This window comes from Schistocerca piceifrons, chromosome 8 (genome assembly GCF_021461385.2).
Source record: "Schistocerca piceifrons isolate TAMUIC-IGC-003096 chromosome 8, iqSchPice1.1, whole genome shotgun sequence".
Classification (NCBI taxonomy): domain Eukaryota; kingdom Metazoa; phylum Arthropoda; class Insecta; order Orthoptera; family Acrididae; genus Schistocerca; species Schistocerca piceifrons.
The window spans coordinates 4,453,021-4,597,199 of record NC_060145.1 but is presented as its reverse complement, the minus strand read 5'-3'; the positions used below and the strand labels follow the sequence as shown (position 1 = coordinate 4,597,199).

At 40.2% G+C, this 144,179-nt stretch overlaps 3 protein-coding genes and 2 non-coding genes across 5 annotated transcripts; 4 read left to right on the top strand and 1 right to left on the bottom strand.

Annotated features, from left to right (window-relative positions):
• Window positions 1-60,975: 60,975 nt before the first annotated feature.
• Window positions 60,976-61,050, top strand: Trnas-uga. Its single transcript has one exon. It is a non-coding gene; the product is annotated as a tRNA-Ser (tRNA).
• A 9,977-nt stretch (window positions 61,051-71,027) lies between these two features.
• On the bottom strand, window positions 71,028-117,284 carry LOC124712554 (vacuolar protein sorting-associated protein 37B). The gene is made up of 4 exons (XM_047242866.1): window positions 117,091-117,284; window positions 92,283-92,454; window positions 77,502-77,584; window positions 71,028-75,074 (listed from the first exon to the last, which is right to left on the bottom strand). The coding sequence occupies exons 1-4, from the start codon at window positions 117,223-117,225 to the stop codon at window positions 74,763-74,765; spliced, it is 702 nt and encodes a 233-aa protein (XP_047098822.1). The 5' UTR covers window positions 117,226-117,284; the 3' UTR covers window positions 71,028-74,762.
• Trnas-uga lies at window positions 80,548-80,621 on the top strand. The gene has a single exon. It is a non-coding gene; the product is annotated as a tRNA-Ser (tRNA).
• Window positions 117,285-117,377: 93 nt separating the features above from the next.
• On the top strand, window positions 117,378-117,964 carry LOC124712555 (prefoldin subunit 1). The gene has a single exon (XM_047242867.1). The coding sequence runs from the start codon at window positions 117,584-117,586 to the stop codon at window positions 117,962-117,964; it is 381 nt and encodes a 126-aa protein (XP_047098823.1). The 5' UTR covers window positions 117,378-117,583.
• A 209-nt stretch (window positions 117,965-118,173) lies between these two features.
• Window positions 118,174-119,710, top strand: LOC124712553 (NAD-dependent protein deacylase Sirt4). Its single transcript, XM_047242865.1, has 2 exons — window positions 118,174-118,788; window positions 118,911-119,710. The coding sequence occupies exons 1-2, from the start codon at window positions 118,174-118,176 to the stop codon at window positions 119,244-119,246; spliced, it is 951 nt and encodes a 316-aa protein (XP_047098821.1). The 3' UTR covers window positions 119,247-119,710.
• Window positions 119,711-144,179: the final 24,469 nt, after the last annotated feature.

The following is a 144,179-nucleotide window of genomic DNA, read 5'->3' as shown; positions in this document are numbered from 1 at the left end:
GAGCCGACATCAGTTTCTGATGTTCCACACCCAACCGTGATCCTGTACCCTGTACCTCAGGCACGTATTTGGGTTGATTGAGTTGTCTATTCTGAGGTGCACCGCTTGCTATCTCTGTCAGAGCCTGTATTGCTCGATCCCCCAGAACTTGGCCTAGCCCTCCGACTCCAACTCCTACTTAACAATAAATCCAGACTTGAGTAGGACCATATAAGCTGGTTCCACCTTCAGCTTCACATAGCTCTCCATTTTTAGTAGCCTGTTAGCAGCAACTAACAAATACTTTAAATCTTTAAATATTCTTTACTTGACTTAATTTCTTGACCTCGACAAAAGATGCCAGTGTGATGTACCAGCGAACGTGATGCGACACATTGCAACATAATACAGGCAGCAGCAGCTGTGGCGATGAGGATGGTGGCGGGTATTGCTTACTGCAATAGCTCCGGTGGTGAGGGGGGGGGGGGGGGGGGGGGTTTGGGGTGCTGGGAACTGGTGAGCGTATGCAGCTGGCAGGTGTCTTGCAGGTCCACACAGCTCCATGATGATGCACTGTCTTCTTCTAACCTCAGCGCCGGTGGCACCTGCGATCTACCATCGTCTTCTTCCCTCCCTCCATCACAATAAAGGTTACTGTGGCTAACACTCTCAGTTTATGTACCACCACACTCGCGAGTACATCTTAGCATTGTTCTCACACTGGTTTCTGCCTATTTTGCTTTGGTATCCTGTTAACGCCTACCGAGTTTGTTGTTTTCTACCAGTCCTTTCCATGTTCAATTCCCTGGATGATATGCATCATGTGTGGGGCGGCAGGTTAATAATAATAATAATAATAATAATAATATAATCAGTCATAAGTAATAGGAAAAAAATATTGGAAATCAAGATCAGGACTGTAATTATAAATGAAGGTTTTGAGTTCTAATTGATAGACATATTTGGTAAAGTTTCACATGCTCAACATTGTAGTATTCAGTATGTTACTGCTGACAATAAATCTCTCTATCCTAAACAGTACTATGAGTAGTTCCGAGGTGACCTCTATGGTAAGTTCCTATTAAAATGTCTTTTGCCCTGACTTCTCCATTACTCGCCACAAAAGTTGGTCATGCAGATTTTGTTAACATTACGGGCAGTACACTAACAGTTACTTCTGTGAAATCTAAGCGATCCACGATGGTGTACAGTCCTCATGAGTTCACTTTCCATTATTACTGAAACTATGCGCTCAGTAACAGCCTGCCTCTGATGCCATCTGAGGGAGCACTTACTCCGGTGTCTGACTGATGCAGATGGTACTCTGTGGGTGCGAAGTGAAGTTTAGTCTTGCCTCTCAGGCTGCATTTATATATGTGGCGCAGCAGACGGCCAAGGGAATACCTGCTGTTATCCACCCTATGCCCATGGTAGCAGCCTCTGAATGGCCACTTTCTCGGACACACAATATTTTATAACTCCATTGTGTATTAGTTTAGAATCTTTGTAATTTTTGTATGTGTGTAGTTAATTTGGTTAAAATTACAGAAAAAGTTTTAGCTCACCTAATTTAAACTTTGCCATCTAGAATTTTCAGAATGGAACTGACAGTACAACCTGACCTCTGAACTACAACTTTATGAGACCTTGCATTTGTTATTATTTACATCCAGGACTTGAAACTTGTTATAGCTCTATTATTTAATAGGTTTCATTGCATGCTTTAACCAAAACTTTCTAGCTTTAATATATCATATACTTAATCCACTACGAATAAGAATTTTTTAGTTCCAGACTTAGTTTTCTGCAAATTACTTGAAAACTATTAGAGGTAGCTCAATGGGGTTACATAATTAATGTTTTTATATTGAACTGAAGCTTCATGCATATTTTTATATCTCTAAGTCTAATATTTAGTGCCTTCTGTATTTCTTAAAAATGCAGATTCTGACCTAAAATATTTGTTTAATCACGTTGAGACTTGTACCAGTTAATTTTGACATACATCTGCACATTATGACTAATTTTTGCATTTCTAGCTTTATTATTTAGTGCCACTTTTTTTTTCTTAAAACAATGCATTTAGGGAGAAATACCGACCCAACCATTCTGAGATCTGACAGTTTACAAATTAATATACTAAAGCACATGCTAACAGTGTTTGGAAAAGCAACTTTAACTTTTAGTTCCATTCTTAAATTGTGGTGCAATACTCGTGTGCTACACAAAGATGCATTGTGGTGACATGACTGGGGTAAGTCCCAGCACACTTGCTCGCCTCTGTATTTCTTCAGTGATACAGCACGTGTTTTGCCACAATGGGAAAGACAATGAAAGATGTAGAAAACTAAAATTGAGTGAAGCAAAGATTAGATACAGTGAAGAAAAGCTGAGACGGCAGAAATTAATGTAAATTGAGGCCAGATGGGCAGTGAGAACCGAGGACATGTTGTAGTGCTAGTTCCCACCTGCGGAGTTCTGAGAAGCTGGTGTCTGGGGGAAGAATCTAAATGGCGCTTGTGTTAAAGTAGGTGCCGAGGTCACGAATGTCATGTTGTAGAGCATGCTCTGCAACTGGATATTGTGAGTTACCAGTATACACACCCTGCCTAGGCTCATTCATTCTAATTGATAATTTGGTGATAGTCATGCTGATGTAGAAGGCTTCACAGTGTTTATATAATACCTGGTATATGACATGTGTCATTTTGCAGGTGACTCTCCCTTTGATAGTACATGTTTTTCCAGTTACAAGGCTATTATAGGTGGTGGTAGAAGGGAGCTCAGGGCAAGTCTTGCAGCAGGGATGTTCACAGGGGTAGGAGCCATGGGGTAGGAAGATGGGTGCAGAAGGAGCATAGGGTCTGATAAGAATATTGCAGAGATTGGGAGGGTGATAGAAAGCAATTCTAGGTGTGGTGGGCAAAATTTCAGACAGAATGGATCTCATTTGAGGGCATAATTTTAGGAAGTCATCGCCCTGTCAAAGTAGCTGATTGACACATTCCACACCAGGGTAATACTGAGTCACCAATGGTGTGCTCCGAAGCTATTTTGGGGAGGGATCAGCAGTACCAGGATCGGATGTAATGGCCCGGGAAATCTGCTTTTTAACTAAGCCGGTGGGGTAATTACATGCAGTGAAGGCTGTAGTGAGAGTGGTGGTGTATTGCTGTAATGAGTCTACATCCAAACAAATGTGTTTGCCTCAAATGCCAAGGCTGTATGGGAGGGAATGTTTGACATTGAAAGGATGGCAACTGTCAAAATGTAAGTACTGTTGTTTGTTGGTAGGTTTAACATGGACAGAAGTCTGGGCTGGCCTTCGTGAGGATGAGGTCAACATCAAGGAAAGTGGTATGGGATTCAGAATAGGGCCATGTGAAATTTAATTGGGAGAAGGTACTCAGAAATTCCAAGAATTTTAGCAGGTCAGCCTCACCATGAGTCCATATGGTAAAGATGTCATCAATGTATTGAAACCAAACCAGGGGCTGAAGACTAATGGATATCAGGAAAGACCCTTCCAAGTGACCCATGAAAGGGTTGGCATAGGAAGGAGCCATCACAGATACCCCTGATCTGTTTGTATGTCTGCCCCTCAAAGGTGTAGTAGTAGTAGTAGTAGTAGTAGTAGTAGTAGTAGTAGTAATAGTTGATTAAGGTGAGTAGGAAGGGTGTCATAGGTTTGGAGTCAGGTGGGCACTGACTGAGGAAATGTTCAGCAGCAGACAGACCATATGCCTGGGGGATGTTGGTTTTGAGGGAGGTGGCATCAATGGTGACAAGCAAGGTGTGTGGTGGGAGTGGGTTGGGCACAGATTTCAGACGATCTAGAAAATAGTTGGTATCTTTGATGTAGGAAGGAAGTCTTTGTACTATGGGTTGCAGGTGTTGATCAACTAAGACAGATATACGTTTGGGGGGGGGGGGGTGCTTTGAAGCCAGCAATTATATGACGGCCATGATGATTGGGTTTGTGGATCTTAGGAAGAAGGTAAGAGGTGGGGGTGCATCGTTTGGGTGGGGTGAGAAGTTCTATGGATTGAGATGTTAGTCCTTATGAGGGGCCTCAGGTTTTAACGTGGGACTGCAGACTAATTTGAATCACAGGCATGGGATATTCACAGCAGATGCTGTATTAGAGGTGACAGACAGCTGGCATAGACCTTCACTAATATACTCCTTTTGATCAAGTACTACAGTGGTAGATCCTTTGTCTCCTGGGAGGATAGTATTTATTTGTTTATTTATTTATTTATCCATCCATAGACAATAAATATTGTATGGATGTTGTCCAAAGGTACATGTAAATTTATAGGAAACAATCTGTGCAAAAGGAACATACAAAATTTTACATTTAGTAGTACAAAGAAAAATACATACAAAATTGTACAAAAAAATGTACAAAGAATAATATTGATCATACAAGACACAGTATTACAACTTTTTATACATGTATACTGACAGTCTTGTAACTGCGTAGTCTATTTGCCCTAAGGCTTTACTTTTGTCTTCCCTAAACAGGAAGCCCTTATATTCACTACAATAATTCAGCAAAGATTTTACCACACTCAACAGCGGTCCATCAGATTTAAAAAATTAACAGAGACAGTGACGGAGACAGTGTTTTCAGTTTTGCCTTAATATAAACATTTTCAGAATTATTTATTGGCCTAAATAGTCATTTACTGAGTAAAAACATTGTTCAAGTAGAAATTCTTTCAATTTTACTTTAAATCTGTTTTCATCTTCCATCTATTGAGGGAGTCATTGACTTTTATGAAATGTAGAGCCTGGAGTTCTGCAGAGGACAGGTTAGGTTCGTGATGTAGGGACCTGATGAAGGATTGTGAAGCAGTGCTGGATGTGAGGAATTCTTGGAAGACTTGTAAGGGATAATTTTGAGGCAGTAGTAGTGGATCAAGTTGGGATCGTGGTCTGAACTGTTCAAGGCAAGGTTCAGTGCCAGGTTTTCTATTGGAAAGGTTTTGGGGTTGGGTTGTGAAGTGATATTTCCAAGTGCTATTATGTGTCAAGGAAAGTAGGTCCTTAACCAAAGCCAGCATGATCAAATGCAGGTTTAGGGCTGAAAGTGAGGCCCTTAGATAATACAGATAATTCAGGAGGGGAGAGTGCTTTAGATGAGAGATTAAGGACGCTGTAATGTTGTGACTGGTTCTTGGGATTCTGGGTTATTCTTGGCCTGGGGGGCAGTGGTGAATGCTGTGGGATGTTAAGGAGGTTGGCCAAACACAGTTTGTAGGAGAGGAGTGGCAGTTGGTGTGGCTGCTTAGGTAGCTGCAGAGGGACAGGAAGGGAAATACCACTGTTCAGGTAGTTTAGGAGAAGGTGGGATAGCTTTTTGAGGTGAAGTCTGGCACGTTGTTGCAGTTAGAAGTTGGCATGGTGGATGATACCATTCAAGGAAACATGAGGGAAGATAATTGCAGGATTTTGTAGAAGGTGAGAAGTCTGGCAAAGTGGAAATTTGCTGATGAGGCATATAGGTCACATATTAGCTGGGTAAGAGCAAGAGATTGCTATATTTGAAACCATAAAAGAGCCTGGTGTAGGGTAGGATTGCACTCAGAAACAGGGACTTTCAATGTTAGTCCTTTTGGAGTAACTCCAAAGGACAATCAAGCTTTGAGAAATAGAATGTGCATCCTTAGTTTTGATAGTGCAAAGGCATTTTTTCAAAAAGAATGGATGTAATATGAGATGAGATTCATCATGGCAAGAGAGGACAGTTTGGAGAGTTAGAAATCATGAAAGTGGCAAAAAAAAAAAAAAAAAAAAAAAAAAAAAAAAAAAAAAAAAAAAAAAAAAAAAAAAAAAAACAGAGTGTGGAAAAGATAGAAAGGAAAAAATTCAGAAAAATTAGAAAAATTCATACAGAAATCATTGATTAGAGTTAATGACTGGAAATGTTTTTGGCAAGTTATTCTTTCTTTCCCTATATAAGGGATACATATATAGAAGAAGGTTCTTGTCTTACAAAATGATACAGTTTTCATTCCATATTTGTCAGATTTTGCTGGAGTGTACGTTTTAAAGAAGCTATTAGTCCTGAAACAGAGAACTGTTTCATCCACTATCAAGTATTATGAAACAGTATAATATACAGAACAGTTTTGGTTGAACAGCTTCCAAAAAGCTGCAGATTTACTGATATATTTTCTTTCTTCTTGGTTTGCTTTTGAGTTGATTCTTAGGCAGCAAAATAGGTAGGAAAATCTGTTTTTTAACATTACTGATCAAAAAATTGGTTGTCCAACTGTATGAGAAAACATGTCTGCCGCATTCAGGTTTGAATTCCTCATAATGCCACCAAAAATACAAGGCCTAGCAATGTTTTCAATTCAATGACATCTATGGGTCAAGAATACAGCTGATAAGACCTGTATTGGGCTTTTTTTGCAATATATTTGTTTCTTAGGGAACAAAACCATCATGTCAACCTTGGCTTGGTTGATAAATAAGGAAAACAAACTTACCTCATCTATCAAGTCCCAAGCATCTCCTTTGACACCAGGGAAGTTGATAATGATGTTGCTTTAAGGAACTCTTAATGTATCAGTCCAGACAGTTTCTTCATCTTTGCCTAGCACAAAGTTTCTGCTTTACTCATCAGCTTCTGATGCTAAGGCTGACGAGTTTGTAGGATAAACTGATCCTCCGACATTGCATGCTCTTCAGGAAAAACTTCAGAGGCATCTGGTTCATTGTGGCCATTTAGGATCACATTATTTTCATCCTGACTGTCAGATACTTCTTCAGAAGAGTAATCGTCATCATCAAAAAATCGGCATTGCTCAATCTTTCAAGTTCTTGTTGAATTTAGGAAACATGAGCTGTTTGCCACAGCTGGAGCAATTCAGATGTGCTTAAAAATGTAGAAAGACTTCTTCATAAAGAAAAACAACAGATTCAGCCATGCCATTCTGTAAAAACAGAATTGGCTCTGAATTGACATTGGCAGAATATATCATACAATGTGGGGTCATATTGACCCAGCTCGAGTTTTCTTTCACCATTTGTGAATAATAAAAGGTCACTCACCTCTGACAAGGATAAAGTGATGTCCACATCTGAAGACAGAATAGATGGAAAGCTGCTCGAGGTCATAAGCCACTCCCACCACCTGCCACTGCAGTATGTGCATTTTTTCGCTCTCAGGTCATTTTGACCCATACATTGTAGTGGGAAGGTTAAGTATAGCTGCATTATGCTGAGGAAACAGTAATTGCTCCATCCTGAGTAAACTCAAAAGCTGCTTTTGGCTAACATGCTGGAACATGAAATAATGGAAACCACTTTAGCACCAAGAGGTCTCTTGAGCAGCTCATGGATTCTCAAAAGACTTGTTTAGATATCTTAACCTTGCTGCTGGACATCTGAGCATATAGCAAACAGTTAATTGCTAGGTTCCTAATGTTTAGTGCACACTCCAGATAAACTATTGTTCAAAGTTCATTTATATCTACCCTGTACAAGCAGCTCTAAATTTTATTTTAAATTATACAATGGATAATCCAGAATGGAATAACGACAGTATTACCAAATGTATATATTGCTACTCGCCATATAGAGGAGATGTTTAATTGCAGACTGGCACAACAACAAAAAGGCAGTGGTCATATGTGTGCATGCGTGTGTGCTTGGGTTGGTGTGCGTGCACGTGCTTGAGTTGTGCTTGCATGAATGTGTGTGTATGTTGTCCAATTTAGGAGAAGGTCTTTTGGCTGAAAGCTTGTGTTTGGCAGTCTTTTTGTTGTGTCTGTCTCTGATTCAACATCTCCTCTATATGGTGAGTAGAAATCTATCCTTTTCATAATATTATCATATGTTAGATTATGTGAGGTATGCAATCACTACAGCTTCTTGACTGAGTCGTACTTACATGCTAAAGCATTTCATGTTCCCAAATCACTTATTTCATTATTAGTACGAGGGCTATCCACAAAGTACATTATGTTTTGGAATTAAAAATAAATAAAGTATTGGAAAATTTTTTTATTATATACAGATGAAAGCCACACTTCAATACTACTTTTCTACATAGTTGCCATTTAAATTAAGGCACTTATCATAGCGATGGAAGAGCTTGGAAATTCCTTCGTCGTAAAATTCGGCTGGATAGCCCTTGTACATAGGTAGCGTCTCTGTTTTTCTATTTCACTGAGTAGCTGTCCCTCAGTTTTTTTGCATCTCTGAAAACCCTTTGGCCTATAGTTGTCTGACTCTTTATGGCCACTTGTCTTCTCCCTGGAGCTAACCTCATGTCAGTGCTTATGAATTAAGTCCCAGTTGATTTTTAGCACAATGTATGTTACATGATCTCTGAAGCTGTACAACTTGACTGTTACTTATGAAATGCATGTTTGCAACTGTTAAAGTTCATTTTCATTTTGTTGGGTCAACTCAACACTTTTTGCTTTTATATTATAAGCTTTAATTATAGGCAAGCACAAACTGTAAACCTCTGCCTTGTTTCTCTGTAACAGTACTATTTTTAAAAGCTTATACACCTTGTCAGGTCCCCAACTGTAATTACACCTCTACTTCTTCTTGACTAGCAGTCTTCACTGCATTTCCCTGAGAAATTCTTAATATGCAAAAGGTTCAGTGAGCAATAAATAGAACTTAGGAGTTTTTGCATCTGCTTCGGGGATATTTCTCTAACACGACAGTAGCTAATATTTAATCCTAGATGTGAATGAATGAACGCTTGGCCCAAATCGAACAACTAAGATATGGAAGTATCTGTTGAATGCAGTGTATTTCCTGAACTCCTCTTCCAAAGCAACCAGTCAATACCATTTGTTATATCAGGACTCAGATTGATTTTGATTCCTTCAGACGCCTACAAGAGCTCTTTTAATATTCCAAGGATCTCATTGTATGGCCTGATTACTTAATTATGGGCTCTTGCAGCCCATTTAGTCATCATGGACATAACTGCTTGTTCACTATTATTGTGGTGGTGCTAGAAGCATTATCTGACCTTTTATCACTTCAAATTGCAGCATCTGCTGAATCGCTTGTTCCCGTGGTTCCACACTATCTGCTATCTTTATCCAGAAAATGGTGACTTTTCCCTACCACTATATAACCTGCCTCCATGGCCGAGGTCACTAATGCGTGCTTGTGCAGTGTCATGCTTGTGCAGTGCCACTGGACCCCAGGGATAAGCTGGTTCAAATCCCGGTGGTGGAAAATGTTTTGACTGCCGGTATTTGGCCGGCAAGGGGAAGAAACATGGCAGCATAAAGTTCCTGATTACCTGACTTTGTGCCAATGTCCTGGTTTAAATACCAAACCTCTCCACAGTTTCTCATGAAGGGAAGACATATGACCCTGTTGATGGTGATCTGTCAGTCGAATGGGGACATTAACCTTAGTGGCTCCCTTGGTGCTATTCATGAGTAGGATATGTGCGGGCACTGGGTTTCACACTTCTCCTTCTCTCATCATCATCATCATACAACACACACACACACACACACACACACACACACACACACACACACACACACACACACAAAAAACAAAACACATACACTGTACATACAAGCAGTATTACGAATAGTGTGTAATGGAACATGCTGTACATAAACAAAGGAACAAACTACCATTAAATACAGTTCTGGCCTGAAGGATTAATGTCTGCATGGAGAAAGTGACATTCTTTCTTTGTATTTTCTATCAAACTGATACTGAAGTGAAATATAATAATATAACCTTACTATGTTACAAAGGAACACTAAGGTGATGGTGGTCTGTGCTACAGAGAAACCATTTTCATGGAATAAAAGGAAAGAAGACCAGGATTGTAAGCACAATCTTGAGGAAGGTGTTAGAGGGAGCATAAGTTTGGACTGGACACAGGGCACAGTACTCATTTCAGCTGTGGTCTATGACTGTCCTGCTCTCTGATTTGTCTTCACCCTCTTTAGCCCTTGCACACACTACCCAGTGAAAAGCAGTCAATGTGCTGCACTTCAGTGACCACTTTTTGATGTGGATATAATTACAAGACAAAGCTGTGTCATGAAAGCTGCTGAGCAAGGTGACACAACAGTTTCTGTGCTGGACTTGTCTCCATGAGGATAGTGGTTTAAATCCTTGTCCAGCCATTGAGATCATGTTTCCCTATATCTTTTAATGTAAATGTTTGGATGATTCCTCTGAAAGGGACACAGCTGATTTACTTCCTCATCCTCCCCAAATCTGAGCATGTACTACTTTCTAATTACTTGAAATCAAAAGGACATTAAACCCTAATCACCCTTGGAAATAAAAGTCAACCAAGATAAGTATCCCTAAGGCAAACTGAATGCTGTAGAGCAACCTGACTGTTTTTAAGGAACAGGGAGCCTACATTAACGGATGGGGTGTGCAACATCAGCATGATGCACCTTTCCAAGATGTATTCATGCCAAAGACTTCAGAATGGTTTTGAAGATAGCCTGACACTTGGAGGAGTGATGTGAATCATTCTGCAATGATGGCTGGGCATGTTACTCTGCAGAGGTTCAAGAACAGATGTTGTGACAATAAACCACAAACTGTAGAATTTTAAGGAGAAAACATTGGATAGTTAATGAGACAAAAAAGAAATCTTGGCAACGACTTCTAACCTCAGTCAACTGCACCTCAAAACTTACTGATTTGTAAGAAGTCATCAGTAAGATTTTGGAAACAGGTGGGAGGTTCTGTATCAATGCAGTAATGAAGAGAGAGAATCTCTTGACCTACCAGGAAGACACTGTCACAGAGCATGGTAGAGAATTTCATTCAAATAACAGCCACTGCCTGACAGGATCATGTTTTTCATCAGTGCTGAGTGACTGTCAGAAAGACAGTTAGGATTTTAGTTCCATGAATAATGAAGTTTATAACTGCCCTTCCTCTACAAACAGGATTTGGCTTCATCAGAGAACATGACATGTCCCCAACAAAATCCATTACAGCATGCTGTAGCACTCCATCAGACTTATTCAGTCTTCCTTAATCTTTTTATCCTCGTATATGGGGAAGAACAATATCCTGAGTGAAGAGATGAAATTTTTATTCACCTCCAAAAACATGGGAGTGACCATATGAGCTGAGTGGCTACCATAGTGTTGCCTTGGGCAGCTGCTTGAAGAAGGACCTTGGGGCAGATGGGAAACTACACTACTAAACTCTTATAAACTATACAGCTTCTTAATCAGACACAAGGTGTGTTCAGAAGATGTTGCAACATTATTGATAACCTGACTCTACTTCAAGTGGCTTTGCAGCAGACTTTCTTGTGCAAGTATCACCTAATAGGTAATACTACTTGGAGACACAATATTCTCAGACAGCTTCACATAACAGGTGCCAGCTTTAATCATTTGAGTCCCAACAATATGAAAAACAAAATATAATTGCAAAATTTTTCACAAAATTAATCTCTGCTATCATAGTAAGGAATGAATACAAGAATAAATGGGTAAAAAATAAACAGTCAATTATTTTAAGGTGAGTTCACTTTGGAACCACTGGGACATGCAGTTTTCAACTAACCATCATTTCATGTGATATATTTGAAAGCAATTTCATGTTCTTCCTACACTCAATACCACATCTTGAAATTACCATGAACTCTTAATGCCTAAAACAAACATATTCCTAAATAACAAGCAAAAATGGGCCTAAAATTTAACAAATTTATATCAAAAGGCTCTACTGTCCCACTGGTTTCATTTTGAAACCACTTATAAAATCAGAAGTACAAATGGCAATTTGTACACAGCTGTAGATGTACTTAACTTTAAATGTCAATGATCTTAGTGTGATGAATATAAAAAGAAATATCAGAATCTCCTACAATCACATACCACAGGTCCTCGTTGACTGTTGCTTTGAATACTGTAAGCCACTAATACAATACACTAAATTCGTAAAAGTACTTCAGTATACCGCTATGTGTGTCTGGTTTGCAATAGCAGTGGTGGTTTCATGCTGAAGGTACTGACACTTCAAAACAAAATCAATAAAAAGATGGTTTGAGGCAGAAACCACTGGGCCTCAAAAGATTCATAGCTATATAGTATTATGTCCACAGCCTCCACTCAGTGCCCTACACTCACATGTGATTTTTTAATTTTTAGTTCATCTTACAACTTTGCACCAAGCACACACCAGCTGCAGATATTCTGAAAACAGTGAAAACATTTTTGGTTTAGACTTGTTTGATTTATTCAACCTGTGCTCACAAACCTATGTGCTACAAATCAGTGCTTCAGTGCCTCATACCAATGTTTCTGAGTTGTGCAACAATTACAGTGATCCTTTTGAACCACATTTAGGAAGGGCTAAAGATTTTAGGTGCATGTTGCTTGGGAACTGCAGCGATGGACAGTCAATGGGCCAATACAATCCATTTCTGCAAGACAGTGGGTATCCACCTTGGTCATTCTCAAAAATCTATCAGGAAGTTTACATTTGTGTGCTGATTTCAAAGCAACAGCAAACTCACCAATTATCATTGATTCATTTCCTCTCGAAGACCAGAGGTATTAATGGACAGATTGCAACAGGGCAGATTCTAGATTGACTTACTTGGGCATACTTACAGTTACCACTGGATGAGCAGTCCAAGCGGAATTTTTGGATCAACACTCCTCTGGGAATCTCCCTGTTTCAAAGATTACCATCCGGAAGTGCTTCAGCTTCTGCTATTTTTTAATATTTCCTGGAACAATTAACAGCCATACCTCATTAGTATACAAACTATCTGGACAATATTGTTGTTATGGGTTGCAAGCCTGCTGGACATTTGGCAAATTTAGAATGATTGTTTAAAGTTCTTCCTGTGGCTGGTTTAAACAAGGAGCTTTTCTCCTTCCTCCACAAAGAACTTGAATATTTATAAATGCACAGAGTATTCATCATACTTATTTTCACTCATCTGCAATTAAAGAACTTCCATCACCCTGTAACATCAAAGAGCTACAGACATGTCATGGGCAAGCTCACATATTACAGTAAACTTATTGCAAACATTGTGCAAATTGCTGCTTCCATTGAACCACCTGCACTGGAAAGGTATTCCTTCTGTGTGGTCCCGAGAATGTTGGGATGCATTTCAGAAGCTACAGGATGCATTGTTAAGGAGTTGTTGTTGTCCGATTCATTTTGATACAGCTAAGCCTATTATGTTAGCTGTGGGTGCATTTTCTCACAGGACTGGAGCTGTGCTCTCTCAAAGAGTTAGTTCTTCTGACTGACCTATTGCTTTTGCTCAAAAACTCTCAACAAAGCACAGTGCAGCTATAGTCAACTTGAGAAAGAAATGCTCACCATTATCTATGGTTTCACCAAATTCCACCAATATCTGTACAGTTGTAAGTTTTATTTTATTACAGATCATTGGCCTTTAACAACTTTGTTCAAGTCTTTCAAGCCTTCCTACTGCAGACAGCTCAAAAATTGGAGTGTTGGCCTCTGTTATTGTCTAATTATCAATATGAGTTGTTTTACAGGCCCATTGCACAACATTCGAATGCTGACTTATTGCCTCAGTTTCCAGTTGGTAATGACACAATGTCAAATTTATCTGAAGAGTAATGTTATCAGTTTGATTCTCAAGATTTTGGACTTCTTCAAACTTTTCCTCTTGGTTTTAGTTGTATTGCTGGAGCAACTACTAGTGATCCAGCTCCTCAGTTAGCCCTGCAATAGGTGTATTTCATATTTATTTGCCTGTAGACAACTGTTGTGTTGTATAGGCATCGTCAGATGGTTATACAAATGATTATACATAAGGTCAGTAGTTACATAGTTATACAGATTTTGGTACAAATGATTACACAAAAGTTAACATATGGTATATGATTATACAAAAGGTCAGTATGGTTGTATGACATAAATTGCAGTTTCTTTGATCACATTCACATTTATAATAATAGAGAATCATATTTTTTCATTATGTAGGAATTCACTTATGCTATAGAATGCTTTCTCTTTCAACCATGTCTCTACCACAATTTTAAATCTATTCTCATGCAATTCCCTCGTTCCATGTGATGTATTGTTGTAAAATGTTTTGCCAGCATGTAAAAAATTATTTTGGATTTTGCTCAAACGTGTCCAAGGAATATCTAATAAGTTCCTATTTCTGGTTTCATATGAGTGCACATCTGACCTGCTTTCATACATGTGGGCATTCTCTTTGGCATGTGTAAGTGCTTTAAGTATGTATAGACTGGGAACTGTAAGAATTTTGTGCTCAATGAAGTACTGTCTGCAAGAAGTTAAATTGCTCACACCAAAAATACATCTAATGGCTTTCTTCTGCCAGAGGAAAACACCTTTTGCCCCAGCAGAGTTTCCCCAAAGAAGTATTCCATAATGCAGATGAGTATGAAAAAATGCATGGTATGCCATAAGTATGCACTCCTTACTGACACAATCCTTCAGTTTCCTAAGGAGATATAGAACTCTTGCCAACTTACTGCACAGCTTTTCTGTGTGGGTATTCCAGCACAATTTGACATCAAGATAAATGCCTAGCAATTTTACTGAATGTCTGAGTTCATTAGGTCCATCATTAATATCTCTAAGGCAAATGAGGATGTGTTCAGTATTATTTTTATTTAATGACAGCCTATTTTCATGGAACCAGTGAGCTACCTTTTCCATCATGAAATGGTCATGTAGTTTGAAAGACATTCCCCATCCAGTCCTGCATCATACTTTTCACATTTTTACACACAATGTGGATGGACAGGTATTCTGCTCTTGCATCCAGAGAATGACAATGCATGGGTTGTGATCCCTCACTTCCTCCAGTGGAAAGATCTGCCTTTGTTGTATCAACTTCATTGAATTTGGCATGGCAAGGACACCCAGAGTCAGCAAATGACCTCTTACTGTAATGTTTGTGCAGAGTATCAGTCTGCACTGCCACAATGTTTTTTTTCAGTGGCCCTGTCTATTCAGACCATGCCAACACATCCATATTGATCTTGTGGGTCCATTCAGGATCATACAAGTGTTGTTGCTGGTAGATGCATACAGTAAAATTCCTTTTGTCGTCTACATGACATGCACCAGTACTGTATTGTCTTTGTCTTCGATTTTTTCTTCTTCCTGACATCCTTCTCTCAGAAAACAGACTGCAATTCATGTCAGCCAATTTTCAACACTTCTGTGCTGACAACAGCATACACCCTGTGCGTACTGCACCTTTTCACCCTTAGTATAACGGCAAAGCTGAACAGCTCATTTGAAGATTCAAAAGTCACATGGAGAAACACCTTTCCTCCAACGCATGAGAGCAAGTCTTAAAAATTTTTCTTCCCTCCTACTGTTTCTTGCCCCATGATGGAAAGTCGCCAGTAGAATTATTACCCAGTCATCATCACTGTACCCTGTTGCATCTTCTGCAGCCACCTCAGAAACTGTTCATTCCACTGGATCAGACCAAGTTTCACACACAGAGCAAAATTATCTGTAAAGTTTTTGGCAAGAAACATTGTTTAGAGCATGGTGTCATCACACAAGTCTTGTGTTGTTCCTCTTACATCGTTCCAGCTCCCCCGGTCTGCATTGGTGTCACCAGAACCAGTTGTCTCACTCTTATGTCACTGATTCTATGGCACAAGTTTTGCCCACAGGCTCAGCATGTCAATGGAGTCGAGAACAGCAGTCATCTCCATCTCTCCACCCACAACACTAGGTGTTGTCCAGAGTGGTGCCTACAGAGATAGACATCATGCAATTGTTGACGTCCATGCCAGTCCTGCAGCCTAAGCCAATCTCAGTGGAGGCGCTGTTCCCAGACAACCATCACAATGCTCCTGGAGTTCCATTTGCAGCCAACCTGACCCCAGTGTCTGCATCAGTTTTTCACTTGTGTTCCTAGTCACTTGAAATGTGGATACTAGGGTGCGGACAGGGAGCTGCCATTGGTCATCATTACACTCCCCATCCCCTCATCTATGTCCCCATTTAGGCCTCCCTCACCACCATCATCCCATGACACAGCACTACACAATGAAGGTGCAGAGCTTTGTGGGGGGACAAAAGCAGTGTCGTCCAAAGAACGAGGCCTTTTGTCAAAGTTGGTAGCTCGTGACAGAGCCACAAGTAAGGACAGTTGCTGTCTGATGCAGCAATGAATGATAGACATTGGTGTAGACATAACCACAAGAGGTTCCATAAGCTGCCACTGCCGCAAGATTACTTATGTTAGAGAGCACAACGCTGCTCACCTCACTCACAATCGTTGCTTACGATTGCATCATTGTCTTAGTCAGATCCAGAAATGTGATATGTATTACAAGTCAGAACTGTATTGAAGTTTATAGTCAACTGTACATTGAGAGATGACTATCATTCTGTATTGTATCAAGTGATAAGTTATGGAGTGCAGAGACAATAACAAATACGTTTATCATACCTGTGGACAGGGATTGTTTCCAAATTAAGTATTCCAGATTGTTCAAACTTTAATAAATTGTTATAATATTCTGTGCATGTTGTATCTGCTCAGCCTCCTCTAAAGTAAATCTAGGCTTGCTAGAACTCTCTACAGTGCAGTTGCAAGTGTTTCTTCACCTGGCACTGCAGAACTGAAATCTATCTGCAGATGAGTTCAATATAAGTTTTCTCAGCATGAAGTGATAGTCCTGGTAAAATCACACTTGCCATCCCATGCAGGTGACATATAATAAACACACAAAGTTTCTAAGATCTGAGATGCAGTTAACTGAAAATCACTTTACAGTTTCATACCAATATTACACTCGAAGTGTCATTTACAAAATTTTTGTGCCACAATATGTTCAAAATGTGTGTGAAATCTTATGGGACTTAAATGCTAAGGTCATCAGTCCCTATGTGCCACAATAAAGAAGTTCTTTCTGTGATACAACACTTCACTACTGAAGTCATCTGAGGCATGAAAGCTTGCTCAAATACCAACTCTTGAGACCATAGACTATTTCACTGAGATGGCTAACCGAGACTAATCAACTTTTTCTGCTGACAGAACTAATCCACCACTGTTGCATTATCAGAGATGGGCTTCTTAATAATTGGTAATACCATCCTACCTGTTCTTGTTCTGTTTCTGATATTATTATTTTTTTCTTTAGTTGGTCTAATTGTATGGGTATGGTGATTACACCACCTGACAAAAGAATGAAGCCTGAAGAAGACATCATTAGACATCAATATAACTCTGAACATGTACACACCAATGAACGGTATGTAATTGATTAGAGCTGCAATTTTCTATGACAGGTAGAACAACATACGCAGTGCATTAATGATGTTTGTGATTAGAGTTGGTACCAGGCATGGTAGGATATATAAGGGGCATGAATAGCATCAGATGTTGAGTGATCACTGTGAAGGACTTAGAGGTACTGTGTATTCATGTGACACACTGTTATCACCACCTGACGAAGTTTGAAAGGTTTCCTCATTGTGAGTTCTACACTAGTTCAGATGACCATCATTGGTGAATATGGCAGTGACCTGTGTAGAGTTCTCATTCTTCCACCGTTTTACTCCTGGTGCCATGGTGTAGGAATACATTTGGTATGGCCCTGGATCATCGTTGGTAGTGACTGAGGTAACTCTGATAGCACAACGGTACGTAAGGGAAATCCTGTATTCTCATGTGTACCGCCAATAGAAGATGTGTGAGATCAGATCATATGTGAACCCAATCCAGTGCCAGTATAGAAATTATAAAGGACAGTTACAACAGATGAGGGCCAGGTTGCCTCAGGAGATTATACAATTGCTATGTTACACCCTTCCCAACATAATCGGTGCATGAATCCAGGCCAGAGCAGACACTGAATACTGGGCTCATACTACCAAGTTATATGTATAACTGACTTAATTTCATAGTCACTGAAATAACATCACACACCCTCTCAGCTTGTGAAGTTTCATTTCCTCTTCCCCTTCTTAGTCCTCCACTTTTTTTGTCAGGCAGTTTATTTGCAAGATTCTGGACCATAGTTTTGTAGACCAGATTTTTCTGATGTAAAAAATACCCACTTTCATTACAAAAACTTGTTAATTTGTCAATTATTTAATCTAGAAATGTTCATGTTTTAGTCAATTTTGGTGGAATTTGGGAATCCCAACAGGAGTACACATAATATTTGCAAAATAGTTCTCATAATTTTGTTGATTTTCCTATTAGCCATCCCACAATGAAACAGAGTTGTTTCCTGGCTAATTTTAATTTCATGTGCAGTAATTTTGCTCTGTTTCCTACTATAAATCAAAATCTCATAAAAAATTTGTGTGAACACCTAGCACATGCAATGTCTATAGTACTACGTTTGATGATGAAACTGTTCAGTAAATATATTACCTCTGTAAGAACTTTCCTGTGATTTGTGAATTACTAAATTCATTAGTAAAAACTGATAATCTTAATGTTTCTGATATGAACAACTTTGAGAAGCTTTCAAGCTAACTCCTACATTATTGTGGTCATCATTTAACAATTAAGTTGCTAAATCAAATAACTGTACAGTGGGGACCATTACTGAAAGGATTTTATATTATAAAAATTTGATTTTTTTATTTTTCACTTGATGTTTGCCAATGCCTTCTGCCTGGCAGCTAGTTTCAGGATGTAAGTCATGTTGCACGAAACTGGAGAGATCCACTTTGAAATTCATGTGTTTAACCGTCAGCAGCTAAACTCACATGTTGCTGATGAGGTAACGCTACCGAACTGCACGTCTACAATTTGGATGTCCAGTAGGGAGGGTTAGAGGTGGTCATGTGGGGATGGAGCCGTGGCCAGCCGCTGGGAGTGGACACACCGTCCGCCCTCTTCTGCTGGCAGCTTCTAACCTGACTGGAGGATGCTCTCCTCTCCTGCTCTCTTGAGCAGCAGTCCATTCAGTTTGGGCCGCTTCTCTAGGCCTGCCTTTTTACTGCATTAAATCATCACGCCCTTATAAAATGTTTAACTTCTCCACCTCAATTGGTGCCCACTGCTTTCCCTTCCTCACATAATTATGGGAGGACTGACATCAAGAAAATAAGCCAACAAGGCCCAAAAAGCACAGGTCAGTACACTTACATATCCTGTCTGAAGAAGAAGCTGCTGGCTGCACCTTCAATAATACTATTTATAATTTAAAACAATAACTATTTGGTTTTCATGGCTGTTGTCTGCAATTTATGTTACATACACTTATCTACATTTCTTTTTTTTAAGTATTATATACTGCAACATGCACACACCTACCCATATGTACATTCACTCCCCTATATACACTCAGTCCCTCCACATTTCAGATCACTTTGCATATGGGTCTATATACAAGGTCTAATTCTCCAGTTAGACTATTGGTATGTGGAAGACTCATTATCACCTCATCAAAATAAAGTTGCACAGTTAATTGCTTGTTTACAAGGGAATACAACATCATATAATACAGTGGTTAGGTGGTACATATACTTCCTTCATGATCAGATAAGACTGAATGATAAACAGTGAAGTGTCAGATCATCTCTCTGTGAAGAACCAGGATTCACAAAAGAAGTAGAGGCCCTGGTGCTTAGAGATGGGTGTATCAAAACTGGTGTGGTAGAGGGAAAATGTGAAATAAATCATGGATTAATTTTCAACATCCTGTATGACATTTTGAAAATGAACTGCATCATTGCTCGCTGGATTCTATGACTGTTCACACCATTCGAAAATACCAACTGAGGCAGTAACATGATTGTTGCAGCTGCCTTGGGCCAATCCAAATGACTTCTTTAACCTGCTAATCACTGTGTATGAGTGTTGAGGGTAGGACTATGACCATAAAACAAAGGAGCATGGCAAGTAGTGGGATATGTAAATTCACCACTACCAGTAAGGATGAGGACCTATCCATCATCGGGCAAGGTGATTCTGAGCGTTTTCTGGGATTGGTATAGTGTGCTACTAACATATTATGATGATAATGGGCGAATCATCACAGGCGAATATACTGAAATCTTCTGATGATATTATGAGAGGCTATAAAGACATAGCATCACACCCAGCAGTCTAAGCAGATTTTTTGCTCCACAAAAACACCCCAGCTCGTTCTGCATAGGTGACAGTAAAAATGCTGATTCTTTCACCTGTTTTGCCTCACCCACTATATTCTCCTGATATGGCATCCAGTGACTCCTTCCCCTTTCCTCAGATGAAGAAACCACTGCATGACAGGCATGTCAAGACTGCAGTGAGATGATTTTCTAGTTGAAATGTTTCATGAAAAGCCAAATTACAGTCCGTCATCCATTAAGGAGAAAAATGTGTCACATTGAAGAGTAAATATGTAGAGTGGGACTGACATCATCACCTACTTTCTTGGCAATAGATTGATTTTTTTGCAGTTATAATTAAAATTTTATGACTATCCTTCATATTATCCATCATGCCAATTATGAATCACAGCAGGAGTTTAAGCTGAAGTCTCTTTATCATGGCACTTTCAATCTGATTCTTGCACCTACCAGTTCTTACCCATTTTGTATCACAACATTACAGTTTGACTACCACATCGTTTATTCATTCACGTTTCTTGTTTATCTGTGTTGCTGTGATGGCATGTTCTGATAGGCAATGGGCTCACATTAGTGAGGCATTGGTTTTAAATCTCCTCTGGGTTATCCAAGTATATATTTTCTGTGGATTTCCTAAATCAGTTGTCAGGATGGTTGAAATGAAATGGCCAAAACCAGATTCCCCCCATACAAGTTTCTTCTCCATCAGTAGGGGACTTGTTGATGGGATATGAATCTCCTTCCTCCTTTACCCTCTGCATTATGAGGACGTGCTGAAAACTAGTACTTCCAAATTTTCTGTAAGAAACCTCTAAAAGCTTTTTAAATAAACAAACATTATTAACATTCTACATCTTTATTGTTCATGCCTATATACTTATTTCTTTCCATAGTCACCCTGGTGAATGACACATTTCTCCCAATAAGAGACCAGTTTTTTGATACCGTTACTATAGAATGTTTGACTTCGTTGACAGAGCCACAATCTCACCTATGCTTGCACCTCTTTATCACCATCAAATTGAAGACCTTGAAGATATTCTTTAAGTTTTGGAAACAGATAAAAATCAGATGTGGCCCAGTTGAGACTGTATGGAGGACGATCAATGACAGTGAATGCAAGGAGCCGAATTGTTGCAGCACTCATGGTGGTCTAGCATTGTCATGCTGAAGGTGATGGTGCTCCACATATAGATGAACTCTTCGAATTCATGCTTTATGATGGTGCCCTTAGGCATGAATTCCAAATACGCCACACCCAGAACACTGTGTGTGACTTTGCTACTGATGGTATTTTCTTGAACTTTTTTGGCATCGGTGATCTTTGTGGTGGAACTCCATTTATGCTTTTTTGTTTTTGGGATCAAAAGGATGAACCTAGCTTTCATAACCTGTCACAATGTTGTTAAAGAACCCATCACCCTCACACTCAAAATGTAAAGAAATTGTTCACAGATGTCCAGTCACCTATTTCATGTCAGGAGCGAGCATTTGAGGCACTCACTGTGCATACAGTTTTCGGTACCACAGTTCTACAGTGGTGTCCTGTACACACTCTTGTGATAAGCCTCACTTACCTGAGAGCTGTGTCTGTGTCTGTGTTATCCAATGATTTTCTCTGAAGAGATCATCAACCCAATTCCGAGGAGTCTCTTCAGTTGCCATGCTTGGTCATCTGCTCCAAGCTCTGTCACACATGTTGAGATTAACAGTGAATTTTCCTCCATTACTAGCACAAGCAACCCAATGTCACACATTACAGTACACAGCTTTCATCATCCAGTGTATTCCAACTGGAGGCATGTTTTCTGTGGTTAAAAATTCGATAGCAGTATGCTGTTCCTCACACACTGACATAGTTACATTACACACTGACATGTTAAACACTACAGTTCTGAGACCTATAGTTGCAGAGGGTTTCAGCTTTCATCAGTGATGTGGGAAAGTCAACTGAGTAATACATGTGTCATGTAATACCTCAACTGATATTGAGAACAGAATTTTAAAAAAATCAGAGGCATTATTTTTCAGCACACCATCATACCATTTTTATTTTATTTTAATGGTTGGATGGCGATAGGAGAGAAGTGGATGTCGCATGTTGGTGATACTAGCCTGTAAGTTCACTTTACGGCCTCATATTGGCGACTGATGTTAACCATCGAAGCACAGTTCTTCTAATCCCTGGCAGTTGTTGGTAAATGCCAATGCACCATGTTCTTTTAACTTTGATGTTTACCACCATGTATAATAGTGCTTCCCCAAAATCAATAAAATCAAGCTAAAATTTAGTGTCAAGAAAACACTTCATCTGCAGGTCCACCACATCCTTCTTCCTGCCCCTGTTCGTGTTGCTTCAGTGTACACAAAGCTGTACTGCTACCTGTGAAGGGTCCAATGTACAACACTCTGGACGGCACTAATCCCTTCAGTTGAAGGATCAAAAGAGTGAACACAGCTTTCATCACCTGTCACAATGTTGTTAAAGAACCCATCATCGTCACATTCAAGATGCAAAAGAAATTGTTAACAGATGTCTAGTGCAGGCCTAATGTTAGCTGTCTGTTGAAAGTCACCCCAAGATAATTGGCCATCTTTGAGCAGAGGACAGGTGTGCCCTGGACCACAACAGGTTGGTAGCCTGCTGATAGATGGTGACAATAGATAGCTATGGCTTGGGTTTTGCTGGTTTTGTAGGACAAGCACCAGTTAGTCACCCATTTTATCATGGCAGCACCTGTGCTCCTTGAGTAGTGGTATGTCCTCAGTATATAGTGAAAGATGCACTCCAGCCACCAATAGAAATTGTGCTCCAAAAAGGATACAGAGCACCAGCATCTTTAAAATTAAAAATATTTATTTCAACAGTCTTAGTTACAAATTGCCATCTGTGACCCCCTGCTAAAGCAGCTTGTACAGGGAGCCACTGAACTACATGGGATCAACTGTGTGCAAGACATGTACTGCAAGTGAAGTACTCTTGGCACTCTATTGCGTCAACACTATCTGTATTGAATGTAGTTTTAAACTGTTGTGATGGTGAAGATGCTGTTCTGTTTAATAAATTTTAAGTAAATCTTACCTTGCAGCAGATGTTGTCTTTTATCACGATTTGTTCCTTAAATTCGTGTGATCTGCAGAGCACTGTTTCTATAAAACAGTGATAACATTTTTTCATCTTTGTACATATGCTTCATGCTTTCAACAGCACAAAACATATAAGTTTTGCACATGAATTTCATTAGAAACAGAAGATTCTAGTGCCAGCGTATACAGCTTTCCATCCCTGGTGGTTATCTCATAATTATCTTACCCTCTCCCCCCCCCACCCCCCCACCCCATCCCATCCCCCCAAATGGCAGTCACAAATAATCAGCTTGTTTAGAGGGAGGGGAGATGGACGACAGAGGTGGCGATGGGGACGGGGAGGGGGAGGGGAGGAGGGGGGTGAGGGAGAGGGAGGAACAAAAAATGCAGAAGACAAACTCACCTTTGCTTTTCACTCAATTTTGAAGAGACACATGGTCATTAATATTACCATTTACCTCTCTATTTTGTATAAGAAGGAGAAAGGTCCCTTTATGGGTATCTTGGAGTAAATTAAAATTTACAGCCATGTGGACCATAATAAGAACAATATTCTTAATGAACAAAAAACCCTAAAGAAGATTGTTTTCCTGAATGCATTTCAGAGTGTGTTTGACGTATTATTTCAGCACTGTTATATTTCATTATATAGTATCACAGAATTATAAATGACAGACTATATTCAGTTCCTCATGGCTGCAGGTTGTATTAATATTGTTTTTTTGTACAGAGATACTCTCGACTGCTTCCATTTGTTTGCCGTCAACGGTTTCCTAGATCAAATTTTCCTTCAGAGTATTGACTCTGAGCATCATCTGTTGTCATTTCTCTTTTGATAATAGTACTTTCTACATGTCTTTCCATTATGCATCCATATTAACCTTTTCAATACCATTTTGTACTGTATATTTAACTTTTAAAGTTTTTTATAAACTTTTATCTTGTCGCTTGTCTCTGCGTGCTTACCTGTCTGCCTCCTACATGCCCACCCTGTAAGTTGTTTCTTCTTCATTGCTCCATCTACGTGCCACCTCCTGGCATGTCTCAGCAGATACTTAAGCCATCACTGAAGCACAGTGCAGAGATGTTGTGGGGGTGCCTGGAGTTTAGAGGAACACTGAATTGAGCAGCAGGTGTGGTGGATCACTGTCCAATGGAGCTTGCTCTGTCAGTGGTCTCATCTGGCTCCTGATCTACAATGTCTACTGCAGAGAAGAGTGCTGCAGATCACTGGTGGAGCTTGTTTCCCCAGCAGTCCCATCTGACACACCATTTATGATGATCTGATCACCGAAGACTGACTCCGAGATGGTCGTGGATGACAATGATGATGATGATGATGACGATGAGGTGGTTAGCGACCAACCACAATGTGTGCTCTTGAAAGATGACCAACAGCAGAAAGCGGGCGATTGCAGATACTAGTGCTGTGGGCCTCGTCTGGTCTACCGTCATGTCAAAATGCACAGCACGACCAGCAGTGATGTCCAGCACACCACCAACAAACACTATCAACTGCTACCAAACACTGGCAGATGTAGAGATGGAAGAGCTGCTGCAGACCTGGTAGCATAACACCACACTTGCTGCCCTAGAAGAAAACAGTCCTAGCCATCTGCAGACCAGGCAGCAAACTAATTTAGAAGGATCTCGCTCTTGCTCCCGCTACAGTCAGGCGTTTAAATCAGTAGCCACCTCCCATTGTTATCAAGGTGAAGAATGACTACCATGGATTCGTGAAGCACCTCAAACAGTAGACAATAGCTGTTTACACTTGGGAACTGAGGAAGGTAACATGATGCTAGTGCAACTCACCAACAGTGAATATTTCTGGAAGGTGGTGAGTGAGGCAGCAACACTGTGGCTGCACTTCCAAATGCATACCACCAGTCTGAAATGATGCATAGAGAGAGTGTTCAAAGGTTTACTACTCTTGGAAGACCCTAGCTTCCTTAAAGGTAAATTCGAGGACCTCAGCTTTGGTGTGTGCAAACGTGTCATGTGTCAGGTCCCCTCGGATGCAGAATCAATGACCATCTCTCCTGCTCATCGCAGTCAACAGTCTAGGGAATAGGAGGCTGTTTCAATTGGAGATGGTGGCCAACACCACAATCGCTGTAGAGCGTTTGAAGCACTTGAGAGGCTTCTCAGAGGGCTTCAGATGTCAAAGGATAGGCCATGTGGCACACCGCTCGTCCTTCCCAGAGGCACATTTGAAGTGTGCTGGTGACCATAAGAGGCAACACTACCTCTATCCAAAGAAGCACCCTCCAAAGTGCAGAAACTGTGGTCACTTGCATGTAGTGAGCTATTGCAGTTGCGAGAAGATTAAGACTGTTTTAGCTCATCAATGTGATGTCCCGTACAAGAAGAAGGCTGACTGCTCTACTCAAAATCCATATCGAGGTGCACAACCAAAGCTGAGGTCCTCCAGTTTTTTTCTTTAAGGGACCTACAGTCTTCTAAGGATAGGAAACCTTTGAGCACCATCTGGATTTTAATCACAGTGCAGAAACTTTCTTTTATTTCCATCATTGCTTCTTCTGTGTAAGGACTGAACGGTAGTGGTGAAAGGCTGCATCCCTGTCTTACAGTCTTTTAATTAAGCACTTTGTTCTTGGGTTTTCATTCTTCTTTTTCCCTTTAAGTTTTGTATGTACCCAACTTTCCCTATAGCTTAACCTTACTTACCTGAGAATTTCAAACATCTTGCGTCATTTTACATTGTGGAATGTTTTTCCTAAATTTTCAAGATGCTGTGAAACTGTCTTGATTTTGCTTAATTCTTGCTTCCATTATCAGGCAAGACATCAGAACTGTCTTCCTGGTGCCTTTACCTTCAGTAAAACCAAACTCATTATTTAACAGACCTCAAGTTTTCTTTTTCATTCTTCTGTACATTTTTCTTGACAGTTACTTGGATTCATGAGCTGTTAAGCTGATTGTGCAATTTCCTCACACTCATCTGCCCTTGCTATCTTCAGGATTATGTGGAGGCCCTTGCTATCTTCAGGATCATGTGGACGATTTTTTCCAAGAGTCTGATGGCTTATTTTCAGTCTCAAAGATTCTTCAAACCACCTAACTAATCATTTGGTTGTCACTTTCCCCAAATACTTAGAAATTTCAAAGAAATATTATCTATGCCTTTCATCTTACCTGATCCTAAGTCTTCTGAAGCTTGTGATGTTTGCCTGCTTTATTTCTTCGTTGATGGTTCTCTGTGTCGACGTACTGTGTTGTTACACTGGCTGAAAAGAAGGGGAGTGGAAGTTCACTGACTACTTTAAATGATGTAGCCAACAGTTGCACAGTTGTGTTTATGGTTCTTTACTTTCACTGTTCACAACCCCCAATATACACAGCTATATTGGCAAATTTTGATAAACCTCATTAATAGGTTGCAAGCAAACATCAATACACTGCTACAATAGTTTACTGTTGACTATTTATGAGCAACACAGTTCACAGTTCTTGCAGAATAATACAGTACGTATTGAACAGACACTGTCATTGTTTTAACACATGGCCTATTTGTTTTACACTTATTTCACAGTTAAGTTGATGCACTGTTGTTGACCTAACCAGCACGGGTTTCTTGTTTGAAAATCAGCCATACACTGACTGTCTCGGGGCCAAACTCAAGACTTTATATATCATCGCAATAATAGGTACTGAAACTATACACTGTTTGATGTTTAATTTACAGAAATTACACTTAAAACATCACTCATTAAATTAACTGAATACATCGAAAAATTGGTTCTTTTTAACAGTTTCTTCTACCATGATGATTGAGCTGAATTATTTGTTTAAATGATAAAATTAACATATATATTATACAAACAATACTTTTGACAAAACTGGTAACTACCTTGGAATTAATTAAGGACTGGCTTTGTTAACATGTTTTCGAATAAAGCCAAATAAATACTTAAAGAATGCTATTGTTTCGTCTTCCAAATGTTTATCACTAGTACAGAATTTATATCTGTTTATGAGTCAACAACAGAATTTAAGTTACGGAACAACTACTGATTTCATCCTATAACAAAAGGTATTATCTAAGAACAGTCAAAATAAACTAGGAAATTGATGACATTCACAAAACTAGGCACAAAGCTAAATCTGGTGCTATATTCTTTAAAACTGAGGGCCAACCTTTCTCTTTTATGAAAATCCAGATTATACTCATGAATGTTAATGATAATCACTGGTCAACACTCATTTTCTTGCCAAGGATATTTGAGTGGCTTTAGGATGGGTTAGTGGTGCTGAGGACGAATATAGCAACCATTTATGCAGTTTGGCTCTAGTTTTTGAGATAATGCATGATTTATTCAAAAAATTAGAAAAACTTGCTAATACTGAACTCGAGCGCTAAAAACTACAATAAAAAAAGAAAATAATCTTTATAAATAGCTTCTATGAAAACCTGATAGGCATTTGTCCATGTATAAAACATAATTGAAAAGTTTCTCTATAAGTATATCATTTTCCGTCCATGACGAACCGCTTCCTGCACGCTTTCCTTTTATAGGTCTCTTCAGAACAGTCACGTTGCAGATTCCAGCAATAATCTGCCATCATATGCCTGTACTATCTTCCTTTATATCTTTCCTCTATTCCTTTCATATCTTGATGGAACTGCTCTCCTTGTTCCTCACTGAAATCACCTAGATTACGAGGAAATCGATCCAAGTGGCTGTGAAGGAAGTGCAATTTTATGCTCATGTTAGCTCCTAAGTTTTGAAAGTTAGTGAGCATGTTTTTGACCAGTTCCTCATAATTGGGAGCTTTATGATTGCCCAAAAAACATTTTACAACAGCGACAAAACTGTTCCAGGCCGATGCTTCAGTGACAGTCATGACACTTGTAAAATTGGTATCGTTGATGAGCCTGCGAATTTGAGGACCATCAAATATTCCTGCCTTAAGTTTTTCACTACTGAGTCCAGGGAACGTATTGCAGATGTATGTGAAGCAATTACCATTTCTGTCTAAAGCTTTGGTGAATTGCTTCATTAGTCCTAACTTAATATGTAATGGTGGAAGAACAATCTTGTCCCTACTAACCAGAGGTTCATTAATGATGTTTGCTTCACCAACAGCCATACATTCCCTTGGAGGCCATGTTTTCTGCTTCCAATGTTCGTGCTTTGCCCTACTATCCCACATGCAGATAAAACATGGGTGCTTTGTGTATCCACTTTGTTGTCCAAGCAAGAAGTTCACCATTTTCAAATCAACACAAATCAGCCACTGGTGCTGCATATACTGAATTTTCTGCAGAACCATCTTGATGTTAGCATATGCTTCACAAAGTTTTGTTGAGTGGGCAATTGGAATAGATGCGTAACAATTGCCATTGTGTAGGAGAACACATTTTAAACTTCTAGTGGAACTGTCTATGAAGAGACGCCAGTCCTCTGGTCTATATTCCGGCAGACCCCAATTCAAGTAAAAGTCCAGGTATACTCCTGCAATACACTATAACCTCTTCTTGGTTGAAGTATGGAAGAAGGTTTTCTTCTCTCGTCCGGTAAGCTGTTATTTTAACACTTGGATGAAGACAGTTCTTTTCCTTAAGCCTGGATGCTAAGAGTTCTGATGCTTGCTTTGAAAGATTGAGTTCTTGTATCAAGTCACTGAGCTCCTTCTGGTCGAACTGCTGGGGTTGTGTCTCACGTCCTTTGTATTCCGAACCACTACTTGTACATTCCTCGCCGTGCACATCGTCATCTGATGATGTTAGCGTGGGTAATGTTGTGAAGGTTGGTACAGGAACATCGTTGCTGTGCACCACCGGTCTTCTTGCTGACTCCAAATCGGGATATTCCCACTTTCGTTTTTTGAACCTTTTAAAACCTTTCACATTAACAATGCAAAAATAGCAATCATCTGTATGGTTCTTCTGCTCTCGCCATACCATAGGCACTCCGAAGTTTAAGCTTTTCCTTTTTTGTTTTGTCCACTGCCGTAAGCACTCCACACAGCATTTACAAACTTTATGGGGTGCCCACGCCTTGTCTTGATCTCCAAGTTTAATTCCGAAATATGCCAGATATGCTTCCTTCACAAAAGGAGTGATATTCTTCCTGTTCTTTTGAAGAACGTATTCACCACAAATGTAGCAGAACTCATCTGGATGGTTCACACAAAGACGGCGTGAAGAACTCATGTTTTCCTAAAACAAAATTGCACAAATACTACATATTATGCAGAACTTTCTTGTATTTGCATGTCAATCACATCCAACAAACATCATTAATTGTTTAGTGTGAAATGAATACTCACCTCTTATTTGCTACGTCACGATGAAAAGGTTCTATCTCCTTGAAGCTGCACTGCACATGTGTGTGACTTTCGACCATCGCCATTTTTCTTGTTTACACTGAACGCTACCTATCGGCTGTTGCGGGGATTACCTCGGCCAACAAATGAATGTCGAGTACCGCCGAATTCAAATCTGCACAACCCTCAATATCTTCAACACACGCACCGCACAACAGGACTGAACACATGCTGACAGTGTGATGTTTGCATGATGTAATCCTCAACCACACAGATGCACTCCCTGAGCACAATTGTTTAATAAAGATAGTACAATATCACTAATTAAAAAACAGGTAGCAAATACATTACACCATATATGGACCCTGCAGTCGATATTATCCACATGAAACACTCGTTTCCACAAATAGCCTATATCTCAAAAACCAGAGCCAATTTGGAAAAAGTACAAATATACTCGGAATGAGTATCATAACAATATCCCATTTTCGTTCAAACTTCCCTGGCAACGAAAAAAAAATTTTATTTTGTAGAGCTGTGTAATTAATCAAAAATGAAATAAATGAATTTTAAGGAGGCAGATGGCAAAAGAAGAGGGGAAGTAAAATTATTCCAGCTTGCTTCGTCACATCACCCCTTCACTGGGTTTACCAGATATATATTGCAAATAGCTAACTGGGCAATTCAATGACCACAAGAGATCCCAGATAGATTTAACATTCTACACACAAAGCAACATTACATAAGAAATCTTATCAAAACTACAGTACATATGTCTTTTCAAATTTATACTTACATGAGCTGGCCATATGAAAATCCCCACACAAAATATTTACATACAGTGTATGGTACAATGGCACAAAATATCCACAAGTTATACTTTTAATAAAATTTAGGCATCTTCATTGTAAGTGATGTCATTTTGGTTAAACAAGGATTACATTCTAACATACATATCACTTTATACAAGTCCTGTCTTGCTTAAAAAAATAAAACCTCATGGGTTGCAAAAAGTTAAATTACACTGCGCATTGCAGTTCACTTTTTAAACAGAAAATTTCACTTGCTCAATGTTTAGTATTTTTCACAAGCACTTTCACTCTTTTAATGAGCTTTTAAACATTTTCTCACCAAGTTACCCACACCTTCAACAGGTACAAGTGGCAGTTAGAAAGGAAATACACTGCTATCAGTTCCCTTGGAGGTGGTTCTCCTCCACCACAGTACATGAAAAAATTAGACAAAATACCCTACTTTAGTACAATTACTTTTACTTCTAACTTAGTCTAAGGAAAAAATGTTTCACACTAAAAATGATAGTCATTACTTCATAAATATATACATTACACAGTTCTCATAACATCACAATAATTAGCACTGAAATTGACTATGGTATAGTACGAAAGATGTGGACAAGTAAAAAATTTAAATCAAGTGCACACTACACTACAAAACATTACTCTAAGTCATAATTGTCTGAAACCCGTTAATCTTGAAAGCTTCTGGGTTTCTTTCCCATTTGCAAAGTAACTCAAATGCCAAGTCCTGGTTTGAAATTTACCTAATTCAAGCAAGAACTCAAGATGTGCAGTAGCATAGATTTATAAATCATTATATTATGAAAAAAGAATAGTCACCATCACATAATTTAATTACTATTCAACTCAAAATTGAGGGGATGCAAGTTGTACCAAATCATTGCCCCACTTCTCTACTCAGCTCTTAGTACTACTCTCATTCAACCAGAAAACTAAATCCCCACAAAATCACAAAATGTTACCAAATAGTTGACCTGTCACAAATATTCACATCACAGTTATCAGTTAATAACAAAATTACTGTTCTTCTTTTCAGTATTACCACTTTAAGCTCATAATTCCACAGAAACAAAAATAGAAGTTTTCAGATAACCTATAGACCCAATAATGCAGAATTAGATGACTTCCACCTCACAAAAATATTGCTCTTTCTGTTACACTCTCATTCCCAGCTGTAGTGTCATGAATTGCACAATATACACAGTACCAAGTGTTGCCTCAATCAAAATTTCGATCCTCAATACAGTTACACCACATTTGTTTGGAGCACAGTAATCTTTTTCATTAATCATGTCTGTCAGCTCCATTATTTTACTTACATTTCTTACCTTGTTAGTCAGTGGAGTGCATTCTCAAAAAATATCCCTACTGCAGAGACAGGCTCCCTAACCATTAAGACCCTAATTATATTAATTATTTTATTGTTTCATTATTGCTTCATTATCTAATAAATAAACACCTGCCCTGATTATCCAATGCAAAACTGAGTCTACTGAAAAGCACTTCGCAGTAAAGATACTTATGCTAAGGCAAACTTAACCCTCATTACTGATCAGATACAATTATCACTTAGAAAAACTATTATTTTATTGCATTCCATCAAAATGCTTGAGATTCTAGCCTGAGGGGTGATGTACATACAAACCTTGCTTGTTCTTTCCACACACATTACTCCAGGTAACTATGTTTAAAGTTGTAATTCCTTAATGTTAGAAAAAACTGTACTATGACACACTTCTACAGGTAGATAGTTATCTTGATATACTGACCACACTGAACAGAAACACTTCTATTATACATAAATTAATATTAATAACTTAGTACCCTAGATGGTTTTTACTGCATATTACCTCTGCTGCTGCACCAATGAGCTGATTACTTTAGATGTTAATTACAGTTCCAGATAATCTGCACCTTCTCCTCCACATAATGCTGACACATATGTCTTTCCGCTCCCGGGATTGGAATGACTCCTTACCCTCTCCCTTAAAACCCACATCCTTTCGTCTTTCCCTCTCCTTCCCTCTTTCCTGATGAGGCAACAGTTTGTTGCGAAAGCTTGAATTTTGTGTGTTTGTTTGTGTGTCTATCGACCTGCCAGCGCTTTCGTTCGGTAAGTCACCTCATCTTTGTTTTTTTTATATATATATATATATATATATATATATATATATATATATATATATATATATATATATATGGTTATCATAGAGGGAAACATTCCACGTATGAAAAATATATCTAAAAACAAAGATGATGTGACTTACCAAATGAAAGTGCTGGCAGGTCGACAGACACACAAACAAACACAAACATACACACAAAATTCAAGCTTTCGCAACAAACTGTTGCCTCATCAGGAAAGAGGGAAGGAGAGGGAAAGACGAAAGGATGTGAGTTTTAAGGGAGAGGGTAAGGAGTCATTCCAATCCCGGGAGCGGAAAGACTTACCTTAGGGGGAAAAAAGGGGGGTATACACTCGCACACACACACATATCCATCCACACATATACAGACACAAGCAGACATATTTAAAGACAAAGAGTTTGGGCACAGATGTCAGTCGAGACCCTAAGGTATATATATATATATAATAGAGGGAAACATTCCACGTGGGAAAAATATATCTAAAAACAAAGCTGATGTGACTTACTGAACGAAAGTGCTGGCAGGTCGATAGACACACAAACAAACACAAACACACACACAAAATTCAAGCTTTCGCAACAAACTGTTGCCTCATCAGGAAAGAGGGAAGGAGAGGGAAAGACGAAAGGATGTGGGTTTTAAGGGAGAGGGCAAGGAGTCATTCCAATCCCGGGAGCGGAAAGACTTACCTTAGGGGGAAAAAAGGACGGGTATACACTCGCACACACACACATATCCATCCACACATATACAGACACAAGCAGACATCTCACAAGCAGACATATTTACAGACAAAGACATACAAAGTTTGCCAAGGTAACCCCATTCCCGATGTCCAGGTGGAGCTTCAAGGAATCCTCAGAACCTTAGGCCCCCTACAAAACCTTTCACCTGACTCCATCAACCTCCTGACCCCACCGACACCCCGCACCCCTACCTTCTACCGTCTTCCTAAAATCCACAAACCCAATCATCCCGGCCGCCCCATTGTAGCTGGTTACCAAGCCCCCACAGAACGTATCTCCGCCTACGTAGATCAACACCTTCAACCCATTACATGCAGTCTCCCATCCTTCATCAAAGACACCAACCACTTTCTCGAACGCCTGGAATCCTTACCCAATCTGTTACCCCCGGAAACCATCCTTGTAACCATTGATGCCACTTCCTTATACACAAATATTCCGCACATCCAGGGCCTCGCTGCGATGGAGCACTTCCTTTCACGCCGATCACCTGCCACCCTACCTAAAACCTCTTTCCTCATCACCTTAGCCAGCTTCATCCTGACCCACAACTTCTTCACTTTTGAAGGCCAGACATACCAACAATTAAAGGGAACAGCCATGGGTACCAGGATGGCCCCCTCGTACGCCAACCTATTCATGAGTTGCTTAGAGGAAGCCTTCTTGGTTACCCAGGCCTGCCAACCCAAAGTTTGGTACAGATTTATTGACAACATCTTCATGATCTGGACTCACTGTGAAGAAGAACTCCAGAATTTCCTCTCCAACCTCAACTCCTTTGGTTCCATCAGATTCACCTGGTCCCACTCCAAATCCCATGCCACTTTCCTTGACGTTGACCTCCACCTGTCCAATGGCCAGCTTCACACGTCCGTCCACATCAAACCCACCAACAAGCAATAGTACCTCCATTATGACAGCTGCCACCCATTCCACATCAAACGGTCCCTTCCCTACAGCCTAGGTCTTCGTGGCAAACGAATCTGCTCCAGTCCGGAATCCCTGAACCATTACACCCACAACCTGACAACAGCTTTCGCATCTCGCAACTACCCTCCCGACCTGGTACAGAAGGAAATAACCAGAGCCATTTCCTCATCCCCTGGAACCCAGAATCCCCCACAGAAGAACCACAAAAGTGCCCCACTTGTGACAGGATACTTTCCGGGACTGGACCAGACTCTGAATGTGGCTCTCCAGCAGGGATACGACTTCCTCAAATCCTGCCCTGAAATGAGATCCATCCTTCATGAAATCCTCCCCACTCCACCAAGAGTGTCTTTCCGCCATCCACCTAACCTTCGTAACCTCTTAGTTCATCCCTATGAAATCCCCAAACCACCTTCCCTACCCTCTGGCTCCTATCCTTGTAACCGCCCCCGGTGTAAAACCTGTCCCATGCACCCTCCCACCACCACCTACTCCAGTCCTGTAACCCGGAAGGTGTACACGATCAAAGGCAGAGCCACATGTGAAAGCACCCACGTGATTTACCAACTGACCTGCCTACACTGTGATGCATTCTATGTGGGAATGACCAGCAACAAACTGTCCATTCGCATGAATGGACACAGGCAGACAGTGTTTGTTGGTAATGAGGATCTCCCTGTGGCTAAACATGCCTTGGTGCACGGCCAGCACATCTTGGCACAGTGTTACACCGTCCGGGTTATCTGGATACTTCCCACCAACACCAACCTATCCGAACTCTGTAGATGGGAACTTGCTCTTCAATATATCCTCTCTTCCCGTTACTCACCAGGCCTCAATCTCCGCTAATTTCAAGTTGCCGCCACTCATACCTCACCTGTCATTCAACATCATCTTTGCCTCTTCACTTCCGCCTCGACTGACATCTCTGCCCAAACTCTTTGCCTTTAAATATGTCTGCTTGTGAGATGTCTGCTTGTGTCTATATATGTGTGAATGGATATGTGTGTGTGTGCGAGTGTATACCCGTCCTTTTTTCCCCCTAAGGTAAGTCTTTCCGCTCCCGGGATTGGAATGACTCCTTACCCTCTCCCTTAAAACCCAAATCCTTTCGTCTTTTGCTCTCCTTCCCTCTTTCCTGACGAGGCAACCGTTGGTTGCGAAAGCTAGAATTTTGTGTGTATGTTTGTGTTTGTTTGTGTGTCTATCGACGTGTCAGCACTTTCGTTTGGTAAGTCACATCATCTTTGTTATATATATATATATACACTCCTGGAAATGAAAAAAAGAACACATTGACACCGGTGTCTCAGACCCACCATACTTGCTCCGGACACTGCGAGAGGGCTGTACAAGCAATGATCACACGCACGGCACAGCGGACACACCAGGAACCGCGGTGTTGACCGTCGAATGGCGCTAGCTGCGCAGCATTTGTGCACTGCCGCCGTCAGTGTCAGCCAGTTTGCCGTGGCATACGGAGCTCCATCGCAGTCTTTAACACTGGTAGCATGCCGCGACAGCGTGGACATGAACCGTATGTGCAGTTGACGGACTTTGAGCGAGGGCGTATAGTGGGCATGCGGGAGGCCGGGTGGACGTACCGCCAAATTGCTCAACACGTGGGGCGTGAGGTCTCCACAGTACATCGATGTTGTCGCCAGTGGTCGGGAGAAGGTGCACGTGCCCGTCGACCTGGGACCGGACCGCAGCGACGCACGGATGCACGCAAAGACAGTAGGATCCTACGCAGTGCCGTAGGGGGCCGCACCGCCACTTCCCAGCAAATTAGGGACACTGTTGCTCCTGGGGTATCGGCGAGGACCATTCGCAACCGTCTCCATGAAGCTGGGCTACGGTCCCGCACACCGTTAGGCCGTCTTCCGCTCACGCCCCAACATCGTGCAGCCCGCCTCCAGTGGTGTCGCGACAGACGTGAATGGAGGGACGAATGGAGACGTGTCGTCTTCAGCGATGAGAGTCGCTTCTGCCTTGGTGCCAATGATGGTCGTATGCGTGTTTGGCGCCGTGCAGGTGAGCGCCACAATCAGGACTGCATACGACTGAGGCACACAGGGCCAACACCCGGCATCATGGTGTGGGGAGCGATCTCCTACACTGGCCGTACACTACTGGTGATCGTCGAGGGGACACTGAATAGTGCACGGTACATCCAAACCGTCATCGAACCCATCGTTCTACCATTCCTAGACCGGCAAGGGAACTTGCTGTTCCAACAGGACAATGCACGTCCGCATGTATTCCGTGCCACCCAACGTGCTCTAGAAGGTGTAAGTCAACTACCCTGGCCAGCAAGATCTCCGGATCTGTCCCCCATTGAGCATGTTTGGGACTGGATGAAGCGTCGTCTCACGCGGTCTGCACGTCCAGCACGAACGCTGGTCCAACTGAGGTGCCAGGTGGAAATGGCATGGCAAGCCATTCCACAGGACTACATCCAGCATCTCTACGATCGTCTCCATGGGAGAACAGCAGCCTGCATTGCTGCGAAAGGTGGATATACACTGTACTAGTGCCGACATTGTGCATGCTCTGTTGCCTGTGTCTATGTGCCTGTGGTTCTGTCAGTGTGATCATGTGATGTATCTGACCCCAGGAATGTGTCAATAAAGTTTCCCCTTCCTGGGACAATGAATTCACGGTGTTCTTATTTCAATTTCCAGGAGTGTATATATATATATATATATATATATATATATATATATATATATATATATATATATATATGGTGTAACATACCATACGAAAGTGCTGGTATGTTGGTAGACACACAAACACACACACACACAAAGTTCAAGCTTTCGCAACCCACGGTTGCTTCATCAGGAAAGAGGGAAGGAGAGGGAAAGACAAGAGGATGTGGGTTTTAAGGGAGAGGGTAAGGAGTCATTCCAATCCCGGGAGCAGAAAGACTTACCTTAGGGGGAAAAAAGGACAGATATACACTCGCATGCACACACATATCCGTCTGCAATTATATATATATATGGACAAACTTTTTCTAAAATATTCCTATACTAAACCATCCTGCTGCACAAAAATCACATGAAAGTCGAAGATAGAATGTTTCTGATTCACTTATAGCCTACAGATAAGATTGGAGAAGAGTTTGACTGTCTCAGGAAACACGAAAAATGAGACAGACTACTGGGTAAGCATTGTCGCCACATAATGAATCCGACAGAAAATGTTGAACCCCATAGTTGCTTGTAGGTCTTACTTTTATGGAATAAACTTTACTACCCGCATCATCTTTTAACCTCTTACTAGAATTATAAATTACACTCATCTTTCTACTATCATTTACATTACCCTTAGCTGTGATTACAGCACTTTTATATACAAGTGGCTCTTCATCACTACCTGCTCCAGTGTGAGCCAAAACTGGAGTATTATCTACTTTAAATGGTTTGGTCCAGAATTAATATCATCTCCTCCATTTCTGTTACTTGAATTTCTCCTTCCATTTCCATGCCCATTCTGGCTATCCTCCACCCAATCATTCCTTGAATTTCTACTATAATTAGTTCTGTTCATCCTATTGACCAGAAATTCTCTCCCTGATTGATTATTGTCATCAAAATTCTTCCTACGATCTTCTACTGAGGGCTTCACCTTCTCCACTTTATCAACATAATTCAAGAAATCACTAACATTACCCCTAGGGGCAGGAACAAGCAGTTCTCTAGCTTTCTAAGGCAGCTTAGTTTCTAAACCCATAATTATTTATTCACTACCTAGCTCTTTGTCCAAATATTTAAGTTTGTTTATCCAAAGCTGACAGAAACGTTTCATAGTGCCCTTCCTAAAGTCAAATATCTCTCCTCCCCAAAATTCACTCAAAATTCTCTGCAGCTTCTCTTTGGACCATTATTCATCTAAAAATGCTTTCTCAAAGCCTTGCCATGAAGCACAGCTATCTGCTACCTGAGCTACCCATCCGTAAGCAACTCTTTCAAAAAACCTCTCACAAGTGACATTTTCTCTTTGTCATTCCATGTTTCAGGTGAATAATTAAATTCCCTAATGAAATCCAGTGGATATAATTCCCCGTATGGTTCAAAGTTATTAAATTTCTTACAACTAACAAATGAATGACTTTTTGGGACACCACATACTCTGTGCTTTAGATTTTGTACTCCTTCCACCTTTTTCTCTATTTCAGCCAATTTTGAATCTACATTTTTATTTACTTTTACCAGTTTTCCTCTACCACTACTGCACACTTGGTTTCTACCTCAGTTTCAAAATCAAACAATGTAAAATCCAGGATGGAATGTAACAATATTAGAGAAGGAAAGTTGCTACTCAAAATATGGCGGAGATTCTGAATCACGATAGGCACAATGAAAAGATTCACACAATTATAGTTTTTGTCAGCAATAGACACAAATACACACAAGCACACACACACTCATACAAATGCAACTTGCACACACATCTGCAGTCTCAGATAACTGAAACCACACTGTGAGCACCACCACCAGTGCATGATGGGAGTGGTGACTGGATGAGGGTAAGGAGGAGGCTGGGGCGGGGAGGGGGAGGGACAATATGGTGGCAGTGGCGTACAGTGAAATGATGCAGTTTAGATGGAAGGCAGGAGGGAAGGTGCAGAGGGGGGAGGGGGTAAGCAGCGGAAAGGAGAGAAATATAAAGAAATTAAAAGAAGGGATGTGGTGGTGAAATGATGACTTTGTAGTGCTGGAATGGTAACAGGAAGGGGGCTGGATGGGTGAGGACAGTGCCTAATGAAGGTTGACACCAGGAGGGTTACAGGAACATAGGATGTATTGCAGGGAAAGTTCTCACCTGCGCAATTCAGAAAAGCTGGTGTTGGTCTGAAGGATCCTTATGACACAGGCTTTGAAGCAGTCATTGAGATGAAGGATATCATGTTTGGCAGCTTGTTCAGCAACAGTGTGATCCACTTGTTATCCGTGAGGTAAGGGATTTGGAGCAGGGGTTGTGTAAGGATGGACAAGTATATTGTGAAGGTTCGGTGGATGGCAGAATACCACTAATAACTGATCCTGACCTTATAATCCAACCCATAGATAAAGGATCCACCACGGTTGTCTTGAACCACAAAGACTACCTGGCATAAGGACTCCGTCATCTGTCAGATACTTCCACCTACAAACCTTGCCACAGTGACCCCCTTCCAATAGTCCAGTAGGATCTCCAGTCACTACTCAAATCCCTAGGCCCATCCCAGAACCTCTCCCCAGAGTCCATCTCTATACTTATCCCTACCATTCCCTGCACCCCCACCTTCTACATGCTTCCCAAAGTCCATAAACCCAAGCACCCAGTACAACCCATTGTCGTCGGTTACTGTGCTCCAAGTGAGAGAATCTCTGCTCTCGTAGACCAACACCTTCAACCTATCACCCGGGACCTATCCTCCTATATAAAAGATGCCAACCATTTCCTCCACAAACACTCCACAGTTGCTGTCCCTTTACCACACAGTGCCCTGCACATCACTGTTGATGCCACCTCCTTTACACTGACATTCCTAATGCCCATAGCCTTATTGCTATTGAACACTACCTTTACAGAGGCTCAATGGATTCCAAACCAAGAACCTGCTTCCTAGTCTCAATGACCAACTATATCCTCACCCACAATTACTTCTGCTTTGAAGGTATTACCTACAAACAAATCTGGGGTACGGCTATGGGCACCCGCATGGCACCATCTTATGCCAACCTATTCATGGGCCATCTAGAGGGAACCTTCCTAAGAACCCAGAGTCCTAAACCCCTCACCTTATTCAGATTCATTGATGACATCTTTGCTATCTGGATTGGAGGTAAGGACACCCTATGCACATTCCTCCAGAACCTCAACAACTTCTCCCCCATTTACTTCACCTGGTCCTACTCAACCCAGCAAGCCACCTTCCTAGATGTTGACCTCCACCTCAGAGACGGCTACGTCAGTACCTCTGTCCATATCAAACCTACTACACACCAGCAATACCTCCACTTCGACAGCTGCCACCCATTCCATACCAAGAAGTCCCTTCCGTACAGGCTAGCCACCCGTGGTTGTCATATCTACGGTGACAAGCAGCCCCTCTCAAAATACACCGTGGGTCTACTGAAGCCTTCACTGACCGTAATTATCCTCCCAACCTTGTACAAAAATAAATCTTCCGTGCCTTATCTTTCCAGTCTCCAACCATCTCCCAAAGTCCATAAACCCACAGAGGAGCATTCCTGCCCAATATCCTCCCCACCCTTCCTATAGTGGTATTCCACCATCCACCGAACCTTCAAAATATGCTCATCCATCCTTACACAACCCCTGTTCCCAATCCCTTACCTCATGGCTCATACCCCTGTAACAGACATAGATGCAAGACCTGTCCCATACATCCTCCTACCACCACCTACTCCAGTCTGGTCACTAACATCACCTATCCATCAAAGGCAGGGCTACTGGTGAAACCAGTAAAGTGATTTACAAGCTAAGCTGCAACCACTGTGCTGCATTCTATGTAGGCAGGACAACCGACAAGCTGACTGTCCACACGAATGGCCACCGACAAACTGCGGCCAAAAAACAAGTGGACCACCCTGTTGTTGAACACGCTGCAAAACATGATATCCCTCATCTCAATGGCTGCTTCACAGCCTGTGCCATATGGATTCTTCCCATCAACACCAGCTTTTCTGAATTGCGCAGGTGGGAACTTTCCCTGCAATACATCCTACGTTCTCGCAACCCTCCTGGTCTCAACCTTTGTTAGTCACTGTCATCACCCATCCAGCCCCCTCCCTGTTCCCATTCCAGCATTACACAGCCCTCATTTCACCATCATACCCATTCATTCAATTTCTTTTTATTTCTCTCCTTTCCGCTACTTCCCCCCCATGCCTCCCCACCTTCTCTCCGACCCTCCGTCTAAACTGCAGCACTTCACTGTCTGCCACCCCCACCATCCTATCCCTCCCCCTCCCCACCCCAGCCTCCTCCTTACTCCTACCCATTCGCCACTCCCATCATGAACCGGTGGTGCTGCTCGCAGTATGGTTTCAGCTATCTGAGACTGCAGACGTGTGTGTGTGTGTGTGTGTGTGTGTGTGTAGTGTGTGTGTGTGTGTGTGTGTGTGTGTGTGTGTGCGCACGCGCGCGCCCCGCTCGTTCTTGTGTGTATGTGTGTCTATTGCTGACAAAGCCCTTAATGGCCAAACATTATTGAGCCATATCGCTGGTCAATCATCAGCGATCAGCTTGTTATCTTTGGTGGGTCCCCAGGCATGAGCATCTTTGCGTTTTCGGCTGGGACGTGTGGGACATGGAGAGCCAGTCGGTTTGGGGTGGCCAGTGAGAGTGGCGGAGTTGTGGCTCGGGCGTAAGCACTTGTGTGATGTCTGTTATGCTGGGGCTGTTTGCTAATCATGAAACTCCTGCGGCTGTTACTGGTTGCCTGGAAGGCATTTCATATAAACTGTGCCAAGCCTCGAAGTGAGAGGGGAGTCGGGAGTTGATGTTGGCCTAGAGGTTTGTACAAATTGAGGGCCTGTGTGAGAAGCACGGCGTGGGCCTGTTGGTTGCTTCATCCTTTTGGCAACCACCGTATGCGGATGTTCGGCCGTAATGTCTACAGTTTGTGGTGAGCATAGTGTGAACAAGTAGGATGTGCTCTCAGCCTGACTCTTAGCGTGTGCTATTTGTGGGTGCCGACCCCTTGTCTATTACTGCTTCTGGGTGTCCTGTAAGATTTGACAGCAAAACTGTTTTTTTGTGGCATTCTGTGTTTCTGGCTCAGCCTCTGCCTAGAAAGGGGAAAGATTTGCGCCTCAGCTGAAAGGGGGGAGGGGGAGGGGTTTCCATTGAACATCTTTTGGAACTCCTTAATGTTGTAATTTAAACATATACAAAAAGTTGTTCTTTCAGAATAAACGCCTGTTTCTTTGGGACACTGCAGTTCAAACACGAGTGGCGTAATGTTAATAAATATTTGTTATTCGTCAAATGAAGTGTATTTAATGTCTTGCAGTTTTCTGTGGCACGCAACTGTGTTACTGAACTCATTTTGAAGTGTTATGTCTGGTGAATAACTGCTCCCCACTTCAGTGTATTCTTTTGAGTCGTATTGTAAGGTCTTTTGGATATTTTTCAGTGGGGTGTATTGATACAATTTTGTTTTTCTCTTTCTTTTGAATCACGGAGAATTATTTAGTTTATCTGGTTATTGGCTTAACTCGCACTTCATGCGCTAAATCAGCTGATATTGAAATTGTTTTTTTTATTCCTGTTTAATGTCAGACAGATTCAAATGTAGCTTCATTTATGTTATTTGAAATAAATGTGTTTGATTGACCTTAATGAATTATGTGCAGTCGAAGTAAGGGACCCAGTCCTTCATTAGTGCTTAACAGTGGCATGTAGTTCGGGTTGTGAGCCCCGTGCTTGGACTAGCTATAATTGTGTGAATCTTTTTGTTGTGCCTATCGCGATTCAGCATCTCTCTCTTATATGGTGAGTAGCAATACTGTCAGTTTCAAAATCATTTTCAATCTGATCAATTTGGTTCTCATGTTTAACTCTGTTTTCAGCACAAAATTTTTACACTTTTGCAGAAGCCTCCACCCTCCTACTATAGTCATCACAAAGCTTCTTTCTCTCTTTTACACATTTACTAATCATTAATGTTAATTTCCCATTAGTGTTATGTTCTACTTTCTTTACCTTTTCATAACAATCTTCAACTAGTGCCTTAACTTTCTTACTTAATTCTGAAACATTAGAGATGTTGTTATTGTTGTTGTTGTTGTGGTCTTCAGTCCTGAGACTGGTTTGATGAAGCTCACCATGCTACTCTATCCTGTGCAAGCTGCTTCATCTCCCAATACCTACTGCAGCCTACATCCTTCTGAATCTGCTTAGTGTATTCATCTCTTGGTCTCCCTCTACGATTTTTACCCTCTACCCTGCCCTCCAGTACTAAATTGGTGATCCCTTGATACCCCAGAACATTTCCTAACAACTGATCCCTTCTTCTAGTCAAGTTGTACCACAAACTCCTCTTCTCCCCAATTCTATTCAATACCTCCTCATTAGTTATGTGATCTACCCATCTAATCTTCAGCATTCTTCTGTAGCACCACATTTCGAAAGCTTCTATTCTCTTTTTGTCTTAACTGTTTATCGTCCACATTTCACTTCCATACATGGCTACACTCCATACAAATACTTTCAGAAATGACTTCCTGACACTTAAATCACTACTTGATGTTAACAAATTTCTCATCTTCAGAAACGCTTTCCTTACCATTGCCAGTCTACATTTTATACCCTCTCTACATTGACCATCATCAGTTATTTTGCTCCCCAAATAGCAAAACTCCTTTACTACTTTAAGTGTCTCATTTCCTAATCTAATTCCCTCAGCATCACCCGACTTAATTCGACTACATTCCATTATCCTCGTTTTGCTTTTGTTGATGTTCATCTTATACCCTCCTTTCAAGACACTGTCCATTCTGTTCAACTGCTCTTCCATGTCCTTTGCTGTCTCTGACAGGATTACAATGTTATCGGCGAACCTCAAAGTTTTTATTTCTTCTCCATGGATTTTAATACCTACTCCGTATTTTTCTTTTGTTTCCTTTACTGCTTGCTCAATATACAGATTGAATAGCATTAATTTCTTTCCTCAGTTCATCCTTTAAGCTAACCATATCAATTTTCTTTTCCACCCTACTAATGTCTTCTTTCATACACATACTATTCAAACTACCCATATTTTGCTTTAATATTGCTTCCACTTTTTCGTCTGCCATAACCTTTTGCACTTGCTGATTTTTGCCACTAGGTTCCTCCCCCTTAACGATTTAATCCACTTCAGTACTGGTTTCGTCCATTTCACTCACATCACCACACAATGTCGATGACATTTGCATCATTTCATCTACAATAGGACTTTTGTCCCCATCATTCAAAGTTAAATTCATGTCTGATTTATAGCCATTATCATCTACAGAACCAGTCCCAATTAAGTCTCTCTGTTTCGTTTAAGAACTTAATCTCCACAGCTTTGTTATCAATTTTCACATCACTTCCCTGTTGTCCAGTCTTGTTCTTTAAGGTCACTGATTATGTTTCACTTGATATAATACAGCTTTTGCTATGAAATTACCTTATTCTTATTCACTCATCTCCTGCTGCTGCTGCAGTTGTCATCTCGATCTGTCATCTGCATGGCAGCTGCAAGTTGTAATTCTCCCAGCAAGGCATCTTGTTTGGATGTGTCCACCTGTGTCCTGGTTGGCTGCTCCTGTACTCAATGGCTGCTTCCACAGAACCTGCTCGCTGATTGGCTGATATTGAATTCACTGTCAAAGTTCATGAGTCGTAGTTTATTGTGCCCACATAAAATAGTCCTCACCCATAAGGGCACCATATGTGACATTCGCCTGCTTTATTTCTTCGTTGATGGTTCTCGGTGTCTATGTACTGCATTGTTATACTGGCTGAAAAGTAGGGGTATGGAAATTTAACACTGACTACTTCAAATGATGCAGCCAACAGTTGCACAGTCGTGTTTCATAGTTCTTTACTTTTACTGTTCACAACCCCGCTGATATACACAGTTATATGGCCAGTTACCTATTGGCAAATTTTGATAAGCCTCATTAACAGGTTGCAAGCAAACATCAATGTACTACTACAATAGTTTACTAGTTAATATCTATGAGCAGTAAAAACATAACCACACAGTTCATGCAAAATAATACAGCATGTAATGAGCAGACACTGTCATTGTTTTAACACACGGCCTATTTGTCTTACACTTATTCCACAGTTAAGTTGATACACTGTTGTTGACCTAACCAGCACGGGTTTCTCGTCTGAAAATCGGCCATGGACTGGCCTCTATATATTGTCACAATAATAGGCACTGAAACTATACACTGTTTGATGTTCAATTTACAGAAATTACAATTAAAACCTCACTCATTAAATTAACTGAATACATCAAAAAAATGGGTTCTTTTTAACAATTTCTTCTACCACGACAGTTAAGTCAAATTATTTGTTTGAATGATGAAATGAACATATATAGTTATACAAACAATACTTTTGACAAATGTAATTACTTTGGAATTAATTAAGGGCTGGCTCGGTTAACATGCTTTCGATTAGAGCCAAATAAATACTTAAAGAATGCTATTGTTTCATCTTCCAAATGTTTATCATTAGTACAGAATTTCTATTTTTTTTTGCTAGTCAACAACAGAATTTAAGTTATGGAACAATTATTGATTTCATCCTCTAACAATAGATATTAACTAGGAACAGTCAAAATAAATTAGGAAATTTATGACACACACAAAACTAAGCACAAAACTAGATCTGGCATTATATTCTTTAAAACTGAGGGCCAACCTTTCTCTTTTATGAAAATGCAGATTATACTCACAAATGTTAATGATAATTGTTCAAAAATGAAAAAAAAAAATGAATTTTGAGGAGGCAGATGGCAAAAGAAGAGGGGAAGTAAAATTATCCCAGCTTGCTTCGTCACAAGCTCTTTTAAACTCCAATTCTAAAACTGGATCTGGTATGTCTTCCATTTAGATTCCCATTTCTTTTTCAATCAAGTCCAGTCATCAGACAAGTTGTCCCCTTCAAAGAGGCCTTGAATGCACTCTTTCCTCTGCATTTTTCAGTAGAATTCCTCTTGCACTTTTAATGTTGACAGATGCGCATAACGTTGTTTTGACTTTCATATATTCTGAATGCATCCTTTTGACTACATTTCTTTTTTGATTTCTTCACATTTTTCCTGCAACCATATTGCTTTAGCTTCCCTACACTTCTTATTTTTGTCATTCCTAAGAGACTTACATTGCTGAATTCCTGTCTGCCCCTAAATATTTTTGTACTTTCTTCTGTTGATCAATGGAAGTTTCTTCAATTACCCCAGGTTTCTTTGCAGTTACCTTCCTTGTACCTCTGTTCATCTGTCCATCTCCTGCAGTTGACCTCTTTAAAAGAGTCCATTCCTCTTCAACTGAACCATCTATTACAGTATTTACTATCACAGTACCTTTAGCCTTACAGAACCTAGAATGCACATCATTCCTCAAGTAATTCTTTCCACATTAATTCTTCCAGATGATTCTCTTAAGTTTCAGCCTACTCTTTATCATTATTGTGAAATTCAGATGGGCAGTTTAAATGTTTTCCTGCTGATGAGGCTGGTGACATGCTGGAGAAGCTGAATATTTGACAGTAGTTATGTGCATTCATGGATAAACGAAGTTCACAGAAAAAAACACAAGTTTCTTGATTAACTTTTTGTATCTTTTGACAATTCAGTGCTGAAGTTTGTAATTAGGAGATTAATTAATAGTTCTTTGTGAAAGATGGAACCATTTTGCCTACAAATTTGGGGGGCTTGTACCAAATCAACTGAATGTGTGATGACATAGTTTTGCTGCCTAATCTGTGACTTTTATGATGAACTTTTCTGAGCACAGTTTTGCCTGCAACAACATAGTGACTTGTGATTGTTGTGATTTTAGATCTACTATGAGGATTCACATTTTAAATACAATTATTATTATTATTATTATTATTAGTAGTAGTAGTAGTAGTAGTAGAGTAATGCATCGAGAAATTTTAAATGTGATGAAAGGAGAAACAACCACCTAAAAAAACGAAGGAAGTTTCTAGGAATGGCAACATTAGGTGAAATCAAAAAAGTAAATAAAAATGTAACCTCTGTGCTGGTTAAAAATATTAAATCTCTACATAAGTTAATTTTCAGAACAGTTCCCGATGACAGAAGAAATCAGAAACACTTGAATGAACTTTTTGGTTTTACTTATCACTCACTAGCTGGTGAACTTGAAGCTACAAAGCCATTCATCGAAGCAACATTTTCAGAAGCAGAGTAAGGAGCAATCTGCAATATATATACTGTATACACTGAAATGACAAATGAAAGAACTACCAGGATTTGTTATTACTTATCCATCACATACAAACTTACGGTGAAAATTAATGACAACATAGTGTGTGAGGAGGATGGTAGTGATGATGATGAAGAAGAGGATGTAATCCAAATGGGAAACGATCAGATTTACTCAAAAAGCAGATGGAAAGAGATTCCAATTTAGAAATAGGCGATAAAAGTGAAATGCGATTCTCACTACATTCATGTGATCAATGTAAATTTTCTGTCATTTCATAATGTCGATGGTGCTCTTAAGTCATTTAGTGGTGGTGACAGATATCCATTTAAAAAGATGACCATGAACTTCGAGGCACCTGCATTTTTAATGAGTTGGAGTAAACTGAACATGCTTCTTTTTTCTTTTTTTTTTTTTAAAAAAAAGAAGAAAAAGAATCACCTGAAGTTTAGGATAAGCTTGTTTTTGAGAGTGAGAAGTGTCTTAACGTTGTGGGCTGCACTGAAGAAAATTTTGCAGGAATAATTCGACATGAAAACAAGTGGTGCAAAAATCCACCACCTGCTGTCTCAATGAAACAAGAAATGGGAAGAGTCTTGTCAAGAATATTTCTTGCAATGAAGGAAATTGCCAGCAGTACTGTTACTGAGAACGACTCGCTATTTTGGTATGTGGCTGATGGCATAGAAAATGATTCAGGTATAAAGTGTGATGCATTACAAAAGAGGCGTGCAGTCTTTGCAGAAAAGAAATAACAAAAGTTAGAGCAACACAAAATCAAACTCCACTAAGAAAAATGGAAAATTAACAGAAATACTACAAGTGCAACTTGGGATCCAAACAAAAAGTGTTTCAATTGTGTTACCAGCAGTTGAGGTCAAGTGACTGTAACCACAAGGGCAAGGTCAAGAGGTGCTTCAATTGCAATGAGTTTGGCCATATCTCATCTGTATGCATGACAGGGAAGACTAATCTAAGGCAACAATGAATGCAAGCACTGTTAAAAAGAGTATTAACAACTATAAAATTTAAAAAGGGACAAATAATTAATCAAGAGGCGAAGGTGCTAATTGACTGTGGCAGGCAACTTAATTCCAGGATGTTTTTGAGATTATGTATGCTTGCAAAAAAAACAGATGGAGTTTTGACAGAATTTGGGAAAAAACACTTCTCTCTACATGCAGATTTTACAGGCATTGCAGAGATTGGTGGTATGGAAATTGAAACAGATATTTATATAGTTTCTAGAGACACTATGAATTTAGGGATGGTAGCTGGAACCATTTTACTAGATCAAACTGAAGTTTTGATAAACAAGGACAGAATTACTCTTAGGAAACCACAAGGGGGAAACTCATCTTATGTGTATCCATACAGCAGACAAAACAGCTCTGTTAGTGATGAAACAATCTAGTGGCTAATTACACTCCAAGAAAGACAAAGGCCACTGATGTCAGAAAAAAGATTATTGTGAAAGAACAACAACTGTTACATAGTCGACCCAAAGACTGTCACTAGGAGAGAATGAAACTCTTGACACCCTTGCCCCTCCACTCCCCCCCCCCCCCCCTAATCACTCATCTCTCCCCTTCCCAACGTCTACCCTCCCAACTGCACATAGCTGCCGTACCCTCTCTCCACCTTGTCCCTGCGCGCTCCCCGACAGCACTTCACTGTACCCCACACCCACCCTCCGATCCCTCTCCCTCCCCACCTCAGCTTCCTCTTTACCCTCACCCAGTCACCACTCCCGCCATGCACTAGTGCTGTTGCACGCAGTGTGGCTTCAGTTGCCAGAGACTGCAGTTTAGTGTGTGTGTGTGTGGGGGGGGGGGGGGGGGGGGGGGGAGTGTCTATTTTTGACAAACGCCACACTGGCCAAAAGCTTATTTGTGACAGTCTTTTTTATTGTGTCTATCTGTGACTCAACACCTCTGCTATATGGTGAGTAGCAACTTTCCTTTTAGTAACATTGGAACAATAGAACCAAGTTCATTTGAATAAGCTAGTGAAGCTGTAGTTGCAAAAAAGAAAAATGGAGATTATTGTGCCTGTATAGTCTACAGGCAATTAAACAAGATCACAATGAAAGATCTTTACCCACTGCCCCACCTAAATCTTCTAGATAAATTACAAGACACCTGTGTGTTCTCCGCACTAGATCTCAAGAATGGTTTTTTTCCACATTGATGTTGCAGAGGAAAGCCCAAAATATACATCCGTGACACAAAAGTTTCAATGGGCTTATGAAATCCATCTGCAGTGTTCTATCATTTTATAAACATTGTTTTCTGGGCAGTGGCTCAACAAAACATCATATTTATTTACATGGATGATATAATACCAACAAAAAATGATGTTGAGACACTTCAATGTCTTGGATTAGTATTAAAAAATGCAGCATAATGTGCTTAGAAATTAATTTTGTAAAATGTCAGTTCCTGAAGTGATCTGTTGCATTTCTTGGTTATGTTACACAGTGTGGGCAAACCTCAAATTTTTCTGAGAAGACAATAGCTGTTCAATACTTCCCTGAATCAATACCTATTGCAGCAATATGAACTTCCCTAGGTGTAACAGGATACTTTAGGAAGTTTATCTCAAATTATTCTGCAATTGCCGCACCTCTAAGAGTAGTAATAGACAATATAATTTTGAAGACGAGCAGAGGGAAGCATTCAAGATGCTCACAGATATTCTTTCATCAGACCCAGTTTTAAAAATCTACAATGGAAAAAAAAGTGAACTACACAGGGATGCAAGCAAAGAGGGTTTTGGAGCTTGTTATTACTAAAATTTGTAGATGATGGCAAGTTACATCCAGTTTCGCATATGGGGGGGTGCGTGGAGGAGGAGGCGGGGGGGAACATGTCAAGATGAAAAATACAATAGTTCGAGCTTAAAGTTTTAGCTGTTGTTAATGACTTAAGGAAATTCTGGGTGTATTTACTAGGAACATGTTTTAAAATTGTAAAGGACTGCACTGCATTACAAAAGACTATGGGTAAGAAGGACTTGTCCAAGAATAGCAAGGTGGGCTTTAGACTAGGAAGAGTATTCCCACACCATCCAAAAGTAATCCAGTTCTAGGATGAAACATGTAAACTGCTTAAGTAATTGTGTCAATCCACCCTTTTGTTGGGCATATGGTTTAATATCTAGAATTAGGAAAGCTCAAAAGAATGATGAACTTTTTAATGAAAGATGGCATTCTTTTCTACTTCAATGATGGGAGAGAGACTTTGGTGGTTCCACTCACTATGCAATGTGAAATCATCAAGCTTGTACATGAGATAGGTCATTATGCTGTTAAGTGAACTGTGAAGGAAGTAAAAGGTTTCTTTCATTCATTATTCAAAGAAAGTGAGCCATTATATATTTATCATGTGGATCATACTGGACCACTTCAATCAATGTGCGAAGGACACAACCACATTTAAGTGTTATTGACACATTTACCAAGTTCACCTGGCTATACCCTGTAAAGACTATAAAATCAACAGAAGCTGTTAATAAGATGGAATTACAGAAAACTAATTTTTGGAATCCAGTCCAAGTAATAGACGGACTTGCTTTACTTCTCAAAAATTCAATGAGTACTGCACTGCATTTAATAACAAGAGGGTACCCTAGAACCAGTGGATGGGCTGAGAGGATCGATTCTATTTGGGCTAAAAGCATTGCTAAGCACAGTATTGATAGCCCTAATAACAGCACAGGGTAGTACTATCAGCACAACATGCCATGAATTCAATATACATCAGCAGTATTAAGAAAACACTATTTGAACTTTAGGTAGGAGGTAGCATATAAACACAGTCTGATCTTCGTATCACAAAATTATTAGAAGAAAAATTATTAATTCATCTGAAGAAAGATGCAGTAAACTGAAAGATGATGATAAGTTACATGTCAGCAAGGTGCAAGAAGAAATGGTGATAGCTTCAACTGATGTCAGAAGAAAGCATCCAAGTACAAAGTTAGTGAACTGGTGGCAATAAACAAACACCACTGGACCAACAATAAAGCTGAAGACCAAGAATTTAGGTCACTATTGGGTTACAAAAGTTAAAACTAATGATAAAGTTAAAACTAATGATATAACCCAGGACTACAAAAAATGTCCGGAATGCAGTCCTGGTCATGTCACTACTCATCATCCAAATCTGATTATTGCCAGGATGACTGAATGTGGGATTTGGATGAGGGGTTTAAGGATTTCCTTGCTGACAAAGACTGGTGACACACCAGAGAAGCTGAATATTGGCATAATAATGTAAATGGAAAAAAAAACCTGAGTTTGCTGAAAAAGTTTTTTTTTTTTTTTTTCAAAAAACAGTTCAGCAATAAAGTTTGTAACTAGCAGATAAATAAATAATTCTTAATGAATGTCGTAACTGTTTTTCTTACATTACTAAAATGTAATTTGAATCCTTGTCTCTCCGTGAGTATGCCTAACAGTCGACTGTCTGATTTTGGAATCTTTGTCTCACCATGGTGTAATTCAGTTGTAATCTTTCCATGTTCCCAGTCCTCTTCCAAGAATATCTGCTCCGCTTGTGATTTTTGAACAGTGTATTCACTATCACTAGTTGAAATTTATTACAGAACTCAATTAGTATTTCTGCCCTCTCGTTCCTGTTACTCAGTACACTAACTATTCATGGTATCACACACTGTGCCCTACCTGCCAACTCACGATGAATCCTACTGCCGTTTCACCATTTTCTGCTGCTGTTGACATGACCCTACACTCAATTTTCTAGATCACTTCACTGACCTAAATTGAGCTTTTCCATTTCCCTATTCATTTTCTAATTTCTCTGTCATAACCAGACTTTTGACATACCATCCTCTGATTCTTAGAATGTTATCCCTTTGCTGATTGTTCAATCTTTTTCTCATGCTCACTTTCTTCTAAGGCAGTGCCCTACTGGAGATTGGGATTGGGGCTAATCCAGAATCTTTTTGCCATTGGAGAGATAACCATAACAGTTTTTCAATTACAAACCCCAAGTCTTGTGGGTACACATTTTGTGTTGTTAATGCAATGATTCAGCATGTTCATGTCATCGATCATGGCTGGTTCTTCAGTAGAGTTCTGTTTATGTTCATAATCTACAATTCTGTATATAGTTCTTTTTTGTGTTGACTATTTTTCCTTGAAAACAAACATCATTTGAAATGCTCCATGTAAAAGGTGGTCTAGATATCAATTGGCTTGTGGTAGCGTTCTCGCTTCCCAAGCACGGGGTCCCGGGTTCAATCCCCAGTGGGGTCAGGGATTTTCAATGGTCGGAGGAAGGCAATGGCAAACCACCTCCACTAGGACCTTGCCTAGTACAGTGCTGGTCTCCCACATCGTTCTGCTACGCTCTGTCAAGGAGTATGGGACTACATCATCATCAACAAATAATATTTTTGAATTTAAAAAACTGTTTCGTATTTAGTTGCACAACAGGATCAACAAGTGCTGACACTGATGTGATCTAAAAATATGATGGAAGATAAAAGTGAACAGTAATATCTCAAGCAGTGATACTAAAATAGAAGTGGGCAAAGTTAGTGTGAAATTTCATCCACTCTGGACCGAAAAGGCTGATATATACTTTTGTCAGGCTAAAACACAATTCACAATTGTGGGAACAGAAACTAAAGTAAAAAGATTCAATTACCTGTTAGCACAGTTACAGCCCCAGCTTGTTGAAAATATATGGGATCTTGTGAACAATAACAAAGCAACAAATATTTGTTATCTAAAGAATGTAAATGACTTAAGGAAATTGAAGAGCATCAAATTAAAAAAAGTTAGCAAATTAGAAATTGATGATAGGAAACCCAGTCAGTTGCTTCAGAAAAGTAAAGTTTATAGAGGAACAAATACTTCAGATAAAATTAGTCAGGGTTACATTTCCTGACTGACAGCAGTGCTGATGTTTTTGTTATACCAGCATGTCCCAAGGATAAGGTTAAATAGGCAGACTACACACTTTATGTTGCAAATGGATCTGAGATTAAAATTTACAGATCAAAGTTACTCATCCTTGATTTGAGTGGTCTTTCAATGTAGCCAACACAACAAAAGGTATAATCAGTGCAGACTCTCATCAGTTTGGTTTATTAATAGACATGAAAAGAAAATTAATATTTGACAGTAATACTCAGTTACGTGTGGCTGCACTCTGCTGCACAGTTGATTTGTGTGATTCAGTTACCTCACTCCATGCTTTGAGCTACTTAAAATAGTTCCTGAAGTGACAAAACCTACCTTTCGCCGGGAGAAATCAAGGACGAAGTTACACATATTGCAGTCAGTAGTACCTTTCCAGTCTATTCAAAAGTCCACATGTTAGATCCACACAAGATAAACTTGGCTAAACAAAAACCCAGTTCCTAATTAATCATATCACCATTTGCCCCTCTAAATCCCAGTGGCCTACTAAAAGCCGGATGGACAGTGAAGTGTTTGTGGAGACTATGGACATCTTAATGGCAAGATCCTTCCTGATCACTAACCAGTTTCTCATAAAAATGATGTAAATTCCATTCTTGTGAGCAAGAAACTATTATCTAAAGCTGACCTCCTGAAGGCATATTATCAGATCCCACTAGCTGAAAGTGATAAAGAAAAGAGTGCCACGATCACACCCTTTAGACTTTATGAATTCAATTTCATGCCATTTGCCCTTAGAAATGCATCCAGTACCTTTCAGTGACTCGTTAATGTAGTTTTGAGAGAATTATATTACTGTTTTGCATATCTTGATGACATACTGGTAACTTATATCACTCCAGAAAAACACGCTCAATATTTAACTATCCTGTTTGAACGACTGAACAAATTTGGTTTAAGGATTAATGTTGGAAAACTTGTAAATGGAGCTCAGCTTTTTAGGTCATGTGATAACTCGAGAAAGTACCAGACAAGACCCAATATGAGTACAAGTGATAACTAATTTCGCTGTGTCAGAATTATGTCATTTCTTTGACACACTGAATTTTTACCAAAGGCATTGGGAACATACTGCAGAATACCAAGCTATTCTAAATGATTCCTTGAAGAACACCAAGAAATACGACAGAAGAAGCATACAGTTGACAGAAGATGCAATAAGGAATTTCAAAAAGTACAAAATAGACTTTTCAAATGCAGCGCTTTTAACATTCCTGAATGTAAACAATGAAGTTGCATTATTTGTAGATGCTTCTGATTTTGCTTCAGGAACAGTGCTGCAACAAAAAGGACGAGGAATAAGGAAACAAACTGGTTTCTACTTCAAAAAGTTTTCACCATCCCAAAAAAATACTCAACTTGAGATTTGGAACTTTTCATAATATACATGGCAATAAGGTATTTTAAATATCTCCTTGAAGGATGTTCATTCACACTGTATACTCACCTAGCTCCTTCGACACATGCTTTTTAACAGCAAAACACTGGGGCAATCGCTATGCAATTACATCACCTACAACTCATAAAACAATTTATGACAGCTGTCAGACAAATTTCTGGGCAAGTGAATACTGTGGCTGACAACTGATCCATACTGGAAAAGGTAGTACCAGATGATTACGAGAAGATAACAGATGCTCATGTGAGTGATGATCTATAGAAACTTTGTTCTACTCCTCATACCTCAATGAAGTTTACACAGCATAAAACCCCTGGTGGAAGATTATTATGGTGCAATGAATCAACAATTAACACCCATATTTATATTCTTCAGCAATTAGATATTCAGTTTTTCAGCATTACTACAGTATGTCACAACTTTGTCTTCTGTGACATTACTTATGTGTAGATTTCTTTGGTCAAACATCAAACAAGATATCCAAAAATGGGTGAAATCATGCATAGCCATATTAAATATGTGATTGGCCAGTTTCCAGGCATGGATGGACGATTTAAGGAAGTACACATTAATCTGATGGGACCAATACCTCCCATGCATCAATCAGTTCAGTAACTAAACAGAAGTCATTCGACCACATGATATTCGAGCAGGAAAAGTAGCAAGAGTTATAAAAAACTCCTGGATGACTAGATTTTGAGCACTTCACAAAATAGTGACGGACCAAGGAGCACGGTTCCAATCAGAGACATTAAGTGCATTAGCTCAGATCTGTGGTCCTAAATTAACACAGACTATGGTGTATCATCCACAATCAAATGGAAAAATAGAGAGATTCCATAAAATAATGAGACACCCATCAGAACGTATGATAAAAATAAATAGGGTGACATCATTCCTACAATTCTCCTAGGTCTGTGCTGCTCTGTGAGGGTGGAAAGTAGGTCAACAGCAGCTGAGAAGCTATATGGCACAACTCTAACATTGCCTGGTGATTTCATTGTAAGGTCAGAAAATAAACAGGAAGTAGATGAAACAGCATTCACTTTTTCAGTTCTGCCAACATATGGATAAACTATGCCTGTCAAAATGGCCCACAAGAAAGGAGACAACATTTGTCAGTAAAGATCTGCATAATAAGACTTATGTAATTGTGAGGAATGACAAAGTTAAAGCCACACTAGAGCCTCTCTACAAAGATTCTAGTAAAATACTGGAGTGGGGAGACAAAAAAAAAAAAAAGATATTTCACTCTAAAAATTAAGGATGTGGCAATTAACATCTCACCCAACAGACACCTGCCTACATTATTGTGAACTTAAACAGCAATGGCCTACAGGATAATCTATTGAGCAATTCACCTGTCAAAGAGTTACCCACACTTCCAAGACTCTCACCAAAGAAAGTTACTCGATCTGGTCGAGTTGTGAAATACCCTGAAAAGTACAAGTAACAGATTAATATACAGTGCAGAGAGGTGGGGGAGTTATAGGAGTTTTGTTTACGCCCACAGTCGATGATTCTGTAAACAGTTTTTCTTTGTGTCTTTAGAGAAAAAAAAAAAGAAAAAAAAATCGAAAATGAACAGTGTAAGAGGAGGTCTAGACATCAATCATTCTTTTTGGAGAGTGTGATCTTTGTCTTTGTAACAAATGGAAGTTTCCAAAAAATATTTTTGAGTTTAAAATACTGTGTTCTGTGTATAATTGTACAACAGGAACCTCTTCCATCTTGTAGCACAGTTTTCCACTACAAAGGCAAGAGGCCGCATTAAACCTCTGTGCACTCCTCCGTCCTCTTCGACAATCCTCCGTCCTCTTCGACAAAGCTGTTGGCAGAACAAGTGTGAGACCTTATAATGGAAGTCTTTGTCTGCCATTACTTTCACTATTTTATTAGTAAGTAATAAAGATATACTTTTAAATTATGAAACAGATTTAGGAGCATCTTTTTGAACTTATGTGAAATCGTATTGTCATTGAAGATAGGAAATGTGCAACACAAACTACTGACCGTCAGTCTCATCCACGTAACATGCTCATACAAAGGTATTCACTGAAGTGACATAATTTTTTCACTTCATGATTGGTCTGTCACCCTGCAGCCCCAAGCAGTCACCTTTGCCTTATTAAGGTGTATAGTCACTGTCTTCTAGCTTTCTTGATGGTGTGGACCAACTGTGCTATCCCATTAGTCGTGGCCGTGTTGACCTCATCTCCCTATGCACTAAGTCACATACATCAGAACAACATACACCAAGAGACTTTCATAACATCACATAAGGAGAACGTATTGAAAAGACATTTGAGAACAGAACATATCAACTGTCTCTTAAGCTGCTAACATTATAGGCCACAACTCTTTCTCTCTGCCTCCAAAATCAACACCAAGCCACGACACCAAAGCACAAGCTACTCCTTCACAGCAGGTAGAGACACTCTGTTGCCGTCGTGCTTTGTCAATGATCTGCGCCCACACTTCTGTCATCATATCTGGTCATATTTCGACACATAAGTGTAGACAGTGGGATGTTTTCCATTCACTAACTACCAAAAAATACTTTTTCAACTCTCACAAACATCTTTCGCTGGCCTACGAGAATAGTAGTGGAATTTGCTATCCCAAAGAATCTCATGTTACATCACTAAAATGATCAACATATGCATATAAACTGAAAAGCCAAAGAAACTGGTACACTTGCCTAATATCATGTAGGGCCCCCGCAAGCACGCATGACACCATGAATCCTGCAGGGCTGTCCACAAATCCTTAACAGTATGAGGGGTTGGAGATCTCTTTGAATGACACATTGCAAGGTATCCCAGATATGCTCAATAATGCTCACGTCTGGAGAGTTTGGTGGCCAGCAGAAGTGTTTAAACTCATAAGAGCGTTCCTGAAGCCACTCTGTAGCAATTCTGGAGGTGTGGGATATCACATTGTACTGCTGGAATTGCCTAAGTCCATCAGAATGCACAATGGATATGAATGGATGCAGGCGATCAGCCAGAATGCTTACACACGTGTCACCTGTCAAAGTCGTATCTAAACATATCAGGTGTCCCATATCACTCCAACTGCACACACCCCACACCATTACAGAGCCTCCACCAGCCGGAACAGTCTCTTGCTGACATGCACGATCCATAGATTGGTGAGGTTGTCTCCATACCCATATATGTTCATCTGTTCGATACAATTTGAAATGAGATGCATTCGAACATGCAACATGTTTCCATTCATCAACAGTCCAATGCGAGTGTTGACGGGCCCTGGTAAGTCGTAAAGCTTTGTGTTGTGCAGTCATCAAGGGTACACGAGTGAGTATTTGGCTCCGAAAGCCCATATTGATGGTGTTTCTATTGAATGGTTCAGATGCTGACATTTGTTGATGGCCCAGCATTGAAATCTGAAGTATTTTCGAAAGGATTACACTTCTGTCACTTTGAATGATTCTCTTCAGTCCTCGTTGGTCCTGTTCTTGCAGGATCTTTTTCTGGCTGCAGCGAAATTGGAGATTTGATGTTTTACCAGATTCCTGATATTCACGGTACACTCGTGAAATGGTCTTATGGGAAAATCCCCACTTCATTGATACCTCAGAGATGCTTTGTCCCATCGCTCATGCACCGACTATGACACCATGTTCAAACACGCTCAAATCTTGATAACTTGCCATTGTAGCAGTTGACCAATCTAAAAACTACACCAGACATTTGTTGTCTCATATAGGCATTGCTGACTGCATCATCATATTCTACCTGTTTACATATCTCTGTATTTGAATACACATGCTTATACCAATTTCTTTGTCACTTCAGTGTCAGAAACAATAGATTTGGGCAAAGAAACGAATTGTCTTTAAATATAACATGGAGGACCATTTGCAACTCATTAACTAAATTATAGATTTGAGTAATGAGTATAAATTACTACTTTCTTCAGGCCCCATTGATTTTGAATAAGGTTTTGATTCTGTTGCAACAGTCATTGAGAAATAAGGCAGCGATTTTCAACCTATGTTAGAATACTGTAGAATACACATGTCCATATGCTTGATTTTAGTTATATAGGGATTAGGCTTCTGTCTCCTAATGCTGGATGCACCCTCAGAAGCTGTAAATACTACTTTAGTTGCTTTGTATGTACATTTGTCAGTGTTATAGCTACAATTAGATTTCATCAACGAACTGGAAAACTGAAAGATGAGATGGGCATGGAGATTCCGTACAACCAAAATTATTCGCAGCAGTCCTAAAGAAGAAATGAAAAAGGAATGTGTGAATGGAACATATAGGAAGCACCTCTGTTTTGCAGATGAGACTGCATCGTTTGCCTGTGGTGTACATAAAGAACACATTACATAATTGTTTTACAAAATCTTTTGATGTAGAATATTTTTTTAAAAAAACCACATACAGTAGCACATAAAGTGCTAAAACATATACTGTAAAGGCAGGTACTTTTGTGATACAGGTAATTTCATAATTTTCTTTAACTCATTACGACTACACCTGTTGGAGGGGCAACACACCACTTCGGCTTGTAGTCTCTTGGGATATCATTGCTTGGCGAACAAGATAATGTTGACCTAGCTGCAAACACTCAACTGAGAGAAAAAAGCTGGCACTTGGGTCATCGTTAGTTGTAGCAGTAGGCGCACTACCGCTGAAAATTCACGATAACCAACCAACTTATGTCATTTTGTTAGTCATGAATGTTGCTACTTGGTTGTGTACTGCACTTAGTTTTGTTACTTACATGCAGAGAGAGCTGATGGTAATGGCACGCCTCCAAGAATTAGTTATTCACTCATGAATTACCTTCAAGCCTGTCGTGGAAATTTTATTTATTTATTTAGTGTGTAGCATCTACAGAGTAAAATTGCACACATACTATTAATTAATGTAATAAACGAATTACAAATAGATTAGAATGAAATTTTTACTCTACAGCAGAGTGTGCGCTGATATGACACTTCCTGACAGATTAAAACTGTGTGCCGGACCGAGACTCGAACTCGGGACCTCTGCCTTTCGCGGGCAAGTGCTCTATCACTGAGCTACCCAAGCACGACTCACGCTCCATCCTCACAGCTTTAATTCCACCAGTACCTCGTCTCCTAACTTCCAAACTTCACAGAAGCTCTCCTGCGAACCTTGCAGAACTAGCACTCCTGGAAGAAAGGATATAGCGGAGACATGGCTTAGCCACAGTCTGGGGGATGTTTCTAGAAACAGGCTGTGGCTAAGCCACGTCTCTGCAATATCCTTTCTTCCACGAGTGCTAGTTCTGCAAGGTTCGCAGGAGAGCTTCTGTGAAGTTTGGAACGTATGAGACGAGGTACTGGCGGAATTAAAGCTGTGAGGATGAAGCGTGAGACGTGCTTGGGTAGCTCAGTGGTAGAGCACTTGCCCACGAAAGGCAAAGGTCCCGAGTTCGAGTCTCGGTCCGGCACACAGTTTTATCTGCCAGGAAGTTTTACAAATATATTATTAAATGATTGATTGCAAACAACAATACGTGAACGATTAGGGAGACAGCCACTGCAGCTATTACAAGCCCACATCTAAGCAGGTCACCCACTGAACAGCATGTGGAGTAGCATTCATGATATCCCTCCACTCTCCTTCAAACCTTCTCATAGGGCATTATTCGAAGATTAGGTGAGGGATTGTTTGTTCTCCTGCACCACAGTTGCATTGTGGGTCATCAGTGAGTTTCCATTTGTGGAGAATGGCCTTACACCTGCCGTGGTTAGTCCTCACGCGATTAAGTCTGCACCAAGTTCTTCTGGGCATTTGCATTCCTTCCACCAGTATCGAAGGATCAAAATCAGTGATGAGAGGATGGTGATATTCAGCGACCAGTATTGCCTCCATTCCCTTGCTATGTCGTACCTTTCTGGGAATTTGAGGACTTCGTCTTCCCAGATAGGTTTCCTGGATTTTAGGCGGGTAGTTGGTAGATGGTCCAATATTTTTCAGATAGGTATATCTTCAGAGAGAGAGGGGTCATTAATTTTCTTCCATTCTCAGACAGCTGCTTGTTGCCTTCTGACAGAGGGAGGAGCTATATCATGGAAATAATAGTCACAGTCCACTGAAGAGAAGGAGAAGAAGAAGAATTTATGAGGCACCAAAAACTGTTGATGAATCACACTTTTTGTCCCCACCAGTCTCTTCCAAGTACTTCTGTAATGAAACAAACAGAGGGGACTGACAGAAGGAAAAACACTTAGAGGAATAGCCATCACAGCAGCAACGAATCTGACTGTGCTTTTTCTTTATACGGCGCACCTGACTCTGAACTTAAACAAGATGCAGAACATATGGAAGAACGTAGCAGTCAGGAATTAGCTGATCCTGTTGATTTCTCTTTCTGCTGTGAAGAAGATCATATCCAGAATGATATTTTCACTCTGCAGCAGTGTGTGCGCTGATATGAAACTTCCTGGCAGATTAAAACTGTGTGCCGGACCGAGATTCGAACTCGGGACCTTTGTCTTTCGTGGGCAAGTGCTCTACCAACTGAGCTACCCAAGCACGACTCATGCCCCATCCTCACAGCTGTGACGATGGGGTGTGAGTAGTGCTTGGATAGCTCAGTTGGTAGAGCAGTTGCCCGTGAAAGGCAAAGGTCCCGAGTTCGAGTCTCGGTCCGGCACACAGTTTTAAGCTTCCAGGAAGTTTCAAGAAGATCGTAATTCGCCATTTGTGAACATACTGAAATTAATGCCACAATGGCCCAGGGTCTTCCAAAACTAAACCTTGGAATGTGTTTTTTTTTTTTTTTTTTTTTTTTTTTTTTTTTTTTTTTTTGGTAGTAAAATTCCTGACCAAAAAAGTCTCAAGCATTTTGTTTGTAACCTTATTCAGTTCTATGGAGTCTGGAAGTTCGAAGTGTCGTATCTTCACACAACAGACAGGGGTAAAAGTTTTTACTTACCAGATGTGCCAGACAAAGCATCCCTGAATGTAAAAGACAATGTGTACATAATTAATAATCCTTACAATACAAACCAAGACAAATTTTTCTTTTCAGATGAAAATGTTAAACTTTTCTTTTAACTTTGAAGATTTGAATTTTGTGCGTCTTTCTGTGTCACTTTCTTTGTAACTATCTTTGCATTGATGAGTTTAATTCTTAGGTGTAATTTGTTTTCAAGGGTTTAAACATTTTTTTCAGTTATTTTTTTAGTGATTTCCACTGATTTTAACACAGTGGGCTAAGTTGGCCGGTTTGCCAGGTAACTTTGCCAAACATGATTTTTTATTTTTTTGTACTGTGTAAACACAAAAGTAAGCTGTCACCTATCCACGGATTATGAAACTAGAGACCAAGACTCATGTTTTAGGATGGTTTCAAAAACTTTTTTTGCATTTTTAGGTAACAAACCAAGCAGAAGAAAATAGAATGGCAAAGTTGTCCCAGCGTATGGCACTAATTAAAATTGACTGGCTCTTTAACTAGCTATAGGTTATGTAAATATTTTTTTCATTGTGGCTTATCATGAAGTTACCTACCTTAAAACACATTAACGCTCTTTCCCGACATTCGACTGAGTAAGAATCAGTAAATTTGCCTAAATTAGGGAGACCATTTGCACTGGCATCAGAAATGGAAATTCTGCTCTTTAACTGCATTATAAAGATCCAAGAAACAGGATCTGAGTTGACAGTTACTGTGGTAAGGAATGTTGCCCATCAGATAGGGAGAATGGTTGATAGGCAGAAATTTCTAAATCCCGACGATGACATTGCTCGTAAGTAGCTGTTGGCTAGTTTCAAGAGAAGATGCAACTTCACTCTTAGGATTACTGGGAATCTCTTTATTTACAGAGCTTCAGCAGGCAATAAGAAGATTACTGAAGACCACTACAAGAAATTAGAGGAGTTTCTAATGAAAGTGAATATCAAGGACAATCCTTACACAATCTGGAATTACCTGCAGTATGTTGTTAAACCTATGAAAGTAGTCACAGCAATGGGAAAAAATATGTTTATAAAAGAACTTATGAAGAACAAGTAGAAACTCAAAACTCTTCTTGGACGTGCATTTGTGTGTGCGCAATAATGGGATATTGGACACCACCATCACTGATTTTTTTAAAGGAGTCTGATGGAATGAACGGCTAAGAATGGATTGTGTATCGAATATTGTTGTAAAACTTTCTCCAAAGAGGTGGATCGCCAGTGAGATATTCCTGCAATGGTTCCAGTTTTTCACTAATTCCATTCCACATAGAAGGCAGTTTGCCTTGATTATGGGCTCTCATTCATCACATATAATGCAAACATAATAAAGACGGCAGAGGAGAACAGAATCTTCTCCCTGACTTTTCCTGTGCATACTACAGATCTTCTGCAGCCTCTGTGTGTATCAATTTACAAAGCCACCAAGTCACACTGCACAGACGATGCAACAGCATACCCAAGCTGACGAACTTCCATAAAAGTAACAATATTATGAAAAGGAAAGTTGCTACTCCCCAAATAGAGGAGATAGTGAGTCGCAGATAGGCACAACAAAAAGACTGTTATAAATAAGCTTTCGGCCTACAAGGCCTTTGTCGGACTCACACACACACACACACACACACACACACACACACACACACACACACGACTGCAGTCTCTGGCAGCTGAAGCCACACTGTGAGCAGCAGCAGCAGCAGCAGCGCATGATGGGAGAGGCACTTAGTTGTGGGGTAAGGAAGAAGTTGGAGTGGGGAGGAGGAGGGATAGTAGGGGGGGGGGGGGGGGGGGATAGTGAAGTGCTGCTAGGGAGTATGCAGGGACGCGGTGGAAAGAGGGTAGGGCAGCTAGGTGCAGTCGGGAGGTTAGACAGAGAGCAGGGGAGAGATGCAGAGGGGGAGTAGTGGAAAAGGAGAGAAGTAAAAAGACTGGGTGTGGTGGTCGAAAGAGGGCTGTAATGGGAACAGGGAAGGGGCTGGATGGGTGAGGACAACTATTAATGAAGAATGAGGCTACGAGGGTTACGAGAACATAGGATATATTGCAGGGACAGTTCCCACCTGTTCAATACACAAAAACTGGTGTTGATGGTACCGATCCACATAGCACAGGCTGTGAAGCAGTCATTGAAATGAAGGATGTCGCATTTCGCAATGTGCTCAGGAACAGGATAGTCCACTTTTTTCCTTGGCCACAGTTTGTCGGTGACCATTCACGCGGACAGCTTGTAGATCTAATGACTGGTTTCATAGGTAGCCCTTCCTCTGATGGGATAGGTGATGTTTGTGGCTAAAGTGGAGTAGGTGGTGGGGGGAGGGTGTATGGGACAGGACTTGCATCTGGTCTGTTACAGGGATGTGAGCCACGAGATACGGGGTTGGGAGGAGGGGTTGTGTAGGGATGGACAAGTAAATTGTGTAGGTTCAGTGGACGGCGTAATACCACTGTGGGAGGGGTGGAAAGAATAGTGGACAGGGGGGAACTCTCCCTGCAATATACCCTACGTTCCTGTAGCCCTTTCGGCCTTAACCTTTATTGGTAATTGTCTCATCCATCCAGCCCCTTCCCTGTTGCCATTCCAGTGCTACACAGCCTTCATTACACCATCACACCCAGTCTTTTTAGTTCTCTCCTTTTGCACTAACCACCCCCCCCCCCCCCCGCCAACTTTCCCCTGCCCTCTGTCTAACCTCCCGACTGGACTTAGCTGCACCTACCCTCTCTCCACCTCATCACTGCGTGCTCCCAGCAACACTTCACTATCCCCCACCCTACCCTACTATTTCTCTCCCTCCCCACCCTAGCCTCCTCCTTACCCCCACCCAGTTGCCACTCACATCACGCACTACTACTGCTGCTGCTCACAGAGTGCCTTTAGCTGCCAGAGGCTGCAGTGTGTGTGTGTGTGTGTGTGTGTGTGTGTGTGTGTGTGTGTGTGTTTCGTCTATTTTTCACAAAGGCCTTGTTGGTTGAAAGCTTATTCATGACAGCCATTTTGTTGCGCCTCTCTGCGACTCAGCACCTCCGCTGCTATATGGTGAGTAGCAACTTTCCTTTTCTTAAAATTGTTACATTCCATCCTGGATTTCCCATTGTTTAACTTCCATAAATTATAAATGCAACTTGTCATGGTTTTTAGCCAGAAGAATATTTCTAATGCTTTTTAAAAACAGGAATATTTTCATTCGATGAGGAAGCTATCTCACGGTAATAGCCAGAAGAATATTTCTAATGCTTTTTAAAAACAGGGATTTTTTCATTCACTGAGGAAGCTATCTCAAGGTAAGCTATCACTGCTTACAGAAAAATTACAGATTACTAACCACAGGAAACTTAAGTCCTTCACCACATCCTTAAGGGTCCAGCTGCAGAAAAAGAGAAGGTATTAAGTATCTCATTCTTATCCAAGAAAAAAAAAAAAAGGGAAACATCAGCACTGTCTATGTCTAAGGAAGATCGAAGCTGAAAGAAGCAATCCGTGGGGGGGGATGATGACTTGTCTTGTAATATTTGTGGAGTCGTCTATACTGATGAAGTGAGAAAGACGAATGGTGCAAAATGGATGCAGTGTGTCTTATCTATTACCACACAATCTCTTGTATCAGTCTTCAGACACTGGGCAACAAATTTTCAATTGTAATACCTGTGCTGTGATAAATGTTAATTCTGATTCAGATTAATTCTCACAGAACTGCCAACATCTTTTGAACCGGAATTTATTTTACATTAACTATATGTGATGAATTACATGCTATCAAAAATAATGTTAACTACATGTAACTGCACATTTCCGCATTCTACAAATCATCTTGCAACTAACACGAAATTACTTTACACCAGTCATAAAATTACCTACCAGTACCTATTAATAATGTGCTTCCATGTGTTTTGCAATGATGGTGTTTCCATTTAAAGCACAGTACTTCAATGACTGACACAATTATCTTCTTCAGGTGCTGTGAGTTCCATTGTTATGTATACTTACTGTATATGGACCCCAACCAGACTGTAAAGTGTAGTTGGGCTCATGCCACTATTTATAGCAGAGTTCTATTCCCAATGCCTGTTACTCCTTTTGATGCTTTCTTGTTTTTCAGAGCTGATTTTCATGAAATGGAAATTCTTGCAAGGTTTTCCGACTCTGGTGGATGTGACGGGCTGGAGGATCTTAATAAACTGAAGCTGGACCCAAGCGTTATTTAAAGTGAAACTGCTGTCCCTGTTTATTAGGTTTTCTGACATCTTTATTTTGACTGACTACTTCACTATGCTATCCCAGGAACGTGACATTTGCACCATGATACTGGTCTCATCATATTTCATTCCACAATTATATTTGCGACAGTGCTCAGTGACAGCTGATTTGCTTGGTTGTTTTAGTTAACTGTGTCAATAATGTTCCTTGCATATCACCTTGACCATTCTTGTGGTCTCCTCTACGTAATACATTCCTCAGTCTTGATGTCAACCTCTTTCTCATATGTTCTTGATTATGACCACACCACCTGTTCAGCTTCATAATCTGAGTACCTACTGCTTCGGGACACTAGTTGTAGGTGTTATGTAATTCTTCAGTGAGGGTCCCCTTATCTGAAAGTGTTCAAGCTGTATGGACCAGAGTCTCCAGCACTGAATTTATTTGTGATGGATGGTAGTTAATGGTTGGTTGATATATTTTTGAAAGGACCAAACTACGTGGTCATCGGTCCCTTGTTCCATTGAACCAAGGGACAAAACGGAAAACAAACAGTACACACCACAGGAGTTCTAGATGGGGGAACACAAAGCTGAACACACTAGAGACAACAGAAGACAATAAAAGCAAAGACATACAAGAAACAGACAGAAGAGCTTAAAACAGTAGAGCAGATGTCTTGGGCTGGCTGATCACAAAGACAGAAAAGGATGAGCCAGCCACTCTGCAACAAATTAAAATCACTAACCTAAAAGTACTAGGGTACAAAGCACGGGGAGACAAAGGACAGGAACTAAAACTTAAACCGAAGAATAAAAACTGGCGTCACGTAGAAAAAGTAAAACCAAATTAGCTACAGAAGCACCGTCTCCTAAAATTGAAGGAAGGGAGTCAGGGAGATTAAAATCCCATCTCAGGGCGGCTAAATGTGGACAGTCCACCAAGAGGTGGACCACTGTCAAATGGGATCCGCAGCGGCAACATGGTGGGCCTCACGCCGGAGAAGATAGCCGTGCGTCAACCAAGTGCGGCCGATGCAAAGGCGGCACAGGACCACAGGGTCCCTGCGAGAAGCCCGCAGAGGTGACTTCCACTCCACTGTACTCTCCTTGATGGCGCAGAGTTTATTGGGTGTAACTAAGCTGTACCATTCAGCATCCCAAATCCAGAGAACTTTGCGGCGTAGCTCCGATCGGAGGTCAGGTTCGGGTATTGGTGGTGACTTGACACTTGGAGATAAGAGGTCATTGTGTGCAGGTTTTCTATATACACTATGACCCAGAGATGTTGTTCTTGTAACTAACACATTGAGGAAAGGTGATTTGCCCTCTCTTCCAAGCTCCTTTGTGAATTTTATACTACAATGGATCAAGTCGAAACTAACCACAATATCCATACACTGGAACTGCTGTTGACTGAGGCACAGTACAAAGGCAGTGGAGTTGAGAATGTGGTGCTCCAATTCCCCACATACTTGCTGAGAATGTGTTTCAGGTATTTTGCCAGCTCATTTGTATGGGTCTTAGAGGAATTCTTTCCTTGTATATCTTAGGAAGGCCATAAAGTCACTGTAGCACTGCTGCTAATTTTCTAAGAACCTTAATGATGTTATGTGATAGGCCTGACTGACTGAGCAGAATTATCATCTTCCTCTCGATTTTATTCGTAAGATCCAAATCTATCTGCCTGTATGCAGCATCAGTCTAAAAGATTGGAACTCTTCTTACAGTAGTTGACAAGTGACATTAAGCCTTCGCGTTGCTCCTGTCAGAACTACAGTTTTCTTGTCCTCCTGCCCATTTCTCACTGCTATCTGTTCTCTCTTCAAAATGTTTAAACTTGGGGAGAATGATAGCATTCAGAAATTAGTAGTTCTTCCAGCTGACAAGAGCAACACTACGATTCTATGTCATGTGCAGACTACAATAAAAAGATTTTTGATTTTTTGAATGACCCTCCATACAGACATAGAGATGCCAATTCTACAATAAAAACCTAGAAGATGATGATGACTCTTCTCAATGAATGAGACTTGCCACTTCGCATTATTATGGATCTTAAAATATAAGCACCAGTGCACCATGATTATATGGCATTCCTAAAGTATACAGGGCAAGAATGTCCACCCCGGGTAGCTGAGTGGTCAATGCGACAGAATGTCAATCCTAAGGGCCCAGGTTCGATTCCCAGCTGGGTCGGAGATTTTCTCCACTCAGGGACTGGGTGTTTTGTTGTCCTAATCATCATAATCACAAGTCGCCAAAGCGGCGCCAAATCGAAAGACTTGCACCCGGCGAACGGTCTACCCGAAGGGAGGCCCTAGTCACACGACGTTTACATTTTATTTACAGGGAAAGAATTTTTTTATGACTCATAGTTAGTAATATTGGCACATCTACATACCAGCTGGCAAAACACCTGAAATGCATTCTCCACAAATATGTGGGGAAGTGCGAACACCACATCTGCAGTGGGGAAGTGTGAACTCTACATCTGCAACTGTACCGATTTTGCAAACCACCTCAGCCAACTGCAACACCAGGATACAGATCATACACTTAGTTTGTATGTAGTCTCCTTCTTTACAACAGTTCCACTTCCTGATTCCTTGAAACTAATCACTGAAAAATTTGAGGATTGCTTCACAGAACTTTTTGGCACATTCTGATATCCACTTATTGCCTGTTCGAAAGAAAATGGTATGAACAAACCGAGCATGTAACGATGGGTAGTCTGTAATCACCAGTCGTGGTGGAAGTAAATGTAGAACCCTTTCAAGCAAAGGTACTAGGATCTGCCCAGTTAAAACTGTTTTTCTATTGGTATATGGATGACACCTTTGAAGTGTGGCAACATGGAGCAGACTATCTTTAAGAGCTCCTGGAATATTTAAAGTCTATCCATCATAATATAAAATTCACAATGGAATTTGAAAAAGAGGGCCAACTACTTTTCCTCAACGTGTTCGTTAAGAGAAGAACGGACAGATCTCTGGATCGCCGAGTATATAGAAAACCTACATAAACTGATCCATTATCTCTACACCTCAAGCCGCCCTCATACATCACAAAGAAATTCGGTGATAAAGATTCTGCTCCACACAGCTCAAACACTTTCAGACATGGAGAGCCTCAATGACGAATTCCAATCCTATGAACAGTGTTCCAAACTAGTGTGTACTCAGATTATCAAACTAAACAGGACACACTCTCAAAATCAAGAATATCGGAGAAAGATGTTGAAACTGAGACAGAAATTGCATGTCTACTTTATGCTGGCCCAATGTCTGGAGAAAACACTAGACTTGAAATATTACTGTATCTCATTGCTACCGATCAGAACCCCTCTGAGAGCATTAAAGATAAACATCAGTCCTAATTGCCTGATTGTAAAGTGACCTGTTTCCAAATTACATACAAAAATAACCACTATTTCAGTATACATATAATTCAAAAACGATGCTTTGCTGATTTAACATTGTTCTTATGTGAAAAACACAATTTAAATGTGAAATTAATACTGTAACTAATCGAAAGAAATGTAGCACATGGTCAGGATGTACCAGTAAACCTATCATTATAAAATTACTACAACAATTTAAATAGAACATATAAATAAAGCACGTTAATTGAATCTCCGATATATGTTAGCACTAAAATTCAGGCACTAGTTGATTTGTTATAAACAAATTTAGAAATGTAATTGTTACCTGTAACATAATTAGTCAGAAAATGTTATATTAATTCGTAATTAAGTTGAAAATAGGTTCACCTTGTTCAGCACTGAGATTGTAAATTTTTAGCAATGTGTATCTCATATTCGGTATAACTTTTAATTGTGATTTTACATAAAATTGTAATTTTCATTGTAGGTAATTGTTAACAAAAGTATAAATAGAGGTCACGCAGGTGCCTTGGAGCACTCGTTTTTTGGCTAGGGTTGCGAGCAAATGTATTGTAGGCTCAATCGTTTGTTGATTGTTGTGAACTCTGTGTCGTTTGATGTCAACTTTGGGTACATGCGATGCAACCGGTACAGTTCACCAGGCTCGGACACCAGAGTCCTGGAAATATATTGGTATTAAGACTGCACTGTACTTTGGAATTTATTTGGGAGTCTTCCGCAATCCTTTTCATAGGCTGTACAGCGGCGAGACGAATCCAGGAATTTTACAACACTCAGAGAACTAAACAATTCTCACTGTTGGTAGAATTGACGTGAAAACAACAGCACATCGACTGGGCATTTCACTCAAAAGTCAAAACATTTGCAACGTGGAGGTGGGAAAATACAAACATCTCAGACTCCTACAGAAACATGGCATCCAGTATATTTCATTCCCTTCAGTTATGATAAAAAATATTCTTTGTAATATTAAATATGATATAGGTCTCCGAAAGCAGGGTGTGCATCATGTTCCATCAGAAAGTGGCAGGTCTCACTTGGGGCAGTCTATGAGAACAGTCAAGGAGAGACACAAGGAACATCAGCAACATACCTGACTAATACAACCAAGTGAATCAGCTGTCACTGAGCAGTGCCTCAAATATAACCACGAAGTGAAATACAATAAGAGCAGGATCACGGTGCAAATGCCAGGTTCCTGGGACAGCTTACGTACGGAATATGTTAAAATTAAGATGTTAGAAAACCTAAAACATAGGGGTGGCAGTTTCAGTCTAAACAACTTTTGGGGTCTGGCATTAAATTAATTAAAATCTTGCTGGCCATCATATCCATCAGAGTTGGAAAATAGTGAGAGAATTTGCGTTCCACGTAATACCAGTGTCAGCTCTGAAAAATGAAGGAATATCAAAGGGCACTGCTTGGGTATTGGGAATAGCACTCTTCTTCAAATATTGCCTTGAGACCAATGATAGTTCACAGTATGGTTAGAGTTCAGGCAGTGAGTATACATAACAGCAAAACTCACAGCATCTAAAGAACATGGCTTGGTCAATGGTCAAAATATTATGCATAAAATGAAAACAGCTTAGCAGAATACCTGGAAGCTTACTATCAATCAATCACGATACATACAAATTTCTATGATACTCGATTATCATTTAAAATTCCAATTGCACTTGTAACATTTTTTGTTAACTGATCCTGTTTGATATTTACATAAAATTGGATAACATGTTTTCAAGTTAGAGACTGAAAAACTATAAATGTAAATGTATCACGAATATACCTTCCTTGACCTTAGAGAGGGAGGGGTGAGGGGGGGGGGGGGGGGGGGGGGAGGCAGGGAAAGAGAGAGAGAACAATTTACAGTGTGATCTAAATGCGCTCCAATATGTAAGTTAATCTCATATGTATAAATATGATAACTGATATTTACGTATAGTATGTCAGCATACAGGTAATAATCAGGATGTTAACTTTAATTAGCTAGACATAACCAACATCTACAATGTATATTAAAATATAAGTGTCTTTAAGAAAAAAAATATAATTTTATTGACAATATTTACAGAATAGTGATACAGAATATTTGCAGTTTATTTTATGACATCCGCTTCGACATGCATATTTCAGAGTACTTGAAAAACTATAATCCGGCACATATCATCTTACCAAAAATAATGGGAAAAAACAACATTAATAGAAATATAAAAAATTAGCACTTATAGCAGGGTCAAAGTGTACTTACAACGCAATACTTTCACTGTTATTCAGTTTATCACACTAAACAGTTGAAATATAAAATATAATGTAAGATGCTCAAAATCCTCATATTCTCACAAGATTACCACCAATACTCGCATACTGGTAAGGGTGATGGTATGTAAATAACATTAAGATTCTCTCGTGACACTTTCAGCAAGTATTTGATCACAATTAATATAATATTCAACAGCAAACAACAGTGCTTTATTACAATTTGTTAATACCAAATATTGTCTTTTCCAATTACAACATATTGCACAAAGTTAAAATTATAAAACATTAGGCACATTATTATGTCAGAGCTAGGGAAAGAATGGGTCATGTATATGGCACATACAGAAATGTTTTTTACAAATTAAGTGTTGACTTGAATTACCCAAGTCAATCAGTCATAAATGGGAATATTATAATTATCATCATATTCGTCATTTATGGTGCAACTTAGTTTGATTTTCTAGCATGAAGTGTTTTTGTAGTCTTGCTTGCTATCACATTGCTTAAAAATAAGAAGAAGAAGAATAAGAAGAAGAAGAAGAAGAAAAAGAAGGAAAAAAAAGAATAAGGAGAGGAAATATGTTCAGTTGTGCAATATATGACACAGATTTTGGAAATTCCATGGGTGGACAATTACAAGCTTTGCAAAGAGTGAACGCAAAATTGCAGAACAGTTTATTTTTAAGGGCAGAAGTATACTAGTGGTGTACAAGGTGAACAGAAATCACTGCTTCTTTATCCGATTCCTTACAATCTGCTGCTTCTGATCTTGTAAAGACTAATTTGGAATGCCAACAATCTTATGTATTTTTTTCTGTGCGGAAACCATACCAGCAACTGTAGCTATTTCACAGAAATTGGACAGCTTTCAATATTTTTTGGATTTGTCATTCTCAATTATGAAAATAAAATACAATACCAAGTATGCAACTAGTTATGTCTGCCTTTTGCACTTTTACAGTGAGGACACTGAAACACAGAAAAAGTTGTGAAGAAAGATAACTTTTTAAAATTTTTTGTGCAAGTTACAGAAGGGAAAATCAAGGAACAGTTGTTGAGGATAATTGAGACAATCTTATGTACATCATGAACTAAATCCAATCAAACGGATATTGAATATAATTAAACAAAACTAATCAGTAATAAATATAAAAAATATTGACATATTTGAAGGTACTGACCTCAAGTTGCATAAAAAAGCTGTATATGGTTGAGTGAAAAGAGTATGCACGTGTTAAAAATATTTGCAAACAACACTAGCACTGTGATGCTTTAGTGTACTGAGAACCTTAAAAAGTTGTGTTACAGATTGGACTTCTAAAGTAGTGAGGAAGAGGGTGACCTCTACACTGACACTGACCTATCCAAGGGATTTTAAGGAAGATGTAATAATACCACAACAAAATCCACTGATACAGCTGATGAAACTACAGCTTAAAGACTTACTACATAATTTATGACTGCACAAAGTAGATCTGAAGAAGCTGGCTGGTAACTAATATATTTGTTCCCAAAAAACCTACAGTCATATGATGTATATGCTTACATTTATCCAAATCAATAATGTTTTGAAACTAAGTGTACCAGCAGTACTCCCTCCAGATTCAATGTCACCAAACACTAGTGCCCTCACTGGGCAGTGTTCAGCTCATGAGCGCCTATGCGTGGCACACACACACACACACACACACACACACACACACACACACACACACACACACACAGAGGGAGGGAGGGAATTATGAAAGAATAAATAAAACAGCAACAAAAGAAGACCAGTCTGAGAAAGATAAATATGTTTGTACGAATTTTTACGTGCTTGTTTAATGATCAGTGCCTTAACTGTAATGTTACTTTTACTCCTTCCATTATTGGCATTCTGCCCAATATTTTCCAGCAATGTATTAAGAGGAAGGAAATCAACATGTGTAAATATGTGTAAGTACAAAGACAGTATCACCACTGCAGCTGCAGCTGAACAATTATCTCCATGAAAATATTGCACTGAAAATTTCTGTGGTGAAAAACTCTTGACATGGACTGTCAGCCAATAGGAATCGTTAATTCAACACGAGTGAAGTGTCATTTATGATTTAGATACCTTCAGACGTTTATGCTAGTAAGTAACTCTCTGCCCTTACTCACATGTTCACAGTCAATGACGTGCTTCAATCCCTCTTAACTCTGTCACTCTACTGCTTATGATGTAATGTGCCACAGCAAATAGTGTCAATACTGCAATAAGCCCCCAATTTTACATAAATTGTGAACATTTAAAAGATTTTCTTATAAGGAGTGTAAGAAGCTATAGAGAATGTGAATGAAAAGCAGAAAAGTCAAATCAAAGGAATGATGAAATGTACTGATCTGAACACTGATGAGACAAGGGTATGGTGTAAAAGATGTGGATTACAGAACAAACTGAATGGTGCTAGCAGAAAAGACATACTTACCATCCATTAAACTGGAATAATTTTTCATGGTGGTTAGACAGCTGAGTGCGTTAGGTGTTAAGACTGACATTCTTGGAGCCTCGGGTTCAATAATTCATGTAATATTTTTATTTTTATTCTTATCCAGATGTATTGGTGTATACAACCGAAAATAAGGGAGGAGACAGCTAAATTCTGGTTAGATGCTAATAAATGGTGTTTGATGGAAAATTTTCACATGCAATACACTTAAAAGTAGATATTTGTCTTATAAATAATTTAATAGTTTACAAAGCTTCACTAGCTGCAAATCATGGACTAGGTTCAAGAAAAATGCCTACTTACGGAGAGACAGGAGAGACGGCATTGACAATATTAAAATGGGTGTTCCATGAATTTGACCCTTTATCTACTGATGTGCTTCCAACTAAATAACAAATCATGGAGGTAAAGTTTGGATTTCAAAGCATTCAATAATAATTTACAAATGGCATCTAAAACAAAATAATGATATGACAATCGTATTTCCCTTCCAACATTGTCTGAATGCAATTTGACATCTATTCCTGAAAGCAGTTCATTACCACAAGGTGCTTCTGCAATTCTGTTACTGACCTTTTTTTATGTCAAGTGACTTATTATAGTGTATGGATGCTTCTCAATCAGCACATGAAGGATTATGAACCCAATTACATCCATTTTTGCAACGTTTACCGAAGTTTTTATGAAATATGTAAATAGTACACAAATTATGATTGAAATATAATGGATATTTCCAGTAATCGGAATACTCACAGTTGAAGCATGTCTAATCATGATAGCACCAACAAATAATAATGGCCACAATTTTCATCCACCTTAAAAGCAACTGAAAATATTTGTACTTTACTGCTGTAGTAATAAATCATCTGTCACTTAAGGTATTCATACACTATGGCCCTCAAACAAATGTTGAAAACTCCTGGACGACTTCAGATGTCAAAGTTTGTAGGACAACATTAAAGAATTCTGTACAAAAGTCACACGTGTTATAGCACTCTCTTGCATTCAACATTATATAAAATAAACTTAATTTACATTTGCATTGCAGGAGCATATGCTGATTGGCTCATGCAAAGCTACCTGCTCCAAAAGGAGTAGGTAATGGCATATTTACAGGGCCCAATGGATATGGAACTGAACTGGCAGCAGTAGGTGGCAATGGGTAATAAGAAGATGGTCCCATATGTGGTGGAGTCCTTCCAATACCAGCTAGCTGACTAGAAGGTGGAGGAGGGGCATGTCGCCGTCTTGTAGACATCAATTCTGCCATTTTGTCTGCCTTCACTCGTCTCAAATGCATCAACTTACGTCGACTATCAAACGTTTCCAAGAAATCATCAACTTCAAGATCACCCTCTAGGAACTTTTCCGCTATTTTCTGGAAAAAGAAGATCATGTGATAAATATATTATTTTTGTAGTTAAACAGCAACAGCAGATAAAAAAATAACTTTGCTTGAAGTGAATAAAATGGTTACTGTTGTCTGATGTACTACCCATTCTCCAAAACATATGATGTGGTGATGGTGGTGGTTGTTGTTTTTGTCATCGTCAGTCTGAGACTGGTTTGATGCAGCTATCACAATAGTCTATCCTGTGCAAGCCTTTCCATCTCTGCATAACTACCACAACCTAAATCCGCTTTCATCGTATTACTGTATTCAAGCCTTGGCCTCTCTTTGCAAGTTACCCCCCCCCCCCCCTCCCCCTCCACACATCTGAAACTTCCTCCATTAATTGTGACTTGATGTCTCAGGATGTGTCCTGTTAACATACCCATTTTTACATCAAGATGTGTGTCTCCCTGATTTGATACAGTATTAAATTTGTCAGCCAATCTACTCATCTGATCTTCAATGTTATTCTGTAGCAAAAACATGTTATATTATTAGTACATGGACCCACAGACCTTGCAGTGGTGGGGTTACTTTTATGCCTCAACAGCACAAATAGCTGTACCATAAGTGCAACCACAGTGATGGTTATCTGCTGAGAGAGCACAGAAAAATGTGTGGTTCCTGAAGAGGGGCAGCAGTCTTTTCAACAGTTGCACAGGCAACTGTCTGGATGATTGACCAATCTGGCCTTGTAACATCAGCCAACATGGCTTTTTTGGGCTGGTGCTGCAAATGGCGAGGGGAAACTAAATCCATAATTTTTCCAAAGGGCCTGTAGCTCTACTGTATGGTTCAACGATGATGGCACCCTCTTGGCTAAAATGTTCCTGAGGTAAAATAGTCCCCCATTCGGATCTCTGGGTTGGGACTACTTAGGAGGATGCTGTCATTAGGAGCAACGAAACTAGCATTCTACAGGTCTGAGTGTGGAATGTTAGATCCCTTAACCAGGCAGGCAGGTCAGAAAATTTGAAAAGGAAAACGGATAGGATGAAGTCAGTTATAGTGGAAATTAGTAAAGTTCAGTGACAGCAAAATAGGACTTCTGGGCAGGTGAGTATAGGGTTATAAATACAGAATGAAATATGGGTAACTGCAGGAGCAGATCTAATAATTGACAAAGGAACATAGGAATGCAGATACGCTACCATGAACAGCATAGTAAATGCATTATAGTAGCCAAGGTAAACATGGAGCCAACACCCCCCACAGTAGTACAAGTTTAAATGCCAACCAGCTCCGCAGATGAAGAAGAATTGCTAAAATGTATGATGAGATTAAAAATTTTCAGACAGTTACAGAAGATGAATATTTAATTGTGATGGAGGATGATTTCTATTGGGGGAGGAGGGGGGGGGGGAGGGAGCAAGAAGGTTCTGTATATGGAAGAGACACCAGAAGATTGCAGACTGACTATATAATGGTAAGACAACGATTTCAGAACCATATTTTAAACTGTATGACATTTCCAGGTGGAGGTGTGGACTATGACCACAACTTATTGGTTATGGACTGTGGATTAATCAGAAGAAATTGTAAAAAGGTAGGAAATTAAGGAGCTGAGACTGGGATATGTTGAAAGAACCACAGGTTGTTGAATTTTTCAGAGGGAGTATTAAGCAATGACTGACTACAACAAGGGAAAGGAATACAGTAGGAGCTGAGTCTGTCGCTTTGAGAGGTGAAATAGTGAAGGCAGCAGAGGATCAAATATGAAAAAAGACAAGGCCTAGTAGTAATCCTTAGATATCACAGATCATACTGAATTTAACTAATGAAGGGAGAAAATATAAAAATGCAGCAAATGAAGCAGGCAAAAGGGAATACAAAGGCCTAAAAAATATGGGATCGACAGCAAGGGAAAAACGGTTAATCACAAATGGCTAGCGGACAAACGCAAGGATAAAGAAGTGTAGTTCACTTGAGGGCGATACATACTGCCTCAAGGAAACTCAGAGAGACCTTTGGAGAAAAGAGAAGCACCTGTATGAATATCAAGGGCTTGGACGGAAAACCAGTCCTACGCAAAGAAGGGAAAGCAGAAAGGTGGAAGGAGTATATAGAGGGTCTATACAAGAGAAGTGAACTTGAGGGCAATGTTATAGAAAGGGAAGAGGATGAAGAATAAGAACAGATGGGAGATATGATACAGTGAGAAAAATTTGACAGAGCACCGAGACATCTAAGTTGAAACAACTGGCGCAGATGACACTTTGTAAGAACTGTTGATATCTTCAGGACAGACAGGCTTGACAAAACTATTACACATGGGATACAAGATGTATGAAACAGGTGAAATACCCTCTGACTTTTTTCATTATCACTCAATGGCCTTCCCTTTCATGAATGACAAATCATCATACTGCACACACCCATTTCAAGACAACGGCGGCAGTATGCAACACTTACTTCTGATTCCTCTTCTGTTTCTGCAGCTGCTGTCTGCAACAATGCCAGAGTGGTCTCCAATGCTGAGCTTCCAGAGCGCTGACCTATGAAATGAGAAAGAATATAAACATCGAAATGGACTTCTATAGATTAAACCTTATTCAGAGAAAACACAAAACATCACATCTTCATTGCATTGAATAAATTTTGATCAGGAAAGGGAGGAGAAAAAGAGGTAGGGGGATAATAAATGACAAAGATTCCATGTTCATAGATGATCTCTTAGAAATTCAATAAGATATTGTGGCAGCAATGTTTGACTCATCATGAAACTTTTAGATTATTTCTTTTTTTTCCCCTTGAACCAGGAAAGGAAGATAATTTAAAATTAGTATCAAATCACAATGGGAAGGTCAAATTCTATGACCAGTGGGCCTGTTCTCCAGGCTACAGAATGAAGCCTGTTACACGAAGACTGAGCTGCCAGAGGCACATTTGCAGCCGCCGTTACTTTAAGATTTCTGCAACCTGCTGGCGTTTTAACACACTCTTTGGCTTGTACTGGTATAATCAGCTTTCATTTGGAATTATTAGTGCCCCAGTTGTTTTTCAGCAATCCTTGGAACAGCTGTTTCAGGGTGCTCCCTCTTGTGGCAATTATTTAGATATCATCATGACAAGGGCATCTGTAACTGAGCACCTCCAGAATTTGCAGTCCTCATTTTCTCACTAATCGGCTTAGAGCCTGAAATGTAACATCAGTAAGTGTAAGTTTTTCCAGCCCTACGAGGAGTAACTTGGTTTCCTCCTCTGCAAACAAGGCATCCTTCTGACCACAGTCCAGGTGCAGGCCATCAACAACATGCCCCACACCCAAACTCTGAAAGAAATATAGTCCTTTCTGGGGAGATTAGCTATTACAGTCGATTTATTCCCCAGGCTGCCAAGCTAACTGCTCTCTCAATGCCCTGCATAACAAGGGGGCTCACTTTGTGTGGCCACCTGTGTGTGAGGCAGCATTTCATAAAATATAGCAGACTTTGCAATTGCCAGTGCACCTCGTCCTGTACTTGCTGGGCCCCTTCTCCTTGCCAATGATGCCTCACAGCATGGAATCGGAGCAGTGCTATCCCACTAGGACTGCAATGGCTCTGAACACCCAACTGCTTTAATTTCCATTTAGCCATGCTCAGCGCAACCACTCTAAGATAGAGAAAGAGTGTTTAGCTTTGCCTACAGAGTGAAGGCATTCCATGCGTATCTGTACGGAGTGAAATTTCAATTGATTACAGACCACAGGACATTACTCACAATATCTGGTCCTCGATCTGGACTCCTGTACAAAATGGCACAAAGGCTTCAGCATTGGACATTGTTTCCGTCTGCAAAACTTCCAATCATCACACAAATGCCTATGCTCTGTCTTGTTTGCCGACTGGCCCAAATCCCGAGTCTGATGCTCAGGAAATCAGACTTTTTCAGCAAGACTCTGAGTTGTTGTTTGCCCTTCAGGAATTCCCACTCAGTGGGTCATCAATTGCAGCTCACACGAGTGGATTCCACACTCAGTTCCATTGTACAGTGGATTTGGCATGGCTGGCATAAGAGATTTCCCATGGACACCCAATGTCCTCTGAAGACATACTTCACCCTCTGGCCCTGACTCTCCCTCCGTGGTGGAAGCATACCTATTGGCAGGTTATTGATAGAGATGAGTCGATTGATAGAGATGAATCGATGATTCAGTCTTGTACCACGTGCGCCCACCAGCAGCCAGCTCCGCCTGGCCTCATGTGGGCCCCTGGGAGCATCCCCACATTGATTTTGCCGGCTCTTTATTGCAGCAGATGCGGTTCACTGTGGTTGACTTCTCCAAGTCTACTTACATCTACCACTCCTCCCACTCCTCTATACCATGTCAGCAAATGTCATTCAAGCCTTGTCTCACATCTTTGTTATTGAGGGTTTCCCATCAGCCATCGTCTCTGACAACAGACCCCAGTTTACCTCCGCCCAGTTTGCCCATTTTTGTGAGGTCCAAGGGATCACACACTTGCTCATCACCCTGTTCAACCTGCAGTTCAATGGGGAGGCGGGACAGATGGTGCAGGCTTTCAAGATGATGATGTAAGCCATGGTGCACTCTGCTTCCACAAATGAGGCCCTCAAGCTGTTTCTGGGCACCTATCGAGCCACTCCAATAGCTGGGAAGAGCCCTTCTGAGTTAATGCATGGGTGACTGCCACAGACTTTTCTCATGCTGCTGTCTCCACCAGAATCTACCCATCACTCACATAGGGATCATGAGAATAAGATTAAAGCAATTACTGCACGCACAGAGGCACTCAATCAATCGTTCTTCCTGCACTCCATGTGTGAATGGAACAGGAAGAAACACTAATAACTGGTACAGTGGGAGGTACCCTGTAGATATAGATGTAGATGTTACGAAAAATGCTGAAATGACAGGACTGTAGGTTGTGTTATGAGTCACAAGATGACAAACAGTGAAGTCATTTTGCCAGCAGTCATTCTGCTGGCCATTGTCAAGTAAATAAGCAGACTGTTTCTCCCTAAGCCTCACAATTACAGTTTATGTGAGGTTAGGATGTTCCAACAAAACAGAATGTGTCTACCTCCCTTTTAGGACTTTATTGTTGTCCTGTTCTCCCAGCAGATAACTATTACTGTTGTGTGTTTTCAACACTTGCTGGGCAGTTGTGTCATGTATTGATGGCAGTATTGTTTTGTTTTGTTTTGTTTTGTTTTAGGGTGCAAAAAACACCTGGGGTCATAAGTGGCCAAGTCAAAAAGGTCCCGAGTTCTAGTCTTGGTCGGGCACACAGTTTTAATCTGCCAGGAAGTTTCATATCAGCGCACACTCCGCTGCAGAGTGAAAATCTCATTCTGGAAACATCCCCCAGGCTGTGGCTAAGCCATGTCTCCGCATATCCTTTCTTTAAGGAGTGCTAGTTCTGCAAGGTTCGCAGGAGAGCTTCTGTAAAGTTTGGAAGGTAGGAGACGAGGTACTGGCAGATGTAAAGCTGTGAGTACCGGGCGTGAGTCGTGCTTCGGTAGCTCAGTGGTAGAGCACTTGCCCGTGAAAGGCAAAGGTCCCGAGTTCGAGTCTCGGTCGGGCACACAGTTTTAATCTGCCAGGAAGTTTCATATCAGCGCACACTCCGCTGCAGAGTGAAAATCTCATTCTGGAAACATCCCCCAGGCTGTGGCTAAGCCATGTCTCCGCATATCCTTTCTTTCAGGAGTGCTAGTTCTGCAAGGTTCGCAGGAGAGCTTCTGTAAAGTTTGGAAGGTAGGAGACGAGGTACTGGCAGAAGTAAAGCTGTGAGTACCGGGCGTGTGTCGTGCTTCAGTAGCTCAGTTGGTAGAGCACTTGCCCGCGAAAGGCAAAGGTCCCGAGTTCGAGTCTCGGTCGGGCACACAGTTTTAATCTGCCAGGAAGTTTCAAAACTATAGAACACAAACACAGAGACGAGGGAAACGACTGTGTGTCAGTCCCAATGGACAGAATAGGAGACAGCTAAAAAGGGCACGTGGGGGAAAAAAAGGGCGGCCCAAAACTAAAAAGTAAATGGCCTTCTCTATATTGCTTTGGTGGATAAAAAGGAAAACGCAGTCGACAGCCTTCATGTTATTCACTAAAATGGTTGATAAATCAGATGGCAAACCCAGGCTGGAACATAAATTGGTAAAAAAAGGGCATTCCAGCAGTTAAAATTTGGGCTCAATGCGTACAGTGTGGTGGGGGAGCCCCACTGAGCAAATGACGATGGCTCAAAAGGCAGTGCCCAATATGCAGCCGAGTTAAAATGATCTCCCAGCAGGAGGGCTGAGAGGACATCGTCCAAGGTGCTGGGAGAGGCTTAATAAGCCGAAGCTTATTCCTGTGAAGGGAGGACCAGTGGTGATGCCAAAGGGACACCACCTCTTTGCAGACGGCAATGCAGAGATCATTGGAGGGAATAGAGGTACTCGCGGGCTGAGGTATGAGGACTGCAGCCTTGGCAGCAGTGTCAGCAGCCTTGTTTCCTGGCAGACCGACATGTCCAGGGACCCACAGAAACAAGACACTGGCTCCACGAAGAGTGAGCAAGTGACAGTTTTCCTGGACCGGCTGCACTTACGGGATGAGCAGTGTACAGTGCACACAGACTTTGGACGGCACTGATTGGGCAGAGGACACAATTGGGAAGGCTATGTGCTGGATGTAATTCAGGGACTGATACAAGGCGTAAAGCTCGGCTGTAAATACTGCTGGACGTACTCCATGGCCTGACACAAGGCGAAAAAGCTTGGCTGTAAATACCGAGGAGTGTGCCGGAAGCTGATATCGAAGGACACGGGTGCCAATGACGAAGGCACACCTGACCCCCATGGTCAGTCCGAGAGCTGTCAGTGTATACAAAGGTACTATTGCTAAGTTCCATGCGAAGGTTGTTAAACTGAAGGCGATTGACCGAGGGTGGAGTAGTGTCCTTAGGAAGCGAATGAAGGCCAAGGTTAACATGGGCCGCTTCACAAAGCTAAGGTGTTGAACGGTTCACACCCGTTGGGAAAGTTGCAGGCAGCGTGAAGTTAAGCCGCCAAAGCAAGTGGCGAAAACGGACTCCAAGAGGTAATGGAGAAGAGGGATGAACCCCATACTGATGATCTAAGGAATCATCAACAGAAGAGACATAGGAGGGGTGGCCACGCACGGCAGACAAATGGCATGCATACCTGCTGAGAAGAAAGTCACGGCGGTAGGACAGTGGTAGTTCAGCAGCTTCAGCATACAGACTCTCAACCAGGCTGGTGTAAAAGTCACTCCCGTGGCCAAACGGATGCCATGAAGATGGATAGTGTTGAGACGGCGTAAAAGGGAGGGGCGTGCAGATGCATAAACATTATGCCACTTCTCAATGCTGCCAATATTTGGGATGTTGATATAACAATAAATCCTGACTGTTTTCAGGTACGCAGTGCAGCCAGACTCGCCTGTGATGTTACTGCTTACAGTGCACCTCTGTCTGGTTCCTAATTATGGCCACGTGTATTCTAGGTGTCCATGTCCCAACTTGTTTGGTGAACAAGATTTACAGACATAGGATATGCTGCAGGAGAAAGATTTTCCACAATGATGGTAATACACACAAGTCACGCTTCGTGTGGATCATTTGTGCTGAAAGTGATCCTCTGTAGGCAATTTATAATGTTAAGAAAGTAATCTAATTGAGCATCCTGTCTAACTTCTATCAAAGGTGATACAAATCAGCATTTTGAGTATGTGGATTGTTTTCACCCAATTTATATCCTTTAAATCAATGGAAAACTTAACTCTCTTTAATGAGGACACCATATTTTGTTGAAAAAAAAAAAAAAATACGTTGGATGACATTCATTTGATATGGAAAGACAATTACAACTCAAACATTTGTTGCACTACAGTATAAAACTTTCAGTAGCCCCAGATCTCTAGTTCTGCTTGGAATATTTTGACAGACACCATGAATTTCCACTGCTGTCAGTATTTGTGATATAACAGTAATTTTGTGTTCAATAGGTTGAATTTAATTCCACATGAATTACTACAAATAAGTACTACTACTCGCAAATCCCTGAGAGGTGGGTTCACTTTATACTTTATCCATCATATCATGAATCATATTTGATTTGATTTTTGAGTGCAGCTTGAAATGAGGGTTTCTTTTTCTTCTTCCCCCCCCCCCCCCCTCCCCTCTCCTCTCCAAGTCTCATTTCTGAGGTATGGTTTACATCCATGATCATTTGGAGAAATATGGTAATGGCTTTGTGGCCAAAAAAGAATCTCTGTCAGTCTTACAGCAAACTAAGTACAGTGAGAGGCTTACTGAGTGGCTTACGTTCCTGCCACAGTGCAGCCAAGGGAGGAAACATTATGGGTTCTTATCTCTCTGGATTTCTTCAGAAGAGACTGCTGGGGCAGAAAGTTTGATTGATTGATTAATTGAGAGAGTATGGGACCAAACGGCAAGGTCATCAGTCCCGCAATTCCAAAGTGGGTTACATAAGAAAGAGGGTCTGCTGAAAGTAGGCGGATTCAGTCAGAGGAGTCAAATTATTAAAGAATGAACATTAAACACACACAGTAAAAGCATAAAAGGTGAGACCAAACCTAAAAACTGGAAAAAAGGGGGCAGTCATGGGGTCACAGACTGTGAAGACTGCAAAAGGAATCCCAACCACAGCCAACCCATCCCTACTCCAAGACTAAAGGAGAACCTTATATCTGGAGATAAAAACCACTTTCACGGAGGAAACTGAGGGTCAGGTCAACTATCTGTGGATCGTCTGCTAATATTAAATTTAAGGAAGCAGGAAGATTATACTTAGCACAAAGGGTCGAAAGAAGGGGACATGCCACCAATATGTGAGATATTGTCAGTCTGGCGCCACAACCACATTGTGGGGGGTGGGTCGTTATGTAGGAGGAAACAATGGGTGAGCCGGGTATGGCCAATGCGTAAGCGGCATAGAATAGTTAACTCTTTCCAAGAGGGGTGGAAAGACGTGCCCCAAACTGCAGTAGACACCTTGATTGTGCGGAGTTTATTACTATGAGCAGTAGCGCTCCAGATGGCATTCCACTGTTGGGCAAAGAGAGATTTGACGTAAATCTGCATATCCGCAGCTGGAATCGTGAAAGGAAACGGGGGTAAGTATCTGCTTCTCTAGATTTTTAAAAGTGAGAAGGTTGGTCTGGGAGGGGTTTCGCTCATATCGCTGCACCACCCGCTGGCGGTCCTGGACAGCAACTGCGATGTCCTTGGTCCACCACGGTACCGACTGATGATGAGGGAGCCCTGTGGATAGGGGGACAGCATTGGCAACTGCATGAAGAAGAGCAACAGAGAGGTGTCAAAGCAGACATGTATCAAGGCCAATTGGCCCAGCGGAATGCCCAATGTGGGGGCCTGTCTGCCTGGAGGCAGCTGGGGAACAATAGTGTCACTGGAAAGTGGTCACTTTCACAATGGTCATCATGGGATGAACAATGTAGGGAAGCCACAAGGGCAGGGGAGGAGATCGTGAGATCGATAGCAGAGAAGGTGCCGTGAGTGGGACTGAAGTGGGTAAAGGAACCGTCATTGAGGAGACACAAATCGAAGTCTGTGATAAGTTGGTCAATTAGGATACCCCGACCTGTTGAAGTTACACTCCCCCCCCCAGTGGATGGTAGGCATTGAAATTCCCAAGGAGGAGAAACAGGGGCGGGAGTTGCTGGATTAAGGTAGATGCTGCAACATAAGCAAGTGGCCGACCTGGATGGAGGTAGACACTGCAAAGGGTGATTGCCGGAGTCGTTTGCACTTGAACCGCTATCACTTCCAATGTGGTATGTAGGGGGATCCGGTCACTAAGGACATCGGAGCGAACCAAAGTGCAGACCCCACCAGATGCTATCCAAGGGCCAGAACAGTTCTGACAGAACACCCGATAACCACGGAAAGTTGGAGAGTGGTCATCACGGAAATGTGTTCCTTGGAGAACAAGACAGAATGCAGAATAAGAGGAGACAAGAAGTTGCATTTCCGGTAGGTAACGATAGTATCTGTTGCAGTTCCACTGGATCATAAGGTGGCATGAGTCGAAGGTAGGCACGAAGGAGCCGAGGAGCAGGTCAGGCCACTTTGTCAGTAGTTGTCACCGACAAGGATGGGGTGACATCCATATATAAGATGTCAGACTCAGGTTGTGAGAGGGGAGTTGGCACCTCCGGGGGCACCAGGGGCGCCTTGTTTCTTCTTCTTCTTCTTGTTCTTCTTCTTCTTCTCTTTCTGAGGTGGAGGAGGGCAGGACACAGGGGGAGTACAGGTGTCTGCCAGGTCGGGGACCGAAAGAGAGTGGCGAACTTGGGGTGCATGGCTGGTGCGCCTCTGGCCGAGTGGTGGTGAGAGTCTTCTGGACTGAGAGACGCTTGGCAGAAGGTTCCTGAGAGTGAGCCCGATCACCGGCAGATGCCGAAGAAGGGGGCCAGTTCTTCGGCCAGGGAGGAAGAGCGATTCCCTGACGAGAGGTTGTGGGAACTGCAGGGGAGGTGGGGAGGTGGAGGGGAGAGTGGGGCAGGGCTGGGGTAAAGACGAGGGAGGAGAAGCAGGAGGAAAGGAACTAACAGAGGCAAAAGTTGAAGATAGTGACACCGGGTGGAGTCTCTTATACTTTTGGCAATCCAGGGACTTATTCTTGTATCTTCTTTTCCCTCTTGTAAGCCGGACAATCCGGTGAGAGAGGGCGAGTGGGGGTCAGAACAGTTGACACACACAGGCAGCGGAACACAAGGGGTTCCCTCATGGACTGAGTGGCCACAGTCACCACACAGTGGAAAGACATACGCCCAAAACGCAAGCACCGAAAGAACCACATAGGTGGAGGGATGTACAGCTTCACGTCACATCTGTAGCACATAACCTTGACCTTCTCTGGGAGGGTATCTCCCTCAAAAGCCAGAATGAAGGCACCAGTATCGCTGTGGTTGTCTTAGCGACCCTTCTGCACATGTCGAACAAAATCAACGCCACACCGCTCCGGATTAGCCTGGAGTTACTCATCAGTTTGAAGGATGAGTCCTTATGAAACACGACACACTGGACCATATTCAGAGACTGGTGAGGAATGATAGACACTGGGATATTGCCAAGACAATCACAAGCATGAAGAGCTGTGGATTGGGTGGCAGAAGAAGCTTTGATCAACAGGGAGCCCGACTGCATCTTACTAATAGACTCCACTTCACCAAACTTGTCCTCGATATTTTCCACAAAAAACATTGGCTGTGTGGCAGTGAAAGTATCCTCATCTGTCCTAGCACAGACAACGTAACAGGGAAAGGGTTTCAGCCCAAGACGGCGAGCCTGGCCCTCCTACCCTGGGGTAGCCAGGGAAGGGAAGGCTGTCAGGTCGTACAAGGCAGCATTTAAGGATCTTCACCATTCGAAGAGACGGCCGTGTGAAAACGGCCATATTTTTGCAGCTTCATACGCTTCAAGCGCCAAGCGTCTGTCCTGATACCACCCACTCCGACCAGGGGCTCTCCCCACGGGCTCCACCCAGCCACAGCAAGGGCCGTCTGGCACGGTGGCCATTGCCAGGAGTTCCGATGCTCCAAGAAGACAAGCAACCACTCCTTGGCATACATGGGGAGGGAACAGCTCAGGTATCAGTAGTGTGATCCCCGTGTTGTCAGGCAGCTCAGCCATATGGGTACATAACAGCCCTACCACACAAACTGGCTACATGTGCTGGTGACGTAGCAGGGTGGAAGGGGCTGCAGTGGGGAAGGGAGAGGGGAAGGGAGGGGAGGGGAGGGGAGAGAGGAATCCACACTGTAGATGCTGGGGAGGGTTTTCCTCCCCATATGGCCCACACTAAAAACAGGAAATTTTGAAGTGGAGGTCAAACCGCAAGTGGAGACCGAAATGCCAGAAGGGTGAAAAAACAGGCAAAGGAACAAAATTGCAACCAATACAGGAAACCAGAGGAACATCCAGGTCAACATAAATCAGAACACAGAGATAGGGGAAGAAGGTGACAACGGGGAAGGACCAGTGATAGGGAGGGGGGAGGGGAGGGGGCAGGGAGAAGGAAATGCTGCTAGGGAATGAAGAATGAGCTGGAATAGCTCGGGGTCCCGTGTGCGCCACACACGAACTCACGAAAGAACCGTGAGCCCCCTGGAGTGGGGGTGGGGAGGTGGGGGGGGGGGGGGGGGGGGAGGAGAAAGTTTGAGCCACTTCATTTATGTGTCATCAGTTTTGGTGCCACCCACTCCAAATGGGGCTTTCCATACGTGTGCCACCCACTCACAGCAACTGGGCCAGGTAACTGTTACCTGCAGTCCCTGTGACCCAACCATAATTGGCACTTGGGCACATGCTCCTCGGGTGCATTGGGAGTTTCCAGCGCAGGCACCAACAGCCCGCAACAGCCCGATACCTGTGTGGTCGAGGGGCTACCATTATGCAGGTACTCGGCGTGTTGAGTTTTGAGTGTATTACTTTTCCCAAAAGGACAGGTGTGAAGATAGAAAGGCAAGAAAGACACAAAAGGTGTTGGCTCACATCCCCTGCATGATTTGCACATCTGTACAATTTGGAAGAGGTATAGTGGGTCAAAGCCAACAAAGGGGACCATGTAGTGAAAGACAAAAAGTTTTATAAAGTGCCAGATGGGAATAAAAAGTGCTCAAAATCATAAACCTAATCCCATCATGGTTAGCACCAAGAAGACCACTCAATGGAAACACAGGGGGAATAAAAATAGCAAAAGGATGGACTTTCAGCCACTGAACTCTAACATACTGTGCTCAGCAGCATGTAGTGTCTACAGTTTAATGGTAACCATTCAATTTGGTGGACAGCTGATTGGATGCCCATATAAAATGCTGTGCAGTAAATCGAGGGTGGGTGAATAAGGCAGGCCTTGCACCTGGGTCTTACACACACACACACACACACACACACACACACACACACACACACACACACACAAATACTGTGGAAAGGGATTGGGAGTGGACATGGAATAGGGCTGGACCAGTATGTTGTTTAGGTCGGATAGGTGACAGAATACCACTTGAGGAGGGATGGAAAGGATCAAGGGTAGGATGTCTCTCATTTCTGGGCATGATGATAAAGCAGTGGCAAAAAATATGGTTCAGTTGCTAAAGCCTGGGTTTATACTGGGTGGCAAAGGGGGAATTCCTTTGTAACTGATTCCTGGGGATGGTGGAAGGATTAGGAGTATGTGAAGACATGGCATGGGAAATCTGTTTGTGAACTAGGTGTAGGGGGTAGATGCTGTCCATGTAAGCCTTTTTTGAGCACAGTGAGCAAGTTAATTGTTGACACTACAGATATGCTGTACGAGTGTGGCCAGGCTGTAAAAATGTTGTTTTTTGGTGTGGAATGGGTGACGATTGTCAAAATGCAAGTACTGTTGGTGGTTAGTGGGCTCACTATGGACAGAGGTATGGATGGAGCTATTAGAAAGTGGAGGTCAATGACTAGTAAGGTGGCGTATTATGATGAGGAGGATCAGGTGAAGTGGATGGGCGAGAAGGTGTTGAGGCTGTGAAGAAAAGAGGATAAGATGTCTAGGGGTTTGGGGTTCGGCGAGGCTTGGAAGGTTTCTTCTAAGGTCCATAAACAGGCTACCATAGAAGGATGCCATGCAGGTGACCATGTTGTGCCGCTGATCTGTTTATGTAGTTTACCCTAAAAAGAGAAGCATTTGTTTGTGAGAACACAGTTGGGAGGTGCGTAAGGAATGAGGTAATGGGTTTGAAGTCGGGAGGACACTGGGAGAGGCAATGTTCGATAGAAGCAAGATACTGGTGTACAGTGAGGTAGCATCAACACCAACCAGTAGGGACCAGCGAGTAACTGGGCAGGGATGGTCAAGTGTCAGTGAAGGAAATGGTTTGTATTTTTGATATGAGAGGCTAGACCACAGAGAACTGGTTGGAGGTATTGGTTGAGAAGAGAGGTTTCTTTGATGGGTGCACAATAAGCAGCTACAACGCAGCCCCCAGAATTGTTGGGTTTGCAGATTTTGGGAAGCACGTAGAAGCTTGGAGCTTACTAAAGAAGTTAGGGGGGAAGTAAACCACCAATCAAAGTAGCTCGTACAGTGCTACCAGACCAGACAGCAAGTCGAATTGTATCACTATCTAGAGCACCACGAGACAAACACCACACACAAAAAGTAAAAAGGGAATACAGAAACATAAAGCGAACAACACCTCAAGAAACTGAGCACTCTCGGAGATTCACAATTGAAGAACTACAAGCTGCTCTCAGTTATGTTAAAACGGGTAAGGCGCCTGGTTATGATGGAATGCACCCTGAATTCCTGACTCAATGTGGGAAGGAAACGAAGAAATGGCTGACCAAGTTTTACTCATGCATACTAACATCGGGCTGCCTGCCAAAAGCTTTTAAAATTACTAAAAATAATTGCTGTGCTGAAACCAAACAAACCATCAGATAAAGCTGAAAGTTACCGCCCTATCGCTCTTCTCAGCTGCTGCTACAAACTTCTGGAACAGCTACTCCTCAACATGCTGGGCCCACGAATCTTAGAAGTCATCCCACCAGAGCAGGCAGGTTTCAGATCCAATAGGAGCTGCACAGACCAGTTTCTAAGTCTAACGACATATATTGAAGCAGGTTTTCAAAAACAAAAAAAGACTGCAGTAGCTTTCATAGACCTAATAGCTGCCTATGACACTGTATGGAAGGAAGGACTTCCACACAAATTGATAAAAGTAATCCCCTGCCATATGACACTGAGACTTGTCAACAACATGCTTTTGGATAGATACTTCCAGGTGATACAGGGTAATGACATAAGCAAACAGAGGAAACTGAACACTGGACTGCCTCAAGGATCAGTTTTAGCACCAATGCTCTTTAATCTTTACATCTCTGACCTGCCTTAAACCACCTCAAGGAAAGGTTCATATGAATAACAGTCAACTGCGATATCAGCCATATCCAAAGTACCTGGGGGTCACTCTAGATAGGACATTATCCTTCAAAAGACACCTGGAAAATGTATCCAATAAAATAAGCTCACGGAACAGCCTCATTCAGAGGCTCTGCAGCACTAATTGGGGAGCAGCAGCAGACACACTACGAACCTCTGCACTCGCCTTAGTGTACTCTGCAACCGAGTACTGTGCACTAGTGTGGTTAACCAGCAAGCATGTAAACAAGGTGGACACCCAGCTCAACGCTGCTATGAGAACCATAACTGGATGCATAAAGACTATCCCACTATATTGGCTTCCAACACTTAGTCATACAGCTCCACCCTCCCTGCGAAGACAGGAAGCTCTGATGAAGGAATAAACAAAAATAATGAATAACTCCCTACTTCCCATCCATGAAGATGTCCCAACTTTGGAAAGAACACGACTCCACTCCAGAAATCCCCCTTTATGACTGGCCCAACAACTGTCAGCTGCCAACTTCAGCATGGATACTAAATGGCACGAGAGCTGGAGTGATAGTGCCTTCCCTGACAACCGTGAACTTATCTGTCCAGCAGAGAAGCCTAAGTGCTTTGAACTTCCACGACAGCTATGGAAAAGTCTCAACAGAATCCGGTCAGGACATGGACTATGTGCACACAATCTACACAAGTGAGGGAAGCTTCCCAGCCCTAGCTGTGACTGTGGGGCACTTAATCAAACAACACAGCACATCGCCCAGGACTGTGAATTAAGAGCCTACCAGGATAGTCGGACTGACTTCTTCAACGCCACACAGCCCTGCCTCGAATGGATCGCCAATTTGGACGTCAGAATTTGAAGACTTGTGTAACGCAAAATATCTGCTGTGATGTTAATTTTTATTGTGTTTGTATATTATATTTTATCTGAATATGTATCCTTCACTTATGTATTTTATAGTGTATTTTATCATATAATTTCATAACGTAATAAGTGTAAACCATGTGTGTAGTGCCATATGCTAAATAAATAAATAAATAAATAAATGTAGAAGGTGGATGTGCAAAGGTCAGTGCAGTGAGGAAGGAGATTCCACAAAATAGGGATTCCAAATGCTTTAACGTTTCCACCAAAAACCTCAATCCTATTGAAGTTTCAGTCCTACGAAAGGGTCTCGACTTCAGCCCCACATCCAAGTTTAACCATAGTAGACTCGTCAAAGATCTATTCTCCTCCTCTCGATCTCTCCAGTGGAAACACTTCTTTGGTACCAACCCCTCTAACCAAAGTCAAGTTCCCAACATGGAACCCTGCCTCTCCACTGTTCACACCAACAAGCAACCATGACCCCTCACCTCCAACCAAACCACCTCCAACTTGGCCACACCATCCTTCCCCAGAACTCCGATGAAGAATACAAAATTCTGAATATAAGAAAAAATAGCCATTTGCAGCCTCAAAACATACCCTGATTTAATCACCATCCCTGCAGACAAAGTCCCCACCACTGTAGTGATGAATCACAGTGACTAACTGATGGAAGACTTCTGCCAACCTTCTGTCTCCTCCACCTAGAAGCTCTGACACAGAAATCCCATTCCAGGAGTCCAGCATAACTTCCATTCCCTACTGTCATCCTAGGCCCATCCCAGAATCTTTCGTTCCCCCCCCCCCCCCCCCATCCCATCTGTCAAGAGTTATTTATAAACTTGTTCATAGTATATGCTGTCTTTATAAGTAGCGTGTTTTTTAAAGTTCTCTTTTCGTTTATGTATACAGGAAGTTAGGGATCCCAGATGCATCTTTCTTGAATTTCAAATGATCATACCTGTGCAAACTTGAGGAAGTACATTTCTTTTAGAGTTCTAATGCAGAAACACAAAGCTATTTCAGAAATGGTATCTCTCAAAAATGAAACATTTTTCTTTTTGTTAGTATTTAAAGCTTCATTTACAATATGGTTGCCAAAAATAGACTGAAAGACCAATTCTGGTGATTATGAAGGAAAATATCTTTTGAAGCTGTACTGAAGAAATGACTCATTCATTTCTGTGGAATTTTTTACTAAAATCTAGGAAAATCTGTAGTATCTCATGTTATCTGTACCATTAAACTATTGCAAATTGAAAATATTAATAAAAACCAATCAGTGAGTATGACAGTTCCTCTAATCTCAGTTGGCAAGACTCCTATCTTCTAATAAATGTTTCAGTCACACTAATTATGAAAAAATTATCAGTATACTCATGCTACAATGAGAAACGACAATCGTATTTGTAAGCAAATTGGATAGTAGTTATGATACTTACGAATTTCACTCAATTTTGATTCCACTCTCTGGGATATTGCCTCGCCTTTCTCACTTAGTTCCATTAAGCGGCGTTTTCCTTCTTGTAACTGAGGCTCCTTAGACAGGTTGAACTCAGCTAAGGACTTGTTGCTTGCTATTAACATTTCTTTTTCAGTTTCCATATCCTTAAACTGAAAGCAGTGATCAAAATGAGCTTCAAAATCCACCAGAAATTGCAGAGTCACAACAATAGTATCTATATTAAAGCAAAGACAGAATGTTTTCTAAAACAGCACAGGGGGAACTGATGTCACCAGTGATGAAGAAGGAATGACTATCTGTCTGTATTTATCAACGATGGACCCAGCCATGTCCAATTACTGCTGTACCTTATCAAAATTGAATAGAATACTATAGAGTATTTTTATATTTTATATCACCCCACATAGGCAAAAGCAATAAATGTCAAACACCTACCTGCTCCCCTCCCCTCCCTGCCCCCAAATAAACAATTAAAATGGGGAAAAAACAAAAAGTTAAAAATGTCAACACAGATTCAAAGATAATCAACTTTTTCCTGTAGACAAGAACAGATGGTTCATCAGTGTTGACAACATGACAGTATAATTTCTTTGCATAATTAGGTAAAACCATCTCAGATGAGGACAGAATTTTAAAATAGACCTGTTAGGTATTAAAATCTACATCAAACCAGAGGTGCACGTGCATAAAATTTCACATAGGAAAACAAAAAAATAAAATGAAGAAGAAAAATTAATGTAATGCAGCCATCACTTGGTTTTAAAGTTCAATCACGACCTTGAATAAATGAACTTCACATAAAGAGAGATACAAATGACCTGGTGAATATTGCCAAAAGCTTCTTGAGGCTGTTCATGGTCTGTATGTAGGAAAGTTTCAATAAAAATTTAGAATAAAATTCAGGAAGACGTACAACAGATCGTCATTTGGTGCAGAGGACCAGCAGTTTATACTTACTATAAATACATGTGCAGGGGATGGATAAAAATATGGAAACAACATGAGAAATATGTGCTCGAATAAAAACAGATGCTAGCCGAGCCTGCATGTTATGCTACTGTATTTGACCACGAATGGCACCTGTGCATTATCCTCAATATGTTACGAGTGGCAGTAGTGGTCAAACATTTGTTACTTGCATGGTGGGTGCTTTCATAACCAAGGTAACCATAGCATTTGGTGTTTCAAAAGGATTTTTACAGGAAACCGGTGGTTTTAGAGGAAGTAGGAAAGAGGAATACAGTCCTGCAGTTCGGTATTATCATGGACGAGGTGTGGGCTAGTTGTTATAGGACGAACAACACAACAAGCAGCAGGTCACAATTTTTTTTTAAGCAAACTGCAAGTTTTAACCATGTGGGAAAGTATATAGGTTCCTCATGCAAAGGTTTTGGAAAGGAAGATCATATTGTAATAGTGGTTGGAGCAGCAAAAAGTACTGACAGGGACCATAGTTACAGCATCAGGAGTGACCTGGTACAGATAATGTAGGATAAATCCATACAATTGTTTCGTTGGTTTCTTTTTGAAGCATTACATCATCCTCAGTTGAGCAGCTCTGTAAGTTGAGTCAACATGGAGTTAGATCAAATGCTTCTGTCAGGTGCTGGAACAAATGTAGATTTGGTTTCTGTTGGTGTTATTGACAGGTGGGCTTTTGCTAGGCACGGCCTACATATCAACAGGTATGGAAAAAGGAAACTGTCTGGGTTGGTAGCAGAATCTTTAAGAGGTGACAGAGACACTTATGGCCACATATCTGTAGTTACTGGTGTGAGGACAGCATACTCAAATTTCAAGCTATCAGTATTAAAAGAAGTAAATATAACTAAAATTTTGAGCCTAAAATACACTTCCCCCAGCAACAGGATAAAAACTATTAGCAACACAGTTAAAAATGAGAGATGAAAAATTAATCAACAAAAGAAGAAATTTCTTTAAAGGTAGATAATGAACAGATCAAAGATATGCCCAAAATTGCAGAAACCTTTAATAAATTTTTTCAGTCAGTAGTCAACAATTTAGGATTGAATATTTCCTAAGTTCCTTAGAAAAGCCTTCAAAAACATGTTTAATAAAATTTAACTTATCCTAAATCTACAAAAGAAGTTTTCAGTGTTATAAACTCTCTTAAAAATAAATGTTCACAAGGTTATGATGAAATCAGTAGAAAAATAATGAAATTTCATTCAGCTGAACTTAGTAATATATTGACTTACTTACACAATGGATCTCTTCACTGTGGCCCTTTCCCAGAGAGACTAAATCATAATGCTGCCATGGCATTACACACACACACACACACACACACACACACACACACACACACACTTTTGGGAGATTGGGCTTTTTGTTTTCTTTTGCGTATTGTTTGGTAATGATGTTGTCTTTTTGGCTATATGTAAATATTTGTCTCTGATAAGATACTTGGTAATGTTAACTGGGGAATGTAGCAGTATCTCGTGCAGTTTATCTACGAACTAGTTTCACAAACTGCCACAAATAGTACCTCTTTTGTTAAACATGCAAACTAGTGAGGAAGAACAGTGGATGTTGTGGTGGACTAATCTGCAGCATGGCAAGAAATCTAGGTTAAATTGGAATATTACAGTTTGGTTGTGAATTGGCGAAGCCAACCTATTTGAATGGTAGAAAACTGGAAGGGGTGACAGATTGAACTGAAGTGCATTCTGAAGTCTAGAATAGGTAAGAAGATTAGTTTGTTTGAGAGCTGGTAAATGTAGATCGAACAAAACTGGTTGAAGTGATCAACAGATATGTAGCAGAGGACAAAGTATAGATTAGGCTGAAATGTTGCACTTCTGTTGTCAAGTGGTGAAACGAATAAATGTTAATGGGAGAAAACTGGCTCCAGTGGTGAATAACTCTATAGTGTATGTCTGAATGTGATAGTTTGGTTCTTCACTGGCAGCAATCACTTTTATTCAAAAACTTGGGTCAAGTAAAGTTTTTGCAGTGAGTTTTTCTTTCTTGGCGTAGCGGACTCTGTTCTAGCTATATTGGCCAACTGAAGTGTTTGATACCAGAATTTGCAGCAATGTTTGGTATTTTTGGTTGGTGACTTTTTCAGTAACATTTTTTTTTTTGCAAATTTAGTCATTCATTGGTAATGTACAATTCAGTTTACTTGCATAGGTCAATCGAAGGGGACAGAAGTGAATTTTGTCGATTTTAATTGTCCTTTATGTAAAGTTGCCACTACTGATTTTTGTAATAAGAGTAGGAATGCCTTTTGTTCTGTTTCCCCCCTGTCCAAAACCCTCTTATTCCCGTGAGTATCCTATTAATTTTGTGTGTGTGCATGGGTGTGTGGGTGTAAGGAGCTTTCGAACACACAACAATGAGGTTATCAGTGTCCTTACACTCATTTAAATAAACTAATTTGGATAAAATTTCTAAATTTGTGTATACAGTAAGGAGGAAACCTATAAACTGACACTCATTCACTTACTCCCACCTCACTCATGTGGAGCTGTACAATCAATCTATTTCACACACCTAAAAAAAAAACTAAAAATGGGTGGAAGGTACAACAACTGGGATTAAAACAGATCTACCACCACAAAAGAGCTAAAAGATAAGATGCATGGGAAATGTAACTAGCTGACCACTTACAGCAAAAATGGGTGACACTGTCACCATGTTAAAATATTAAGAACATATCCCCAAAATTTTCGGAAACAAGCTGGACAAATCACAAAACCTTACATGCCTAACCACATTTGTTCGAAAAACACTTAAAATTGCAAGCAGATCTGCTAGCAAATCTAGCGCTGCCCTCTAATCTGAAAATAAAACAGTCTAATAAAATGTGGCACTCAGTGATCTATACACCGCAAGCACACACACATTGGGGGGGGGTGTTCCTCCCAATGGAGCAAAAAGCCACACATCATAGGGCTGTGGCCTATGCGAAGACAAGCAAGGAGGACCACATCCTGTCTTCGTGGGTGGAAGGAAGTGCTCCACAGCTACGTATAGTCCAGGAGCCAGTGACAGATTTTCATGACAAAGTCCCTCCCAATTGAAAATTCGTGAAATGCATTTTGGATTTATATTATTAAAATTCCTGACAGTCAGCTGTGACTTTGTAGGTGGGACGGGCAGTGACATGATATGTCTGCTTGTGTGTGTTATGTGCGGATGGATGTGTGTGTGTGTGTGTGTGTGTGTGTGTGTGTGTGTGTGTGTGTGTGTGTGTGTGTGTGTGTGTTGTGTGTTGTGTGTTGTGTGGGGGCGCGCGCGAGTGTATACCTGCCCCTTTTTCCCCCCAACATAAGTCTTTCCGCTCCCGGGATTGGAATGACTCCTTACCCTCTCCTTTAAAACCTACATCCTCTCGTCTTTCCCTCTCCTTCCCTCTTTCCTGATGAAGCAACCGTGGGTTGCGAAAGCTTGAATTTTGTGTGTGTGTTTGTGTTTGTTGGTGTATCTATCAACATACCAACACTTTCGTTTGGTAAGTTACATCATCTTTGTTATTCAATGATTTCCTCTCAATTAAAAATTTACCTGGTGATTGTTTATATGCTACTTTGAATGAAAATTAATGTCAGCTTTCTGTATCTCAGTGGAAAGTTTGTCAGCTGGTACCTTGAAATGTGTAACGCAGCAGCATCTATTACCCACTGAATCTTATCAGCTGACGACTTTTCCCTTGACTTACAGCTAGCTGATTTTTTTCATTATTTACTGAAGCATGTTAACAATCCTGTTATAAATTTTCATCCAGGACGAAATCACATTACAGATTGAAGCTATATATAAGCCCTTTCAATACTGCACCTTGATTGTGAATTAAAATTACCTTCTCCAGATGCTATGCTATAGCAGAGCATAGAATGCTAAAAGTACACTTGGAGGGGTTAAGGTTTACCCATGACTGCGTACAAAGGCCCTTTGTTGCATAGAGTGCACATAGGAGATTGTTGGTAGAAACAAAATAGGTGGGGAATACAACGTGACTTGAAAAGAAATTAAAACTAGTTTAGTCAAACAGCGTGTTAGTATAGTAACAGTTCAGTATAAAATAAAAATGTCTAACATAATACCTTATTGCACCTTTTGCAAAAAAACCACTGCTCAGTTGAAATTATTTAGTGAAGGCAATTTAAATAAGTGCAGATATGTATTTACAATACGAAAAGCTAATGATCTAGCTGGGCCCGATACTGTGCTTCCTACACAGCCAAACAATTTTCAGTTGTACCACAGTGAATGTTATCGATGGTATACAGCTTTGCCACCAAAATATAGGTAACGGAAAACGACATCATAAGACAAACTTTCTTCAACATTACCGTGCATATATGGATTGGAGATAATTTCTTTAAATTATTTCGAATATAAATTTAATGTAAGAAAAAGTATAATTTAGTAATATATTATTTGCCTCATGTACAATAGCGCTATTACTATAGTTTTGAACTAGGAAATTACACTATAGACTCCTTCTACACTAAGCATGTATACACTATACACACTTTTAAGTAAAGTAGTATGTGTATATGTGCGCTGTATAACGAAAAGTAATAATAATCTAAGTTACACTTAAGAATAAATATTTTTTTAGGCAGAACAAAGATGCCCTTCATGTAAGAGCAGGATCAAGTGGACTCACAAACACCGGTAATACTCTGTCTGCCGATGAAGCAGAAGTGATTTCTGGCGTTCCTCAAGGTAGTGTTACAGGCCCTTTGCTGTTCCTTATCTATATAAACGATTTGGGAGACAATCTGAGCAGCCGTCTTTGGTTGTTTGCAGATGACACTGTCATTTATGGACTAATAAAGTCATCAAAACAAACTGCAAAATGATTTAGAAAAAATATCTGAATGGTGTGAAAAGTGGCAGTTGGTCCTAAATAATGAAAAGTGTGAGGTCTTCCACATGAGTGCTAAAAGGAACTCGTTAAACTTCGGTTACACGATAAATCAGTCTAATCTAAAAGCCGTGAATTCAACTAAATACCTAGGTATTACAATTACAATCAACTTAAATTTGAAAGAACACATAGAAAATGTGGTGGGGAAGGCTAACCAAAGGCTGTGTTTTATTGGCTGGACACTTAGAAAATGTAACAGACCTACTAAGGAGTCTGCCTACACTACACTTGTCTGTCCTCTTTTAGAATATTGCTGCGCGGCGTGGGATCCTTACCAGATAGGACTGACAGAGTACATCGAAAAAGTTCAAAGAAAGGCAGCATGTTTTGTATTATAGTGAAATATTGTAGAGTGTGTCGCAGAAATGATACAGGATTTGGGATGGAAATCATTAAAAGAAAGGCGTTTTTCACTGCGGAGGAATCCTCTCACGAAATTCCAATCGCCAACTTTCTCCTCCGAATTTGAAAATATTTTGTTGACACCGACCTACATAGGGCAGAATGATCACCGTGATAAAATAAGGGAAATCAGAGCTTGTACGGAAAGATATAGGTGTTCATTCTTTCCAAGCGCTATACGAGATTGGAATAATAGAGAATTGTGAAGGTGGTTCAATGAACCCTCTGCCAGGCACTTAAATGTGATTTGGAGAGTGTCCCGGAATGGCATTTTACACGAAATATCCGAGCAGAAGCCTATGAAGTTGTTGAAAAATATGTCGAGGAAAATATTATCCTACAAGATCAGTCTTTCTTCTTAAAACTTTTAAATAATATGTTTATTGAACACTTGAAAAATAATCATCAAGATGTTTCAAATTACAGTTTCAAACCATATCATTTAAAAGAAAGATTGTTAAAGAAATTTCCGAAAAAAATTAGCATAATCTCCTTTAAAGGCCAAATTCTTGAAGAACCTTTCAAACGGATTATGATCCAAAATGAAATGGAAAAGCAAAATATTTTAGATGCTGCTGCATGTATTCTACATGAAGAAATACATCGAGTTAAATGTCAGAAGTTACCGAATCAGATTAAAACAAAAAACTTAACAGACAGTGAATGCGAAATTCCATAAATATTAATTAATTTTTATAGAAAATTGATATCTGGTGAAAATTGTCGATGGAGAGAAAACAAAAGAACAACAAGGCTAGCCAAATCATTTTCTGAAGCTGTAATTTATGCTGTTTTTAATGGTCGAATTAAATTATCAAAACATATTTGTTTTGGCATGACTTTGAAGAGTTAAACCACCAACAAAAAAAATTCGGTATGGTCATTGCTGTAGCTACAGTACATTGGAAGGCCTCGAGACTGAGGCAAAATTCACTTCTTATGAGCTTTCCGAAATTTGTCCAGACGGTATTTTACGAACATCTCACGTATATACTGGAGTTGCATTTGACAAGTATGATCATTTCGTAGAAACTACCACTGGCAAAGATATACTCTACGATACTGTAGGTATAATTTTTCAAACTGAAAACCATATCGTCAGTGAAGAAGTAGTTAATAATGAAAATGTACAGCAAGATTTTCAAATTGTGAGTAGTCTTGGCAATGAAGCAGTAGTTGAGGACAATAATGTACAGCAAGATCTTCAGATGGAAAATGATGTCATTGGTGAAGCAGTAGTTGAGGACAATAATGTACAGCAAGATCTTCAGATGGAAAATGATGTCATTGGTGAAGCAGTAGTTGAGAACAATAATGTACAGCAAGATCTTCAGATGGAAAATGATGTCATTGGCGAAGCAGTAGTTGAGGACAATAATGTATAGCAAGATCACGATATTGAAGGTAGTAACATCAGTGAAGTAGACACAGATATCAATGTGGATAATGTGTCGGCATCTCGATCTCGCACACACAGACGGAGTTTTGATATTGTTACTTCAGAACAACATTAATTCAACAAAAAACCGAGACCTATAGAAAGTATGCTGCCATCTTATGTATCATTACAATTAAACACCACAAATCTTCAATCAGTACAACACATTGATTTTGCATGGATGCTTTCGCACTATTTGCAATTATCAGACACACCTATGTGGGTTGGTTATAATAGTTTACTGCATGCAGATCGATCCCCCAAGCACATTATTTGTTATTTAACAATGATCAATGCATCACCAACGAACAAAGATACGATTTATGAGATTATGATTCGAAGTCAAAAGGTGGCTCTTAAGTGCGGGCAAAGGTACACTGCAGTAACTTACGATCTTGTTATTGCAAAAATTGCGCTAAAGATCAAAAACAGAAGCCAACACTTTTGACAATTTATTCACTCACCTTGCAGTATTTCATATTATGATGGTGTACTTCAAGGCAGTAGGTAAATTCGTAGATAATTGTGGTTTGTCAACCATCACGGTAAATGAAGAATTACTCGCCAACGGATTCATTACTGGCAAACATTTTAGCAGATGTAAGCATTTACATCCTATGATTACGTTAGCATTGAAAAATGTTACATTTTGAATGCTTTATTCATCAAGAAAAAATAAATTTACCCAATGAGTTGCAAATCTATTTGTTGCGGTTTCTAAAAACAAGAGCTTGAACCTCCACTGCAACACGCTGAATTAACAGAATTATTTAATAAATATGAGCAATTTACAGTAGAAACATTGGAAGGCAAACATGGCAAGACAGCGCATTATTACATGATATATGTAAGATTGATCGCTTACTACTTAGTGCTTACTACGAGCATCCGTACCAGTAACTATGAAATGTTTAAAATGGCTTTATTGAAAATAATTTGTACTTTATTTTCAAACAAACAAATTATGCGCATTATTTAGTAAAGTACCTTGATAATTTAATGAAAGTTGACAAGACTCATCCAGGCTTACATGAGAATTTTGAGAAGGGATCATTCGGTATAAAGCGGACCAAAAAACCTTTTTTGAAGCAATCTAATGATCTCTCTCTTGAGCAAACAATTAACGCTGATGCTGCCAATAAGCCGACTGGAATTTATCACATTACCAATTCAATCTCAGCTAGGCAACGATGGTGTCGTAGGCATACCACTCGTTCAACAATTATTACTTATACAATGCAAGAAACTGGACTAAGCACTGCGCAAGATGTGACAGCAGATCTTAAAAATAGCTGGAAAAAAAAAGTACTGAGCATCTGCACAGATTCAGCAACGGTATTAATCGTAATATCAACCCATTTGATGAGAATTTAGATAAATGATTTTTATACAATATTTCTACTGGTGAAGCAGCACCCAAACATGAAAATTTTTTACTAAATATTGAAGAAGAAGGCAGTAAAAGACGTGAGGATTTCATACTTTGTTGCGTTACAGATCCGAACAATTTTGAGCAGGCTATTCTAAAAGTCAAGAGCCATACTTTTGTTAACATGACGAGGAAAAAAAAAAAGGGTTGGCTGAGGGGAAATGGAACTTCGAATGCAGTGTGACTTATTTGGGCAACTGCTTCAAATCTCTTTGAAGAAACAGCTTGATTTGGATAAAGTTCTTTCATACATGTTAACACTAGTGCCATTATCTCTCTGCCACCTTGACGGCACTATCTGCAAAACACCCAAGTCGGCATTGATGGCTTTATTAGAGAAGCAAAAACAATCCAAGTCACCTCAAAGTACTGATATCATAATATACGATGGATATTTCATGTTACATCAAATGAAAGACGTATCTTTAAGCTTTGGGAATATTTCAAAAAAAGTTTTACACATGATTTGTGGAAACACAGCTAAGATTATCATCATTGCTTTTGATCGGTACATATTTTCATCGATCAAAGATACCAAACACAAACTTCGAGGTATGGAGCAAGCTAACTTTCGTATCGATGGTCCTGATCAAGTATGAAAAAAAGACTTTTCAGCTGAACTGAAAAATATTCATTTCAAGGAAGCTCTTGTTCAGTTCTTTATTGAAAATTGGGAACAAGATCATATGGCACCATACACGAGCAACAAAACTATTTTTTTTAATATGGATGCTTGTTATAGATACACGGTCACTGATAGAAAGGTTGTAAGAACTGTAGAGAACGCATTTTCGTGTCCAGCTCATGAAGAAGCAGACACAAAAATGATTTTTCACGCTTGGCAAATTGATTTTAATACTAACCTAACGATTCGTTGTTCTGACACTGATGTATTGGTTATAATGTTAGCTAATATGGCTCATGTTTCACAACATGTCAATGTTTTACGGAAGTCGGCATTGGAAAACATATGAGGTTCATCAATGTCACTCAACTTTATGAGACTTTGGGACTGAATTGGAGCACAGCACTGACAGCACCCCTTGTGATTACAACCCTGCATTTTTTTGAAAAGGCAAGAAGCGTCCATTTTCGATAATGTCACACGCATTTACATGGTGTGATTACAACCCTGCATTTTTTTGAAAAGGCAAGAAGTGTCCATTTTCGATAATGTCAAAATCTGAAGATTTTACGGAGTGTTTTGTACAAATGTCAGAGTCATCGACAAACAGGGAAGATTTATTTGGCAAAATTCAAGAGTTTGCTTGTCAGATGTTTGGCCTTAATCGGTTAAGAAACAAACAACACTAGAGTTGCATTGTTCCAAAAAACTTATAAATTTTTGGACAATAATGATGAATTTAAGTTGTCCATAAAAGGTATTGATGGTTCTTCTCTACCACCATGCGAATCAGAACTGTACAAGCAATATTTAAGGGCATGTTACATTGCGTAAATTTGGTCTCACGCGAACCTTAAAGTTCCAACAATGAAGAACCTACAGACTATGGTTGGGAAAAAATAGACAACCGATTCAAATTTGATTGGTTTTCTGGGACTCAGTTACCAACGTCGATTGAAGAGATAACCATTCAGCCTGGAAAATGTATCAATTCTTTTTCCTTAATTTCATTTTTTCATATGATAATGTTTTACTATACACGTGTACTAACAATTTTTCTTTTCATCTTTTCCCAGATGATGATGATGATGATGATGAAGACATGATCGCATGTAACTCTTGACAGCGGCTCTGGCAATGAATCAGAGAGAGATGAAAGCAACTCAAGCCAAAGAGAGTGAATATGATTAATTGCCATTATTATTTCTAACCAATTCATTTAAATAAAATTAATTAATTAAAAATATGTTAGAATAAATTATTCATTAATTAATTTACTTATACCAACATTTCCTCCATTATTAAACTTCATATTTGTTATCAAAACACTAAAATCGAGCATACTACCGAATAACTTAAGAAATGTGATTTCCTCCCGGATGAAAATTTATAAGAGGATTGTTACCATGCTTTAGTAAATAATGAAAAGAAATCAGCTAGCTGTAAGTCAAGGGAAAAGTCGTCTGCTGGTAAGATTCAGTAAGCAATAGATGCTGCTGCGTTACACCTTTCAAGGTACCAGCAGACAAACTTTCCACTGAGATACAGCAAGCTGACATTAATTTTCATTCATAGTAGCATATAAACGATCACCAAGTACATTTTTAGTTTAGAGGAAATCATTGAAAATATATTTTTTTTTTAAGTTCAAGCAGCTAGTTGAAGTATAATCCACCACATTATGGTCAGCTGACTTTATTTTTCCTTCAAAATATTAGATAAACTATAATCTGACAAATTTTCAAACGGGAGGAAGTGACTAAAAAACTTAGTTTCTCCATGCGTGGGAGGCTGCCAATGCCCGCCCCACCCACGGAGTCGCAGCTGACGGTCGCAAGTATTCATAGTATACATTCCTAATGCATTTCACGAAGTTTCGCTCGAGAAGAAATAATTGACCGAATTTGTATCTGGCTCCTGGACTATAGTGGGCTTTACTACAGACAACTTATTATCAGTCACTTCCAGCCACTCGGCTTCCCTTCAACACATAACTCTGTACCTCAACAGCGAGATGATAGCATAAAATGGGATAGCACAGTGAAACAACTGAGGATCACTACATGCCTCCTTCGCTGCTACATCCTCCCTTTCATTCCTTGCAATACCCATGTGCCCTGGTACCCAGCAGAAAAACACCACCTTTTGTAGCCATCGTAGTTGAAGGACGACGTCCTCGACATTCTGGACTACTTTATCTGCAGGGTACAAATACTGCACAGAGTGAAGGACACTCAGAGAGTTGGAACAGACAAGGAATTTAGAACTTGGAGGCCATCTCATCTGTTCTAGTGCCCACGAGATCGCACACAGCTCCGTGTTGAATGCAGTAAAATCTCAAGGCAGGTGAATCTCAAGGACACAATCAGGGAAAACAACAAAGCAACAAATGGAGTCCCCCTGTTTTGACTTATCTGTAAAGATGGTTGTAGAATTGTGGTGCTCTGTTAAAAGAACAGTAAAGTATTAAAAACAAATGCACGAGTGCAATCTCTCCTGTACTGCACTAAATCTAAAATCATCCTGGGCTCTGCAGTAACCATGGTGGCTGTATGTGTTCCACACCAAATGACTCCAGCACACGCTGCATGCGCATCCCAAAAGGCAGTGTTGCCCGTGTATGATTGGAGAAAATGCATCCCAGAGTTGGATGAGCAACAGTATGGCATGTAGGGGAATTCAGAACTGCCAGGCACTTACAGCCTGATGCATGACGAGGAACTACCGCCAGATGGTGTGTGACAGTTTCCCCAGTTATGGAGCTGGTCCTGCAAGCATCTGCCTAGCCTAATCCCCCACAGTGGATAGTGTCAATAATCTTAAGGTAACACAGTCTCACTGACCTATACACCGTGCAGCCATAACCTAGGCATGAATGCACAAAAACCCTATAAAACTGTAGCAGATGTGATCTGTCTGCTGCCCAAGACCTATGGCTAAGGCAATTGACGATATCCAATGCCTTCCAAGTTCTAGTTTTCAGGTCTCTCAGATGTGATAACCACAACGGGCCCAGGAACATCACAGGGTCTTGTAACATGTAGAATGATGTCCCTCACATACACAACAAGTAAATTAAAAATGTGACAAGAATGATCAAAATGAACAAACGAACACACACACACACACACACACACACACACACACACACACTCTCTCTCTCTCTCTCTCTCTCTCTCTCTCTCTCTCTCTCTCTCTGCAGAAAACTGAAAACCCATCTTTGCAGCCCACTCCTCCAACTGCTGCACTGTAAATTGGAGCACTGGAGGAGGAACAGAAAATAACAAAATTATCCACAAATAAAGAGCATTGTACAGGACTCCTTATCGTAGATGTGATACTGTTTAGGGCAAAGAGGGTAATACTTAAAACACTACCCTGAGAGACCCTGATGCAGTTGCACGAGAATACTGTGTCCCCGGAAGTAATGTCATACGCCACACTGATATCAAAGAATATGCCAATACAGTGATGTTTATGTAGGTAAGACTGTCAAATAGCCATCTCTAGCAGGGTCAGGTGGTCAGCAGTGGACCGCAAACTTTGGAACCGACTCTGAGGGTGGCTAAGGAGCTGCCTGGTCTCTAACAACCAGATCAAATGACAGCCAGGGTCTTTCCTACACAGCTCAATAAGGCGATACTCCGGTAACTACTGGGGCCTGACCAGTCCTTTCTTGGTTTGAGAACAGGTATCAAAATTGCCTCTCTCCGTGAGTTGGGGGAGTGACCTGACTGCCATATCAAATTAAAACATTTGATTCCAGCTCCCTCATGCAGGAAGGGAGTTTTAGAATTAAGAGCTGTTGGATCTGAAGTCCAACTTGCTTCTCTCTACAGTTGCATGGTAGTGGCAAAATGCTGGCAAAATTGCTTGAATTTGCAGTTTTTGCAAAATGTTCTGCCAGCATCTGAATGATGTCTCAGGGCATTGCTTGGAGATACCCATTTCAGCACTACTGCTATTGTTAAATGACTTTGTTTACCGGAAATGCTCCGGATGACTTCCCATACCTTCATAGGAGGAGTGGAACAGTTGACAGAGTCCAGCACCTTTTCTTGCTCTCCTTAATTAAGCATCGAGCCTTGGTTCTGGCGACTCTAAAGATTATGAGGTTGTCTGCTATTGGGTGCCATTTAAACCACTGAAGAGCAGCACGCCTGTCCCATATGGCAGAAACGGCACACCTCTGTCCACCAAGGTACAACTCTCCAACTAAGATGACCTAGGACTCTGGGATGGACAAGTCAGCGCATGTTGGATCGCTCGTGAGACGTCATGAGGCTCTCCAAAATCTGACCCCAAGGGCAAGCAGGTGTGGAGTCCTGCAAGACATGATGGGCACTGAAGTCTCCCAGGAGGAGAAATGGTCATGGGAGTTGTTCCAAACGATCTGTGAGAGCCCCAGAGTGTATTACATCTTGTGCAAGGAGATATAATGAACAAACAGTGATCCTCTGACAAAGATGAATTTCAAACAGCAACTGCTTACAGGTCAGTAGCTACGAAAAGAGCAGAGTTGTGGTGCATGTTATTGACAATCACAGTGACCCCTCCCTTGGCCCTTTCCCCAGTCATGTCATCCTTTTCGTGAAGGGTATAGACACCTAGCACAGGGGTGTCAATGGCTTTAAAATGCATGTCTTGTAAACACAGGCAAACGGGATGTTCCTGTGCTAGCAGTTTTAGTTCCTCCACATATGTCGTGAACTCTCATTAATGTTCCACTGAAAAATGGAAGCAATTTATCATGGGTATTGCACGTTCACCCCATCTTTCCGTCAGGGAGGGGAGCCCATAATGGGTGGAGGGTCAGTCTTTGGGCGTTTTGATTTTCTGCCCTGGGTTGGCTTCTGGGCCACAACCGTGGCAGTGGTAGTGGTAGTGGTAGTGGTAGTGGCAGCACTGGACGGTGGACCAAACTGAACATTTGAAGGAGCGGGGAGGTCCGCAATGTCAGCAACAACGGCCGTGTCTGATGTTTTCGGAGGAAGCATAGACTGAAGTAACAGCAGCAGCACAAGTACACTGATAAATGCAGGTACTAGTGCTAACAGAAGCAACCTCCCTGTTTGTAGCAGCATCAATTTTCTGTACTCACTGTTTAACAACTGAAGCAAAGGACGTATCAAGCATTGGGGGCTACAAGTTCTTATAAATCTTTTTGGCATTGCTGTAGGGGATCCATCTTGTGGTTTTGATCTCTCGTATCTTTCGTTCTTCAAGGAAGACACGGCAGTCCCTACTCCGGACAGAGCGAGCCCCAGAGTGGTTCACACACTTTGCAGGAGATGAACATCTAACTACTTCTTGGGCAGCCTTACCACATTTGCCACAAGTGGCTTCTGCCTTCCATATAAGAGTGGTAGGCCTAAAGTGCTAGTATTTAAGGGGAGTTGTTGTTGTTGTTGTTGTTGTTGTTGTTGTTGTCTTCAGTCCTGAGACTGGTTTGATGCAGCTCTCCATGCTACTTTATCCTGTGCAAGCTTCTTCATCTCCCAGTACCTACTGCAAACTACATCCTTCTGAATCTGCTTGGTGTATTCATCTCTTGGTCTCCCTCTACGATTTTTACCCTCCACGCTGCCCTCCAATACTAAACTGGTGATCCCCTGATGCCTCAGAACATGTCCTACCAACCGATCCCTTCTTCTAGTCAAGTTGTGCCACAAACTCCTCTTCTCCCCAATCCTATTCAATACTTCCTCATTAGTTATGTGATCTACCCATCTAATCTTCAGCATTCTTCTGTAGCACCACATTTCGAAAGCTTCTATTCTCTTCTTGTCCAAACTATTTATCGTCTATGTTTCACTTCCACACATGGCTACACTCCATACAAATACTTTCAGAAATGACTTCCTGACACTTTAACCTATACTCGATGTTAACAAATTTCTCTTCTTCAGAAATGCTTTCCTTGCCATTGCCAGTCTACATTTTATACGCTCTCTACTTCGACCATCATCATCAGTTATTTTGCTCCCCAAATAGCAGAACTCTTTTACTACTTTAAGTGTCTCATTTCCTAATCTAATTCCCTCAGCATCACCCAACTTAATTCGACTACATTCCATTATCCTTGTTTTGCTTTTGTTGATGTTCATCTTATATCCTCCTTTCAAGACACTATCCATTCCGTTCAACTGCTCTTCCAAGTCCTTTGCTGTCTCTGACACAATTACAATGTCATCGGCGAACCTCAAAGTTTTTATTTCTTCTCCATGGATTTTAATACCTACTCCGAATTTTTCTTTTGTTTCCTTTACTGCTTGCTCAATATACAGATTGAATAGCATCGGGGAGAGGCTACAACCCTGTCTCACTCCCTTCCCAACCACTGCTTCCCTTTCATACCCCTCGACTCTTACAACTGCCATCTGGTTTCTGTAGAAATTGTAAATAGCTTTTCGCTCCGTGTATTTTACCCCCGCCACCTTCAGAATTTGAAAGATAGTATTCCAGTCAACATTGTCAAAAGGTTTCTCTAAGTCTACAAATGCTAGAAATGTGGGTTTGCCTTTTCTTAATCTAGCTTCTAAGATAAGTCGTAAGGTCAGTATTGCCTCACGTGTTCCAATATTTCTACGGAATCCAAACTGATGTTCCCCTAGGTCGACTTCTACTAGTTTTTCCATTCGTCTGTAAAGAATTCGTGTTAGTATTTTGCAGCCGTGACTTATTAAACTGATAGTTCGGTAATTTTTACATCTGTCAACGCTTGCTTTCATTGGGATTGGAATTATTATATTCTTCTTGAAGTCTGAGGGTATTTCGGCTGTCTCATACATCTTGCTCACCAGATGGTAGAGTTTTGTCAGGACTGGCTCTCCCAAGGCTGTCAGTAGTTCTAATGGAATGTTGTCTACTCCCGGAGCTTTGTTGCGACTCAGGTCTTTCAGTGCTCTGTCAAACTCTTCACGCAGTATCTTATCTCCCATTTCATCTTCATCTACATCCTCTTCCATTTCCATAATACTGTCCTCAAGAACATTGCCCTTGTATAGACCCTCTATATACTCCTTCCACCTTTCTGCTTTCCCTTCTTTGCTTAGAACTGGGTTTCCATCTGAGCTCTTGATATTCATACAAGTGGCTCTCTTTTCTCCAAAGGTCTCTTTAATTTTCCTGTAGGCAGTATCTATCTTATCCCTAGTGAGATAAGCCTCTACATCCTTACATTTGTCCTCTAGCCATTCCTGCTTAGCCATTTTGCAGTTCCTGTCGATCTCATTTTTGAGACGTTTGTATTCCTTTTTGTCTGCTTCATTTACTGCATTTTTCTATTTTCTTCTTTAATCAATTAAATTCAATATTTCTTCTGTTACCCAAGGATTTCTACTAGCCCTTGTCTTTTTACCTACTTGATCCTCTGCTGCCTTCACCACTTCATCCCTCAAAGCTACCCATTCTTCTTCTACTGTATTTCTTTCCCCCATTCTTGTCCATTGTTCCCTTATGCACTCCCTGAAACTCTGTACGACCTTTGGTTCTTTCAGTTTATCCAGGTCCCATCTCCTTAAATTCCCACCTTTTTGCAGTTTCTTCAGTTTTAACCTACAGTTCATAACCAATAGATTGTGGTCAAAGTCCACATCTGCCCCTGGAAATGTCTTACAATTTAAAACCTTGTTCCTAAATCTCTGTCTGGGGGACTATTTTACCTCTGGAATATTTTACCCAAGAGGACACCATCATCATTTAACCATACAGTAAAGCTGCATGCCCTCGGGAAAAATTACGGCTGTCGTTTCCCCTTGCTTTCAGCCGTTTGCAGTACCAGCACAGCAAGGCCTTTTTGGTTAGTGTTACAAGGCCAGATCAGTCAATCATCCAGACTGTTGCCCCTGCAACTACTGAAAAGGCTGCTGCCCCTCTTCAGGAACCACATGTTTTACAATTTTCTGAATAAAATGATTATATATATGACTTATAAATTCACATGGGAAGTATTTTATTTTTTTAAATATAATCTACGCCAGTTGAAAATGTTGAAATTTTTACGTGTGTTACTTCAAGATCTAATAAAATGGGTAATTTTTTATATAGCAGGCTGTGGATTGCTATGTTATAAAGGTTAAATTATGTGTTTGTATTGGTGGAACTGTCAAAAACAGTATCATATCATTTCATAGTATAAACACGCATTGTATGTCGAAGTGCTAACATTTTTCCAAGGAAAAGTGACAAATATATTGCTAAATCTCTCAAAAAGTAAAGTACGATGCCAAAACAAAGCGTTTCTACGAAATGTGGGTTTCATGGTAATAAATTTTCGAACAAATTGTGTTCAACATGGAGAGTGTGAAGTTACACACAATGAAACACAGGCAAACTCGTCAGTATCTAGAGAAACACCCATTAGTGCTTCGAAGATTAAAATAAAAATTGTGATACACAGTTTTCTCAAAACAAAAGTGATGTAAATGGTAGATTAGGTTATATTCTGATTGATTTACACATCCTAACAAGGGTGTTAGGTGAATGTGTGTGTTGCAGAATATGTGGAGTTTACATGAAGGCAGTGAGGTATCAACTGGACTAGCCAGGAAAATTATCATTAATTGCACCCATTGTAAATATACTCAATCATCTTGGAATTCTTATAAGTGTGAAGATAATTATTTTGGAGTAAATGTTACATGGTTTTATGGATTGAGAGCTACTGGCAAAGGACTCACTGCAGCAGAAACAATGTGTGGCATGATGAATATGCCACGCCCACCTTGTAAAATCAAAAAGTATGCAGGATTTATTGGAGCTGCTGTGGAATCTGTTGCATGTGAGTCAATCAAGGATGCTGCAAACAAAGCTGTTGAAATAAATGATGGTATGACTTATGTACCAGTAGCCTCTGATGGCATTTGGCATAAGCACGGCTACAGTTCTAAGAATTCTGTTGCTGTTGTTGTTGTTGTTGTTGTGGTCTTCAGTCCTGAGACTGGTTTGATGCAGCTCTCCATGCTACTCTATCCTGTGCAAGCTTTTTCATCTCCCAGTACCTACTGCAACCTACATCCTTCTGAATCTGCTTAGTGTATTCATCTCTTGGTCTCCCTCTACGATTTTTACCCTCCACGCTGCCCTCCAATACTAAATTGGTGATCCCTTGATGCCTCAGAACATGTCCTACCAACCGATCCCTTCTTCTGGTCAAGTTGTGCCACAAACTTCTCTTCTCCCCAATCCTATTCAATACTTCCTCATTAGTTATGTGATCTACCCATCTAATCTTCAGCATTCTTCTGTAGCACCACATTTCGAAAGCTTCTATTATCTTCTTGTCCAAACTATTTATCGTCCATGTTTCACTTCCATACATGGCTACACTCCATACGAATACTTTCAGAAATGACTTCCTGACACTTAAATCAATACTGGATGTTAACAAATTTCCCTTCTTCAGAAAATTCTGTTGCTACGATGACCAATGTGGATACTGGAAAGGTAATAGATTTCCAGATTTTAACCAAACATTGTTATAAGTATAAATCAGGGAATGAAGAAGGGCATATCTGTGACAGAAATTATGAAGGAACAAGTGGTGGTATGGAGGTTTCTGCAGCTGCTGAAATTTTTAGTTGATCTAAATTCTTACGTGATGGAGGCTCATGCTAGCATATAACAGTGCTGTAGCCGCTCAGTCTTATGGTGAGAAGATTATCTCAAAACTGGAATGTGTTGGTCAAATCCAGAAGAGAATGGGCACCAGGTCGTGGAAGTTTAAACAAAGTTTGAGAGACAAGAAACTTTCTGATGGTAAAGCCATAAGAGACAGGATGACAGACAAAATGATTGATGAACTACAGCAGTATTACGGGATGGCCATAAGAAATAATACTGAGGATTTGTTGAAAATGAAGCAGGCAGTATGGGCTACCTTCTTCCACAGACTGTCAACTGATGAAAAACCAGTACAGCACCTCTGCCCTCCTGGACCTGATTCATGGTGCAATTACCACAATACCCAGTACTCAAACAGTGCATACAGCCATAAACATTCCATCCCAGCAGCAGTCATGGATATCATAGAACCTATTTACAGAGTTCTGGCAAATCCTGAATTACTACAGTGTCTGCACGGTCAGACTCAAAATCCCAATGAGTCATTCAATAATCTTACATGGACTTGCCTGGCAAAAAATGTTTTTGTTTGAATGAAGACTAAAGTGATGCCGTTATTGCTTTTAATTATGGCAGCACTGGTAGGATGAAAGTGCTACAGCATATGGGAATTAATCCTGGAGAAAAACTGCATCAGAGGACAAGGTTCGCAGTGATAAAGCACAGTATGCAGCACAGTTGGTCACTAAGGAGTCCAGAAAGAAGAAAAGGAGAAAAAACTTGGAAAAAGATCAAGAGGATAACATACAGTATGGTGCAGGGTGCTTCTGAGTGACTAACAATAAAAAATTAAGCATATATTAAGTGAGTTACAGTATTTTGAAACTTTAGAAGCCATTCCTGAAAATTTACATTTTCTGTTGCATTTTTCCATAAATCTCAGAAACCAATTCGAGTAGAGTATTCAAATACTCAGGCAGTAATAACATACATATCTTGAGTCTACTGAACTAAAAGAAGAACATAAAGTTCAGTATAATTAAAATTATTTAGGATAACATACAAAAAAGTACACACAATTTTAACCGTGTAATTAAAAAACTGTATTTCCAAAAGCAGTGGCTGAAATGCAATTATTGTAGTTCAGTAGACTCAGAACATACAGTTTAATGTCCTGTAAAAGTTTCATGTCAATGGCTACAGTGGTTTCTGTAATACAGGGAAACCAAGTCACTAAATTTGACACTGTCGGGATAGGGCGTTCCAGCTTCCCTTAAAACTGTGCATTAGGTTAGGGACATAGGGCCACATGGTTAAGTAAAGAAAACCCACCTTAACATGTTCTAGGAGTTTTGTGCTATTAAAAGTGAAGAGGAATGAGTTGGATTAAATCACATCACCTTCCGTCCTTTTCATAATATAGTGTACATCAACACTGTCGTTTTGGGCCCATTCAGCTTTCACGTCGTCTTTGGGTATGTCCACCAGGACACTGCATGTCACAACACCTTTATTGTACTTTAATGTGGCGTGGAGCTCAGTCTCAGTGGCATATTCCCCAAGGGGTTTGGCCTTCTGCAGATTTGTCACTTGTTAGGAACTTAAGGTTTCCACCAACAGTTGTCCCGTTTTGTAACCACTTAACAGATTTTGAAGTACCTGAATCCCCTCTAATCCCTTTTGAATGTAAAAAGGTGACACCTTTTCAAAACTTTTCTCTTTCCTTTAAACCAAAAAAGCATCATCTGACCAGCAGCATACATTGTGTTACTAAAGCCGCTAGGATTCTTACATTTCCCTGAGTCTGAAGAACTGACTACACAAGCCCTCTTACTTGATTGGGTGTTGGTACCTACCAATGGCCCACCCGTTTCAATGGGAGTGGGAAGAGAAAACTACAAGGATCCAACTCGGTCCCACGAGCAGCTAGGGAAATAAAAGTCCCCATAGACAGAGCCTCGCGTGCCTAGGTAACCCTTATACAACTGAGGTGCGACGCATTCCCCGGAGGTTGCCCACTAATGACTGTTTCACCTCAGCAGCCATGCATCTTATCAATGCACAGCATACCTTGAGATTGACGTTTTTTTAATAAAGGTTTTTAGCATCCTCGTAACCCGGGCAGTCAAGCCAAGATCCCCATTCCCTTTGACATACAACATTCCACTGCTGCACCATACAGTAGCAGGTGAAGCATGCCCACAGCTTATGACGACATGGGACTGACAGCACTTACCAGCCACAGCTCAGGAACTCCGGGGTCATCAAACCCATATTCGGAAAATAAATGCTGAGTCCTAGAGTACCCATTAGTTTCATGTCGTTTTTCACACTTTTATGATTAAATTTTGGATTTGTTTTAATTTTGTTGATTGTATTGAATATGTTATTGTTGCCATGATGACACAGGTGACAGGCTGTCTTTCCCAAGTTGATGACATAATGGGTCAAAGCTGACTGCTGGTATAGCATATTTGGTTATTTCTATTCAATGTCAATCACATATCAACAAGCAGTCAGAATTTGAAGTAATCAGACTTTCTACCACAAGGTTTGATTTTGGGCCCTCTGTTTCTGACATTTTTTGACCTTATATTTACAGTTTCAGAAGATGTAAGTTTTGTAATTTAGGCAGGAGACAAAAATGAAAGATGGTGCAAGTTCCCTTACTGGAAATGTAGCTGATGAAATGCACAAAAACATCAACAGCTGGTTTAAGGCAAATCAGTTCTCATTGACTTTTGATAAGACTAGATGTAGATGTACATCTAGCTCAGTACTTTTCATAGTACACCTCACACTATAAAAACAGATTTCTTAAACAACAAAACAGAAGATGTAAAAAGTGTTACTTTTTGGGATTACAGCTAGATCACAACTTAATGGGCAAACCCATTGCCTAGAATCAACGATGTTCCTCGGTTTCTCTACATTTTCAGTATGCATGGTTTCTGCTACAGGCAATTTAAAAGTGAAGGAAATAATTTATTCTGCATATTTCCCATTCACTGATGAAGTGGTGTTGACGATTATGATTACTTTGTTGTTGTCTTCAGTCCGAAGAACTGTTTGATGTAGCTCTCCATGCTACTCTATCCTGAGCAAGCCTCTCTATTTCCGAATAACTATAAAATGTACTACCTACAGAATTTGCACAGTTCAATTTCTTTCTATATTTCACAGACCACTCCCCGTGTGGTCCCCAGGTGGTGATATTCTTGCCTAGTAGTAGGGCAGAGATTAAGAAGCCCCATTCCATCAGTTCTTGCCTAGTAAAGGAACTTCCTTGTTGTAATTATTTGAAGGTATGCAAATAATGTGTAAGCACCCCTTTTTTCACATATCTGATGGATAAATTAAAATATCTTTATTATTTCATATAGATGTGACTGATGTTTGACTACATTTAACAAATATTTTCCTGATTGACCCCCATACTGTTGTGATCTTTGAAAAATGACTAATGGATTTAGGAATTTATCACAACCTTCTTTGCTTATTTTATTAGATCAACATGCCTTTGACATTGCGATCTAAATTGCTGTGATGTTTTGTGTCACTGGCCTGCACCTGCAATCCCACTATGATGCCTACCCATCACTGATTGTTTAATAGCTTCTGCATCCACCATAAGACTTTAAGAGATGGCAGCACCATTATTGATAAGAGTAGTTACATTGTCAACTACCACAACCTTTGTACTAGAATATAGCTAGGTCACTACATTGTGTATTCCAATTATCACCTATATAATGGGCTTGATATGTGAAACAAGTCCTTCTGGTAGCTAGAGCCGGATAGAAGAGTAAGTAAGCAGGGATAGTGCTGGCTTCCACATTCAGTAGAATCTGTGACATAATGCAAAAGGTAGATAACAGGGAGCTACCAGTGCTGAAATGCGGTACTCACCTTCTGTTTGAGAAACTGCTCTCTACTGTTAGAATGAGCTTTTCTTTCACTCTACTCCTGTCGCAGGATCATGTGAAACCACAAATACGGTCCTCTTAAAGGATAAATGGATGGGGGAAGCTGTTTGATCAGCAAACTAAGTGGCAGTTGGCGAATATGTTTATGGAGTGGCAGAGAGATACTGGTCTTTGGGACTCGTGAACAGAGATGCCAACGGCTTGCAGTGATATGTGCAGAGACATGGGCTACATTTTGTAACTATAAACACACACCAACAGCATTTTGGCAGTGGAATGTCTGACAGTTTGAAGTGGATCTCCAAGATGCATACAAAAAGGCTCTTTCTGTGCTAAAGTAGAGATCTTTCAAAAGAATTTTACATCCATTCAGGTTTCACTAATTTGAAAGCCATTAGTTGGTGGGTGAGGTTTATTTTTCTCTTTCCTCCTACCATGCAATCAAAGTAAAATACCTATAACAGTTCAGTGATAGTTCAGAAGGATATCCCTTTTCACGTCCTTGAACTTCTCAACAAACTTACAAAAATCTACGTCACTTTGCTTGTATTGTTTAGTAACAATCATGAAGGATCTATTATCCTTTCTCCCAGGAAGGAAGAATAGCAGTTCAAGAAAAGACATTTGCTGAAGACATGGACCATACCATATACACAACTGTAGTCATCTGAAGATGAACATAGTTGCACAAAACCAGTAATGGCTATCAAGTAAAAGGTTTTAACGTACTCATAGATGGCTGAGGTCTCCCTCACCAACTGACATGTTCTACACCTTTGAGGAAATCCTCGATACAGATATATACAAAGGAAACTATAATCTGTTAAACAAAATTACAGTTTAACACCTTGTTGGAAGGACACTCGAATATTCATCACAACAGCAATCGTTTAAGAATGATAAAGGAGACCGATAGCTGCTCTTCTGAGGGAAAGATCTAGAGTTTATGTAGATAAATGAGAATGGGGACCTCTCTTCCTTGTTTACAACTATTTTTAAGGAATTTTAGTATTTTTATTGCGGCCTATGCTCGTCCTACAAATATGCGAGTCTGATACATAGTTAGAGAAATGGATTTTTGATTAGATAACGTTCCAGAATAATACGGTAAACAGCGCATAAACAGAATATTTTCACTTTCTAGCGAAATCCATTAACTTTCAAGGTGTCACTCTTAACCAAAAACCAATGACCACATCTCCTTAAGAGGGAACTTTGAGTACTGCAGAAAACATTGTGGATTTTCTGATGTTTTTCTCTGCTAAAGATGTCATCGTGACTTTTTATTGTTTCTTTTTTCCATATTTCCAATCTACGTAATGAAAGGAACTAAGGCCATCATTGTGAGCCTAGTGTATAGGTAGTACATACGACATCAAAGAAGCTCCATGAGTACACAAAACAGAAATATCTGTTTCCTCATGAATTAGCTAAAGACATATTCCCTTCCTTCTTCTATCGTTGCACTTTGCAGCAGGAAAGCGTTATTAACTAACCTGTTTAATATCTTTCATCATATCTTCAAATTTCTCATCATCGTTTAGCAGTTCTTTCAGTTGTTCTGCATCCAAATGAGATAAATGCGATAGCGCAGCTGGATAGTCTGGTTCCTGATGATAATTGCCATACATTTTACAAGAAATTACAATCAGACCCTTTCTGTGAGAACATATGACAATTACTATACACAGTAAATCACACAAAGCAAAGGTGACAGAAAATACGATTCTCTGCCAGGGAGCGAGGCTCAGTTGTTTCAGCTGATTAAGAAATTCGGTTGCCTCGTATTTGTTTACGACTTGTTTTAAAAGATATAAGTTGCAGTATAATTATCAATGTAAAATTTCAGCGAAGCAAATGAGAAAGGTGTTTACATTTGTTTCACAATTTTACGCCTCCAGCATTTCTGTGGGCGTCATCTTTGCTTAGACAGTTAAGACTGGGCTTGTAGGGGCAGGTACATTGTGCGGTAAGGTACGTACTTTTAAAATGTCGAAGACGGTGGATTTAGAATTAAAGAAAGCATTTAAGGAATTGCAACAAAAAATGCTGGAAACAACGCAGCAGCTGAAAGTTGCAGATGCCAGGATAGAAGTTCTGAAGCAAGGTATGAGACACACGCAGCTCACAGGAAAGGAACTTAGCAGCATGCCACCCGATACAAAAATGTATCAAGGAGTGGGTAGAATGTTCGTCTTGACTGATGTAAATGAAATTAAAACGTCGTTGGACAAGAAACATGAAAGCTACTCCCAGAAAATTAAACAGCTGGAAAACAATAAAATGTATTTGGAAAGGAATTTGAAAGACAGCGAAAATAACCTTCGAGAAATGATTCAGCAACGTAAAGAAGCTGGAGACACCAACTGATTGTGTTTTCGAACTTACATGTTGAAGAAAAGTGACACTGCCCGCGTTAATAGTGAATATCTGAATATTATGTAATTATTTCTTTTTTATGACATGAAATATCGATTCCCGTAACGCATTGAAACTATTCGTGAAGTAACTGTGACGTAACTATAACCGTTTGTTATTGTGTGCAAGTTAGTGTGACCCGCTCGACATTGTTTATAAACATGTGGCCTTTGAGAACGAAATTTGCAGATAAAATGGTGAAGTGTCAGAATTCTGTTTCCCGTAGCTGTAGTTCTGCGTTCGTGCCAAAGCACAATCCAGTCAGTGTGGAAGATTTTAGCAAACTTGTTACATTCATTGAGACGTCGCAGAAGATTGCTGTGCTTACTGGAGCAGGAGTATCGACGGAAAGCGGCATTCCTGATTATCGCTCGGAAAATGTTGGCTTATACGCTCGCTCATCTTCGAGACCCGTCCAGTTTCAAGACTTCTTGAAAAGTGCTGAAGTTCGTAAAAGGTATTGGGCTCGCAACTTCATTGGGTGGCCCAGATTTTCGTCATTTTCGCCCAATGCTACGCACTACGCTCTACGTGATTTGGAGGTAATACACCAGAAAATTGGTTGGGTTGTTACTCAGAACGTAGATGGCCTTCATACGAAAGCCGGAAGTAATAATGTTGTTGAACTCCATGGCACGGCATATAGAGTAATTTGCCTAAACTGTGACTATAATGTCAGTAGAAACACATTCCAGGAAATTCTTCAACAAATGAATCCAAATATGAAAGCTTCCACGAAAGTGATACGACCAGATGGTGATGTTGAACTGACTCAGGTGAGATGATAACCATCTTTGTGTCTGTCTCAAAGCTAATGACAGAAAGTTTCAAAAACTTGTCGAGAGTGATTTTTATCTTTATTAACGATGGCACTTTTATTCTAATCGTTATCTTGCAGGCTGAAGCAGAAATTTTCCGAGTCCCAGAATGCCCGTCATGCGGAGGCATACTTAAACCAGACATCATATTTTTCGGTGAAAATGTTCCAAGAATGCGTGTAGAAATTGTAAAAAGTATTGTGGAAGATTCTGACTCCTTACTAGTACTAGGCTCATCACTTTCTGTTTTCTCGGGGTTTAGAATTGTCCTGCAAGCTGCTGAGCTGGAGAGACGTATTGCAATTATAAATATTGGCAAGACAAGAGGAGACAGCTATGCACATGCAAAACTCAATGGCAAGTGTGGAGACATCGTACCAAGACTGTTAGATCTTTTGTGCTGTTTCAGCAAATAGCATTTTTGTCACTGGTAACTAATGTTTTTGTAGAGACATATTGAAATAGACACGTTTGACTGTTTAATGTTGTAAATTTTGATTTGATATGTTGTTATTTATAGCTTCATGATGTGACAGAAGATTAATGAGAAATATTATTTACAACACTACACATATTTGGTACAAGACAGGGCTATTTCTTCTGAAATAGTGGAACTGGTGAAAACACATTTTTAACATAAAAAATTATAAATTAATGAATGAATGCACAATTGTGTGGGTTAATTTTATATTTCGAATTTATTTGACTGTGCTAGTGAACAATAAGTGTGTGAAGTTCCAGATTCAGTGTGGTCACTCATTCTCTTCTGCCATACACTATGCAAATGAGTTACGTTTACATGTAAATATTATTCTTTTGGACCATTTGCAGCGACATCCTTTGTATCGATTAACACAATTATTACACTATTTGTTCTGTGTTTCCTGCTTCCTCTTTTGTTATACCCGGAGCTCCCACTTACGCTTACAGTGTTTCACAGGAGATCTGTAAATTTCATTTGAGCAGATTTTATTTCATTTTTAATGTTTGGTATTCACTCATGACTTAAACTTTAATTTTAATTATAATGTGTCTTACTGTGAAAACGATAAATAATAAAGGTTATTAATTAAATAAAAGTAAGTACTTGCAGTTATGTAACAAATCAAGCCATGACAAAAGTAAGAAAATATCAGTAATTTGGGTCTTACATTCCTGTTAGGGCTAGAGTGTGATAATGGAACCCTGCCCCATCCCTGAAATTTTGGTTTTTGTGAAAGACCGATCTGTGATGTTGCCAGAAGTCTAGGTTAGATAGAAAGAATGTGATCATTTGGGTGGGAGTTTAAGCTTTACATTTGCGCCGTATTGAACACTCGTCTCGTGATGGAAAACTAATACTGCAAGGTAAATTCAGGAAACCTACATTAGTTTATGGACAAGTCTCAGAGTATGCTGATGCATATTATATAAAGTACAAAAAATCCAAGGTTACATAACTCACATCTGTTTACACCTCTTTAGGTCCATGTGGTTTTCGTTTGTGTGCAAGAGAACAAACATGCTGAAGCTGATATAAAGATACGACTTTTTAAATGGACTGTGGAACAGCTCTTCAATGATTGAATTGACTGGTCCTTCCTTAAAAAGGAGAGCACCAAGTTTCTTTGTGGTTTCCAAAAAGAACAGGCATCAGATTTGTTATCTGTGATCTCTGTAAATTGCTAAAGACAAATACTAGAATGGTTCCTTTGGAGTGGAATTAGCAGGTTTACTTCACCAATGTGGGCATGTACTCAGCTCTAATGACTTTCCTCTCAATGTGACAGTAAACCCTAATATTCCTTCCTTTTTTCCCTTAATTTCGAAAAGTTCATCTCTCTTTCTTCTCCCAGCATGTTAACCTGAAGTGAATCTTTGCATTAGAATGTAAGTGGGCAGTATTGAGTGCAGTGTCATAGTGGTAATGTCAATGGATTCATTCAAGATCATCATAGTACAAATTCTTTCCTTCCATTATGCCTAAAGCTCCTTCTAAATTACCTTGAGAAAGTGTGGAGAGTGCTCCTTTGACAAGGCCACGTCCGATTATTTCCCCCCATCGTTGTTGTCCAACATTACTATAGTTCCATATATAATGACAGATGTTTACCGTTCATTGTCATTTCATTTGGTGTTCATTACTGTATATAACTCATTATTACAGGAATTCTTCATACTCTTACCTGGTACGCAAATGTGATTTCGGTTTTAATATTGTGATAACAACAGTCCATTCTTTTATGTTGAAAGTGGACTTGTTTTCCTAAAAGGAATTTTGTCACAGATGACCAACTGTAGGTACTGTGCGTAATGCTGGTGGAATAAAATCAGTGCAGTTTCCCTCCAAGATCTGCAATAAATGGTTTTATGCCATACATGCTTCACCTTTTTTCAGAAAAGCATTTCCAGGTTTTTGAATACTTGGGATAATTTGTAGCTTGATTCTTTCAGACTTTAACATGACTGTCTTGCTGGCAGAAAATCATTCCATCATATTGGTAAGAAAAGTTCTGGCAGAATGTAAATAATTTAGGTGGAAAGGACCTGCGTATTTTACAAACCATGATCTTCCAACTTAATGTACAGGGTTGCCACAGGTTATGGAAATTAGGGAATTTCAAACAAGTCAATCAACTCAGGGAAATTTGGGGATAAAATGCTGGAAAAATCTTGTTTTTGTCTCGGTAGATGAAACGATTTGTTTACTGAGGTGTCATGCGTTGTTGTCGGCTGGGTGCAGCTGGGTATGTGCGCCACTTCCCTACTCCCTCATTACTAATTCTTCTCTCCTTCCTATCACTCCCCTCAGCTTGGAGTCATTGCTGCCACCACTTCCTGGTGCTAGCCTAGCAGCTGCTGACAAGAGGCAGGGGGGCATAAGGATCTGGCATTATATCTGATTCTCAGAGATTGTAAATGCAGCGGCTAGAGACAGCTGTCGTGTGCACGAGTTGTGTGTGAGTGATTGTCTGAATGTATATGTTTTCTGACGAGCTATGGATGAAAATTTAACTGTGAGAGTGTAATTGTCTTTTCTATGTGCCTGTCTGTGGCTCAGCAATCATCTTTACGGCGAGTTGCTACCTATCCTCATTATTGTTGATTCTCAGAATATTTGAGCAAGTTATCTATTGCATGCATTGATCACCGTGGTCTCATTTTATCAACATGGCACCTGTGGGTTACGAATAGCTGGCCACAGGAGTGGATTTCTGCGATGGGCCAAAACCACAGGCCATTTCTGCATGTATCTCTAATGGATTAGGCCTGCCGATCTGAAGCCCATTGTTTCCCACTATTGTCCAGGCAATACCTGTTGGATCTAGTCTCACCGACCTGCCCACAGGCAGCATCTGTTTGTGTGTGGCATAATGCAGTGGATTTTCACGGTTTATCTGTGGAACCAGGACTGCGGTGCTCCTCAGCAGGCCAGAGAGATAGGTGATAGATTTCAGGAATTGCAACTGTCTCACCACAAGTATGTTGTACAGTGTGCCATTTTATAGACATTTTATTTGTTCTAGTACATTCTGGCACTTCAAAAGTCATTTATATGTTTGAAAGGATGGATGGATGATAAGAAAATTGTCAGTTGCTGCCAATTTGTGCATTATGTACTCATATATTACTCGAAAGAAAAATCATAAAATACCCATAAATGAATAGATACAACACAGTGGGTAGTAACCGACAATAACGAATATAGTAGCACCAACATTTTATTGGTAGTCACCTACAGTGTTGTTTTATACAATTCTTCCTCACCTTATACACTTATTTCAAGAGACCTACTTCTTTCTGAGGTTATTTCTGAAACCAGTGAAGGTATTTTAAATCTATCTTGTGACTCCAAGGAAATGCATATTTTTGTAACCCAATGTTACGCTTTATTGAAATAAAATATCAATGGTGTTAATGAAACACACATGCTATTTGGCTTGCTGTCTCCATCTAAAAACAGTTCATTACAAAAGCTTTTGATGTTAGTACTTAAGATTTTTGCTCACATCAGGAAACACCATCTTCTTTTTCTTCTTCTTCAGCACTACAGCCCTTGGTGGACCTTTACCTCCTCAACAATCTTCCTCCATATCTCTCTGTTCTCAGCTTTTTTCTTCCATCCATGGATCCCCGTTTTGACAAGGTCAGCCAGCACATTGTCCATCCATCTAGCTTTTGGTCTGCCTTTTCTCTGGTGGAATACAATCTGGCATTCATTATTTGTTTGGGCATCCTGTCTTCCATGATCCTCTCCATATGTCCTAACCAACGTATTCTTTGAGATTTGATACATTTCACTATATCTTTCCTTCTTGTATTTCATGTTTGTATATCACTGTCCAACCTTCTGCCTCTCTCACAGGCCAATAGATTTTTCATAAGATTTTCCTTTCAGATGCCCTAAGGCTGTTACTGTCTGCTTCTGTCATTGTCCATGTTTCTGATCCATAGGTGGCAACAGGTCGCTCAAGGGAATAGTAAACTCTCAATTTAGTTCTTCTGGTAATTAAAGTGTTCTTTATGTTAGCTGGATAGGCTTTGTTTCCTGCTTGTATCCTTTCTCGAATATATTGTCTTATACTATTATCATTGGTTAACAGGACACCTAAATAATGGAAGCATCTAACAGCTTTGAAGCATTTATCAGAGATCTTCAGGTCCTGTGGATTTCTTCTAGCTACAGAATTGGAGATAACCATATATTTTGTCTTGCTTTCATTTACAATAAGTCCAATTCTTGTTCCTTCTGCTTCCATTTGTCCATATATTTCTTTAAGCGATGTTACATCCCTTGCCACGATGGCTATATCATAAGCATATGCATATATCTGGCTGGACTTCATCATTATTGTTGCTCTTTTATCCACTTTTTGTATGATACTACGCAGTGCTAAGTTAAACGGGACTGCAGAGAGGGTGCCACCCTGTTTCACTCAATCCTCAAAGTCAAACTGCCTGGTCATTCTGCTATTCACTTTTACTTTTGCTTTTGTATCCTTTATTGTTAACTCTATTAACCTTCTCAGTTTATCACAGATGGCCACTTCTTTCAGCCCTTTATACAATTCCGGTCTATTAATACTATCGAAAGCTTGTTTAAAGTCAATGAACACAAAGTGGAGATCTATACCATATTCATAAAATTTTTTCATTATTTGTCTAACAACAAACAACTTGTCTGATGTGCCTCTGGTTGGTTGGAATCCACATCGGTATTCTCCCAGTATCTTTTCGGTGCACTTCTCTCATTCAGCACTCCAGAGATCATATTATATACTGTATTCGGTAGGGTTATGCCTCTATAGTTGTCACAATTGAGCTTTTCTTCTTTCTTATATATTGGGCATATTATTCCAGTATTCCACTCCTCCAGCATGCTTTCATTTACCCACATGTTATTTATTAGTTTAAATATTTTATGTCTTAGAGGTTGCCTCCTGATTTTATTAGTTCTGACATGATCCCATCTTCACCGGGTGCTCAGTTATTTTTTAGTTTATTTATCACTGTTTCCACTTTCAACATTATTGGGTTTTGTACCCCATCCCTTTCAATTTCCCTCTTGCCTCTGTGTTCTCTTCTTGTTCCTGTGTACCTCTTGGGGCCTGATCTGAGTTTTTGTTGAGCATGTTTTCAGAGTATTCTGCCCACCTCTGCAACATTTCTGGTTCATCTCTTATTATTTTACCGTTTCTGTTTTTGCATGCATCTTGTTTGGGTTGAAAATTTTTTCTCATCTTGCACACTGCGTGATAGAATTTCTTCATTTCGTTCTGTTCCTTTAATTCTTCTCTCTCTTTAAACTTTGATTTCAGCCATTTATTTTTCTGTTTATTGCACATTCTTTGGGCATTGGATCTTAATTCTTTTTACACCTCAACGTTTTTTCTTGTCTCTCTGTGTATCACTCAGTTGTGCTGCATTTTTACATTCTACTACTAGCCTGCATTCATCATCAAACCACTCCTTTCTTTCATTTCTTCTCATCCCGACTATGTCTTCTGCTGCCTCTTTCAGTACTTTCTGGGTCTTAGTCCATCTCTCCTGGATTCCCATTGTTTCCTCAGCTGGGAGTCAGTGCATCTCTAACTTTTGCTTGGTAAGCTTTCACAACTTTTGGGTCATTGAGTTCTTCTGCGTCCCAGTTTGTATTTTTCTCCATTCCAGGTTTAGGGGTTACAGGTAGGTTCTCTCGCTACAGCTTTTACAGCATAGTGGTCTGAATCACAGGTAGGGCCCCTGCAGCTCCTCACATTGATAACCGACGTGTCATGTTGTGCCTTTACTAACACATGGTCTATTCAATAGACTACTCCACCTACATTTGATTTCCATGTTTCGAGATGTATTCTTTTATGTGGGAAATGTGCTCCTGATGATTACGTTATTTCTAGCAGCAAACTGACGTAACGTCTCTCCACACTTGTTACTTTCTTCATGTAATGTGTATCTCCCAGATACTCTTCCGTATTCGCTTTGTCCAACCTGTGCATTAAAATGTTCCATATCTAAGAACGGATCAGACTTTTGTACTTTACTGCGTGCTCTTTGTTTGTTCTTCTGCTTCCTCTGTTAGTGCGTATGTTGTTGTTATCGTTATATTTCTGGATTCCCCTTTCACTCTGCCTGCTAAGTCTTTCATTTATGGGTTCAAATTCCAAAACACTTTTCCCAACATCCTTTGTTATTATGAATCCTGTTCCGTCTTGTCCTGTTCTTCTATCTGGTCCACTATACAGTAGAGAATACTGGGGCATATCTATCTTTCCTTGTCGCTACCATCTTATTTGTTGTAGCGCTACGATGTTGTACTGGAACTTCATGATCTCATCAGCTATTTCTTTCATTTTTCCAGGTTTCAACATTGTCCATACATTCCATTCTACTATTGCCAAATCTTTTGTCCTTTGTCTTTGCCGAGGTCATGATTTTTGTGTCTCATCCATCATCCGAGGCTCTTGTTGAGGTTCTGTGGTATGTCATTTTTACAGTGTGGGGTTATCGGCCCCATGCCCAACCCCCATCTTGTAGAACCTGGATTTCCTTAGGGTTTACTCCCCTAGGGAGGTTGGCTTCCCTGCACCTAAAGGGCTCCCTCTGCCCTATGTTGTGGGACACACTACGTCTGGCTCCTCAGTCGAGACCACTTCAGCTTGGGTGACCCTGCCAGTAGCTACGCTAGTGCCGGCATAGCTCTCAACTTCATCGAGGCACGCAAACCATCCCGCCTGACACTGAAGGTGCCTACCATAAGGCAGTGTCCCCTGGGAGGGGGAAACACCATCTGCTTGCTAGATTTTTTTTTTTAGATATTTCCTCGTTTGCACTGTTGTTTCTTGTAGCGAAGCTTTCATCTTAAACTTACTCTTCAGGCCTCAGAATTTGTTAGGGAAAAATGCTAAAACTTGTCTGGAAATATCAGGGAATTTCACTTGGGGAAACTTGTGGCAACCCTGAATGTAGACCTCAGGCTATGTAAGATAATGGTCTGTCTCTTTAACCTTCATTTCAGTAAAATAGTGTCAGCTGTGATGTCACTGGTCAAAGCAGAATAGTGGCAGCACTACCCCTTTTGGATTTCTGTATATCTATTGTGATCAATGGCTTTAATAATCTGTGTTGTTAGGGGAACTTGTTATGGTGCTGACTAGAGCAAGTTCACCGAAGTTCCTTGCCGAAGCTCAGTTGCCTTCTGCATTTTACTCATAAGATAAACATCGTTGCTACCCCATTGCTGGGGTGTTGAAAGACAATGAATAGTACCCTTGAGAGGCAGGTATGGTCAACATTTTGCTCATTCCAAGAGAGCTGATGAAACTAGACCTTGCATGGTGGCTACTGCCTTTGCTGTAAACATTGTTATGTACCGAAGGAGTGAGTATGGTGATTTTTGGAGATTAGGCCAAAGACATGCATGGTAAACAGCAGTCATGAAAAATTGTAGGAATGTTCTGATATAATGTAAATACTTAATGGAGTAAAGGAGATGGCTCAACAAAAGCAGAGGTGTTGAATCATCAAAAGACACACACAGAAGAAAGAAAACTTGCTAGCTCTTGTCTCTCTCTCTCTGCATTTTGGCAAGTGTACTGGGTTCTGGTGGTGGTTGTATCAGGTGGGGTACATATGCTGTGCATATGATACATGGTTGTCAGAGCTGATGGGGAGCAGTGCACTCTGAAGGTGACGTGGACATGAATGAATGGTGAGGGGGAACAGAACAGGAGGAGGGCAAACTGTTGGATGCAGGAATGGCAACAGTGTGTTACTGGATATTGTGGCCAGGATTATTTTTGCCTGCAGCCATTAGTGCTTTATAGTTGAGAGCTGGCAACTGTGGTGTGAGCTGTCGAGGATTTCTTATGCCGTCTCGACTATAACAGTAATACAGGATGATTTGTAATTGTTGGTAACCATGTGGAGCAGTGAAGTCTAATAAATTTCATTGCAACATATGAGTCAACTTTGTTTGTGAGTACACTAACATTGTTGCTAGTTGGGCATGTGTATTATCCAACACACTTGAGAGACAGGCTGTAAACAGTCAGTCAACTGCTATGATGGAAATAGGCCAGAACACTAATTGGGAATACAGTGTAATGAATCAACCAAATACAATGATGAATCAGCTGATACGGTGTTTTTAACACACTGACTGCTAGAAAGCTGCTGGCACATACAGTAGAGGCTCAAGCCTGATGCCATGGGCCTGCTGGCTGCCACATGCTCCACCATGTTACTGAGCATTAATTTACATTTCTTGATTGATTTAAGCCAGTGTATAGGAAATTGGGTTCAATATCTTGATATCTTGTTCACATTTTGAACTCTGTTTTCTTCCCCCCCCCCCCCCCCCTTCCCCGACAGCATTGACATATATACGGTACGAGACAGAATGGAGCATGTGGCCACCAGGAGGCACAGGCACACGGCGTCAGACACAAACCATTGCTGTGTGTCCGGTGGCAGCCTTGTTCAGTCAACATGTTAATGGTGAGGTGCTGATGTCTGTACATATGATTCACATTTCCTGACTCTTGGCATCCAATGCCAAGAACATTTGGTCGGTAACTCATTTTAGAGATGTTGATAGATACGCATTCTGGTAGGCTGCAACGTGGTAGGACCACTGTAGTGGAGGTAGCTATTCTGTGTTCTTAAAAGACTCACCTTAAAATAATCCTGGAGATCTTGTGTACACAATTAGTTTTTTCTCTGGAGAAAAGTTCAGAAACAATTAATGTATCCTGTCTCCACACATTCGGCGCAAGAATTGACTCCAATACTCTACGTATTTCAATATCATGAAGCACTCTGTGACTGGCTGCTGATCTGACATACATAAATTTACAATTTTTCAGCAGGGTATTAACAGTAGCTGAACCAACATGTCACAGAAATGGAATTTTCGACATCTACAATCACTATGTCTATGCAGACATAGATTCACACTGAAACATGTCTTTCTTCGTTATTTAGGTATTTCAGTGAAAGGTTTCTCAATGAGAGACTCTACAAAATATTGCGAATAATATGTAAATTATTATTAAATATTATTATTATTATTATTATATAACATGTAAATTAAAACACAATAAGAATGCACTTCCTAAAGATGATAGCATAAATATCTTCTGCTGATGCGCCATGTATGTTGTGACAATGTGAAAATTAAAATCCGTCCATTTTTAGATGTGCCATCATCAATGAGATTTTAAAAAAGTTGTGACTGTATCTGGCCAGTGAGCACAGCGTGTGATGTTATTGTCAGATAATGCATGACCGATCAATCAGAAACAATTAGTACACACACAGATGTGCAAGACAAAGAAAATGAGTGGTAAGTAATCTCGAGGGACGGTCCTGTCTTTGATTAAAGAAGAATTAACAAAAGAATGCAAATAGTGTTCGGCCGTTTCATCATCGAATAATCCACATCTAATTTCTCATATTCATTTGTTGTAAAACATAAAGATAATATAAAAATTATCATCATTTCCTGTTGCTCTTCGGTTTTGGGGCCTCCTGAAAAAACTCGAATTCAGTTATTGCCTCTCTGTACTTGTCACTATTCATTGCGTCCATTTCTGTAAGTCCAAGTTCACTGAGGTCTTCCTTTATTCCTTGCAGCCAAGACCTCGGTGTTTTTCTCTGTTGAATTGTAGTGAAGATTTTCTTCGTCAATCTGCCATCATCCATTCTTACCAGATGACCAAAGAACATCAGCCTTCTCTTTCTCATTTACGTTGTGACTGGTTTAATAAATTGGTAGATCTCATTACTCATCTTTACTCATTTTTCACCAATTTTTTTGTGTCCACCAAGAATCTTCCTTAGAATTACTCTTTCCTTCTTCTCAGGCTCATCTATTAGTTCTTTGTTCTTGAGGGAGAGTGTTTCTGCTGCATGTTGAACTTCTGTTCTCGCAACTGTATTGTAGTGTAATAACTTTGCATTTCGAGATAGGCATTTTTTGTTTAGCTAGTCGAAGTTTGACAGCTTCTTTTTCTATGCAAGTATCCATTGTTGTTTCTCCCAAATATATAAAGTTTTGATCCTTTCGATACATCCAATAATTGTGTGCAGTTCTTTGATTTCCTTATATTTGTTAGACATGAATTTAGTTTTTTCTTGTTATATCTGTAAGCCAAATTTAGCTGCATGCTTTGCTAAGATTGCTATTTGTTTAATTGCATCTGCTTTATTTGTGGATAGGAGAGCAATATCACTGCAAAAGCTAGTACATGTATCATAAGGCCTTTAAATGATTCTCCAATAGAAATTCCCTTCCCTTTTTGGTGAGTGTATTCCTGCAATGTCTCCCTCATGATCTTTTCCAAAGTGGTGTTGAATAGACTTGAGTAGAGTCCATCCCCATGTCTCAAACCCATTTGGATTTTAAAAGGGTCAGGAATCTTGCCTCGAAATTTGACTTTGGACTTGGTATCTTTGGGTTTGCTTTACTATCTCTCTAGTTTTTCTGTCAATTCCAAATTCCTCCAGAGTTCTAATGAAGCCTTCTCTGTCTATGGAGTCATATGCTTTTCTAAAATCAATAAACATTGTAACATGTGGTTAACCAGACCAGCACATGTTCTAATAATGTTTTTAAGGGTAATATATACTCTGAACAGCTATTTCCTTTTCTAAATTCACCTTGGTATTCTCCCTAAATCCACCTTGGTATTCTATTATCTGTGCATTGAGAACTGGTTCAGTCCTATTTAGTAATATCTTGCAAAGGACCATGTGTGGAATGGATAGAAGGGAAATCCAGTTGTAATTGTTCACATCTGATATGTCATCCTTTTTGTGAAGTGGATGTATAAGCGCCATTCTCCAATCTTCTGGGATCTTCTCGGTTCTCCAAATTTCTTCAATAATTGTGCCGAGGTGTAGTGCTACTTCTTCCTCACCTACTTTCAAAAGTTCAGCTGTGATTCCACCTTCACCAGAAGATTTGTTGTTCTTGAGGAATTTTATAGCTTGCCAGACTATATTGAGAGTTAGTGGATGTGATTCTGCAGGGATTTCTGTTAGAGTTGTGAATTCCGGTTTCTCTGGGGGCGCTTTACAGTTGAGAAGGTCTTCAAAATAGTATGCTAAAATGTTGCAGTTTTCTTGGTCATTTGTACCTGATTTGTCACGAAAATTTAAAGTGGGTGGTTCGCAACCTTTCCGGTGTCTTCTGAAAGATTGGTAATAGTCTCTGGATTTGTTTTGAGTGAAGTACACCTGTATTTGTTTAAGGGGTAGTCTTTCATACAGTCTCTTTTTGTTTGCGATTGTGTAGGAGGCTATTTTTCTACCTTCTCTGAACCTTTCTAGGTTGTTTTGTGTCAGGTTCAATTTAAATTTTTGCCATAGCTTTTGTTTGTTTTCCAAAGCTCTATGCTTCACTGCACTTTTCATTCCACCAGATATTCTTGTGTTAGTTTTTGTTGGAAGAGATTCTTCTGTAGCTTTCATTATTTAAGACTTCATTTCATCCCATGTCTCACCTTGCAATTTTTATTTAAAATAATTTTGAGTATCTGACAAAATATTCCTTGTTTCAAAATGCATTCTCATAGGTTTATTATCATTTCTTCCTGAATTTGGAATGATTTTAATTTTAGACTTAACAAGATAGTGATCCATATCTTTTGGCTCCTTTCTGAACCTTAATATTTTGAATTTTCTTAAATTCGCTTCTAGAAATGGCTATGTGGTCAATTTGGAACTCTCCAAGGAGTTGATTGGTGCTTTCCAAGTCTTCATCTTCTTGGGATGTTTCTTGAAGTGTGTAGTCATAATTTTGAGATTGAAGATTTGGCAGAGTTCCACAAGTCTTATTCCATTGTTGTTTGTCCTCTTATGCGCTGGGTATTCTCCAATGATGTTTTTGTATTTCCTCTCCTTGCCGAGCTGTGCATTAAAATCCCCGAGCAGAATGACAACATTTTCCTTTGTAATCTTCTGAATCGTGTCTTCTAGTTATTCCCAGAAAGTCTGTACTTTGTTCAGATTTTTTTTATTGTCAATGTTTGTTGGAGCTTGAGCATTCACTAGCGTATACATTTTGTTTTTACATTTGATCATCAGTGTTGAGAGCCTGTTGGACATAGAGCTGAAGTTTGTTACGGTCTCTGTTATATTTCTTCTAACAATAAAGCCTGTACCTAATAGAGGGCATTTTTCAAAGATATACTCTGCTGGTTTTCCTTTATGAACTCTGTAATTGGCCGTTGCAAAAGAATTTGCATCAGTATGGTGAGTTTATTGTAGTGCCAGAATTTGGGTATTATGGTGTTCAAGTGCTTGAGTCAGTTCTTGACATTTTCCTGTTTTGATCAGTGAGTTAATGTTCAGTGTTCCTATATTATATTTCTTCTTGAATTTGAGCTTTTCAGGTTCTTTTGATACAAAAAAGAGCAGATAGTACAGGCTTCCCAGAATCTGAAATGCCTGCTTACAACCTGATGTTGAGAGATTTTATTCTCTGGGGTCATTTGTTTTCTTTTCCACTCATAATCCATAAAATTTGTCGGGTTGAAGTGGTGGAGCATTCCGAAGATTGCTAGAGATACAGCTGGAGTATTAATCCAGAGGATTTGTGTTTCGTCCACGAGAGCTATTTCATTTCGCTCAAGTCCGCTGGCAAGCCAGTGAGGACCACCCCACCATCCGCCACCTTGGGACACGCCATGTCGTAGTTGCACTTCTCCGCCTGTTACAACAGCTTAACAGGTATTACATACCATTATGTGATGCTATTTGTATTTTTATCATAGTTTGTTTCCAATATAAATAATTAAAATCCTTTGTGATCTTTCACCATTCCTTGCCAAAATTGATGTTTTAAAAATTTTATGGTTTGCTATTGAATTTTGATTTCTCTTTACACGATATCTGGACAACTTCTAGCAGTTGTTTTCATAAGGTGTTGAGCACAGATTTTGTTACTTGCTGTTTGGATTCCAGCCAAATTGTGAATGGTATGTACTGCACATGGTCCTTAAAACTGTAAACTTAAATTAAAATCCAATGAAATTTTAAGTAAAGAAATTGCAACAAGACAAAATCCTTTCTCCAGAACCTCTATGTACTGGCATGTATCTGTGGCAACCAAAATGTTTTCTGACATGACTTAATTAAACTGTGTGCTACATCCCAAGTTTAAAGCCTCTAGATCTTTTGATTAAATTATCCATCACTTTAATCTCAACTGTCTCCTGTAATACACTGTCCCAGAAATTTATCACCTCCGCCATGATGCTGGTATCTTAAAATTTCATTTTATGCTCATGGATGAGGCACTGTTTGGTGATAGATGATTTAGTTGGCTACTTGAGTTATACGTAACCTGTGTGTACCTTGCATCTTTGTTTAACAGATCTTATTGTCTGTCCAACATGGTATATAGTACATACATACCCTGTATTTGTAGCCCTAGATTAATAAAGTATACCTTTTAATTTTGTTGAAGGGAATTATATAACTTTTTAAACATATATCCGAGGTATTCCTCCATTTTACCCAGAAATGCTGCCAGTGTATGGAAGGCAAGTGAAGTTGCTACTTCATTGGTACTGGTTCTGGTTCCCTCTGCTGGCGGCATCAATTTGCCTTTTAGAGTATGCTCGATCTGGTATTCTGTGTACTTATACACTTTGAAAACTTCCTTCCTGTGTCTGAGTTTTTTGGCAACATTTTCTTCATCTGCAATGTGGAGCTATGTTTTGAACACAGAACTTTACTTGTACAGTGTTCCTTGGATAATATGACAGAACGCTGATGCTTCACGTAGGGTGCCAGCAATGAGAGTAGTGGGGGTCATTATTTGACTGGACGTTATCCCAGGTTGTGAAACTATTTGGCTAATGTGATCTCTAGACTGAAAATATTCTGGTTGTATTGGCACACAAAAAGCTTATTTCTCATGGCACAATACAAGAAAATCTGTGGAATGCAACAGAGGCTACTGGAGTATGACAGATTTTTCTGTTATTGCAGCAGCACTGTTGTTGATGGATTGAACTGTGTTGTGAATGCAATGGTGTACACTTGGAAGATTTGTGGACAAGTTTTTGTAGCATGCACTGTAAAAATCTTTACAGTATAACTAGCTGTTAACTGACCTTCCTCTGTTTCATGTGTTTTACATATCTACAGTACATGCTGCATTTTGTTTTTAAATTGTATTACAGTTGATATCTGAGAGACTGATTTCATAACTACAAAACAAATCATCTGCTTTCCCTTTTTTCAATGGGTGCTTAACCTCTTCTGCGCAATTTACTTAGCAATACCCTCTCCAGTCTTACATATTCTGGGCAGAGAAAAAGCTAGTGGATTACTGTAGTGATTAGCCTGTTTCAAATGGCAAAGAAATAGCTCACCTGAAAATTTCAAAGTGTATTATGAGACAACAGGATAGAAAATCTTTACATCAGATGGTATCAAACAGAGGATTGCAAATGATTAAAACCATCTGTTGACAGTCCATTTCCTTTCCACCTTAGGTTGATTACTGCCTACCTTCCTCTCCAAAACACACCACAGCACAGCCTCTGTACTCTTGTTAACTGCGTTTTATGCTGGATCAAACAGCAGTGGTTTGACACACATGACAGCTTTCGATGTAATTTTGGCAGTTTTTCTCAACCATTGAGGCAAATGAGACTGCATGTCCTGGTGTACTGCAAAAACCATTCAAATTTAAAATGTGTTAAGACATGCTAAAATATCTAAAAAGTTGGGGAAATGCTGTTACTGAGCACAGAGATGATGCCCACTTTACTTTTATCAGATTTTTTTCTGTTTAACATATAGTCTACAAAACTTTTGAGACTGAAGAGATGGGAGTCTTCTAGTGACCATTTACATCTACATAAGTACTCTGCAACAAACAGTATGGTGCATGGCGGAGGGTATCCTGTATCAGTCCTAAAGATTCCGTCCTTTTTCCACTTGCAAACAGAGCAATGGAAAAAGGACTGTCTGTCTGCCATGCCTCCTTACAAACTCTAATTTCTCTTATCTTTGTGGTTCTTATCTGAAATGTACGTTGGTGGCAGTAATTTGATTTGCAGTCAGCTTTCATGCTGGTTCTCTATATTTCTTCAATAGTGCCTTGCGAAAAGAAGACTGCTGCTCACCCTGTCCGCCAGATAATTTACTTATGAATATAATAGAGGGAAACATTCCACGTGGGAAAAATATATCTAAAAAGAAAGATGATGAAACTTACCAAACAAAAGCGCTGGCAGGTCGATAGACACACAAACAAACACAAACATACACACAAAATTCTAGCTTTCGCAACCAATGGTTGCCTCGCCAGGAAAGAGGGAAGGAGAGATTTACTTATATATAGAGTAAGAGTGGTCGTAACACACTTCCCTGAGGCACTTGATGCCCTTGTCTCTGTTGAACAATTGCCATCGAAGACGACATACTGTGTTCCGTCACTTCTTTGAGCCACTCACATACCTTTGAACCTAATCCAGACATGTGGAACTTCGTTAACAGCCTGGTGTAGGGCACCATCTTAAATGTTTCCTGGTAATCTAGGAATATGGAATCTGCCTGTTGCCCTTCATCTGTGTCTCACAGGATATTGTAAGAAAAGGGTAAGCTGAGTTTCACACGAACCATGCTTTCTAAATCCCTGCTTATTTGTGGACAGAGGCTGTTCCATCTCAATATAATTTATTATGCTTTAACTCAGAATATGTGCATGAATTCTGCAACAAATGTTGTTAAGGATATTGGTCTATAATTTTCGGGTCCATTCTTTTACCCTTCTTATATACAGCAGTCACCTGCACTTTTTTCCAGTTGCTTACGATTTGACCAATGCCGCAGAGTAACATACGTAAAACCAAAGTGGCATTCCATCCCGAACTGGCAATTAACTTGTTTTAAACTCTTTCAGTTGCTTCTCTACACCAGGTATGCCTATTACTACGCCCTCCATATGGGAGCCTGTGCGACAGTTTATTCATACGATCCTCCTGCATGAATAACTTATTAAATGCAAAATTTAACATTTCAGCTTTCCTTCACTGTCTTCTATTGCCATGTCAGACTGGTCAGCAAGAGACTGGATAGGAGCCTTCGACCCACTTAGCAATTTTACATAGGACCAAAATTTTCTCAGGTTTTCGGCAAGATCTTTTGCTAAGGAATGATGATGGAAGCTATTATCTGCTTCGTGCATCAGTCTTTTTACAGACATGTGAATTTCTACTTTTACAAGTTGTTGTTTGCACAGACATTTTTTGAACAGAATGTGCAAATGTCTGCTACCTCAGCATTTTCTAAATATGTTATTAAACCACTGTGGGTCTTTCACATCGTTAATCCACTTACTCGGCACATACTTCTCGAGCACAATTTACAGTCAGATCACACTTTTCCCATAATTCCTTAAGTGTGTGATACTGGAGCTAAATGATGTACACTCATTGTTAGAGTGGGATGCTAACAAATGCTTATCTGCTCTTTCTAGCAAAAACTACTCTTCTATACTTCTTGGTGGATGTATCGTCTTTAGTAACCAGTCTTGACTACTTCCAACTGTTGTCCATCCAAACTGTGGATGGCCTCATAACTCAAATGATGGGCATCATTGGTGCCACTGTGAGCCACAACTTGCAGACAACTGCTCTCACCATACTTTAGAGCAGTAGGCAGTGCCTCCTCCACATATGTGAGGCCCCTTGTCAGACATACAAAGCGTACATTCAATTTCTTTCCTGCCTGGGATGCTATTTTCCTATGGGGATCCATAATGTACACCCAATGGAGCTACCGATAACTGGTAAATGCCTCCCCCCCCCCCCCCCCCCCCCTTGTGCCTGCTCAGACCCTGCTGAAGGAGCAGCCACCTTTCTTCCAGGGATGAATGGGTGAAGCCAGCCAGATAGCCGGGCTCCACCCTGACTCCCCTCGTGCAACGCGAACATGTTACCATCTATTGTCCACTCTGCAGTGAAGCCGGAGATTCCCCAAATCAGGTACTCTGCGAGGTGCCTCGGCAGCAGAACCAGTGAACCAGTGGGCAAAACAAATCACACCTGATGTTTCCCATGGCAAAGCACCAGATTCTATGCCACTGCTACACCCCAAGGCAGCAGCCTGAAGACGGTTGAAGGTGTCCAAAAGTGTCTTCAGCTGTTTGTGAATTGCAGCCAGATCATCCTGCCCCCATGCACACATCCTACCCATTCTAGTATTACTAACTTAAGAATTAACTATAAAAGCAGACAGAGGCAGCTAAATATTTAACTTGCTAGTCTCCTGGTTTGTCACGTGTTGCAGCTGGAGCCTGACTGACTTGTGAGCTACAGATGCTGGCCATTGAAAACAAACAAATTACAACTGTGCTACATACTTTGCGAAGTTACACTTTTCTGTGTTACCTTCATTTTCAGCCACATGACCTGGGAGAAGACTTTTAGTGATTAAATTTTACTTTTATTTTTTTAGACATATTTTAGGAATTGTGTTGGAAATGAAGAAGAAATAAGTCAACAAAAGGCTTCCATAGACCTGCCACTAGTTTTGTAAACTCTGTTACTTAAAAAACACAGCCTTAAAGCATAAAATAAACATACGCACGTGTGTGTGTGTGTGTGTGTGTGAGAGAGAGAGAGAGAGAGAGAGAGAGAGAGAGAGAGAGAGAGAAATTGGAGAACAATGTAGGAGAGATACCAGTATTGCAGAAGAATGCTGAGGTTAGATGGGTTCATCACATAAATAATGAAGAGATACTGACTGAAACTGGGGAAAGGTAATTTATGCCGTAACGTGACTAAAAGAAGACACTGGTTGGTAGCACACATCTTAAGGAATTAAGCATCAATTTTGTAACGGGGGGAAGTGTCGGGAATAAATATTGTAGAGGGGAACCAAGGATCGAATATAGTAAGCAGGTTTGAATGATGTAGGTTGCAGCAATTATTCAGTGTTGAAGACAGGACAGACTGGTGGAGACCTGTGTAAAACCACTCTTTGAGCTGAAGACCACAAGTACATCAGTTTCATGTGAAAAATGTAATGTGATATTGCGCATTGAGCTGTGCTTCAAAATGTGGCACATGAAACACCTAATTACTGTCAGCACAGGCATTATCAATACCAGACATTGGAAAATATGGAGATATATCTACGGGTATTCTATGCAAAACAGAACATCGTTTGGAAGTCACAAAAATTGAACATAGGGATAAAAGTTAGTAAACATTACTGAAGACATAATATGAGGAAAGGAGTAGCGGCTATATACACAAAAACTGCAGCGAAGTCCCAGGCCTTGATAGTCTGTAGCTCTGCCTCCTGCCCAAAGGGGAAAGTTTTAAACTTCATGAAGCAGTTAGAGGGGTGGAGGCACCCTTACAAGACTTTGCAGAAATAACTATGAGGAGATTGTACCTGGACACTTCATCTCTTTGAGTTCTGATTAAGGGAACCTTAAGTTACTGATGTTCACCTTTGCTATGACTTTACCCCTTCCCTTAGTAATATTCCCAACACCAATAGGACTAAGTGCAATATCAATTCATAATCTATTTCTAAATTAAATTGCCATTAATGAAATAAATGGTTTTTCTGACCATGATAGTCAAATGGCAGCAATAAAGCATATCCATTGGTCAGGTTTAACTTATAAAGGAAAAGGAAAATTTCACAGAATTGTAAATACTGGCTCACAAATAATTATATATTCAGAGGTAATGTATCAGACAAGAAATGCGAAGAAATTTACTAAGGACATAAAGTAGATGACAGATTTAACACTCTACTAAAAGTATTCGCACACGATTATGAATACAGTTTTCCTCTGCAACAGGTCAAGCAATTCCCAGTTGAAGCAGAAAAAAGAGGGTGGTAAAAATCGGATAGGTGAAAATATACTGGGAAAAAAAAGAGGGAGCTTTATTTAATGCAAAAGGACTAACTCTAATCACGATTTTAAAATGTGCTACAAACAGAATTGTAGAATACTCCAGCATGTCATCAAAATGCAAAAATCCTGTACTATGCACACAAAAATTCCAAAAACAAGGCAAAGACAGTTAGGAGCATTATTAGGAATGAAACAATTGAAATCGGCAAGGCAAATTATATCGAACTCAGTGATGACATCAGCAGTGAGACAGATGTGAAATTCAAATCATAAGCAACCAAATTGAAAACATTCCTACTCACAGCAGCAGAAAACACAGTGACAAAAAGATGGTCAGCTGAAAGCAAATACAATAAACAAACAGACAATGAATACTCCATCACCAGGTATCAGTTCTACCACATAAGCTGTTGGAGAAGCCACAAAAATGGTTAGGTCACTAAAAGTAACTCCTGTGGCCATGGATCGTGGTGTTTCAGACAAAGTACTAAACTGCTGTGCTGAATTGGTAGCACCGCCATTGAGTTATCTTTGTAACCAATCGAGGTGTATTTCCCAATGGACTGAAGTACGTGGCAGTAAGACCACTATACAGAAGTGGAGATAAGCAACTGATCTCTAATTAGACACTGATATCCTTCCTTCCCATGTTCTCAAAAATATTTGAGAGTCATTTTCAACAATACTGAACCATCAATCTGAGATTAACTAACCTCTTAACAGTGATTTTTCCAGTTTCCACGAAGTCTACTCTACTGAAAAGGCAATACATATGAGGTAGTCAATTGAAAATCAGAAGATGGAGAAAAAGTTAGTAAACTGTATATTATTTCAAAAGTAATCACAAATATTACTGTATTTATCCCCTGTATGACAAGGTCGTCAATGCCTCTATGGAAAAATGTTTGCATTTGCCTACAGAACCATGATTGTGACTAGGTGTCAACCTCTTTGTCTGAAGCAAATCAGTGGCCACAAATGACACTATTCAGGGCTCCAAAAAAATATGGAAACTACACTGGGAGAGATTGGGACTATATGAGAATGTGTAAAGGCTTCCCAGTGAAACTTCTGCAGCGTACGTTAAACAACATTGACAACATGTGTGTGGGCATTTTGTTGGAAGGTTGTTTTGACTATGCTGCAGAAAGTTTACTGGGAAGCCCTCACACATCCTCAATAGTCATGATCTCTCCCAGCATGATTTGTATATGTTTTGAGACCCAAAGAAAGACATTCATGGCCATCGATTTGCTTCAGACAATGAGCTGCAAACATGGGTACAATCATGATTCCATAGGCACCTGGAAGACGTGGACCATCTTGTGTCCCAGTGGTATAAATGTATTTCCAGTTATGGTGATTTTTTTAAATAACAAACTGTTTACTTTTTTTGCATCTATCTCATTTTCATTTGATTGTCCCTTATATGATCTCTCATACGAGCATAACAGAACTAAACGATAAAAATTACACAGTTGACATCTTCTGTGATCTTGCCAAATATTAAATATGTACTCACATCTTAAAAATAAAAAACAGATGGTCGCATTACAAATGGTATGACAAAAATAAGATTAAATTTGCAATGGGAAGCAAATATGGTGTGGCGCAAGATTAAGTGCCTTGCTCAACCTTGTTTCTTGTCTACATAAGTCAATCCTTTCCAGCTCGAGCACCATGGGCAGGGTTCGGCTAACAGCTGACATGCGGGTAGTCGGGGCATCCGAGCAGTAGAGCATGCTATTGCACTTCCCTAGCAGAGTGCACAAGAGGGTGGGGGTGGCCAAGTGGCACACATGCAGGACTGTCTGGGAGCTGACCCAGTCCAACTGCAGCTGTCCATGAAGTATGGGACAACCTGAAGTAGTTTATTTGTTTCAGACATTGAAAGGATTTTCAGAACTCAAATGTTTACTGGTGACAAGTATATTGATAAAAGGCCCAAACACACCCATAGCAGGCACAGCTAGGAGAATAATGGAACAAGTTTACAACTGATCCACAGCCAAGAGTTTAATCCTTAATGTCATAAAAACCCATACTGTGCAATTCTGAAAATAACTGACTTACAGGCACAAGAAGTATAGATCAACAGGCATACACTGAACATGACATAATGAGTGAAGTTCCTAGGCAGCTAAATGGATAATAAAATGAGATAGCAACTGTCTGAGGACAAGTTAGCCAAAAAACTCAGTTTCTGCATGCTTTGCACTCAGAAATGTGTGTGTGTTGATCTGCATATAAGACTGCTTGCGTTCTTTGACTCATTGCTGACATACGGCATCAACTTCTTCCTTTCTACTACCTATTTAGGCTATGAATATGAATATGCTGGTGCACTGACGTGAATGACATCCAATAGAATAGCTTTTGCGGATTTTTGATACAAGTATTGCTACTTGTATAGCCAGATTCCATCTTCAAGAGCACACTAAAATATAATGACTCTGAACTTTTTATGTGAAAAATATTAAAGCTATCCAAATAAAACAAATGTTACTAACATTTTACACCTTTCTTCGTATCTACATATTTGCAATCTTCTGCCACTCGAGGGATCTGAATTTTAGCATCTTACATAACTATGCCATTGTGTGAGAAACGGCGTGCTGTAATCCAGTTTTGAATTCGAAGAGTTCATCTCCACGAATGGAGCACCCTCTTCTTCAGTTCAACATTGACAGACCACACAGTGCTGCAATATCTGCAACAATCCAACACCTAGGGTTCACTATGATTGGACATACTCCATACAGCCTTGACTTAGCTGTGATAGTGATGAAGGGGTGCCAGCAGAGGCGACATTATGGCTTGTACTACCACAACCCCTTGGGACCCTATACCCTATTCCAATCCCATCTCCACTCTCCTGAAGAGGGCATATATATAATACTAGTAATTTATAAATATAATAGAGGGAAACATTCCACATGGGGAAAAATATATCTAAAAACAAATATGATGTAACTTACCAAACGAAAGCGTTGGTATGTTGATAAGACAGACAAACAAACACACAAAATTCAAGCTTTCGCAACCAACGGTTGCTTCACCAGGAAACAGGGAAAGACGAAATTTGGGCAAATTCTTTGCCTTTACACATGTCTGCTTGTGTCTGTATATATATGTGTGTGTGTGTGTGTGTGTACGCGCAGCGCTGCGCGAGAGTGTATACCGGTCCTTCCCCCCCTAAGGTAAGTCTTTCCGCTCCCAGGATTGGAATGACTCCTTACCCTCTCCCTTAAAACCCACATCCTTTCGTCTTTCCCTCTCCTTCCCTCTTTCCTGATGAAGCAACCGTTAGTTGCGAAGGCTTGAATTTTGTGTGTGTGTGTGTGTGTTTGTGTGTCTATCAACATACCAACGCTTTTGTTTGGTAAGTTACATCATTTTTGTTTTTAGATATACTAGTAATTTACATTAATTTAAGCTTGTTTTGACATTGTTTACATTGTGTCTCACCAGTATATGGAATGAACTAAACATGTTGGATTAAAAACTAATGTACTGTCATAATTTACACACAATACAATCTTCAGGCACACGGTAGGAATGATTTCCCTATTGTAATTATGGAGTAATTAATGATTAAATTTCTGATATTTCCAAGTCAGAGAGACAGCTATTTTTGTTTTGAAGCGAGAAATTGTTTGAATCCACAATAAAAATATGACATGATGATTTTTGTCAGAATTAATCGAACTCATGTTTTAATCGGTGTTAATAACTAGAACTGTAATTAAGACCATACAGAAATGTAAATTTTACTCACAAAAATTCATTAGTTGCATCAAGGCCTTTCATTCGATAAAACTAATCACTCTGTACACCTCAAAAAGTTAGCTTGATTTTTCTTTGAGTCAATTACTGTATGCAAATTAACAAAATATATTGTTGCAACGATAAAACACGTAATTTATAGTCTAGTAAGGATTCTTTCCTGTCTTTGTATGGAATTATTCTCTTTTATTCTATGTAATTTGGCAAGATGTATGTAAAGACTTTAATTATGTAAAATTCAATATGTAACAATGATAGTAATTGTTTCAAACCATATAAATATAGGCGATTTGTACACCACCATACTTCAGTCTTAGGCCGAATTTTAATAGCATGTTATGAGACTTTCTTCAGTGATAGTGTAAATTGTTTTATAACTGGAAGACAGAAATTCTACAATGTAAAACATGTTCACCACTGAGCATCTAGCGTGCGAAATAAGAACCTTCAAAAACAAGAAAATATTCTACTAAAACTTATTTCGACCATTTCATAATATCCATGTGATGATGTAGTAACATCAAAATCAACCTAGAGCAGCATCAAGCAGCAGCAGCCTGGATTACAGAAGATACATATAATTACTTGCAAAATTTATACCAGCCTACTTGAACTTTGTTTAATTTTTGATATTTTGTTGTTTAAATCAGTAAAAAAAAAAACCAACCAACAAACTTGTGGAGGGTTATCTGAATGCTGGTAATGTGTTTTAAAATAATTAGATAGTGACTGAACATTGTTTTTCTCCATGTTTTATTACAGGCTCTATCAACAAAGTGGTCTCATTAGGAGAAACATGTCCATTGCCAGAGTGATTATGTTGACAAATAAATATGTAGACATGAAGAATAAAGACATAAGATGTTAATAATAATGTTTGTGATGCTTAAAAAGCTTTAAGAGTTTACATAAAAAATTTTGATGCATTACTTTTCAGCACACATGCCCTCATACATCCACAATACTGTTTTTAATATTTCCACTTACAATAAAACCCACACCCGATTTCCCACCTGCTTGTTTTCCTGTAGTACAAGATTTTAATTTAGTAACATTACTATAGCCTACCTGATGTTGAGTAATGAACGTTGTAACTGCATTATCCTATCTTCAAATCCTAATTCTGCCATTTAATGTTCTAAATAAAAAGCAGTAGAAGCAACTGGTTTCTGACTATCACGTGGAACCAAGGTCTTTGACAACCCTCTGCATTGTAGAGCTCGTGCAGGATACGGTGGCTGATGTGCAGTGACCAGTTTTCATCTTGCTGGGTGAGTTCGTTTGTTCGGGAGGGGGAAGCCCATAATCGTTTTCCACCTTTCGGCGGGTCACGGATGACAGAATCTAGGCGCACAGTCTGCAGTCTTTCTCAAACAATTTTACAGAAAGTAATCGATAAAAATAATTTCGTTTTTGCTTTACTTAAAGCTTTATATGTCAAGTTCATGACCTTGTGCCCATTTCTTTAATAGTCATTGTTATTGTGATATTTACATGAAATTAAGACACTGTGCGAAATTTGGGGAAGTGTGCAATGAAAAATGGAGGTCACCATGATTCTGCATTTGTTGGATATTACATAATATGTTGTTGCATATGAAATTTATGTAACATATTGAATTTTTCTTTAGACTTGGGGGTTAGAGGTATCCGCCTGTCACCAATCTTGAGAAAACTGTTCTGATGTAGCACTCAGTTGCAATTGCGCAATAAAACCAGAGTGAAATATCGACAACATTCCTCATATTTCATAAATGGTTTCAGATATCGAAATGAGATTTTGGCAATTGTGTCTGCACAACATTAGTGAGGTCAGACAGTGTAAACTCTGCTGTGTTTAGGCACAAGAAGCAAATTTTGACATGGCAACCAGAGAAATATGTAAGTTTCACTCAAAATTCACAACTCATGATGCTTCTCTGAAAGTTACAAATGGTTGATAAGCCAGGCGAAAATAAATTGCTGCATTTTCGGCAGAATTCTTTTTAGATACTAATGAAAGCAGGGGGTGACAGTAGGTCTTTTTGAATGGTCACCATGCAAGTGTGGGCGTTGATGGGGCCCCACTTAAAATTTGCAAAAAATGTGAGCATAGGCTTCAGTTTAGAATGGTGTGTTCCCCTCCAACACTTGACATATCTCTTACAGTGCTCTGAGCAAGCCCTCACCACTTCCGCTCTCCCCA

Excerpts from the sequence above, each read along its gene's own strand:
- LOC124712554 (XM_047242866.1), bottom strand. The coding sequence starts at position 117,225 with ATGTATGGCAATTATCATCAGGAACCAGACTATCCAGCTGCGCTATCG. Across the intron at positions 77,585-92,282 it reads ATCAAAATTGAGTGAAATTC|GTCAGCGCTCTGGAAGCTCA; the intron begins GTAAGTATCATA and ends CTCATTTCATAG. Across the intron at positions 75,075-77,501 it reads AAACAGAAGAGGAATCAGAA|AAAATAGCGGAAAAGTTCCT; the intron begins GTAAGTGTTGCA and ends TTCTTTTTCCAG.
- LOC124712555 (XM_047242867.1), top strand. The coding sequence starts at position 117,584 with ATGTCGAAGACGGTGGATTTAGAATTAAAGAAAGCATTTAAGGAATTG.
- LOC124712553 (XM_047242865.1), top strand. The coding sequence starts at position 118,174 with ATGTGGCCTTTGAGAACGAAATTTGCAGATAAAATGGTGAAGTGTCAG. Across the intron at positions 118,789-118,910 it reads GTGATGTTGAACTGACTCAG|GCTGAAGCAGAAATTTTCCG; the intron begins GTGAGATGATAA and ends GTTATCTTGCAG.